The sequence below is a fragment of the Lepeophtheirus salmonis genome, chromosome 9 (genome assembly GCF_016086655.4).
Source record: "Lepeophtheirus salmonis chromosome 9, UVic_Lsal_1.4, whole genome shotgun sequence".
In the NCBI taxonomy this organism is placed as follows: Eukaryota; Metazoa; Arthropoda; class Copepoda; order Siphonostomatoida; family Caligidae; genus Lepeophtheirus; species Lepeophtheirus salmonis.
In genome coordinates, this window is record NC_052139.2 from 9,708,541 (window position 1) to 9,852,719 (window position 144,179).

At 31.0% G+C, this 144,179-nt stretch overlaps 2 protein-coding genes across 2 annotated transcripts; one reads left to right on the forward strand and one right to left on the reverse strand.

The window, feature by feature from the left end:
• Positions 1-5,158: 5,158 nt before the first annotated feature.
• LOC121124284 (proton-coupled amino acid transporter-like protein acs) lies at positions 5,159-7,643 on the forward strand. The gene is made up of 8 exons (XM_040719441.2): positions 5,159-5,478; positions 5,550-5,600; positions 5,655-5,939; positions 5,999-6,083; positions 6,155-6,369; positions 6,656-6,901; positions 6,964-7,133; positions 7,188-7,643. Exons 1-8 carry the CDS (start codon positions 5,414-5,416, stop codon positions 7,424-7,426), a joined length of 1,356 nt encoding a protein of 451 aa, XP_040575375.1. The 5' UTR covers positions 5,159-5,413; the 3' UTR covers positions 7,427-7,643.
• A 1,337-nt stretch (positions 7,644-8,980) lies between these two features.
• Positions 8,981-98,066, reverse strand: LOC121124579 (uncharacterized). Its single transcript, XM_040719736.2, has 4 exons — positions 98,035-98,066; positions 97,713-97,878; positions 73,444-73,655; positions 8,981-9,290 (listed from the first exon to the last, which is right to left on the reverse strand). Exons 1-4 carry the CDS (start codon positions 98,064-98,066, stop codon positions 9,116-9,118), a joined length of 585 nt encoding a protein of 194 aa, XP_040575670.2. The 3' UTR covers positions 8,981-9,115.
• Between the last annotated feature and the right edge of the window lie 46,113 nt (positions 98,067-144,179).

Genomic DNA, 144,179 nt, shown 5'->3' on the forward strand with positions numbered 1-144,179 from the left:
CTACATTAATAATATTTTTTTGTTTAAATTACTATTATACAGAACCGAACCACGTACCGCAGTTTGTACAGAAACTTAGGTTTCGCGTACCGTCCTGCCCAATAACTATATATAGACATGGATTTATATATGCACGGTAGATGTAGTAAAATTCTTTATACTCCGTGTAGGCTTAGAAACATTCCTCTCCATTGTGAGGAGAATTATAAATAATAGTATTGAAACTCTAAAAGTTAAAACAACAGAATATTTTTTTAACAAGTTATGGAACTTTTTATACAAATATTATATGCACTACTTAAATATATTTATAGTGTGAAATTTATTTTATATAAATAAGTCTACATAAATCCATGCTCTTAAAAAGTTTTTCTCATTACAATAATTATTAAAGTCTTTCATAACTAAACGGAGATTTAAAGGAACTTATTATGTAGTTTTGGGACTCAGTCCAAGACCGATTTTTTTTTTTTTTTGGTATTTTGGTTAGGTCTTGCATTTTATACGGAATTAGGCTGTTACTTCGGCCTTGAACGCAATCTTAGACCGTAGACCGAAATTTAATCGTGAACCAATTTTTGTGGTCTGAATCTCTGAACCAATTTTCTCCCCATTCCTGATTTATGAGTTGTACTTATGGGATTATAGAAATTATCTATTTAACTTCTTATGACGTTATTGTGGGCAATCACAATTTTGATATGTAACTGATGTCATTCAAAAGTCATCTATTGAATGGGCCTAAACTGGATTTTAAATGTGATTGATCCAGACTGGTCGAAACCTACTTTTTCTTTGAGATTGGTCTAGGCAAATCTTCATGAAGGAACGAATTAATTTCGTACACTAAAAATAATAGCAGTCTCAGACCGGTCACTGATTTTCAAACTGAAATCCAACACTAATAGAAGTCTCTATAATAAGTAATTTTCTATCATATTTTTAAAAATAAGTATTACATAAGAAATTAGAGAAAAGTTTGTTGTTATTAATTATATAACTTCATGTAATTTTTCAAATAATTTTTACAAAAAAATCGAATTTGTTTTTAATTGGAAGACAGTGATGATAATTTTTATAATTATAAATGTGAAATGTGCCTATTTGTATATGTGCAAGCATACTATTTTAAAATTTACTGAATAGACAGTGGCTGATATAGAAAAAATTGGATCATATATTTTACAAATCTTATCTCTCTAAGTGTAAAAATTCAGGAGCAACAATAAAAAAAGCAACGAGTGTGCAAACTTCACTGTGCCAATTTCAGTGCCAATAAGGCTGCATAGACCCTTGGATTTTCATCCGGACTGACTTCCTATAGCATCAAGAAGTCAATTACAGCCTCATACAGTCAAAAAGAACCAAAACTTATATAGAAACAATCTAACTCACTTCTGGTACTCGTCCATGTGACCCTCCTCCAGCCCTGAATAAAACATTAATGAAATATAGTATTTAAACATATCACAAATTATGTTTAGAGTTGTCTTTTGTTAATTTCATAAAAGTGCTACTGCAGTTTTATGATCATATATTGAAAAATAATGGAAATTCCTATAATAAAATTGTTTCCCAGTAATTATTTTTTTTATTCTGTCACAATTGTTATATTTCGTTTGTTAACTGATCCATATCCTAAGGATAAAATATTTTTTAAGAAATAAAAACCAAATTTTTATTACTAGTTTTTAAATGACAAGATATATCTATCTGAGAAGTATATCCTCAGACATGAAAATACTAATCGATATATTTTTGACCATCTGATAGCATTTACTTGTTCGAAAAGGATGACTCATAAGAAACAAATTTATTGGACTAAAAAACATTTGAGCTATAAAGTACGAATTCATCTATTTCATCTTGGTTTAGTAATATTTAAAAGATTACCGTTTAAAAAAGAGAGCCATTTTTTGGGAGATGTTGAGAAGACTTAGTAATGGATAAACTTATATTGGATTTTTACATAGTATAAACTTTGGAAGAAAACTTTGTGTTGCACTTTTTTGAAGAAGAACATAAGTCTAATTGAAAATAATAGGACCTCCCTTTTATGTACAAAACACGAAAATTAACGGGGTCACCATGACAGTTTGAAAAATGGTGGGAAGAAGAACAGTTTCACAATTATGATGTTTCATACACTACGATAGGTAAGAAAATACCACTTCTGTATCCAGTATTAATACCTGTAGGCAAGAAAAGTACTCGGATGTTAATCCTTAATTCTACTTATAACTCTGCAACACAACTTCAGTGTTCATTTTCGTTTTTTACCCAGCAGCGATTACTTTATACCTATATGTCCCTCTTAAAGAATTAAAAATAATAATAGCTTTCATAAAAAAATAAAAAGACTCTTCAGGTACTAACTGCAAAACGTTATCTGATTTTGATCCGATATATCAGCCCAAGTCTACTGCTGTTGTAAAGTCTTAAAGCAAAGTTGTGTAACACGACTGTTAGGTTCATTAGTTTCCCGACTGTACCGATGCCAGAGATGACATACCTTTATCATTTTCTGCTATTTACCCTCATAACGTATACAACTTGTTTGCACAGAATTCACCTTGTTAATTCAATTGAAAGGGTGAACTCATGGAGACTGAGTAGTTAGTGAAGCCTATATTTTAATTTCACTATTTATAATATACAAGGGTGCGTTAGTGAGTTTATAGGTACGTATTACATCTATATTAATAAAGCAAAGTTTTTATGTTTGAATGTATGAATATATGACAACAAGTAATCAAGTGACTGTATATAGTACTTATAATGTATGTATATCTGTATATTTTACATATAAACTTTATATTAGTTTATATTTACTGCAAGTATATGATATAATGCATGCATGTCAATAAAAAATTGCCTTAAGTATAAGATTATGGAATTATGAATTATTTTTTAATCTAAGTTATTTACTTTTCCAAACCATTGAAATGATAATCACCCTAATGAGCATATGAAACTTTGGCTCCAATAGGATATTTTATTATCTCTTAGTATAAATAGTGGCGCCTTCGAATAGTAAATCCACATAATTTGTTTAAAGAAATGTAAGATAATTAAATCAAACATATATATTTTTGTACAAACTTACTTTTAAAAAATCATCCCAGATTTTTTGTTCATTGACGGGCCACAAAAAATTACATATAGTCACACATTAAAATTTGTAATTATAAAAAAAAAAATTTGGGAAAAAAATAGAAAAATGAAATTTCAAATAGAAAAATTTTTGAAAAAGTTTCAAATATTAATTTTTTTGAAAAAAATATTAATTTTTTTGAAAAAGTTTCAAATATTAATTTTTTTGAAAAAGTTTCAAATATTTTTATTTTTGAAAAAAGTTTCAAATTTACAGAGATATTCATAAAGAATTAAATTTATTGTAAAAAGATAAAAAAATAATTTTCAAATATGACATTTTTACGAAAAAAAATCAAAAATCCATACCTATTCACAAACAATTTCAAATATTAAATTTTTTACTCTGCCGCATAATTTGCCGAATGATGTAAAAAAAAAGGTCAATACTAACCCTTTTTTTATTGCCCGTCCGAAGTATCCGGCAATTTTAAAAAATATATATTGAATACGTATGTTAAAAACATTTAACACAAAAAATAAGAACAAAAATATGTTTTCTCAAATTTATATATATATGTGGGGCATCAGCATAAAAAAAAAATCTTATACATAAAGGAAAAGGGAAACCCCCAATTGATCAATTAACTTCATATACCGGGTTGTGCTCTATGGAATGGAACTCAATTTAACCTCATATTAATCCTGAACAAACACATTGTGACATATCTTCTTCTTTTTTTTTTATGTTCCTTTAATTGACCAGATGGATTAACACTGATTATGTATAAGTAAGCATTCTAGTGCTTTAGTTACTCCATCTAAACTAGGAATTGTCTTTGGAGTCCAATAACATGAAGTGTATATTTAACATATTTAGGAATGACCTACACACACTACCTCAATTCTCCCACGGAGTAATCATTTAACTTCATAAACAAAAATATTAATTTTGCATAAAGTGAAAGGTCCAAGAGATGGTAATATTGATTTTGAAGTCAAATTATGGTTTTAGCAAAAGTAACTCTTTTCAATATGCAAAGTTTGTAATAAAAAAATATTTCCGTTAACCACATTTTTACCCACGTTAACCAATAAGTAAGTAATTATTGAACTCTTGCTAATTCAGTAATTAATTAAGGTTGAGTTATGGAAGTTATTTTGATTTCGATATATTAAAGCCTGAACAATGAGTTACACACAAAAAAAAGCTTGAGCTCTCTATCGAACGTACAAGTAAAAAAATTACACTTGAACGTGATCGACGAAGTTCCATTCGCGTCTACGCCGTCATCAATTCCAAAAAGTTGAAAAGGAAGAAGGGCCCTCAAAATGCCAAACTGGACCTGGAGGTGTTAAAGAAAATAACCTAGCCAATTCCTTCAAGTTCATAAGGGCCCATGTAAGAAATCTCGGGATTTCACAAAAGACTGTCCAGAGAGCAATGAAAAAAGTGGGTTGACAGAGTCTTGTGAGGGGGAAAAGGGTTCTAGTACAATTGGCCGATTTTTTTTTGCCGAAGAGCCGAACGGGCAATTTGCCGAACATACAATTCTCAGAAGAACAATTTGCCGAATGACAATTTAGCAAAGTGACAAATTGCTGGAGTAATATTTGGGATATTTGGTCCAAACATAACATTTGATAAATACTATATTGATATGGGATTGCATATTTAAAATAAATTAAAAAAGATTGTATGATAAATTGCCCGATTGTGTTTGTTCATATGTTATTTAAGTAAATAAATTAGTGTTTTTTTTTTAGAAAAAAACAATTATAGGTCGTACTCTAGTTTAATTAATTTTAGAGTTATTTTTGTTCAAATAATTTTGAAAATTTCAAATTAGCAAAAAACAAAAACACTACTTGATAAGTGACTGTGCTTCTCCATCTCGACAACTCAATAAAAATGAAAACAAAAGGAAGTTACCCAGCCACTTTTATGATGCATTTGGCTGTGATGCACTCAGACGGGATCTGAATGAAGTTAAAGTTTTTTCCAATTATCTTTATTTTATATTGTTGCAAAAACGCTTTTTATAATTTTTTCAAATCAAACAGTATGATGCCATATTCTATCAAGAATCGTATAAGCAGAGTATTTACTCTGATTAGTATATAAATATCATTAAATTATTGTTTAATTATCAATGTAAATATTGGCATACCTGATAATAAAAAGTCTTTGAATCATATATCATCTTCATATTCTGGAAAATAATATTTATAATTCCACCCTGACATTTGAACTATGAAGATACTTGATTAATTTTTATTATCTCTCATTATTTTTTTTTAATATTGGCATATAGACAATATGTCCTCCACGCTGGATTTAGTATCTTCAGAGAAAGATGAACATCATTCTGGGGAGTCTTTTGAGTAAGTAATTTATTTATAATGGATGAATAAACGTTTACCGGATATTTGTACAATTTATACTCATATTACAGAAATGGGTCGGATACTCAAGGAAAAAAGGTCAAAAAGGCTCCACTCATTAAGTAACTCTTGTTTCAAAATGGACTAAATAGAGTTACGATCTTCTTCTTTTTCAGTAATCCAGTGACATTTATGCATTTGTTGAAAGGAAATCTTGGAACTGGGATTTTAGCTATGCCAGAGGCTTTTAAAAATGCAGGCTATGCCTTGGGAGGTGGAGGAACCGCCTTTATCGCTGTCGTATGCATTTACGGCATGCATTTACTTTTAGAATGTTCAGCCAAACTACGAGACAAGGTAGGAAAGTCATATTTATCCTACGCAGAAACCGCTAAGGAGTCCATGGTTTACACTGAAATTGAGTTTATTAGGAAAAGGAAATTTTTTCCGAAGATATTTAAGTAAATAAGAACTTATTATCATTTTGATTGGATTCTACTTTTTTATCTTTTTCTCTCAGAACCATCATCAATATTTTCCTTTGCATCACACAATTGGGATTTAGCAGTGTTTATTTTGTGTTTGTTTCGGTGAATATGAAGCCTGTAAGTACCTTAAGGTATATGTATCTTTACTAACTATGATTATATTCCAAGCCTCCTTAATTGATCTTTAGATTTTAGATAATTGGATCGGAGAGACAGATGTCAGCATTTACACTACATTACTACTACTTCCAATACTGGGCTTAGCATCAATACGTAATCTCAAGATTCTTGGACCTTTTATCACGTTTGCAAATGCAATCAATTTATTTGCAATTGCATCTACCTTCTATTTTTTATTTTTGGATATCAAACCAGTATCTGATATTAAACCTATAGCACCATTGTACGTTGCAAAATCCCAAAAGAATTCTTATATAATTTACAATGAAAGTTATTCAAATAATTTTAAATTTATTTGGCTTAAGTTTTGAGGATAAAGGCTTTTTATCTAATAAGATAATATATCATATATTATGTTTATAAAAATTTGCTTACTTATAAATATTTTACTAAGTAATTATTTTCAGAGAAATATCAAATCAATTGTAATGTTCACATACATATTAACATCTAAAACCTACATTCTGTTTTTAAAAATGATAATTAACTCCCAAATTTGTCACCATAAGGTCAACTCTGCCATTATTTTTTGGAACTGCACTCTACACATTCGAAGGAATAGCTCTGGTACTGCCAATGGAAAAAGAAATGAAGACTCGTAAATCCATGGGTGGATACTTTGGCGTCCTCAACATAGCAATGGTTACGGTATCCTGTTTTTATGTTCTCATGGGTTTTTTTGGTTACTTGAGTTTTGGAGACTCAATAGATGGAAGTGTCTCTGAGTCTGTTGCAAAGGCAAATGATGGAAACATGTTCGTATAGTTCTTCATTTCCAATTTCCATATGTTTAATAGGGAAATACTTTTCTATATAGATTAGCGATCGCAATCAGTGTTTCTCTCTCAACTTCTGTAACGTTATCGTATCCCCTTCAATTTTTTGTTCCTTTTGAAGTAATATACAAAGGACTCGAGAGTAAAATGAGACCAGATAGAAAACTTTTGTGGGAGTATGTAATTCGATTTTCTCTTGTTCTTCTCACATGTAAGATATGCACATTGTTTAAAATAATTTTAATACCATTTTCCTCCTTTGTAGATGGGTTTGCTGTCCTTATTCCTGATTTAGGGATATTTATGGCTCTTGTGGGCGCAATGAGTTCTTCTTTTTTAGCTTTGATAGCACCAGCCATCATCCACACCCTAACAGTTTATCCAGACTTTGGTCCATTCAAAATCAAACTTATAGTTAATATGTGTATTCTATGCTTTGGAGTTGTTGGAAGTATCACTGGAACATTTGTGTCTATTTTGGATGCCATTGAAACATTCAGTTAAACAAATAAGTCCTCTTCCAATTGAGCAGTGCGATGTGATTTCAATCGGCTTAGGGTAGCATCATACATTAGCAAATTAATTTCTTCGGAGCTTGACGATCCTTTCTCACCCAACCTATGAGAACTGACATTCACTTCAATACTATATATTAAAATTGTAGATAAACATATTATTATGCAGATTAAGGATATCAAATAAAAGGACTTTTTTAAACTGACTCTTGGATACATCTCTACATATTTACAACATAAATCTAATGATAATTTTAAGACACACTTTTTTGCATTGTAATAGTTACCTGAAGAGTATTGCAGGTAGAGTCCACCTTTATTTATTTTACAGTACATTTTGTTTTACTTATTTCGACCAACAACGATTAACAAAGCCTATAAAGGTCGACTTATATTTAATGCTTATAACTGCTAACAGTTATCATTCTACATAAGAGTGAATCATTTAAAATACAAATATATATGTTTTTTTTTAAATAACGTTACAGTGATACAAAAAAAACACCTTTATATAAATATCATTTTAAAGATGTAGCTTCAACTTAAAAGGAAATAACTTTTTAATAATATTTTACGTTAATAATGTGTAACGAATGTAACATTGTGTACATTACTGATGCTTTGAAAAAGATATAACTAATTAGAATATAACACTTAAATGAGTTCTATATACATATGCACAAAGGATTGCGCTCTGGAATATTGCCACTACCGAAAAATTGCTCGCAATTAGTCTATATTGAAAGAATTTCGTTTAGAAATCTGTCGCATCTGCAGATGGGTAAAAAAGTAAAAAAATTGTGGATTAAAAATCCCCGCCGCCACTTCCAGAACCATATACCCTTTTGCACTGGGAATTCCATGAAACATCAGTGATTCTCCTCCTGCGAAGAAACCCTTTTTGCTATGAACCGTACTTCATATTTAAAATCGGCTCAATTTTCTTGCCTAAAATAGTGCTCAATAACTTTATATGCTTCATTAAGCACTATTATGGGCCTCCAATGACTGAAGTCCATTATATGATTTTTTTTGGCATACGTATGGCCGTGTTTCTCCATAGATTTACCAATAAACCTTAAATACAGTACAATTTCCTTCCTTGACAAGAGATAAGCTTTTCCAATTATTCCATCAGGGTCACATGCCATTTATGATTTACAGTTGTTATCCATAAAATATCTAATAATGTCTTCTGAGAAGATTGTGACACCGTGTCTCCTTGCACAGTAAAATTTCTTTCAATCCCCTTGTACAATATTTTGAAAGCAATCATGAAAATAGTTCAAGATGTCCTCTTTCTTTACGAGTATTTTTCCATCAACTCTTATTTACTTAATCCCTGTTGCTGGTGTACCAAATTTTTTTCCCAGCTTTTTAAGCCAAAGATTAAAGTTACATTCCCGTTCAATTTTTCTAATCTTCTCTTCATCAACTGTATCATGTGTTCTTTATCTATTAGATTCCGTAGATGAAGATAGTACAATTAAATCGAATTCAAAGTTTCATAAGTAAGCACAAATTTAAATAATATTTCATCAAATAAAAAAAAGAGTTTATTTTGTAAAAATCAAGTCAAATTTTATATACAAAATATTATTCCATAGGAATTGGGTTGTTTGTATCTTGACGATATAATTTGGAAAGAAATGAAAAAATAATTATTTTGAAAACAAAATTAAGAATGTGAATATTTTTTTCGGTAGGCCTCTTGACATTTCCGTTCTTCATCGTCATCCCATGATATGGATCCTCTTCCAGATGCCTCGGATGTTCTACGACGCATCATTTCACGATATTCCTCTTCAGCTTTATACTCATCCCATTCCACCGGAGTCGAAATTTCTTTTTGTCTGTAATAAGAAATAAAAATGAACATTTAGAAATTGGTTGATAAATATTTATGTTCCTAATTCTATGTAGAAAAATTTATATGTGTCTCGCTAAATACGAATATTCTTTATTTGTCTTTAAATAAAATTATTATTGTACAGAAATTATCAGGTTGTCTAAAAATATTTTTCTACATTGTCATAGCATTAGCTGATTTGATACTAAATAATTTATTGAAATTTTTTCCTTTGAAGACACGTTAAAATGAGGCTTGTAGTGGTTCTAGCGATGAACATGGACTAATTAAGTCCTGCAGATCGAATTCATTTTTCCAACTAAAAAAATTAAAAATACTTTCCACTAGAAACTTGGACCATTGGTATTTTTGGAAATATCAGTCACAAATTAAAATTTTAAAAACATAGTTTCTATCATAGAAGCATTCCAAAACGGAATAAAATCCATTTAAATGAGTAAAAACCTTTGAAAAATGTAATTCTTCATAGTAATATAAAATATTTATGATATGTATTAGTCTATGATTATTTTTATTTTCCGTATTTTCTTCATAGAAAATATTTTATAAAGAGTCAGTAGATTTGTTAATTTTTGCTTTTATCCGATAAAATAAAATGAGTATGATTTAAATTTAATTGTCTTAAAATAATATGTGCTCTAACTACAACAATTCAAATGCTTAAATACTCTGGTTATCTAACTTTTAAATCTTGTTTATTGCTATGTTATATTTAAATTAATTACACAAAGTGTCTCTCCTCGATATTTATAAAAACATCAATTCTTGCTTCCTTCAATCTAAAAGGATGTTCCATTTAGGGAATGAGGCATTTTCATTATGATGCGATGGGATACAATTTGAGTATTCAATGAGTTGATACAATTTGACTGAGTTTTTTTTTTGACAAAAACACTATATTTTCGAAAATTCTTGCTAATTGTAGTAAAAAAGTCTATATAAACATTGACTTTTACTAACTAGTAAAAAAATATATGTTTGAATGAAAATATACCATATTGATACATGTACAGACCCGTGTAAATAAATTTGGACCATGTTTATGGTGTGCAGGAGCAACAACAGTTATATCTACAAGTAGTTTTTTTTTTATCTGGAGAGGTTCTGTAGGTTGTATATATAACTTTCCGAGAAAAAACACAACAAAATATCACTTTATGATGATGGAGCAACATAAAAGGTACGCTGTGGTCGAACTCAAGAGCGCATCACACTGTGTCCCTAACATCATCAGACTAATTATGTAATAGTGTTGGGTTTTGGTCTGGAAATCATAGACCGGTCTGAGACCGTTCGACTTTTTGTTGGAACGAATTAGTTCGGTAAAACAAAAAATCTCGGTCTGCAACGGTCTCATTGAAAAGTTCGGTTTAGATCGGTCCAAAGAAAAAATTCGGTCTTGTTTCATCCCCAAAAAAATCGGTCTGTACCGATTTTACAGATAAATTATTGATAATATGACATCAGATGTATTTTCAAGTACAATGACGTCATACATTATTTAAACAGTGATAGCTCTCATAAATAAATTTATAGTATATGTATACAGTATTTGTTCTAGAACATATCATCTAATTTTGAGATTTTCAAGGTTATCCGGATATTTATTCTTTGTTAAATATAATGAATAAATCAATGACGGTCGATCTAGAAAAAAAGAAATTTGATCTCTCATAATATATTTATAAGACCGATAAAAATCTGTCTAAAGGGTAAGACCGAAAAAAATCAGTCCATAAATTGAGACCGAAAAAAAATCGGTCCATAAAGTGAGACCAAAAAATATCGGTCCACGGTCTGAGACCGCGGTCTGGATAAAATATCGGTCCAGATCAGTGTAGAAAAAATTACTTAAGACCAGCCGGAAAAAAAATTCGGTAATGGACCGAGTCTCAACACTGTTATGTAGCCCAAAAGTACAGTCTATACCAGGGATCAGGTAACTTTTTTTAACGTTACCCCAAAACAACTTGTAGTAAAATTAATTTACCTAAAACTTGTCGCATAATGTTTATTTCATTTAACACTAAGAAGTAAAAAGTCATTCTTTATGGCATAGAAATAACACACAAGGAAAATTACCCCCAAAGTTGTCTAAATTACCCCATTTGTGGTAATTCACCAATAGTCTAGACCATCATCAAGAGGTACAAAAACATAGGTATGCCCATCAGGTCCAAGCAGTGTCCCAAAAGTAACAGAAAAAGGACCCCTAGATTTCTGGCTAAGCTAAAGATGTCCATCGAAGCTGAACTAGGAAGATCCATGGCCATCCTTACCAAAAACCGCAGTATCATCTCCATGTCCATCAATGAGAACTTAGGGTATAAGAACTACTTTGTAATTGTGATACATCTGACAATAGATTCAATGAATCTGACCAGCCAGGCTAGGTACAAGAAGATCGTGTCTTCCTTGAAGAACACTGAAGGACATTTGTCAATGAGAAGATATTCACTGTTGATAAAAAGAGAAACAGCAAGAATGACATATGTATATTTAGAAAACCTTCTGAAGTGCCCATGATGCTCAGGATGTAGAATCAAGTCGGTATTATTGTCCTGAGAATCGTTAGCAGGGAAGGTTACGTCATGCAATCCTACTTCTTCAAGCTCAAGCAAAAAGTGAACAAAGAGGTCGACTTTGACGTGTTCAAGGACATGGTCAAGCCCTGGATAGAAAAAATGGCTGGAGTCAGAAGATACACCATCCAGCAGGACTGCAACTACCCCCATCAGGCTGAGATTGTGCATGAATGGATGAAAGACAGTGAGCCTCATTTTTGGGACTGCAAGACCTGGCCTTTCAACTCTCCTGATCTTAATATTTTGGGGAAAGACGGAGAGGGAGGCCTGTGCAACCTACCATAACTCTTTAGGGGCCCAGAATTCGTCCATCAGGTCACTGGCCAGCTTCATAGACGCTACCCAGGTCTCAAATTCCGTTAAAGCTTTCAGGTCCCGTGAGAAAGCTGTCCTTGAAGAAGGAGGAGGACTTATAGAATAAAAATATTCAAAATTGTTTCATCATTTTTGTTAAATAAAACATTTTCCAATATGTGGATCTTGGTGGCCTTAAGCTTGGTCCAAATTTATTACCAAACCTCTGTACATATTTTATATCTAAGAAATATTAATGTAGTCATATTAATGAAATCTCGCAGTCGTTTTGCATTTACCATCGAACATACAGTATTTGTGTATATATGGTGCATTATATTTTGTGTTCACTTATGTATATCAAATTCATATTTTTGATCTAAGAAATGACACTCTTGTCATATTTATAAAATTTTGCAGGTATCTTGCATGTAGTATTGAGGGTGTTTTACTAAGACTTAGCCAGAAAGTGCTCTAGAGACTCCTTGGTTCGTCAGTAAAGCAATTATTATTATTATTCTTTCATTCTTGAGGAGAAAACATGTATCATCTATGCATGAGTACCATCATGAATGACGTAGCGTAACGTTATTGCCTTTGTTAGGCAAGTTGTGTCTATTCAACCACTTCTAAAACTCGGGACAATACCGGATACTACCTCTAGCATACTCCAAATTCATTTATTCACAACTTGATATTTATTTTGTATTTCTATTAAAATGAAAAATGCATAGAATCAGTTAAAAGGGTCATTCCATTTCAAATTTACCAGGGCATGTCACCCAACCCTCTCAATTTGGATGATTTTGCACACAAGTTCAAGTTTACGAATAAATTAAGTCTGCCAAATTTCTGCACATAATTCTGAGTCGTTTCTAAAATACAAATACTCGTCCCAGACCAAAATTTGCAACGTTACTTTTATGTCTTATTAACAAATGCTACTTTTTCTTGTATATTTTTTGATGGAAAAGAGCCTAACCTCTTGAAATATGGTACTTAACTATTTTGAAGTGTGAGAAATCCAAAAATTGAGTCAAAATCGAATATATCAATCTTTTATGATCTCACATTTGATTTGATAAATACAATCTGAAATACACTTGCAAATACTTGATCAACAAAAAAGAATAATTGCCTTACGCTTATGTTTATGAAACATTGCCAACATGTTTTACATAAGTAGGGATATCACTGTGCCAGAAATCGTGTTGGCTTTTTATCATAGCTCCCACGGTGGGATCTCAAAAATAGGTTACTTTTCTCCGGAAATATGGTCAATTTTACTTACGTTTTTATTTCTTAAACTTATTTTATGATTTATATACATAGAGTAACAAAAGAAAACTGAACTAAAATAATTCATAATATCGATTAAAAGTTGATAATTTGGAGCAACAAGAGTGATAGAACAACAGTTCCAAGTCTCAAAAAAGAAAGCTATTTTAAAATTATGTCCAACTTTATAAATAAGTGATATTCCATAAATAATTCATATTAAAAAATATATATATATCAACTTCTAATTAATATTATAAATTGCCAAAATTTCATATTCATATAGTTAGGGCATTTTTGGAATTCACAGACTTGAAAATAGTAAAGTGCCAAATTTCAAGAAGTGGATAAAAAAAATATACAAGAAAAAGTAACGTCCGTTAATAAGACATAAAAGTGACGTTGAAAATATTGGTCTGAGACGAGTATATATCTCTCAGAAACGACACCGAATTATGTGCTGAAATTTGGCGTACTTAATTTAGTTATAAATTTGAGCTTGTGTGCCAAAAATCATACAAATATCAGAAGGTTGGGTGATATTTTTTATTTATATGGTCGATTTGACCCAATAGTGGTTTAAACAAGCTAAGATTTGTTATTGAGTTCGACTTGAATTTGAATAGACTTGATAAAGTAATTATTCTGGAGTAGATAAAGAACTTCCTTTTTTTTTAAATCAACTCGTCAGATTCGTTATTTATTTCACTTGTGTCTTAAGTAGAGTTGTATAAAATATGACCTGCCGATATGTTTAAAAATAAACCACATACAATGAGATAAAATACATACAGTGCTTCGCTAAGCCAAAGCAAAAGTTATTTCATTAAAACAATGGAAAATATAGTTGTTGACATATCAATCAATCACTCCAAATCTTGTATGCAATCATCTTATACTTCAATAAAAACTGAAGAGTTACATAAGTAAAAACATAATCATATGTAATATATACTAAGGAATATAAAAGTAATTAAAGTGTCCTCTATCTTGTTAAAATACCTATTTATTACTGCAACAATTAGAATTGGAGCTACGACGGCGTCAACTTTTTTTGCAAATAATAACTCTATCTTTATATCTCTATGGCTAATTCTGACAATTTGAAGAATGTTTAGGAGAAAAGCAGCTTAGTTGTCATGAACCATGACACTTTGTTAGATTAGCTCCAAAGAGCTATGATAGAAAGAAAATAAATACAGCTCTCACTCAGCATCTTTCACGGACATAGACGGGAATTATAGCAATGTGGCTCCTCAATTCTACTCTGAGTTCAACAAAGACTTACACTTATCCTACAGAGGCATGAAGAAAATAAAGAGATAGCTAGGACCGTAAGACCGACTAATCGTCACTTAAGACCATTGAATTGTGAAAAAAAGATTGGACTGATAAAAAAAGACTAAAAACTGATTAACAACAACAAAAAAAGTTGGTTGTTTGTCACAAAAACGTGAATCAGTGTTTATTATATATTATTTCAATTAAATTAATTAAGCTTGATGCAGAGATTGTCTCCCGGGATCCCTTTGTTCTTACTATCAGGGAAATTCCTCGAAAAATCAGATATATTAAAAAGGAATTATCTGCTAGTATATATAATATAAAACACTCACATATGACAAATCAGCATAAAATCAGTATTGTATTATTAAAAAAATTAAGAAAATATGATTTTTCTTTTTGTAGCTATTATTCTTCCTAAATAGTGTTGACATTTATGTAAGAAAAAAAAAAGCACAAGGAGAAGGTGGGAGCGACACATGTTGTAATATTGAATTAAAACCCTTGTTAATATATGTTGTCGGTTATATGATTTTTTGGGCAGAAAATGAGTTGCTACTATAAAGAGGAGAACCTGCTACATTTAAAATAGCATAAGCGCAGGAAAATATTATGCATATATATCAATTTATTTATGTTTATTTTATTATGCATTTTTAAAACAATTTACACCAATGATAGACAATAATGCATACATCAGAGAGAGAGAGAGAGAGAACTTAACAAAACGACAACCTATTAAATAATAAACAAAAAGGAAAAAAGACCACATGCAACAACCGTTTTTCCTTTTCTCATTTTTAAGGTAATGTTTTTCATTATAAACATATCAACTCTATTCATAAGAAAGGATCCGATGATTTTTAAAGGCCTTATGTCAGGAAAATGGTTATTTTAGATTTTTCATGATGTTCCTTATTTTAAATTTAAGGCCTTAGAAGTAGTCCGTTTTTTCAGCCAAAGCCAATGTATTCCTATGTTTAACATTGTATATTGAATTTTTGTCACAGTTAATACAGCAGTTAAAATCCGTCACTTTCACCTAACGAATAAATGTTGAAAATAATTTGAAGAACAGAATTTCATCGTTTAAGTTAGCTTACAGATCTATTTTCAAAATCCGATTCCAAGATGTTTTTATGTTGACACAACACAAAGCTAGGATTGAATGAAAAATAAAAATGGAAGCTGAGAGCTTTTCAAAAACAATCCACAATAAAAAAATTTTTTTTTAATTAAAACCGAAATATCAGTTCAAATTGGTCTAAGAACGGAGCTCCTGAACCTTTGTTTCTCCCAAATCCAAACTACTTTAATAAGAAAACTCTCCATTTCCCACCAAAGTGTCGATCTTTGACAAATTCGATTTTTACCCATACAGTGTTTAGAAAAAAAAATTTCACCGAAATCCTGTGATAAAAAAAAACTTTACCAAAGACGATAAAACAGTTGGGTGAATGATGTCATTCATTCTTGAATAAACAAATAAAATATACTTTTTGAGACATAAAAATACTCCTTACACAATGGGATATGCACTTGCTAAATCGACCAAATTCAATTTCCGTTAATGGCATCTCTTTTTTTGTATAACAAAAATAAGAAATAAAGAAATGAATAAATCAAGATTTTTGATTACCAATTCACATCTTATGTTATTATTATTTTTTTAAATTGCTCATTCTCCATTTTACAAAAAAAAAATATTTTTTTATATTCTTTTTGTGATCCGATTATACAGCCTGCTCTACTTAGTTTAAATTTAAGAAGGGGAAAAAAGAACTTTTATTTCTTCAAATTTATAAGAATAGAAAAAATTAACTTTGACTTATTCAATTAAGTATATAACTCACATACTACATACTCGGATTTCTCCTTTCCCATGAAACTGTGTTAGATCCGGATCAAGGTAAACCTACCATTAAAGTACAGGATCACGTTTCTTAATAATACATACTGTCAAATTATAGCATTTCTGTTTATATTTTAGGAAGAAATATTAAAATAATTTTTTTTAATAAATACTAGTGTAGGTTTTCCCGCAGTTTCCCAGGGCATTGGAAAACTAAATTGATTACGACCTCTTCTACTTTATATAAAACAAAAATAAAAACCTTAAAATTTTAACAATTATTCTTGTTACATAAAAAATAAAAATAAGAATTTTTCAAAAAGGAAATCATAATAAGTGTTGTACTAGACCTTATTCAGTACTGGAGACTGTTCAGTCTCGGTTTGGTCCAGTTCAATCCTTCATATCCGTCCTAAAACAGATGCAATTATGTCCTCGATGACGTCACTCAGCTATAATTTGTCTTTTTTATCAGTTTTAGTAATGACATTCCGATGGACTGACAATCTAAGGATCAGTCCTAAGACGGGATAGTACCGAATAAATAAGGACTGACAGGACACTAATTATAAGGTTTATTCAAGCACCGAACGTTGTTGAACTATCTTTCGCTCAACTTTCAAATTATTGTCAAAAATCAATTGTTTTATTCTCTCTTTGTCTTTTTTTTTTCTCTCTTCTCGAAGCTATATTATCAAGGTTAGTATAAAAACAAGATTAGATAATCATGTAATTGGGCTCGATAAAATTTTCAATTTGATGTATCGTATCGGCTGCTGGGCAAGACAGAGGGATTTTGACAAACCATGCAAACAATCATTGTCTATGACGTTACTATCTCTAGAATTTTCAATTTAATGTATCGTATCGAATGCTGTGCAAGAAAGACAGATTTTGACAAAACACCCAACCATTATATGATGCCAATATTAAAAACTGTGGCGGAAGTCAAACATCAGTCTTACACGGGTTATGGAATTATCTTGTATTTCAATTAATCTTGCTTATAATCTCCTTTCAAAAAAAGATACAGGACAACATGCAGCAAGTATCATTCTTAGAATATTACTTTCTTACTTTTGTGTCATATATAAGTACTCATTTGTTAGTCAAAAAGTCGTTTTTAGAAAAATGCTCTATTAAGGTCACCATGGAATTGAAAGCCCAGAAAATTTCTACAAGAAGGGTTTCCAGAGCTACAAAAGCTACTAAAAAATTTCAAATAAATCCATACATTGGCTTGACCGTGACTCCCGGACACATTTGCATTTAATATATAGATTTTCAAGTCTCATGTTTTTCATTTATATCATCCCCACTGATAGTTTGGGGTGCATTTTGTTTCGAGCACCCAAATACTGGCACTGGAATGTATTTTAAAGTAAAGGTCCAAATTATATAATGGAGACATCCTAAGTGTCCTCCACAATTTCTTTTGGGGAGGAAAAGCTGGGCTGTGTAGCTTTTTTTGACAATTTTGGCTCAAAAGTTTTTTGTCTTCTTTTTAAATGAAAAGTTTGACAAATAATTTTTCGTAGAAGAGACGGAAAACTTTATTTTTTAACTTTAAAGTAAAAAAAAATCCAAAGAGATTAAATTTGATCTAATATTATTATTATTTTCTTTAGAAACAGGAAAATTGTTTTTTTTTTAACTCTTTCGAAACTTATGACATTTAAAACTTTTTAGACAAGATAATTTTTTTTACTGGCAAAAGTAGAAAAATTCTGCAAAGTGGGAAAGCCAATGACTCCTATCGTTCCGGTGTCACTGTTCCCGGTTCACGCTTTTTTTGAATTCCGTAGTCTGATCGACTTCCAAAAAAAAAAATCAATAGTACGTGATGAAAAAGCTATTTTTTAGTAGATTTAGTACGTCAACAAAAAATAAATATATATTCTGCAATTAATTCCAGTAGTACTTTACGGGCTGATTAAGAATCTGTGATTAGTCTTTTTATGTCCAATCTAATTCTTGAGAATTTTCAATTTGAATTTTAAAGTATTTCTATCCCGTTATTGGAATGAGCCACCAAAAATAAATCTAAATTAAAATTACAACTTACCTTTGAGAACTAAATATTCTTTTGTAAATTTGTCTTACATGCGCTTTAAAAAAACTACTTTTGGCGGAACAATAATTTAACAAATCATATAAAACGAAGGTGTTGTTGGATAAAGAGTGATCAAGCTTATTTACAAATAGAGGGTTGAGGGCCAAATTGTAGTAAATACAAAAGTTAAAAATATTATTTTGTGCCTTCGTGTCATCCTAGAAGCATAATATTTAAAGTGAATATTTAAAAACATAAAAATTCATACTCATAATATAAAAACTTCTCAAATTCATTTAAAAATAAAAATTAGAAGCCACTATTATTCACATCATTTACAAGTTTAATTGTAGAATGTAAGTGATTAAGTTACGACAAGTTGGCTGTCACCCACAAAATGGGAATTCGATTATTAGAATAAGAGATAATTCTTCAGATTTGAAAAGTATCATTTATCCTTCATATTCTGGGAAATTGATTTTAAATTAAAAAATAGAAATAACAAAAATAGGATAACAGTCTATTAAAAATAGGACCTAATCAAACAACATTGTTTGCAACAACAGAGGAAGTTTCAAAAAGTTTTATTTATATAGGTATCCAACAATTAGTAAAATATGCAGTTTCCTTTTCCGTTTGACTGTAATTGGATTTTTTCTCTTTCCTTTTTATCTATGTACAAAATCAAAGTTTATCTATGTGTATGACTGAATGCAAGTAGCTTTAACAAATAGTCACAGGGTACATTGTAAATAGTGTTATCTAATATATAACATAAAAGTATCGTAAAAAAAATAAAATAAAGTATAGTACACAGGGAGCACAGTATAAAATGAATTAAATGACGCAGGTAGTGTTGTCTCGGTCCCTGTTTCTTTGATCCGGTCCAGTCAAGGACTGGTCCTATCAGTCCTTAGAACTCTCGATCATTGGGACCGATCCTTGGAATTTTTCTTACAAATTTGATGGTGTATGGTGAAATATTTATACAGATTCTTGCACATATTTTCCACAAAATTTTATTTTTTTCGTGATAATCTAATATAATACGAACATATAATATTATTACTTAGTAATATAATTTATTTCATTATCTAACAGAATAATTAACAGGAGGAAAAACACCCTCATTGACGTCACGAGGGATCGTTTTACCTTTTTAAAGGACGGACAAGTGAGAAATTGGTTGGACCGTAGTCCTTGATCCTAAAGAAGGACCGACATAACAATTCTTGCAGTCGTTTAGTTCAACTTATAAATAAAAAAAAATCTCAATATAAAAGATAAAAAAAGTAATCACTTTAGAAGAGGTTTAGCAACGAGCTAAAGTACTCTCTTGCTCATGAATTCATATTTTTAGAAAAATCCATGCTCTAATTATTTGTTTATTCTATAAGAGAGAACGTTTAAGTATTGACTGAGTAGCTACGTGTGCTCATAAAAAACTGAGGGTAACGCCAAGGATTTGTTGGGTAGTTAAGTTTTATATTATTGGAACAAAGTTTGTAACTTCGTTGACGCCAAATCGCTCTGGTCAATAACACTAGTCATATATAAAATTATCAATGTAACTTTATATGAGGTTTAGCAAGAGTGTGTGTCGGTAAATCATAGTGAATCAGTGCACAATGACTAAAGTACTCCTTGGCTCATCACATCATTTTTTAAAGCTTTTATTATTATACTTTCATTCTTGAGGAGAGAATCTCTAAGTATGGAGTAGCTATATATGTGTAAGTGTACTCATATAAAACGAAACGATACACTGAAGATTTGTTGATTGTTATTTTTTATATTATTAAAGCAAATTTTGTAATTTGAAGGATCCTTAATTACTCCAGAAAATTCCTTGTTCTACCGCTAGTTACTAATAAGTTGTTTTAATTTTACTTATTAATGACCAATTTTAATTAAGATTTTTTTGGAGCAATTAATTTAAGGAATTGTGAAATTCACACCTTCAAAGTTTGTCTCCAACCACTAAACAATGTTCAATATCTCTACAATTATTGAAAAAACTGCCGGGTTAATTAACCTTTTCTGTTTCAAGGGTACAGAAAACTTGCAACATATTCATATTGGAGTATTTTTAATTCTTCATTTTCTTTAAATTTCAAAAATGCAGTGTCGTACTTCGTTCCTTTTGATAAAATTTACAGAATTTAAAAACTTCAGCACTTAACATCGATCAATTTTGATGAATTGTGCAATTAAATTAACCGTAAATTACAGGACCCCTCCATCTAAAATGCAACACTTTTTAAAATGGCGAGTCTTCGTCCTATTTGTTATATCTACTTATTCTAAACAATTTTCTCAAGAAATAATTAACAAAAAATAAGAAAAGTCAACCCAGAAGTAAGAGCTCTATAACCAAAAACATGGAGCAAAATATAAATGTAATTCTGGAGCTATCCGTGCGTGGAAAATCACCTTGATAGATCTCTAAGTGCTCGACTAGAACTGCTCCACTCTGTACTGGGTGACCGTGAGAGGCACAGCATAAGCTTCCACAAGGTCCAGATCCAGGCCAAAGATTCTAAAGCATTGGTTGATGCAGTTAAACGCAGAAGAGGCTAGGTGAACGTCAATGTCTTTGCTCGTGAATTTAACATCAACCAGACCACCATTGGTGAATGAATACTTAAGTCTTAATGCCTACAAGACAACTCCTCGTCAGGGTATGAAGCTTTGGGATTAATTAAAGTGTGTGAGGCGGTGCAAAATCCTCACCAACAAGCTTGAAAAGAAAGACTCTTTGCCTCCCACAGTACCAAAAGTTCCTTTGAACTTTGGTATTTTTTGCCACCTCATAGTGAAGCTTTCTGTAGTTCGATACACAACAAAAACCCAAATGAAGGTCGCCATCATCACTGCTTGAGCCAACCTAGAGTCGAGGTTTGTAAAGAACATTTGTGCAAAGTTCCACTCCATGGTGGAACCGGTCATAAAGAAAAAAGTGTTTATACTGATTGAAAATTTAAATAAGGTGTCTGTTAATAGTATTTAAGAATTAAATTTACCAAATTTGATGATATTTTTTCAGATGTAACAGTGTTTGTGATTTTCAAAAAGTGTTACATTTTTTAATGTAGGAGTCTGTATTATATAATGAAATGTAAGATTGCCTAGGAATTTATACTAGGTGTAAAACTCTAAGAAATCCCTGTGAAAACGGTATTCCGCTAGGAAGACCTTCTAAATATGTATTTATTTACAGGGAAAGATGAAAGGGGTTCAATGAAAGTAATAAGTGTATACATAAAACTATAAACTTACATTCATAGATATAACATAATATATAATATGTATATTCAGGTCCCTTGATAGTTTTGTTTTATACCTATTTATTATTTATAGTATTCTCTTTTTCTTATATATTTTTTGTACTTAACTCCTTCATATCATTATAAAGATGCAACTCCGTGGAGAATGGAACTTAAAAAATTATACATACTCAGATATTTTATCATTTCTGTAATTTTGTAGGTTCTTTCTTAATATTTTTGAAATGTTAATAAAAAAGATGAAAGAAGAGAGATTTAATATATGTTTACATTTAAAAGTAGAGGGAGATTCTTGCCACAATTTTTACTCAGATTTTTCTAACATAAATGCATTTTCTTTTCGTCAGTTGTTGTCATTATTATCTAACTCCCGAGTAGTGAACTTCTTTTCCTAGTACATTCGAAACCTGATTGAACATTTGTATGTAATCATAGTGGGCACCACTTTACTCCAACCACAAACATTTGTACCATATGAGTATCGGATCTTATAGGCCTGTTCAAGTACCTATACTTTCATATCTGCTTTCTCATGTCCTCTCAAATTGAAGTGTTCTCCAGTGGCTCCCAAACATTTATCCACATATTTCATGTCATCACTCATCCGATCTTTCAATCTTCTTTTGGTTTGGCCTACATATTACATTGAGCATTTGGTACAATTGATCACATAAGCCAAATGTGTGAAATTGCATGATATTGCATGAGAAAGTTCCTGAAAAACATTTCATGCCGATGATTTGATAACCTAACTCGATTGAACATATGATTAGTTTCTACATACATCCATTTTGTAAGCACTTTTTCAAACCCACTTTAATAAAAACTTATTATATGTTATAAACATGTTCTATGATCATTTCTTTAAGTTCTTTAAACGATTATGTCGCTCATGGCCGCAAATTCACAAGATTCACAATCTGTGTGGAATATTCCGACACGTGTGGGATGGATGTGATATCGAGGGGAGAAGATACTGAATTCAGTCAATTTTTTACCGTATAAATCCGTATGGATTTTCCTATCTATAATTTCAACTGTGGTGTCCAAGAATCGGGTAAATTTTATAACAAAGTTATATGATGCCGTAAACTTTATTATGTGAAAAACTGAGTTCAGTTGTGACATTAAATATTCCATTTCTTCTATTGTTCTAGTCCAAATTGACAACAAATTCCTTCAAATTGTGGGGGATACAATGTTGAATTTTCAGTTTCTTTCTTTAATATGCAATATGCATAAAAATTACAACTATCTTCCTAGTCTGGGACACGATACCTAGAGACAAATTATGCCCAATTTGGTGACATAATAAGTATATGCACATATTACAAATATAAGAGAAAGACTTCATAAAGGGTGAGACAGAATAACCTCTTTTTTCCAAAAGTCAATCAAACAAGTTTTATAAATCAATAAAGCTATATTTTTATTTCATAATGATAATACAAACTTAAAGTTTTTGTTTTCAAAGGTTCTTGAAATCATATAAAATGGACTTCGGTATTTTAATACCAAGTAAATTTTTTATTTTTTAGTTTCTCGATCATTAAATTTTGATTGAGGAGTTTGAAAGGCATTGTTAGTTCATACAAAAAATGCAAAATTGAAGAGCTAACATATCTTGTTTTACTGTAGTGGGGATTAATGGATTAACTAATTAATAATTCACGATTCTGCAAAGTTTAATAAAATGGTTGTATTTTCTAGACTAAAGCCAACCTATTTACCTATTTTGTAAAAAATAGACGAATTTTTAATCATTATATAAGACTAAATCGGATTGCACCAATTAAATCTTACTAACATTATTATCCCTCGAGTTATTGGTGTTAAAAAAGTTTCATAAATTTTAAATAATGAATATGAATTGAAAAACTTCTCTTTTTTTCTTCTTTTTTAAATTGAAATAGAAGCAATAAACAGATTTTCATAATTTGGATTAATAAAAACTTAAGAGCTAAATGGCAATTGGTTTAATTCAATAAAATATTCTTCCAAATCATTGTTTGAATTATTTTTTTTCGAGAGAAACTTACGTTCCTCGCTACTCCAACGTATGATGGCTACTACTGTATTTCTAATAAAAACTTTAAAATCTTGCCTCTAGAATGAAACCACGCCGACCTCTCTACTATTTATCCACCTTTTTTATAATAAACTATAAAAAAGGTAATGTTGCACTATATCGCCCACCACTCAAATAATATTAGACAAAGGTGAAATTATTATTTCAAAAAAGGTAGAGGGAAAATATAGATTATTTATTAGAAAGAGATGTTATCACGAAATAAATTTACCAAAGAATGAACAAAATAGAAAAACGAGCATGCGCAACAAAAGTGTTTCCTTGTTTAATCTCAAAACAAATATTTATCTATACTTTTGGCTTAGATTTACTAATTATATATAAATTTGCATAGCTACGCTTTAATATAATACTACTGAGCAATATTATAATACAGTATCGAATAAAATACTATGTAGGATTTTAATATTATTATATACTAGGAGGTACCTGCAGTATAGATTTTATGACGAATTATTTTATTATGCACATACTAAGACAAACTTAATAATCCGCGGAAGGACGGAAAGAAACGTAGTATAATATATTGCAGTAGATATATATATATAATTCATTTTAAAAATTGTGTAAAAATAATATGACAATGATAGTCTGGGAGTACTTAAAAGATAAATAACAGTTTTTATGATTCACTTACCAATTGATTTGGGGCCTTTTTTCCCTCTTCCTTAAAAAAAAGGTTGTGCTTTACAACAAAGGTAACTTACATCTTCCAACCCACTATTCAACATTGCCAACTGTAGGATATGTATTTTGTTAATCTGTTTTATTTATTTTTACACGTTCAAGTAATTTTCAGATAAGTACATGCTTTAATAAACTCTATATACTACTGATAATCAAATGAAGCTTGTTAGTCCATTTTTATTTCTTCCTTAAAAAAAGATGTATGGAGATGCAATTAATAGATGCATGATTTTTCTATTTGTTATTTGAATATGAATGAAAAATAATTATTTTTGAAATCCTGTGCAAACTTGTTTTTATGAACCTCTTTAGAACTTTAGAAAATTCTGTGTTCCTAGTTTGTTATTTTGGCCACTTATAGAAGTTGAGCCTTGATTTGATAATAAGGATAGATATTGTTTAAATAATTATTCTTATAACAGTGTCAAGAGTTATAACCTATGTAAAATAGAATTTAGTCTCTATCTATGACAGAAAAATTTATTTCTGAGAACTTTTCGTTTTGTAGTCTTCAAACATGAACAATTATCCCTATCAAAATAAAGAAGTTATGTTATTACAAAATCATCTTGTTCCTTGCAACGTTAGTAACTTTGTACCTCCAAAATTTAATTTATTATAGCGTTTTCACTCCTATACCTCCTCATTTTGAGAGTTCAAGTTTGAAGATTATAATATTCAAAGTTTTTATAAATTAATTGTCTATACACGTATAAGTGTACATGCATGATAGAATTGGTATTTTACTTTTAGTCAAATTTGTATCAAAGCCTGGAGTTCAAATGTAATGGGGGGGGGATTGTTTTTGTTGTGACTACGGCCTTGCAAATATTTTTACTTTTCCTTGGTCTGTTCATATTTTATTTGACATAAGTTAAATCTCTTATGTACGTTTTTTGGAAAGAAACGAACATAAAATTATATTCTAATTTAAAAACAAGGGGGTTTAAATCCTTTGATGTTGTTTTAAGCCATGTTTTGAAGTTATAAACTAGTTATTCCTATAGTACCATATTTATCAAATATAATACATGAGTATTGGCAGTGATGGGAAAGTTAACTTATCTTTTTAACTAGTTAAGTTAAAGTTATTTATTATTTTATTTTTTAATAACTGGTTGAGATACAATTAATAGTGATATATATGAAAATTAACCAGTTAAGTTAAAGTTAATTTCGATTTTAATTATTGTAACTAGCTAAGTTTAAGTTAATGAACTTTAGAGTACTTGAAATAAAATTAACTCCAAACCTTGGTTAAGTTAAAAATTAACTTTGGCTATTAAAAATAACTATTTAAGTTAGTCCATTAAGAGGCTTATCAAGGCTTTATAATAAAGATTATTCTGTTGGTCCCTATGGCTAGGATTTTCTCTACTTCCAATGGAGCAATCAAGGAAAAAGTACAGATTCAAACTCCAAACAACTTCTGTTTCGAAGCGAAAAAGCAATGCAAAATAAATTAACTATTGAATGCAAGTTAAAATTTTTGATTTAATATGTAATTTTAAACTATACATAAAATTATAAAAATATCGGAGTTAATATAATAACGATTTGGTGTGGAATGACCTAGTTCCAAAGTTTGATAAAAGGGATAGTATCGACACAGTGTTTAACTAAATTATCGGAGAACTAACGATTATTTCAAGAAAGCTTTTTTAGTATTTCAACTGAAAAAAAAAAATTAACTTTATATAATTAACTTAATCAAGTTAAGTTAAAGTTAAGATAATGCAGTTTAAAAAATTAACTAGTTAAGTTAAAAGTTAATTTTTGTTAAAAAAATTAACAAGTTAACTAAAAAGTGAATTTTGATTTTAAAAAATTAACAAGTTAACTAAAAAGTGAATTTTGATTTAAAAAAATTAATGATTAAGTTAAAGTGTAAATAACGATGGTTAAATAATTAACTAGTTAAATAAAAAGTTAATTAACTTAACTTATTTATGTTAAGTTAAGTTGCATTAAATTGCCTAATTCTCACTATTGGAATCCTTAATTTGAGCAGACTGTCATTTTTATGATACAAAAACTTCAATAATACAATTGCAAAGCTTATAAATATTTATAAGTCTGTATTTAATGTCATCACACCAAAACGGACGAACAAATCAGCCTTCTTCTTTTCTTTTTTTTTTTTTTTCTTTGCATCCGAGGTAATTAAGAGGCTGCTTTGACTGGAAAAAAAACTCATTTCCGTTCGCTCTTCCTGTATTTATCTCCTTCTCTCTTTCTATATCTCTCTCCTTTTCTCCCATATTCTCTTTCTTAGTGTTGGATCGGTCTTAAGACGGATTTCCTTTTCAGTCTCCCCCCCCCCTCCTTTCATTTCCTTAGGGCTGATACGTTTACATCGGTCCTACGGTCCTTTAAATAATACCTAGAACCCATAACATTATGTAACAGAATGAAAGCCTTGGAGCGCCTGCAGGCTCAAGCCCACATATATTATTCTTATTCAAGCCGTTTGTGTTCTTTGGCTTAAATAACAATAAAAAATGCAAATTTCAGCTACGGGTCTAAATACTGGTGCATGGTGTAATAATAAGTTTCTTGTTGCAAGCTTCCTACTTACAACTTAAGTTATTTTGTCACTTTGAAAGTAGTTATGTCCAACACCTAAAAAAAACTTGATAACTCCGTCATTTCAGCGGTAGTAGTTACCATAAAATACTGATAAGGGTTGTTCTACTAACTCACTATCTTTATTAGGACCAGACTTATAGGCTACAATCTTTTTAGTTTTTTTGACGGATCCAAAACTCCTCTTTCTACTTTCCTCTATCTCCATGTTTCTTTTTTCTACCAGCATTCTTTGTTTCTACTCCCCTCTCTTCAGCTCTGCAATGCAGGTAGCTTCTGCTAGTATACACTAAATTGATTATTATACAGAAATAAAAGGCTGTGTTAGTTTATATAAATGAATATTAATCGAATAAGAAACTTATTTACATAAATTTAACGGCATTAATGATCAAATTTTTGTATTAATTCATAGCTATTAATTCAATCTTCTTTGGAAACAGATAAATAATAAAGAATCATAAAAATAAGGAAATACTCATTTCAAAGTATAAATTTAGATTGAAAAATCTGCAACAGAAATAAGTTGTTAGATTATTAAGTCGTGGGTGAGCGTTTGAAATATCTCTTGAGAGAATGTCATTTAAAATATCGATACTTGAAGAAACGACATATCCACTGACAGAGATCACTGGGTTTGTAAAATTATAAGCATTTTTGATCTATTAACAAAAAAAGGAAATCGAACATTAATTTAGGTAAACTTGAAAATTTAAAGATGTTTAAGATGAGAGTAGCTTAACTGTAATGACATTTCATTAAATTAGCTATGTGATGAAGGAAAAAAAAACAGTTAAAGTTGAGTGACGTTATCAAAAACGCAATTTTATAAGTTTTTAGGACTGATATACAAGAATGAACTGGAAGGTACTGTAGTCTATAGTCCTAAATAATAATAACATATTGGAGCTCGTTTCTATGTATTTTTATATCAAATGTGGAATTTGTTCCTAATTTATAAAAGATACAACTAAACACATTTTGTGGGAGTGCAAGTGTTTATTGAAAAATTATAGAGACGTTATCCAAATGGTTAATGACATATTCAATCAACAACTAGGCAAAGTCACTTCCTCTCTACTTTGAATAAGGATTTTGAGTTGATACTATAATGTGCAATATATCGTCTTTAAATTATGTGCTAAACAAGTAAACAACCTTGATGGAATTTTTCTTATTTTTTGGTGAATGTTTCAAAAAACTGCCATTAGACAGCTGCATCATAACAAAATCGCCTTTATTTCAATTGACATTTCTGAATATTATATTCATCGAAATAGCTGCGTACTAGTAATTATTGAATGCGACATATATATAAGTAATATAATTAAATTCAAACGTACTTCGTCTTACGTGTAACAAATATATATATATTATTCAAATTCATTTTAATTTATTTTGACTCCTGGGAAAGAAATATATAGGTTCATGTGCATACAAAATTTTAATAATAAAATTCGTCAAATTGAATTATACCTTTATACATAAATGATAGTCGGAACAAAGAACTATATACCTCTACTTCATTGATATTTATCTAACTATGAAATTTAGATATTATATACATTTCTTTAGAAAGTTGAGCATTATAAATATATTTGGTGCGTCAATATAAATACAATCTTTAAAATAAATCAAGAAAAGTAAAACCTATGTATTATGTATGTACAGCGCAATATCTCATAGACATATTTTAATCACTTATAGGATTTATTTTCAAATTTGTGGAATGAGTAAGGATAACTTTGAATTTCACCTATAGATTAAAACCTTTATTTTATTTACAAGGGTTATATTCACCTAGATTTGGCAGTTAGGAAAAAAAAGGCAGGAGGAAAAGGTGGTAGTGTGACATAGGGTACTACTTAATAAAGACAAAAACTTTAAACCAAGTAGCGAAACGAGTACAAAAACAATAAAAAGGGGGAAAATGGCTTATTCGGAATTTACTTTTTTTTATCCGCGAGGGGCATTATATAGCTATTATTTCTATAATAATGACTCTAGCTATAAACTAGAATTTATTCGTGTATTAATAAAAATAGCTAGATTTGAGTCACAAGTGTAGAAAGTGGAATACTAAATATATTCTAATTCTAGTATTAATAAATAACTATTAACTATAGTTTAGTGACTTTAGTCATAAACTATGTGAGGTGATAAGATGAATGTATGAGAGTCTTCCTAGAATGGTCGACTTTGACAGCTCTGCAACTTGTCCTTCAAGGGAGCGGATGAGCTTTAAACCATATCAAGAGTAATTTTAGGGAATAACTCTGCTAGTCAATTGCCCCCAACAAGTACTTACTGTATGGTTTTTCTTCGTACTGCCGGATAATACCTACTGGAACAATAGTTTGAATGGTCTCCATTTTTTGGATTAGTTCAATTCTAAAATTCACCATATTATTCCAAAACATGGAAATGAGAATGTTCGACTAAGTCGCCGACAAATCAGGAATTTAGCCTTATAATGCTTGCAGTTGAAATAATTGGAAGAGATTGAGTTCGACGAGGCTTTTTCGTTCCCTTCAAGATGCTCCTTCGCATGATCTAAAAGATCGTCTGCTCCCTTGAGGGACAGGTTGCAGACCTTACAGATTAAAACATCCCAAGACTCCAAAAGATTATTCTTGTCAACTGACATAATTTATTTATAATTTAAAGGGAATAATTTAGAGTAAATATAATTAACTAAACATATAAATATTTAAAGACTAGAACATGATATAATATAAGATATTGATAAACAAAAAAACACGTGCTACCGTCTTCAGTACAAATAAATGAATGAATTCATGGGAAAAGCGACGTCTAGCAAAAAATATGAAAAAAATACTGACCATACTATTCTTTCATCGAACGGTCACGTTTTGCTACTTGGTTTAAAGCTTTAATAAAGACCAATGTTAATATTAGCTTCCTGTTATATGAGTTTGGGAGGGACGGGGCGAGAAAATGAATTACTGTTATAAAGAAGAGAAGTTAGTCTATTTCAAGGTTAATATAAAACAAGGTGATACGATAACGTGTGTACGACTGATGTTTAACTTCCACCACGCTTTTAATATTGATATCATAGTAGATAAGTGAGAAAATCGGGATCATGCAGGACATGGATACTGCGATCACCAGAATTAACACTCAAGTTGATTAAGTAACATGCACAGCAATTGGACTGTGAGGAAGTATGTGAAGGATTTAGAGTAAGTTTCTTATGTTCGACGACATCAGCAACTGCTTTTAACACCAACCAAGGCCAAATGTGTGAAGAGAGGCCAGAAATTGTTGACTTTGTTAAAGCATAACGGGCCAATAGTTCGTATCTATTCACAGACTGTTCCCCTCCTCGACTATGCCATTTAGAGCGTAGTCTGTAATAAATGATGTACCCTTTTCATTCTCGGAAAAGTCTTTCCTATTTATTCGTTATCAAAAAGCCCACAAAGTTATCTTGTACATTTTAGAATTGCTCTACAACGAATTTTAAATGAGATGGTTTCAAATCAATTTTTTTGTAGGACCAATCAAGGTCAAATTTTCCTTTGAGACCGGTCTAGATCAAACTTCTTTCAAAGACCAAATTAGTTAGGTCCACTAAAAGACATATCGGTTCAGACCTGTTTACAATTACAAATACAAAAACTAGACCAAAACCCAATACTAGTTCTTACATATCATATTAAAGTAATAAGAACTGGAAAAAAATGAAATTTGTATGCAATACTTATAACTATATAATTAAGAAAATAAACATTTCAATAAAAACAAAATATTTCCTTTTTGACTTATGTTCATAATAAACACTGAAAATAAACTACATATATTTCATATTCAGCTCACAAAATATGTATAATGTAGGTATAAGCTTGTTTACTCATACATTCATGCATATACAAGGAGGGTTCATCTACAATAAGCAAAATATGACGATAACCATTTAGGGAGAAATACGCACCTATTTGAGGTTACATTGGTTTAGAAAAGTATCCTATAAGAATAACTTAAAATTCACATTTAACGTAATCATAGCTGATTTTAGGGGATCTAATGAAACGTCAGGATCATTATTCTTTCTCTCTCCCTAAACATTTTTCAAATTGTTAGGTTTACCAGGTTGATTTTTGGTTTCTTATTTACTAAAAAATGATTTTTTATCGATATCTATGGGTAAATGTCACTTGTCGATCTAAAGGTTGTCTTAGAATTAAGCCAAGATTATTGTTGCATTATTGTTTATCGTATCCTTCATACTATTAATATAATTTATGTGGATGTACTTCCCGCTTAGAAAAACAATGATAAAAGCATATTTATTTCAAAAACAGAGACAAATTGAGAAGTTAAACACAAAAGATTTTTTTTTCAGAATGCTGAGTTATTTACGTATGTCTAATTCTGATCAGACCAGATTCCTGGGCTCTGGAGGACAAGTTTGATTTTCTTTCATAAAACAAGATCGATTCCTGAATCTCAAAGTTTTTTATAAGGTGTGGGTTGTCGATTCGAAAAATGCACAAAAAAAACAATAACGAATTATTTTACCAACAGAAAAGAGGAAAGATAATATTAAATATGAATTAAAAAAGAGAAATAGGGAGTGAATGAGCGAGTTAAACTTAGTATGTATCTTCTATCTTCATTATGGTTGAAGAAGGAACATTTACAATTTAGCAATGACCATAAATTATATCACAAGGTCAGGGATTTGAAAAAATTGCTTAATATTTACCAAAATCAGTATTTTCAAATGGTCAATTATATGTTACAGTGTTATATTACGTTGTCAAAAGGAGGTGCAGGGTTCATTATATTAACATCAAATGGACCGAACCTTGTATAACCAATGTTGTAAACAAGGAGGTTTTACAATAGAAATGTATCTATTATATAATTACAGTTAATGGTCAATCGATTTAGTTCAGAATTTTCACATAAATAAGCTAAATATAAATAAAATCTTAATAATTTATCAAAGGCTATCTTAAAGATAGTGTGTTTGTGATAGTTATTATTCATAAAATATTTAGAAATTTGTATCTCTTGTCTCAAAATATTTATTCACTCAAATCTGGTATATGTATGAAATTGTTCAAATATCTTTCTTATTTAATTTATAATGGAGGCAGAGAGAGAATAGATACTACGCTGGAAATGTGGTACGTATACTCTTTATTCAGTCTAAAGATCCTTAAATATTACTTTTTTAAATTTGATTGTAGAGTTAGATCAGTAAAGACTTAAGTCAATTATGCCCATGTCAAATCGTACAAATAATATGGATATAACTTAAATAAATATAAAGCCTTGAGGGAAGATCTTTGAAAGACACTCCAATTTAGAGTAGAAGACCTTTGTTAAGAAGAGTCATGAGCTGAAAAAAGGCTCTTTTAATATATTACACATAATTTATAGATATGTAGAGAATCTGGAAGGATTATCACTTATGAGCTAATTTTAAAAAAAGTATAAAATATCAACTTTGAGCCTCAAAAGAGGTTTCTTCTTCAATTAGGATGCCATTTATGAAGTCAGTAAAAATGATCTGTATTATATGAAAATGTCGCTGAAATTAACCTATCTGAAAAAAAGCAAATGCAAATACATAGTTCCTTGCTAAGAGGACGCCCTCCAAGTCAAATGAATGGACATGACTTCAAGAGATATTTAGAGGACACATAATATCCCAAAATGAAATTATTTGGATATTTTTTGATATCAAAAGACTTCTCAATAAAGGAATTATTTATTTAATAACACTCTATCAGGGAGAATACTGTATTTTATCGCTTACTAAGGAAGAAAATGGTTGCATTGTTCTCCCCCTGCTTCTAAAAAAATATATTTTTTTTTAGTCTCCCGAACTTATTTTGATGAAAAAGCTTTGGTATGATTAATTCAGACAGACATCCTTCACGTCTTCTTTTTTGTTGTTGTTTCATATTTGTTCATACTGATCTCTGAGAGTCCCTTTTTCGTTGTATGTTATTACAAGTTACGTCATGTAAAAATATATAGTAAAAAGTTTTCTTTACATAAGAATAATTAATAGATATCTCCACCCTACCAGAGAACATGTTTTTTTTATCCAGGAGATATCAAACAGTTTTGAGAGTGTTTGATAACTTTATTTGTAAATGAATAAAGAGGATTAAAACCACAGATCTAATTTCATATACGTTATACATACATTGTCGCATTTTTCCATTAGCATTTAAAAAAATATGATAAAGGGGTGGGTATTCATGCATTTCCAACAAACGAGTACATAAGCGATACCGAAATGTAACATACAAAGAGGATTCAATACAAATATTTGAAGCGCCCTCTATGTTGTTGACATGTCTATTTATTACTATCATAATTTGAATGTTTTGGTCAACTACGACGGTGTCAACTTTATCGTCACGTCATCACCCTATGTTTTTTATCCTAATGATTATATAACTCACGGCATTATCATGCCTTGGACTAAATAAATTTTAGACCTTTAAAACACAAAAATACCCTACCCGGGTCGTCGAAAAAAAATTCCCTCTGTTGTGCATCCATGTTTATCCATGTAATTTTGCCAGATACATTTTTGCCTCTGGTAATTTCGATTCATGGATATTTTACTCTATAGCATATTCGTTAAATTTTAATTTTTTTATATTCTAAGTTTGAACCTTAGCTTTACTGTTGTATCTCATCTTTATATCAGAAGAAGAATAAGAAAGTTTTAAGGAAATAAAGAAGACATGGTATTTATCACAGCTTCTTTTCTTTAAATAAACAAAGATGTAGTGTTTTTTTCATTCATTTTCATAAATCGCCTCTTGCATGATTTAACCAGCTGACTATATGGTAATAGAACTCAAAGAAGGTATGACATTAAATAGGATTTTGATTTTAAATTAATTATTATTAATCAAGGGCCTTCGGTTGGAATTTCTTTCATTTCATACTCTGTTATTGATACATATTTTTATAAAATTATTATTCAATGTGTATAATAATAATTAATAACTATTATCTTGAAAATATTTAAAAGCTGGCAACAAGAAATTTAAAAAAGGGAAGCTCCCATTTTTTTTTTTTTTTTTTTGTTTCTCAAATTTTTCCTTTGCCTGATGTCAGTGGAATTGAAAGAGGATATAAAAAAAACTAGTCGTGAATAAGGACGAAATAGTAAGGAATCACGTATGCAGGATCAGGAATTTATTTCTAAAGGGTTCATTTACTAGTGGGACCTTATTCATAGTCATGATTTTAGCTGAGGCTTGAAATAATGTAAAAACTCCATCAATAGATAGACCATTAAGGAAAAAAGATACAAATTATGCATATAATTCACCTAAATGATAATAAGACAGTAAATATGTCATGCAGTAAAATCTCCAAGAAGCAAAAAAAAATAGGAAGAAAAATTACCGGGAACAAAAATGTAGGATTTAAAAATAATGGTTTACCTATAACTATATATTAAGACAAAATCATTGAGACTAGTGTGGAGAATATTATTTAGATGCATTTTTTCAGCACAAACTTCAATCATACAGCCTGTCGTGGTTAAGAAAAATTACTATTAGTAAAAAAAGTAAACAGTGAAGTAAACAGTTTGTAGAAAAATTACCAAGAACCTAACCTTCCCATAGTCAAAAATATCAGATATTAGGTATCACTTTTAATTATTTCATCAACTTTTATCATCTTCTCTTAGCTTAGGTATGTTACAAAAGAGGGTGTGCTCTAATCTTTTTTTTCCCCAGGTATTAAATTGCTCGAAGACCTGATCGAAAAAGAGTTTCGTGAAGTATAAAACGCCATAAACATATTCATCTTTAAAATTATAAATTTGATGACTTTTTGTTCAAGACATAACAAAAAATTTACTCTTATAATGTTTTAAAGGGTTTAAACTATATTGTCATTGCAAAATTCAAGAAAAAGTTGCGATTTACAGCTTCATTTAATAACTTCAAAATGAAATCCGAATTGAATTCGCCCAAAAATGACCCTTCCAATTAATCAATATTTTTTTTAACCACAGGAAGCTTGAACATTTTTCTATTTCTTAATGAAAAAAAATATAAAAAATAATATGCTGAATGAGTTTTTATGAGATGAAGCAGTTTGTAGTTGGTAATAAATAGAGGATGTATTGAACTCCAGATTTGCATTGCAGTTTGGGGCAAAAAATCAACGCTTCCAATTGACAAATAATTTTTTTTAAAACACCTAAGAAAGCTAGAATAGTTTTCTACTTATTAGTGAAAAAATATAAAAATTGATAGACGGAATCCATTTTTGATCAGATAAAGAAATTTGTAGTCGCAAATTTAATTATGAAAGGATTGTCAACATTGAGTTTTGCTCATTCCTTTTGAATCTCGTACAATTCACATATAGGAAAGTTACAGTTCAGTGGTTTAAACTACGACACTCCTAAATGAAAAAAAACATAATTTGAGTGCGATGATAATAAACAAACATATTTTATCCGTGAGTCTTAAGAATCCAGTTCTTAAAACGTACAATTGGATTTTTTTCGAAAAATTTCAAAAAATCAAATTAAACCCTTTCAAAGCCTTTGCAAACGTTCTCGGCAATGTAATCTAGAACATTAGTGAATATAATATTCCAAAAAAACTGAAATTTTTGTTGATATATTGTTTTGTTAGACATCCGGGTAGAATACTACATCAAGAGATGACTACTCTCAAAGTTTTAGCTTCAAGGTATGATCTACATATGTAAAAGCATATTATAAATGATCATATACATTGGATGTTACATCTTTTCTCAACAATGTTTTTTTAAAGACACTGCCAACAGTCATTCTTTGTATAAGGAGCGGGTTCTTTCCTGCATTTAATGTTGTATATGTATTATATACAGTACCCTTTGTATTTATATTATTATTATTTCTTTATGCTAATTGCATTAAGGATTTTTTTCATCTATCTCTTTCTTCCCATTTGAGAAAGAGAGAGAGAGAGAGAGAACGAAAGATATATTTACATTTTTTTTATTTAAGATTAATTATTCAGCCAAAGAAAAAAAATATATACAAATATATTATATTATATATTATTTGGAAGGATATCATTTGATGGATCTGAAAGATTAAGACTGAAGAGAGTCGGAGAAGGAAGAGGGTATTCCTTCTTTTAATATATGTATGGACCTATTAGTGTTGAGACTCGGCCCAAGACCGAATTCATTTTCACGTTCGGTCATTAAGAATTTTTCTCAATAGATTTGGAACGATATTTCGGTCTGAATCCATGGACCCATTTCTTCCCCTATTTTTATTTATGAATTAAACTTATATGATATACAACATATTTATCTTTAAGTGACGTCATTTTGGTTCGATGCTCAAAATTTTGAACCACAACTCTGGATTATTAATTTATGTTAATTTTCTCATTAATACAGAAAGACTTAGTTATTATTTTCTAACGTTATTGTTAAGCCATTCTTTGTGCAAAACAAACTATAATATAAATTTCTTCATTTCTCCATTATAAGTGAGCAAAAAGCGAAAAGACAATGCATTTCTAGACTCCTAAATGCTGAAATTGAGGTGTCGAGGATTTCGGACATTCTAAAGTGCTACAGGAGCCTGATTTTCAAGTTGGCCAAGATGAAGAACGATAAAATTTACCCCTCCAGTAAAGCAGGAAGTGGATGGTACAATTTAAAGAATTGATTCTGGTCCAAAGATATGTGGCCCCCTTTTTTTTCAGAGTTGGACACGCTGGATTTTGCTCTGTGGGCACTTCGGAGAAGGAAACCAATCAAACTTCATACCCACATGTGATCTCATTGAAAGCTGAAATAGTGGCTGCGTGGAACAACTTGTCGGAGAAGTTTGTCATCGACTCCTGCAAGGTCTTCCGTCAAGCCTGTAATTGATGCTGAAAGTGGCCATATTGAGTGACCAAGTTAGCAAAGGACTTTTTAATAAGTTTTATTATTATTTTATTTTTTTGTCATGATGGAAAATAAAAGGCATAAATTTAAATGAGATAGATTTTTTCCCTTTAGAATTGATAGATTAAGTTTCTTTACAGGACTAAATTACTTCGGTCGTCCAAAATTATTACTTTCTCATTCCGATCTAGGATTTGCAGACCGGACTCCAACACTAGTATGTATGTATCTATATATAGAAATGAAGATATTGTATGTATAGTAAATAAATAATATGGAAGTATGAGCATCCCCTCAGCTCATCCATGTTGAATAAAATAATGTCATTTGTAAAAATATGTAAATTCCCGATAAACAAATGGTTCACAATAATGGGACCCCCATCATTTAGCCTTATCTTATTTGATACGTGAATCTTTATTAATATTCTTAGGTTCATCATTAAATAAAGGAATACATGGCCAAATATCTTTTATCTATATATATACAAAGAGGTCTAAAAAATATGCTCTTACTTGTGTGTAAGAAATTTTGTAGTTGGCAATCGGAGCAATGTTTTTTATCTTAAAAATGTGTTGAATTTTTGAAGTAATTGAGAACATCATAGGTTAAATTAGGTTATGTGCTACTTAATCATTCCACAAGGCTATGGATATGCCACTCGGACAAATTTGGATATAAGTGTTTAAAAAAAGTTATCCAAAAAAATCTTAGAGACACCTCCGGATGTGCTTTTTAAAGACGGAGAGTTACTTTGAGGATTTTTGGGGAATTATAAGTAAAAGTCTTATATGGTTTTAAAGAAGATATTTAAATCATTCCGTTCTATTGATGTCCTTGCTCGATAAGGAGTGAGATTTAGGTATATCTATTGTGATGAAAATCAGTAGTGTCTTTTAGCTCGCCGGTTTATTAGAGTTGGCAAACGGAAGAGTGAGTTTTCTTTACCTATAATGTTATCATTATTATTTAAAATCTGAGAAATGAACTTCCCTGTCTACAAAATACCACATATTATTCATGTATACGCAACAGGGTTAAACATTTGCTTATGCTCATAAAAGATGAACAGTAACCCTGATAATTTGTGGGGGAATTATAATTGCAAGTCCTTAATGGACTCAGAATAGAATTGAGGATCGATATTGGAGTAATTCTCGGGTATGTCTTTGTTTATTTATATTTTCCCCTCCTCCTCGTCACAGCTGCTTATAGCTGATATAACAAAAAGTTATAACAGATTTACCATGTTGAATGTTGATTTCCGGTTCTCAGGTTTGACCTTTCCAAATTATCCCCTTCCTCGCCATGTCACATCTACTAAATGTTTAATATACTAAAAAGGGATGTCAGGTTAGTTTCTCTCCTCCAAGTATTCATAAAGTTGCCAGGTTTTCATGTAAATTTTTGGTTTCTTTATTTAAACATACCAAAATTGTTTCGAATTAACAACTCTAAGTATGTATATAGTATTTCTCATGAGAGAGATTTGAAGGATTATTACTTTATTCCACATGATATAAAAAATGTTTTTACGGAACGAAGTTTGGATTTTTGTTTTTGTTTATTATTCTCCAAAATGAAGAAAGAACATCTGGATGGACTCTCACATTCTAAATTGATTTACGGATAAAGGGAGTGATTATATGTATGTATATAGTTATGGACAGTACATGCAATAGTGCAATGATTTATAATGTGCAAGTTTTTATGGCATGTTTCAAATATAAATAAATACAAAGGAACTGAAATAATGCATGTACTTTATCTAAATTTGATTTATTCTCTAGGATGAACAACTCAAACAACACCCACCTATTGAACAAAAATAAATACATGGGGAAAAAAAATACTTCTTAAGCATTTTGTTCTAAATAGGATCCTTTGCCTATGTTATAAGTACACAGTAGCGTTGGGTTTTAGTCTGAAAATCCTATTCTAGTCTTAGACTGTTTAAATTTTAAATATTAAGTGCACTGAACAAATTCAGTTCTTTAAAAAGCCTAGGTCTGTATCGGTGGGAAACCAAAATTGAGTTTGTCTTGGTTTAAAATTTGGACTAGCCATATGATATAGATTAATTCTTGATTACATAGTTGTGGTTGAAAATTGTGAACATTGACCTAAAATGTCGTCATTTAAAGATAAATATGTTGCACTCATCATATTTGTACAAATCATAACTAGGGAAAGCGTAGAAAATCGGTTAATAGAGTAAAACCGAAGAAATTACTTAATAATTTTATAACAATTAAATTTCGGGTTAATGTGTGAGATCGCAGTCTTGACCTATATATTAGTCTAAATCGATCTAATAAAACTGATACCCAAAAATTTAAACTAAACTAATTCTATGGGAAATGAGGGTTGTTAATTTTTTAATTATTTATATTAAGAAAGTAAATATTGTCTGTTTATATATCTGTGGAAAGCTCATTTTTTAGTGTCCCCTTAATAATTCTTGGAACTACATGATTTAAGAAATACGTGCATGTGTAGTTAAAACACATTTTAAAAAATTAATATAGGAGAGCGGTTATCCATATTATTAAAGAAAAACTCATCGACGCATAATAACTCCGAGCAATGTTGAGTACTCCCAGTAGCTTCTTCTAACCAATTAGTAGTTTGTTTGCGGGTCTGTTGATAGTTGTACCACCTTGCGTATATTATTATTTATTAGTAGTTTTTATACTTATTTAATTACTAACGGTTATGCCCAGAATGGACGGAGTTATTAGACCTCGACAAACATGCAAATTTTGCTTTAATATAGAAGATAACTCCCCGACAAATCCTAGATATTACCCTTAGTTTTCATACGCACACTCACACGTAGCTACTAACTCAATAATTAGACATTCTTTCCTCAAGAATAAAAAAAATAACAGATTGAGAAAAAAATTAATATGATGTGATGAGCTAGAGAGTACTTTACCTTGTTGCAAGGCCTCTTCTAAATTATCCTTCAATTTTATATAAAGTACTTTCCTTTATTATTATGAGTTGAACTAAACGCCTGCGTTATATAAATTATTTTATACAGTGCTTCCTGTATATTATAACCCCTTTTTTTCTTTATATTGTATTGATAACCATCAGGAATTACCCTATGACTGTTTTTCATTCATTCATATTTATATAAAGACAGACCTTGCGTGCAACCGTTGTTTAACAAGAACTTTGAGCTCCTGCGACCGCTGTCTATGCGCAGGTAAGAGATTGATTGTTCTTTTGGTAACTAGCCAGAAGTGTTTGGCGTCAGTTAAACAAAAAGTATAGATCAAAGACGTATTTTTCCACAAATGTGGAAAAGGCAGAGTGTCTTTTTGCGATCCGCGTCGGACAAGACAATGTTCAGATTGCAAATGTTTTAACCCTGTAGACTGGAGAGCCAGGAAGGAACTGGAAGAGTCTGGAGGGGATAATGAATCAACAACTAAGCGTGATGTTCATAAGATAAAGTGAGACTGTCAGAGGGAATTTAGTGGACCCAGTGTTTGCCTCACAGCTCACTCAACCTTAACCACATGGACTTCTTGCTTGTGGTGCAGTTTAGCGACACGCCAATTGACCCTCATGCCAAAATCTGAGCTGATGTCCAGGATCGCAGAAGAATTCCGGAATCTGCAAAAGGAGACTGTGATCAAGGCCTGCTCTTGTCTTCGAGGCGGTTATTGTCGTCAAAGGCGATGATTATGTTGAAAACACAAAATAAATGATTGAGTTTTCATTTGTCGATAGATTTCGACAACTTAGTATGTTTGCACTATCTAGCGGATTGTAATGTTTCTTGTAGTTTTTTCATGCCTATTCAACAAACTGAGGAACTTAATTTTAAATATTAGTTAAAATAATGTCTCATAGAGAGCATTGAATAATTTGGGAATTTTTTCATGGATCTTTACGGCGATATTAATGACTGATATAATCTCAGCTTCGTATAACATATGAGTACTTCTTTACCATTTTTATCTAAATATGATCCTCTGCAAAAGTTATAAGTCCCATAAAGCATTACCACTCTCATTTCCTTAAATGATAATTTAGCAAATGCACCACACATGGAAAGTATTATGTAAATAACCCATTAAATGTCTTTGGAATTTAATTGCTTCAAATAATAAATAACAATAAAGACGAAATATGGAAACAAAGATAAGAGACAACGTGTCCTAAAAAAAGCTTTCATTTCATTTATTAATATTTAATAGCCCCCACAATAAAACTTAAATCCCCCCCCCCTTATTCAAAATGTTAAAGTCATTAATAATTGTGCGTTGGAGATAAGGGCCGTATCAGGTCCAAAGCTGAAGCACTCCACACAGAAAAAAGAGTACATTAATAATAGAGGATTTTATTTTAAATTGATAACTGCAAATAGCACTTAATATTTTGAAATGACATATATAGAATATATAACCTTTGGGGACATAGTATAAGTTTGTCCTCACTTTTTCTTTCTTTCTCGAAATTGGAGACAGCCACAGTGGATAGTTAAAATATAGTGTCTGCTACCTTTTAAGAACAAGGAAATAACTTTGCAATACGAAGAATATATAATTAAATGAGGAAAAATGGGATCTCGACTCAATAGATCACGATTCTCGAATAAGTTTTCACGTAGGATTAGACAATCAAGGAGTGTGAACGGTATATGTATGTGATGAGATAGAAGGTGTCCTCTCAAAGATACCTATTAAGTTCATCCTGTAGTTGTACTATAAAGGCTAAAGGTAGATAAAAGAAAAAGGTATTTACTTAATGAGATGTGATCTCTACTACCGGGCTCATCCCTCAGTCCGCGGATAGACCCCCCTGCAATATTCCATAAGAAACAAATCAAAACCTTTTCCATATAATGAGACCTTCAAATCTTCAAATGTCGAGATAGAAAGGGGAAAGTATGACTAGTGGGAAACATATATTTACAATGTATTCGAATCTTTTTATTTCATTTAAATGTTATAAAAATGAAGGATGTAATTAGAAAAAAAATAACTAAACCTACTCTGTACATATATTATACATACCTAATATTATGTACCCTACTTAATGAACTGCTTTCTTTTTTTCCCTCCTCCCATCTATTTCATTTTTCTGCAAGTTTATTTGGCAAGGGAGAGAAGTCGTTTGATTGTTTTTAAATTAAATAAAATTATTCTCAAAGTGACCGTAAAAGAAGGGGGAGAAAATATGAAATTACTTCTATTTGCATGAATTATTCTTGTATAGATACGATATTTGTGTTTTTCTTGAATATTACATTCCTATGTAATAATACCTTCATCCACATACAGGGTGTTCCAGTATTAAAATTCCATTAGAGTAATTAAATTGCCCATCTTATTATGGTTTCTATTGGAATATGTATTGAAATATTTTTCTTATTCTGAACAATTTAGTGGAGACACCTTCTCACTGATTTGCATCGTGTTGTTCCTTATTTATGTCCGAGAACGGGGGTTCATCCCAGTCCGGTCCAGTCTTTTCATTGTTGGTACTCAAAGAAATTAAAATGTATCATTCCTGACGTCATTGAGAGTTTTTTTTCATTTTCTTAATTAAAATAATACTAATGAATTTTATAACCAAGTAAAAATGATATACAGGATAATCCAAAAGTCTTCAAAAAATAAATTTAGAACGTATTATTTTGACAACAAAGTGTCCTATCTGCAATTTCATTGGTTGTAACACAATGTAAGTTCAATATACTTCTTCTATAAAAGGAATGTCATTTAAGTAATTTTATGAGCCGAGATACATCATCTAAGAAGATCCGTAGAAAATTTATATTGTGTCGGTAAATCACAACACTAAATATTTAGGATTTTGAGACCTTAAATTAGTATCTTCTTTGTAAAATATAACATCAAGAATATTAAAGAAAATAGCAAACATTTAGTGTTCCTTAATTAATAATTTATTACTTTTAGAATGTTCAGTTGTTATTTCTTTTCAAAATAAATTTAGTGTTTTTCCTCAGAAGAAGGACGGATACAAATTGAAGAATGACAAATTCCCTCCCTTAACAGATCTATGTAGGGTCCTCAACCAGCATATCCATCACTCACTCACTCACTATAAAGGATTATAGATAATGAATGAAATAAGGTGTAACTATAACCATACAGACATACCTCACAACACCCCTTCTGAGCTGTCATCCACGATTAATATGTAACACATTTGCAAACACATACAACACATACAAAGTGGCTGTAAGTTCCATTTATTACTCAAACACGTTCCATAGGTAGTTGAAAGGGGGAGGAGAAAAGAAACCCTAGCTATTTGAATAAAGTGGGGATGGTTTCAATCTATAGGGGATGAATGAAGAACCATTTTGATTAGAGTTGTACAATTGAGAGTACGAGTCTAACGACGTCATACAAGTCCTTCTTAATTATTATATTTAAGATTATAAATCTCAATGACTTTTTTAGAGTGCAAGTTTTATTGTTATTGGCAATCTGAGTGATGTCTTTTATTTCCTAAAGAAGTTATCATAGTTGTTTAATTATTTAGGAGAGAACATCTATAGGTATAAAGTGTAACTGCATTTATGTATCGGGAGTATTTTTTAGCTTGCCCATGTTTTTTTGGAATTGGTAATCTGAAGGGTACATTTTTTTATCCTGAGTTTTTGTTATTATTATTTAACTCCTGAGAAATCAAGTTCCTTTTCTACTACATTCAATTATATTCAGAACCTCACTGACCATTCGTGGGTACTCATAAAAGACAGAGTAATCTCGAAGATTTGTGGCGGAGTTATAATTTATAAGCCCTTGTTGGAGTCAGAGTAGAATTGAAGATCGACATCAGAGTCATTCTTGCAAATGTCATTGCTTATTTCCTTCTCCTCTCTTATATCAGCTGATTGTAGCTGATTTAATGAAATTTCATGACAGATAAGTTGCTCTCCTCCAAAACATTCCTCAAATTGTTAGGATTACAATGTTGATTTTTTTGTTTTTTTAACATGCCCCTAATACACACGATTTTCATCACTAGTTATAAGTGTATGTCCCTGTTGAACTCAAAGTATAATTGAGATCGACAAAGGAATCGTTACTACCTATATTTTTGCTCTATACTGGTGGACTTGTAACAATATCCTTTATCTGACAACTTTTCAAAGCTAATTTAAACATCATGACATTTGAGCTCCTCTCCTCTCAAACATTCTTTAAGTTATAAAGGTTACCATATAAAATTCTGTATTGTTTTTTTGGTTACATATCCAAAACGCTTACGATTTACTTTGCTAATTATATTTTGTACAAGTCGTAAACCAAAAATGACATGAATTATTTTAAATAAGGTTTTTAGAATACTTAGGATGAGGATAATGTAACATATGAATATTCTTAAGATTGTCAGTCGATATCTTAATGATTTAACTTAGTACTCGTTTTTTCTTAAATTACTATTTGAGCAGTATTATCCAGGGCGTTAAAATCAAATAGGTGCTTGAATGCTCCCGCGATTTTGTTATGATGCAGCTATCTTTTTTTTTACCAGGATATGCGTTGTTGTTTCAACAAGCTTTATTCAAGTTTTTGGCATCATGGCGACCGTTGCTCCAAATAAAAAGAAGATTACATTTACAGAGGAAGAACGGGGTTCACCGTGACAATGATTTTTACCATGAAGATTTCAAATCGGGAGATCTCAAATGTGACTGGTGACCCAATTCAGAGAGTACTAAAGATTTGTAAGGCTATTTTTGTGACTGATAATCTCAGAGAAGTCGTTGAAGTGGCTGAGAGAGCACTGCTATGACTTAATTGGGAAGGAAGTGTGGCCCCCAAAAGTCCTGATCGTAATCTGACATATTAATTTCCTAGGGCTACGTTGAATGTAAAATAAATCGAACATCTCATGCAATCAATGACACTCAGTTTCCTCCATCAAGGAGACATTGACCCACATCACAAGGAAATACCTTGTTTACGCCTGCTTCTCTTTTTGGGCCCAATTCTAATTTCGAGGTGCCATTACGCAATCAAACTTCAGATTAAACAATATCAAAAAGTTTAGTTTTCATACCATGCCTCTAGGTGTAAAAATGTTAGACAATAACAAAAAAAGGTAACACGTGTGTAACCTCTTCCTCAAAGGTGTCAGTGGAGAAAAGGCTGCAGACCCCATTAACGTTTCCATCTAGACTGCGTACAACATCAAGAAGTACATTACAACCCCATACAACCAACAAGAACATAATCTTATGTAGCAAAAATAGGGCTGACTTCTGGCCTACTTCCATGTGCCCTCATCCAGCCCTGACCTCAACCCCTAAACTTAGAAGTTTGGAACGCAATGAAGATGTATTTTTCCCCACCTCTCATCCAAATTTGGATTCGCTCCGAGCAGGCATCATGACAGTGTGGTACACCATGGGCACAGTCTTCATCAATAAAAACTGACAATCTGTTCGCTGGCGTGTCGAGACAGTTATTCCTTGTGAAGGAGGACATATTCAATAAAAATTATAGCTATATATAGTATTTAAACTGAGTACTAATTGGTTCTGGCTTGTTTTTTCGTGAGTCCATAAAAATCCCCGAACTGCAAGTTTTATGTTATTTAGTTAATTTTACAGCTCAAAGTGATGTTTATGATTAATTCATTACAACTAGAATTATTTCCAAATTGTCCTCACAAGTACGGGAGTATATAATACACGGTTTTTAAGAAGAATAATTTACAATGTGATCAAAATTCTGCAGTTTCTGTAAATTTAATTATACTCTACATACTATATAATTAATCCTAAAACAAATTATAAGTTGACTTGTACATTATTTATAGGTCCACTTAACCTAAAAAAATAATAATGTTTATATCATTTCAGCACATATATTGATTATGTAATACGTATGGCTTATTTATTCATTGCTCTCAGAAGTACACATAATTATTTATGGGGGATCTAGTTTCAAGACAAATATTTACATGAGTACAAAGTCCTATTGAAAACTGATTGTTTCCATTAAGAAAGTATTTAAAGGGATATGCACATATACAAAAAATAAATGTTTACAATTTATGTTTGTACATAAGGGTCATGTATTTTTTACAATCTATTAACTTTGAGTAATTTTTGGACGTGTTTTATTTGATGTTGCAAAAAATTTCAAAATTTAAGTAATTTGAGCAAGAAAACGTCACACATGAATTAATTTTAAATTTATAATCTATATTGTTGCATATATATGATATTATAATTATTTTAAAAATAAACTGATGGGTCACATAAATACAATACAAATTAGTTGTAATATACTTATTGAAAAGAATGAATCTCTGTGATAAGTTATATTTTTGAACAAGGGGATCAGTTCATATTTTTATTAAGTTAACAATATGTTAACGACCCTTTCTAAAAAATAAATGTTATATTTACAATAGTAATAAGACGTCCATGACTAACCTATGAACTATTAATGGTAGTAAAGCAGCATTTCACAGATTAATTAGACCCTGCCTAAAAAACAAATTTTCTTAGGAAATCTTCATCATTACTCTCTGTTTTTGATGGGCACACTCACACATAACTACTCAATGGAATAATACTTATATCAATTCATATATATTCTGTTTTAAAGTATGAAGGAATAATAATGAGATTTAGAGGGATGACTGATGAGTACTTTAGTAGTCTTTAGAGCGTTCCAAAATAAAAAACATACATAATTTAATTTACCATGCAAGTCTTTATATTTAATTCAAATCTGATCATATACGGGAAATGCACAATAATTATGATAATATGCATAAGAGACCAATAGCGAAAATATAAAGAAAAAGTGCTCCTATTATTTGCACACTCCTGCAATATTTCATTAAACGACAGCATTATTATTTGTTATATAAAAAAAAATACTTACATAATTTACATTAGGAAACATTATATAGAGTGATCCGTGAAAATACGTTCTATGCTATAAGCAACACCCCTGCAATAGTTCCTTAATACGACTATATTGCTATTGTATAGATTTAAATATGTTTGTGATATATATCAGGGAGAAATAAAAACAGTGCATCTAGTGACTCACTTTCAGTTATTCAAACATTCAGAAAGACAAAATTTGAATTATTTATATAGATAAGAGATCCACGTGAAACTTTTGAGTCAGGACTCACCTATTGGGTAATGTTTTTCTAACACATATATATATTAATATTTGTGCAAGCTATTATTTTTATCAAAACCTACCAAATTCAACAGTAAATCTCTTTATTGGGTCCAAAAATAAAGAAAACTACGTCCTAGAATAGTACGAAGTTAATACATTAATATTAACTTCGTTAAAATAGTTTATACATTAACTTTTTTTACAAAAATGAATATTATTGGCCAATTCTGTTATTATTTTTTTTTGTAAATGTACGTATATTGCTACTTCAGGGAACTAATTTTGAAAAAAAAAACAAATCGTATTACCCTAGTATGTACACATATGTATAGGAATAAGAGGGAATGAAGAAGTGACAGATACACACGAAATAATAATAAAAAGTTATCCTTTGAACAACAAGTAAAAGCTTTATTTAAACAATAAGTAATAGTAATACCATTTTCTTCCACACACTTCGACACATGTGTGTGTTCAAAAAAACAATTCATATATTATATTATATTTTTGTCATTTACATGCTCGAATTGCCTTTGTTTTTGTTTTAAAAGTTCTATTACAACCACAACAGAGTATTTTGTTGTATTTGTTTCAATTAATCCCCTAGCTACAAATTGTCTGGAGCACGGATTTATGTTGTAGAATTTTAATGATAAGAACACTGTTTGTCCTTGTTTCTGATAGGTTATTTGCTAATAATAAAATCTGTGTATGTATTAGTGTTGAGACTCAGTCCAAGACCGATTGTTTTTTCGGTTCGATATTAAGTAATTTTTTCTTTTGACCGACATGGGCGGATATTTTGCCAAAGGGATGATATTTTTATAAAGAAAATTACAATTTGAAGATGAGAAAAGAAAAAAACGCATGCTCCTCTTTGTTCATTCTTTAACACGCAGTAATCTTTATTGTTTCACGCAACTTTTCCTACTAAAAGAAGCAAGGGTAGAAAACCCCGAAATCAGTTAGTAATTAGCCAAATTACCAACTGCTATTTATTTTTTAAGTTCTCATATACTAGATGGATGTCCCGAACCACAGTTGCGCTTCCCCCTGGCCAAGATTCTTCGACACAAGATATATTAGTCATAATTTGGTCTACTGCGCCAGGCAGACTTGACGTAAGGAAGATAGTTTTAATTTATCTTCATCCTTGCGTTGAGTATCCGTGGGAAGGCGCTATATGATGTCCTTTTATATCACATCGTTACCTATTGTGTATCACCCAACCTTTCTTACCAAAAAAAAGAAGTGAAAAAACTCCTAAATCAATTAGTAGTTATTCAAATAAGTCAAATAAGCTATGTATTTATTCAGTAACCAAGACGTGATGATACGTACTAAACCGCAGATGCAGCTATCTCTGTCCAAGATACTTAGAGACAAGGTATATCAGTCATCATTTTGACTACTACGCCAGGCAGACTTGACGTGAGTAAGATTAATATTATTTAATTCATCTTCATCTATGCGTTGAGTGTCTGCCATACGAACTACTCTGTATCTCTTAAGCACTCCCGGACTATCATTGTCATATTATTTTATTTTTAAAATAAATTACACATAAATACGAGGGTCGTTTAAAAAGTCCGTGCAAAATCCGAAAGACTTTATTTCCAAAAACTTTATTACCGAATGCCACTCCGCCGAAGGGATACGATGTCAAATATTCGTTTAGCCAAAGTGACACTTGCCGAATGGGCCTTTATTGAATAAACACATTGCCAAAAGGACCCTTTCCGAGAAAAATATTAAATATATCTGATGAATGATTCATTTCAAACATTATCAACTTAATTATTGAAATAATTACATACTATTACAGCATGAATCATCATTAAAAAATATTTCTTTCCGTAAAATGGTCATTCGCCTATCTGGCTTTTGGCAAAGTGTCCACACACGAGTATTATTATTAGATATATTATTTATGTAAGAGTGCAAAGAGAAGGCGGGAGCAAGATATATGGTACACCTGAATTAAGACTATTGTTAATATCAGCTGCCGTTTATATGATTTCGGGAAGAGAAAATGAATAATTGCTATAAAGGGGAGAATATTCAACATTTAAAGTAGCATTCGTGCAAGAAAAGTAATAATATTTTATTTTAATTCTGACATTTATTCTATTATGTATTACTAAATTAATTTACACCAGAGATAGGCGAGAATTCTTCTTTTAGAGGGAGATGCTTACAACCCCACGACGTATTAAATATTGAATAAAAAAAGAGAACCCACATAAAATGTATTTTCCTGTTTTAAAGATAAACTTATTCTTTTTCTTTAGACAGATCCCTTCTTTAAGTATCATAAGTATCGATCCCCCCCCCCTCCCAACTCATCGTCTTCTACAAAAATCCCATCCATAACTTTTTGATATAATTTTTCTTCATATTTTCTCCTCCTTTTACTAAGGGAATTCCTGAATTAATTTCTGAGTCCTCTAAGAAGAGGGGGTTTGTTAGTTTTGATGGGAGGTCTTTCATGATGCTGAACATGTTGTATGCTTGTATGTATGGAGATCATTTATCATTTAAATTAGGTACATGGAATCTTCCTCCCATCTACGTACGCATATAACAAAAAATATAGAGTCATATTATGTATTTATTTGATAGAGCGTAATTTTGTATGTATGTAATACATAAAAAACTCGGAAAGAAACAGATGTGCTTTTTCTTTCTTTCTTCCTTTTCAAAATGGACACCGTCTAATGACATCATAACCATTCTTTTCTTCTTCTTTTTACCCACATATTATTTTATTTTTTTACAATGTCTACATACATATTTGAACATGGCTGAAATTACCAACAAGAATATTTTTTTAATAATACATAGAAGTATTATTATATTTCTTTATCCTCTTCTTTTACTGGTAATGTAATCATCTCACTCTACATACGTGTGTGTCTATTAGTTCGTGTTGAGACTCGGTCCAAGATCGTTTTTTTTTATTTGCTCTCAGATGATTTTTTAGATAGATTTGGACCGATACTTCGTCCCAGACCGTAAGCTCAGACCATAAGCCTACAATTTAATTGTTTTGAAATTATGAAATGATTTTTTTGTTCTTCATATATAGGCCGATATTTTTTATCGATCTTAAGGGATTTCTCAAGACCGATAAGGACCAGTATTTCTGTCAAGATCAAGATCCCATATCATAGACCGAAATTTAGTTGTCATTAAATCGTGGATGGATTTTTTCGATCTCAATATATAGAACAAAATTTAATTGTTTTCAAATCATTAACAAATTCTTTTTTTAATGTTCCTTTAATTGGTTAGATGGAGTTGCATAGACTAAGTATAATTAAACATTATAATATTACATTTATTCAATCTAAACTATGAATCTTTTGCTTTGGTTTCTTTCTCTACGAAGCACCTGGGCACGAACGTACATAGGGAATTCAAGAGACTAACATCTCCCGTATGTATTTTCCATGAGCTACTGCGATTCCATTATTGTCCATCTCTTTGTTTTGGTTTTAATATATAGACGGATTTGTTGATTTGTTTTTTGGTAGTTTTTTTATACAGATTTGGACAGATATTTTGGTTTGGACTGTCCAAATAAATTTTATATTTTTTCAAATCGTGGACTGAATTTTAAGTCTCAATATATAGACTAGTTTTGTTTATTTGATCCTAGTGGATTTTTTAGACTGGTTTGGAATAATATTTCGGACCAGACCCACATTTAATAATTGTCTAATCGTTGACTATTTTTTTAATCTCAATATATTGTAGACCGAAATTTAATTGTTTCAAATTTTGAACTTACTTTTTGAGTCTCAATAGATATTTATATTGATAGATATTTTGGTCTACATGGTAGACCAAATTTAATCGTTTCAAATCTTGAACGGATTTTTCATTCTGAATATATAAACCTATTTTGTTGATTTGGTTTTAAGTAATTTTTTAGATCGATTTGGACCGATATTTCAGTCCAGACCACAATTTTAGATCTTAAACCAAAATTTAATTGTATTCAAATCATAGACAGATTTTTTTTATCCCATTATAAATACCAAAATTTAATTGTTTTCAAATGGTGAACTTATTCTTTTTTTGGTGTTAATATATAGACCAATTTTGTTAATTCAGTTTATGTGTTTTTTCTAGACAGATATTTCGGTCCAGACCACAATATAAGACCATAGACCGAAATTTAAATGCTTACAAGTTTTTGACGGTTTTTTTCGGTATCAATATACTTACCTATTTTCTCCCCTAACCTTTTTATTAGTTTTGCAAACACGGTTTTTGCACCACATTCAACTTCATATGACTTTATTAAAGGTTGACATTCACAATTTTGATACACATTGTACGACATCAACAATTCATCCATAGAATCGCTCCAGACCTATAATGATACGGATCCAAATCTATTTTTATTTTTTTTGTAAGACAAAGCCAGACCAATGTTTTCTTTGGGATCGGTTGAACTCCTACTTCTTTAAAGGACAATAAAACCATACACCATTAACTCCACTAACAGTTTTAGCGGTCTCAAACCGGTCTAGGATTTTCAGACTCAAAACCAACAATACTATTAATTTATGTATGTACTTTCTATCTCATTCCAAACCATAGACTTGAAAAGAAAATAAAGATTTTTTTTATGGCGCGAAAATGTTCTTTTGAGTATTCTTTCTTGGCTCTAATGTCCTTTATAACATTTGGTCATGTCTCTTTTATTGTTATTCTTATGTATGGATTTGACGGTTGAAGAGATTCTACATTAATATTGTTTATTTATATATATTATAAACTTATAAAAAGTTAGTGTTTCGATTGTTTGAACATTATGATGCCATCTTCTTTTTACCTCGAACTTTCCTCTTCCCAAAAGAGTGGAAAACCCCCCTGAATCAATTGTGGTAATTTGTATAATTGATTTTTATGCACTTTTGGTATGTAGTTAAGGAAATCCTGACAATTTTAGAAATGTATAACATCAACACAAAAACACAAATATGAATATTTGTTTTACTTAACTTATACATATGAGCCAAAATTTCATAGACATATTTGAATCAATTACTGGCTTTGTATTCAAATTTATCGGACAAGTTTTTTTGGTATATTTCAATTTTTTGATTTTGATTTAAGAGACTTATATTGGCCCCACATATATAAATATATCAAATTATAATTATGTTATTGTGTCAACCAATTTTTGATAGATTAAGTTCAATTTATGGCTATAGAAATTGACGACAATTTGTTGAAGAATGATCCACACTCAATTTTCAAGAAGAATGAGGAGGTGATTATGAATCAATACTAAACTTTTATGATATCAAGGTGAGGTCAGAATGTAGTGGGATCAGGGTTTTATTGCAAATTTCCAAGATATAAAGACGATGAGCCATCCAAATCGATTAGAGTAATTGTTCGGGATCTCAACTGTTCTGAAAGGCTGATCAGAAAGCTTAGAATTAATGTTTTGGTTGCAGCCAAAACAAAAGAATCCAGGCAAAGGTCTTGTCCAGGTTTAAGATGCTTGTAATCTCAATAATGTCTTGCACGGCAGGGTTAGTAACAAGGATACTCTGCCTTTTCCACAGTTGTGGAATTAATACTTTGCTGATCCATACCATTAGCTGACACCAAACACTTCTGGCTTGCCGCCATAAAAAATTGCAACGTACTACCTTCGTATGTGCAGCTGTCGAAGGCTATCAAAGGCTGTTATTAAACAACAGCCTAAAACTAATAACTAGGAGAGTACTCTCCATGATGGCATTTTCTCTTCCAAAAGCTAATAAAAGTAGCATTTTGTCATCATATGTGTTGGAATAAAAGGGTCTAGAAAGCATGAAAAGTGGTCATTATAAAATCCATCAAAATTCCAAGACCTCTCTTTTTTTAATGTATATCATGATGGTTGAACTCTCCATAAAGGATAATAATACCTGTATTTCGGTACTAGGAAAATTGCCGGAGGGGGGAAATTGTGTCAGGCGGAACATATAAAGTTTTATCCAAAGAGGCTTTGGAACGAAATAACAATTGAGTATATTCACCTTAGTTTTTTTCATTCCAAGCATTTTTTCAAGAATCTAAAATATAATGCTGAAGTTAGTCTCCTTTATGAATTAAAATAAAGACGATAGTATTTTTTTGAAAGGTTAAAGATAAATACTAATATTTTAAATAAAGCTCTTGAATGAAATAAGAAAATATATTTCCAAGAAAAACGAAATTTTCTTTAAGACAAAACATCGTTGAAGTCAGGGAGTTTCAATGGTTTAGTTATAAGTAACTTTGTATAATTAAAGCTCACAAGAAATTAGGATTTTTCGCGACAATAACTCTCCTTGCTCAATTTTCCTTGTACCCATAAATTTATAGGAATCATATATATGTATATACCTATTACCATTACGGTGTTCATAACTTTTGGGATTAAACAAGCAAAAAAACTTTCAAAGCCCCTACATACAAATATAAATTAAAATGCATAACGTCGTCTCACAAGCGCAGGACATGAACACATTACGCGTATGTACACTTTACATATTCTCAACCCTACTCCATTTCATCCTCCTTTCCACATTCATATTTAATGTTCTATTTTTACACGAATTAAATTAATATCAAATTATTTCTGTATTTTATCTTGATAAATTATCTTTTTTTTTTACTTTCATGAGACAATGCAAGGTATACTATGTATTTAAATCCAGAATGTTTTTTAGGTGATGTATGTATGTATGAATTTATCATAATTAACTTTAAGTAAATGTACACAGACATATTTAAACCTTTCAATAACATAATTATAAGTACCACATATCTTCACTAAGGAGGCGGTCACAATATCCAGGGGGCGTCCATGGATTATATATATATATTTTTTTTTTTTTTTGGGGGAGCTAAAAAGCCTCCAGCTTACTCCTGCAAGCATCCCTGATATCTGTATTGTATTAGATATCGAACGATTTTTAGTATTCAGGGATGAAACTAATATTATCCACCGGTATGTAAAACTATTAGAAAACGAAAATCAACGTCGTCACCCTGACAATTGGAAGAATGTTTCGGAGGAAGACCAGTTTAGCTGTTGTAACGTTCATTCAATAAGGTGCAAGCCACTATGAAAGGAAGGAAATAAACACAAACTCCAATCCCTATTTAGCAATGAAATAGGCAATCCTAAATTCTACTTCAAGTGCAACAAGGACTTACAATTATAACTCCACAACAAATATTTAGCGTTACTGTTTGTCTATCACTCACAACTAATTACATAACACTCATTGTTTTCTCTTTAAAAATTAAAAAATAGTTATGAAAAATTATCTCCAGGTTGCAATTACCAAAAAAGGAGTATTTTCAAATTTCATATTTTTTTACCTCTGGTCTTGACCACCTTACTTTTTGAGAATTTACGATTATCATATAGCTAGGATGTCAATATTATGAAAAGGATATGTGTGTCAATTAGTGCCAATTTTAGAAGGAAGATGTTAAACAATTTGAAATTAGTAGTAGAAATTAACTGCATGCAGCTGTTAGATAAAAAATAATCTACAAAAATCCAACTCCATATTTCGGAATGATATAGGCAAAGAATAACTCCGATATTGATGCTCAATTCTACTCCAAGTCCAACAAGGACTTACACTTATAACTTCGCAAAAAATCCTCTGTGTTACTTTTCATTTTTCATGCGCTAGTGATTACTTTTTACATCGATGCTCTCTTCAATAATAAAATAATAATCATACAGCTATTGAAAATAAAAAATACTGATCAGATAGCAACTAAAAAAGTCTTGCGATCGTCTAAGGTCATATTTTTTATAACCATAGCAATGGATTTAAAACGGATTTTCTTTAATGATTTGAAAGATACAAAATAATCCTCTTGCTATGCTTTAATGCTCCTTGCCAGATTTACTGCCATTCATACCTACATATAAGAAATTTCATATTTTTGATAAATATAAAAAGCCTTTGACTTTAAAAAGAGCAATTTTTAAGAACTGGGACGCCTCATGAAAAAGATTACATCGTAAAAAGCCCGATTAAAGATACTTATAATATATAAGGTTATATAATTAATCCCATAATTGTTTCTAATTAGGAACAAATAGAAACAAAAAAGGTGAATTATTTTTTCTCAATTATTTTCTTATGTACCAGCCCACTTATACCTTGAAATGTCAGATATATAGTTGTAAATAATATTAATTACTGGTATATAAAGATTAAATAAACCCAAAAATTACGTGGTAGACATAACAATTTGAATTTTTGTTAGATTAGTTGGGAGTAGCTATGAGATGAAGGAAATAAATACCAAACCCCGTCGTATTTATCAAGAACTTTGATCTAGAGAGATTACAACGATTTCGATTATCAATTCTACTCCAAGTGTAACAAAGACTATTTTTTACTTAGATGTTCTCTCTTCAAGAATAATGATAACAGTTTTAGAAATTAAAAACACTGTTAAGGTTGCAAATAGTAAAATTTTCACACTAATCCAATGTAATATTATTTGCAATTTTACAAATATAGGTATGTTAGTTTTAGTATTTCTCAACTTTTCAAAGTATCGGGGACCTGGAATACACTTTAGCCAAGTCTATGGAAATTTGGGACGAGTGCATTAAATTAGTATCACAAAAATGAAAGACTTTGATTTTTATTTATTATTTTTTTTTCAAATAAGTAATCAGATTACGTAGTGCATAAAATAAAATTTTTAGGAATGTTATTTATTTAGATAATAACTTTGCTGGTTTAATGGAAAATACTTAAAATCATCTATTTTGAAGTGAAGTGTTCGGTATATGGAACCTACATTGTTATCTTTTGTTATGTTTTTTCTAGAGAGAAAGAGAGATTCTAGAGAGATGTTTTTACAGAGGGCGTCAGTATAGTGGTACCAGAATACACACCCTTTTAAAACGTAAGTCATTGTATTGGGGAAGGGGCATTAAGAGAACTTGTTTTAAACACCACATTTTTACCTAAAAAAATAAGGAACTGGGGATAGTTGCATCATATGACCAGATGCATTTATTTGAAATTTGTCATAAAGCTATCAAAGAAATAGTTTTACAATATATTTAAACAATAGCAGACATATGAGGCTAGTGTTGTGTAGTTCCTTATTTAGGGCTGTGGTATATTCCAGTCCAGATTCAAGCAGATCAGTCCTAATAGTCGTTCCTTAAACTTGAAAGAGGTAAACTCTCTTGACGTCATTATGGATATTTTTCCTTTTTTTACTTATTCTGTTATTGTATTATATTTTAGATTAGATTATATAACTAAGTAAAAATAATATTTGTTCATATTATAATAAAAATACGAATATTTTTTCAAGATAAGTGCAATATCTCATACAATGTATTGGGCTTAATAAACCATCGACATTTTTATTATATTTTCCAAGGGTCGACATTCCTAAAGACCGATAGGACTTGTCCTAAGATTGGATTGGACATAATAATTAACGACCAACACCACTCTACATGTCAATAAAAAAAAACATAATAATTTTTTTCCAACTTGAGTATCAATTACTTTATAATTCTTCTACGAATTACTGTCCACTCAATTCACTATTTTTGATTTTGCATTTGAGGTTGTCACAAATTGCACTTAAAGTAGCAAAAAATGATCGTCACATTAAATGAATGAAAAATCGATAGGCCTTATTTGAAAGACCATATCCGGATCAATATAAGTTTTTAAAATAACATAAAGGTTTTATACTGTAGCTAAACTACTTGTTTATTTTAAATTATCCAAGAAATTTGAATAAAAAGCTTGAAAAATACTCAAATATGTTTATGAGTTATTGGTCCATATGTAGATATGAAGTAAGAAATTTAATTGGGATGTTCTTCTTTTCTTGATTTTTGTTCAAGATTGTTTTTATGTTGACGTGCCATATTTTGAGGAATGGTGAACTGAAACTTGACGAATCCAAGTCAAAACAAGTCGGAGTAATATTGCTAAAAAAGTATTGTAATACTACTTGGTCTTTTCTATTATAAAGAAGCTTACAAATTTTAAAAATTAATACATATTGTTTTAAATCTATTTCCCAGGATCAAATTGAAATGTTAACTTATTAACAAAGGACTTTTATTAAATGAACATAAATTAATGGATTATAAATGGTTGTGCATTGTACAACCATCAATCAAATGGAATATCAATTTAAGTATTAGGGTGTGAGGTCAGGGATTCTACCATAACTCATCTGATATATAAGTGATGAAAGGAGAAGACCATTTACTAAATTGAATACCAATGAATGTAAACATTCGACGAAGCAGGGTTAGTCATCACTAAGTAAATATATTTATTATTATATATTTAGTCCTTGTAGTAAATCTCATTGTTAATCAGTTTACATTTTATCATTTAGCAAATCACCGACGAAGAAAATAGAATTAGATCAATGAGGTGAATTTATTTATTACTTTTCCATTATTTCGACTCATTGAAACAATTTTTCAGGATGAGGAAATTCAGACAATCACTTAAAAATATACTCTTACAATGTTAGCGTGAGTACCCAACTTTGTTCGGAGTTATAGGTAGGAAGGAGTAAAATAAAAGATAATTAACATTTTAGAGATTAGAAAAGGAAAAGCAGTTGGTCCTATCATCTTTTTTCATTTTTGTTTTAATGTTTCTTTAATTAGTCTGATGGAGTTGCACTGATACTTAGAGATGGGATTTCAAAAAGAGCGTAAGTAGAGTGTGGGAGCGAGACATATGGCATTATTGATTTAATGTCAGTGCTAATATTACCTCTCTGTTGTATGATTTTGAGGAGATAAAATAAATAACTGCTTTAAAGAGGGGAACTTTTGACATTTAAAATAGCATTAACTCAGGGAAAGTATCAACTGTTTTCCTTTTCTAATCAGTAATCTTAGTTTTTTCTTTACACAGATCCCTTCTTTGTTAAGTGATTAGTAATCCTTATAGTATTACAATTTATTTATCTAAGCAAGAAATTGTCTTTGAAGTCACCATAAATAATGGTTATTTCCTTTCTAACATCGAACATGAATCGATCTTGCCCACATTGAGTTCAAAGGAACTGATTTTCCAGGCGTGTTTCCCATTGAGCTACGTCGCTCTATTCTTTTTTTGTTTTGCTTTGTTCATTCGGTGATGCTTGTAACGTAAACATTTAACTTTCATTTATAGATTCCCGGCTACTTCTTGTATAATTATTTTTAAATGCATAATAAAATAATAAGATGTAGATATATATGTTTAATTATAACTTTAAAGTTCACTAAGGTTATAATATATCTAAAGAATTAACACATTTTCTCCCCCCTGAAATAATATGACACGCAGTTGAAATTCATTAGGGTTTTAATTAAGTAATGATATAAGTATTGCTCCTCCTTCTCCCCGCGCTCTTCAAAGTGGATTCTCTATTTATTCAATGTCGATGAGCTTTGCTTGAATAATATACCTAAGAAAATGTACTTTTATTTTCTTTTTTTAATATGATGTGCTGAGCTTGAGCTACACACGCTCGTAACTTCATTGCTATTCCTTGGATCACGCAGTTCTAAGATATGACGCGTTCACTCAAAAGTGATGTATTTCCACTGAAAGATATGCAAACTTTTTTCCCTTAATATAGATGTATGGTTATAAAGTAAAGTACCTCAGTTTTCTAAGTGAATTTGTGTAATAGAACTTATATCACTTCATACACAAGAATATAAATAAAATAAATTTTTCTTAATTAAGACTTAATTTAAGTATATTTATTCTTATAAAAATTGGGAAAGGATGATTGTCGATGACTTCACTAGCTGATATATATGATGAAGTAATTCAATCAATACTTTTATATGGGACGACTTATGCGTCTTGATTGGATGCGTCCTCTAGTATGGAACATCACAATTTTGGGGCAATACGTCCTTAATAGTTTATATAGTCAGTCTATCATCTTTACCAAGAGCTATAAACAAAGTGCCGAAACGATAACTACGTGAATAACTTTGGTTTTTTATTAAAGTATCTACATGAATACTTTTGGTGCACTAGGGGATGCTAAGGGTGGCATGAATTTAATTTTAAAAAAACTAGATAACCTCCAAGAATTCACCCTCTAAATTGAATATAAACGATAAATTGCATATTTCACGTGGAATAAAGGATAAAAATAACGTTATCTGGGGTATCTCAAAGGCAACATCTTCCAGGTTCTTGTTGAAAAGATAATTGTTTCTTGCTAACAGGGGAGTTTTATCACTTTATTTTATAGCTTTGTACATTTCTATGTTAAATACAATTTAATATCATCTACATAATACAAATCACCCCATAAGTCCCCATTCTGACGCTTATACAGTAACACTATTGACAGACCCAAATAACTTTCAAAAAGTACGTGTCAACAATTCATTCCTTCATGACCGTTAGTTTAAAGGTTACAGTCATTTTCGTGACCCCTGTTTTGTAATTTTTAGGACAATGGATAAAAAATAATTTCTCTATTGATTAAAAACTTTTTTATGGGGGAAAATACTGTAGAAGCCAGACAGTGGTTTGATAAACATTAAGAAAACTCTGTTCTAGAGAAATCAACTTTGATTGACTAAAATGCTAAATTTAACCGCAGTCGAAGAAGGAACGATGTTGCTGAACGCTCTAGACACACAAAATCGATAGTTGTTTCGGAAAACATAAAAAAGTTATGGAAAAATGGTTTGAAAAGATAGTAAACTGAAGTTGCATGAGATAGTTACCCTTTAAAAATATCAGAAAGTAGTGCCTTTACAATTTTACATGAAAATTTGGGCGTGTACAAGTCGATTTTGAAGTGGATCAACTATTCAGAGAGCTATTTAAGTGAAATAAGAATGATTTTTTAAATCGTTATGTGACAATAAATTAAACATGGATCAACCACTACATCCTGGAATCAAGAAGATTTTCAGCTGAGTGTATAGCAGTCGGTCAAAATTTTTTACAAACTGCGGTCAAAAACTATCATAATGCCATTCTATTTTAACACGTACTGTTTGAAGGTTAGTACTCACATCTGGGTCTTTCAACAATGTTACCATGTAGGGATGAGTCATTTGTGAAGTATTATTGTGAAATCAACCAATCCTGAGATTATTGAAAGTCAAAGTCAAAAATTATTCTTTTCCCATTTAAAGGTTAATCTTTCACGATGTCTAATTTTTCAATTATTTAAAAAAAGATGGGTATCATTTAAACATGAGAATTACATTTTTTATTTAAATACAATCTTTTGAGACTACCATAATAATTAAAAACGATAGCCAACAACAACAAAGATTTTATAGAAAGTTGTTTTTCAAAATTAAATTTAGTTTTCTAGAATTTTAAGTTATATATTTTTTGAAGAATTTTTTATACTTTTTATAGGTTCAAGCCAATTTTTCAACAAGATAAAAAAATTATTTTAATATGTTTATTGATTCAAAATATTTATGTGTATTAAATACAAGAATTCATATCCCTTCGAAGATAAACCAAATAATGATAAAAAATCAACTTTTATAAGAGTTTTTTTTTTCATTGGTGAATCACGTCTCATGTTTTGAAACTATTTAAAAGTAAAATAAGTTATTTTATTTTCAAAAAAATATTTTTTTCTCTACAGTGTGTAGTTTAGCAGCAATATTTATATGATTTCAGTTTTTTTTAAATGCAAAAATGCACTCTTCGTTAGAAGTATGAATGAATAAAACAAATTAATATATCTGGCCCCTCAAATAAAAGCTAGCATGAATGATTTTTCAAAAAATTCTTTGTGGACAACATTTGTATTTTATACAAATTATTTTCAATTTCTGTAAACAAATAATTATTATTAACCATATGGGTGTTTCGCAAATTGCAGTTGAAGTAACAAAAATTATTTCTCATAATAAAAGTATGAGAAGTTGACAAATTAAATTTGAATGGGGTAATTTTGGGCCAATATAGGTATCTTAAATCAAATAAGAGTTATAATCTATGGCTAAAATTATTCTATATCTTAAATCATCCCACAAATTTTAATACAGAACCTATAATTAACTCAAATATATTTATGAAATATTGGCCAGTCAATTTAGTAAACAAAATAATGAAGGTGACCGTTGTTTACTTATATTAGTTTGTAAAAAAAGGGACAATGAAACCGACAAAAATCGAGCAAACTTCGATTTAAAATATCAAATCAATGTTTGGACCACAATATCCGTTTAGACAAATCACTTAAGACCGGACCGAGCTAAATTCGATCTTGTACCGAGTCTCAACACTAAAATGTATGGAAGTATTTTTGGTTTTGAATGCCTTTAAAGAGAAAAAGAGTAAAAGGAGAAGAAAAAGTAGATATTCCTTACCATACCCGCCCATCTCATAAATCACCTTTTCAGGACAGGTTGGAAAGGAGGGAGTAGGTATTAAAAATACATACATTGTATATACATAACAAATATATATACTTATATATTTTGTCTTTTAGACAAAAAAAAGTTTATCCTCCTTTTTCTACTTATTTTTATTGTTTTTGTGACCATTATTCAAATTTTAATTTTAACACCTTTAACATCCATACAAATTATGTAGATTGTAACATGTATTAAATCCCCCTCTTTACAATGCTCTTCGTTTGTTCAAAAAATAAGAAAGAATTATGGTGACATATATATATACGATGGGGTATAGGTACATATGAAATGGGTTGTAAATATAGTTATATAAAATATGACCTTTGCGCGTATTCATTTTCCAAATCGGTGATCAATTATTAAGTAGAGAACATCTAACTATAAAATTGTGCCGTCTGTGTTTCCATAAAAGACGATTAGTGTTTATTTCCTTCATCTCTTTGCTGCTTGGAGCTGATCTAATAAAACGTCATGGTAGCTAAGCTGCTCTACTCCCAAACACTTTCCAAAATGGCAGGATGACTACGCTCATTTTCGGCTTCTTTTACTTTTGTATTTGTACTGCCAAGATATTCATTATGCATTTAAGATATAAATCATATGTATTTTTTAGCTGAGCCGTTTGTTTGGAATTGGTAATCTAATGAATGAATTTTCATTTCCTTAGCAGTTGTCATTATAATCTAATTCTGGAGTAGTAAGCCTCCCTTTCCTACTAGATTTAAGTTTATTCCTAACCTAATTGAGCATTCGTGTGTGCACATAAAAAAACGGAGAGTAACGAGGAAAGATTTGTTGCAAAGTCTTAGTTTTAAGTCCTTGTTAGACTCAGAGTAGAATTGAGGATCGAAACATCTGAGTAATTGTTGCCAATCACTCTATTTATTCTCTTCTCAATTTCCTTCCTTGTCAAAGCTGCTTGTAGCTAATCTAATGAAATATAAAAACAATAAAGCATTTTATGCATGCAAACATTGTAAATCGTCTTTCTCGAGGCTCTAGTCTTCTCCCGATGGCCTTCTGGAACAATTCCGAGTCAAAGGTCCTGCTATCTTAATCATAAGCAAGCAAGAAGTAATCAAATCAAACAGTCGTCAAATTTTAGAAGTTAGTGTGGATCAATGCATATAAGGCTTCCAACGCTCCTTACAACAACTTGAATTTAATGAAGTCGTTAATGAAATACTCAACTATTATCAGTCATATTTCCAAATCAACATCATCCAAACTTTCCAGACATTTATGATATTTGTCGGAAGAAATTGTAGGACTCGCATTTTTTGATGGTCGAGTAAGTTTGTCATCCAAAAGGATGATGAGCTCTTTAAAAGTAAATATTAGAGAGCAACAGCTGTTCTCTTAAAAAGATATATACAAAAATTTAGAAGACTTTGTCACAGATAAAATAATGAATTTGATGAAAATTATGAAGCTTGAATATGGATTTTTAGAAGTTGATCCTGCATTATGGAATGATAGGGATGATTTCAAGCAGGCATAAGAAATAATTGGGTCTCTTAATGTTATTATTGATCTTACCGAAAGGGGAGTTGCACCCATAAAAGAATATAGTGGCTTGTTAACGAGTGACAAATAACAGCTACAATTTTTTCTACAAGTAGTTGAAGACCATAGAAGATTGCATCCTTACTCAAATAAGAAAACTTTAAAAAATATACATTAGCTTTTTTCAAGTATTATGTTATAAAAAAATTTCAAATATGAAATCTTTATGTAAATATTAATATTCTATTACTTGAAAAAAAACAACGTATGAATACTTTTGATTTGTTATTAAATCATTACATATAAGACAATGTGCTACTTTGCAATATTAATTATTAACTTAAAAATATAAATTTCCATTGTTAACCCCGTTCTTGTTCTTAGCCTCAAATGACTTCAGACATCATTTTTTTGTAAAATTAAAATTAGCTTCTAATAAATTTTATTATAATATTATTCTATTTGACACAATTTTTGAATTATTTCATAAAACTTGAGTATATAGGTGTTTTTCCTGAAAAAGGTCATCAAGGTTAAGGTCATCACAAAAACTACTTTTTTTTTTGTTAATCTCACTAAAAAAAAGTATTTGCAATTTTTTGTAAATATAAGTAGCCGCTCATTGGCTGCAATACGCAAAGAAACAAACAGATAGCCAAAAAGGCTACATTTCATTTAAATAATTTTATCGTTCTTTTAGACACATAAAAAAAGATTTATCATAAACATTTATAAAAAAACATTTGATAGAAGTTTAACTTAACTAAATATGTTAATTTTAATAAAAGCTGTAATGTGCAGTGTACGGAGGATATTAAAACAAAATCACGTTTTTTCCAAAAATATGTAAAATTTCAAAACTTTAGGGCCGTTGAGCTACTGCTAAATATTCACAAAAATTGTTCAAACTTTGTTAATCATATTTTTTTTTAACAAAAAGAACACATTTGAACCCTTATTTTTTTACTTTTTTACAAAAAGTGATTCTATTGGCACCCTATAATCCCTAGGTGTAATTTTCTCTCTCATACAAAGACATTTCCGTGGGACTCACCTGGATTGGAGTCATAAACACTCTGAGGAAGATTTTGTGGATATAATGTTTTGATGTACTAACAAAGGGGTCGGTTGAAAGCTTTCATCCATCTCCCCTATAACTAAGTAATTACTAATTCGATATATTGCAAAAATAAGTATACATCCTTGCAAAAAAAAAAATTTATACAAAAATCAAAATGTGACTCAAATTTCATAAAACTGTGTTAAAAAGAAATAGCATGTAGTTTTGTAACTTAAAACGGCAAAATATAAAATTAAAAAAAATGTAAAAATTGATAAAGAAAATGACATCTATGTTTTTGTACATTCAGACATAATAAAAATAGTTGAACTTACGACTCATAGGAACATTAAATTTTAAAATAAAATACATTTACATATGTATGACACTTAAGAACAATATACAAAAAAATACAGTAGTCCAGATCAAAAAGGAAAATGACTCATTTTTAACAACGAGTGTGAGTACCTAAAGCCCATATTAAAAAGAAAAGAAATACATTATTTATAATAATAAATAAGCGTGTGTTGTTCAGCCATGCAGCCTTCTAGAGACTAAAGTACTCATCACTAGAGATGCTACAATTGTCGGAAACCTTGTGAGTGTAAATAAAAAAGAAAAGTATATTTTGGCAACTTTGATAGACTACTGAAAAATATCATTAAATAAACTACACTGCTCCTTCCTACTAATACGTTTAAATTTTCAAAAGCAGAAGTAATTAATATGAGTACTAATATCTTGCAGTTTACCAACTTAAACTTTTTAAAATGAAAAAAAAATGCACTAGGATTTGGCACTTTTCACATATCTATTCATCACGTCATATTTTTTTTTTTTTTTGCCATGCTGTTATAACCATTCTTTCAATAATTGAGGAGAGAACATCCAATTATTGAGTAGTTAAGTGTGAACACTGACGATTTCTTGAGAAGATATCAGATACATATATGAATAAAGCCAATCTATATTATTAAAGCAAAGATTGTCTGTTCGTTGACGCCTAATAACTCTGGGTAATGCCGAGTACTTGATATTGGCCTGTAAAAAGCATATCATCCTTTCCTATCAAGTAAAATCGCTAGAAAAAGAAAAATCATTTTTCCTAAATGCTTTCTTTTCTATTACAGCCTCCTTTTATATTGATACATCACACATATATGTAATCACATTTTTAATTTATGTTTGACTCTTCAAAAAGGCTTAGAAATAGCGATGAATGAATATAAGTTGGGCTTAAGAAAATTATAAATCATTTTTTATAGAATTTTCAATATATTTCTTCATAGGGGCCTTGCTATATATGCATGTACGTAAGAGTAAATACATCATGCATGTATGTAATGATTGATATAATATCACACAAGCATATAACAAAAGGAGAAAATTGATGAATTTATCCCTTTCAAATAATATATGTATGTAATATAAAAATAGATTTTTAAAACCTCATAATATATAAACATTAAAAATGACAATTTATTTTTTATGGAAATAAAAAACGATAAATCGTTTACTACAGTTTTATATACATAGAGAAAAAACCCAACTCTAATAAAATCGTTGGAAGAGAAGACAAAAAAGTTTATTGATACATTGGTTGATCGTAAATATTGGAATATTATTTTCTATCTTTATGGTTTAAATGTTAGTAGATTTGTATTTTCCTTTCAAAAATATCTAACTATGAATTTATATATGGAGTCCGGCATAATAAAAACAATCTTGGACACAAACTATTGACAGAAAAACAATCCATTTTTTTTTATTTACTTCATAATACATAAAGTCCAATATCTCATAGACATATTTCAGTTAATTTTAATCATATTATTCAAATTTCTGCGATAATTAAAATAACTCAAGGACTTTGCCTATATTTTCAAACCTTTGTTTGATGTAGGAGACTTATATTGACTCCAATATGGACTTTGCAATAAAAGCTATCAATTTCTCATCATTTTATTGTGACTATCAATTTTTTCTACTTTAAGTATAATTTGCAAAACACCCAAAGGTTTAATAAGAATAATTTGTTTATAGAAATTGGTCATAATTGGTCAAAGAATATAATTATAATCCACACTCAATATTGAGAGAAATCATTATAGCTTTTTTGTGATGACAAAATACATATCAGTAAATATTTGTTGAGGTAGAAAGTAAACAATGGGTGTATAGCTTTAAATCTGAAGATGCATAGCCAATGAAATAAAGTGGCAACAGAAAATCAATCTTCCAATATTTTGTTTTAATTCGTAAATATGGAGCTAGATACTTTTTCCTTAATCTATTTTGCCTCAAAGTAATTCATCCTGAAGGGTATTCATCTTAATATTTGAATGATGTAGTTATGCCCCAAATTACAATGCGTACATACTCTCCAAATTTCAGTGTGTAATGAATATAGACCAGAGACAAAAAAGTTAATAAAATGATTATTATAAAATAAACAAACACGACCACAATTCGATTGGAAGCAGTACTAATCACATCTCCATTATCAATGTTCATTATAAAAGAGGGCTTATTCGAATTGGAAAAGACTCATGGATCGACGAACATGCATAATATGAGGCGAGAGCATAATTATTTCAAAAGAAAACAACCATTTAATGTTTTTTATAGTAACAAATTTCACATTTTTTGTACAAAAAAAAATCAAATGGAACATCAATTTTACCAAAAATAAATAATAAGAGCGTATAATTTTCATGTACTTATATATTAAGGCAAGGTAAACTTGAGGCAAAATGGCTTTAAGGCGAAATGGTTGATCGCAATATATCCTGCGGCAAAATATGTAGTTATAGGTGAGAGTACCGGAGCGCCGTAAATATTTAGAGCCCATGATTTTATTAACTTACTTTGGTCAATTATAGACTTCCTGCTCTCATTTTGGGATATATTGAGATTCGAGGTCGATTTGGTCTAGACCCAAGCCAAAAAGCCCATCGTCCGACCCTAATTTGGCCAAGTCAGAAAAGTCTGTGGCCCAAACCTTCCAAACCAACATTTATTTTTTATGTAAAATAATTCCTTATAACTAATCAATTACATCATCCTCTATTTTGATACCTTATGAAAAATAAGCTGACGCTAACGGTATTGATATGTAAGTTTTACAGTTACAAATATAAATGCTAAATGATAACATACATTCATTACTGTCTGCCAGAAATGACAAAAAATTATGAAGGACTACAATTCTCTCTTGGACGACACAAACTATCAAAAAAATTTCCTGTAATAGTAAAAATTCGGGAAATTCTACGAAAATAGTTGGAGATAAAAATATGAGTGAATCCTCATCATCATCAAAACTTCTTTTTTTTTTCTATATAATTTTTTTGATAAAGCTGGATTTGCCGGCAAAATGAAACAGTGAAACGTATAATATACTTCAGGGAATATCACATCAAAAAGGGAAATGCGTCCACATTATGGAGACATGCCAAGAAAGAACATACGAAAGAACGGGAGATATCTAAGGAAAAATCAAGTAAACTTGTTCTGAAAGACAGTTTAAATTGTAAACAGTATAGATTATCCAATTTAGTTTTTTTTGGAGCCTTCATTTAATTTATGTGTAATACTTTGTTTAGTTGCAATAATATAGCCTTTACAAATAGTATTAATACTTCCTTTTTTTAATTATAAAGGATTGATGGTTTTGTCGATCTTTAAGTGACATTTTCGGCACATCTGAGTAATTTATCAAAAAATATTTGTCAATAGAAATGTAAGATAAATATATCAAGAATATCCTATAACATAAACCACAGACTCACTTTTGAGAAAATAAACCCAGTGTTCTTTTTTGCTGACGGGCCACATGTTTAATATTAATATATAATGTAAAGATGAATTTCGGTGATTGTCATTCGTAGATCTTTTTTTCAAAACATGACAATGATGAATTAGGTATTCTTTCCCTTACTCCTCCCAAAGGAGTGATCCAAAGCGTTGAGTCACACAGGAAATTATCCTCAATGATGGATATGTTAAGTTAGGAAGCTTTTAAATTAATTGAAAATGATTTTCTTTTTTTTAAATTGTCTAAGAATACTTTTTTATCTTTTAAAGAGGGCTATAAAATCCTTCTTCTTCTTTTTTTTGCTCTTTTGTTTATAGTTCTTAAAAGATATATATTATAAAGAGAGTGACAAAAACACAAGAGCTAAAAGAGGTTGAGGTTAGTTGTCATTGCCAAATAATCTCCTTAGGAAACTGTAATTATCTTCTTCTTTCTTTTATGTATATATCAAGTACCATTATTGTGTAGCCAAATTACCGTTTAATATCATTACTTTTTTTTATAATATTATACATATATATTATATAAAAGTATATGCATTTATTTAGTGTGCAGGTTTGTTTCTTGTTGGCTACCTGAACCTTATTTTATTTTCAAAAACTGTTATAAGTATTATTTCATTCTTGAAGAAAGAACATCTAAGTATGTGCTTATTAATGACGGAGAATGAAGCAGAGGAGTTTTTCTAAAAAGTTTTAAATATTCTACAAATAATTGAGGCTGTAAATTTGTAGATATATTGATAGATAGAGTTTGATAAAATATGACCTGCCTATAAGCTCAAAAGAGAACCTGAAAAGTAACATGGTAACTACTCTGACAACCACAAATCCCACTTTTTATGTTGGAAAAACATCAAGGGAATTACCCTGATTTTATTGTCAATTCTATTCCAAGTTTAACAAAGACTTACACTTATAACTCGCCAACAAATCAAAAACTATTACTCTCAGTCATTCATGGTTAGTGATGAAAATCCTATGTATTTTTAAGGATGCCCGTTTTGTTTGTTTTTTAAATTGGTGATCTGACACATCGTCACCTTTACTATATCTCACAACCTCTTCTCTAAAAGGAAACTGAAATAAAGGACCCAAATTAGTTGGTAGTTGGCCAATTCTTTCCAATTATTGAATTAGTATTCTATAACTGTTGAGAATTGATTCGAGCTTAACAAAAGGTGATTCGGCCGATCAACGAAAAGAACACTGATATGGAGAAAAGAAACAGAAACATCGACAGTTCACAGCATATTTTTGTGTAGCGCCGTGCTGAGTAATGCATTTTCTTTTCCTTAGCAGTTGACGTTATTATTTAACTCTTGAGTAGTAATTTCCTTATCTGCTACATTCAATTATATTAAAACATGATTTAAAATTTGTGTGTACTCATAAGAGACAGAGAGTAACCTTGAGTATTTGTGACGGAGTTATAACTGTAATTATTCTCAATATCCTTGTTTGCTTCCTTCTTCTCCTTCCCCTAGTCACAGCTCATTGTAGCTGATGTAGTTAAATGGCAATACAGCTAAACTGCTCATTCTTCAAATTTTCAGGGTTACAATGTTTATTTTTGGGTTCTTTCTTATCATGCCCGAAATACACGGGAGTTTCATCACTAGTCATGAGCACACGCACGCTATACTAACAATGAGATATTTCCTCTTCAAAATTTAAAGAATAACAGCTTTGGAAAATAAAAAATTCAATTCAGGTTGCAACCAAGATACTTATAGACAGGGTATACTAGATACATTGTTTTCATGAAAAATAAATTGAGAAGAACATCCAATTTTGCAACGTAATAAGTCTTACACATATAAGAGAATGATAACAAATACCACCCACCGTCAGATACTTGGCACAGGGATGACAATAGATTATAAATTTAAATACGTCAAATCCGTTTAGTCTGGTAGTAAAAATTATTACAGATATAATGAAATATCGCACTTGTTTAGGTCATATTTTCAACAACTCTACATGTGCAAACTTCTACTTAGAAGGGTTTCAAAACAAACGCAAAATACATGTGTATATTTTATAAAAAAACATGTATATATGTGTGGGTATTTTTTTATTTTTCAATAGAAAAAAAAAGAAGAAGTAAAATGTTTGTATTCCTAAAAGCAAATTTATATTATAGACAAATATTTTTTGCTAATTTCTATGGCTTTCAATGTATTCAATTTGTACAAATATGTTCTATATGTATAGTTTAATTTCTTTTAAAATACAAATGTCATGTTTCTATTTGATTTCTTTTCGCAAAATCAATGTGAATGTAATGATACGATTTAATAAATGTTCCATAAATTTTCCAAGGCTTGGGTGAGGGGAGGCATGTATAAGAGTTGTTTTAATTATGACCTTAAACAGTTAATTATGTCTCATTGTTTTTATCTGTTATTTTTTTTTATTTTCTGAAAGGTGTTATCATTATATTTGAATTCTTGAGAAGGGAACATCTAAGTATAAAGTAATGCCTAGTACGGCTGCTCATGAAAGACGGAGAGTAAGTAACAATGATGATTTGTTAGGTAATTATAAGCTTAAATCCATGATGGACTCAGAGCAAGGTCTATAGAAATACAAGTTTATACCATAACGCGGGTACGACTTTCACCACGCTTTTTAATAGTGACGTTAAAGAATATGATTGATGGTGCGTTTCGTGAAAATCTATCTGTCTTACCCAGAAATGGGTACGATACATCAAAATGAAAATTCTAGCCAAAGTGAAAGCCATACTATATGATTGATTGCGTCGGTACTGTACATCAAATTGACAATTCTGGCATGCCCGATTAGTATGATGGTCTAACCTTTTTATTAACAATGGAGCCAGGGTAAAATACAGGATCGACAACGGAGTCATTCCTGTCTATGTCCTAGCCATATATGGAGTGAGCTTGCACTTTTAGCTGCTAACAGCTAATCTAATAAACGTCAAAACAGTAAAGCTGCTCTTTTCTAAAACATTCTTCCAATGGTCAGGGTTACAATTTTATATTTTATTTCATTTTTTAAGCATACCAGCAGGACATATTTTTACAACACTACGGAAAAAATAAATTAAGGTAATTCAACTCTACCTTTAAAATAAATGCAAAGAATTTTCTTTTATTAAAATAAAAAGTCATCAAATTGATGAGTGCATTCTCTATATGTTAATGTTAAATACTCTTAACGACATTTTTGTTTTGTATTTTTATTCAAAAAAGTATCACAATGCCGAATCTAACTTTTTGGACACAGGAATCGATACAAAAAAACACGTGACACAACACTACTTATTTTACCAGCCTTTAATATTATGATTATTTCTTAAGCTGATTTTTTGGGTTCTAGGCAATTTTACCTCCAGCATTTTTGCTGCAGGTGAAGAAGGTTGTCTTTTCTTGGTTCAATAAAAATCGTGTTTTTCGTAATTTAGGCATGTTACTGCAAGTTTCGGGCCCTCTCTGTACAGTTTACAATGTCACTTATTGGAAATTTTGCTGCTTGACATATTCGCCGCCTTTTTACTTTGTTGTATTGTAGGTTCAAATTTTTCTTTTTGTCTTTACTGATAAAACATTAATTTCTTTCTGTAGATAGAGCTTCTTATTTTTATTCAAGCATCAACTAAGAAATACGCGAATGAATAAGGTGCCAATAGTCAATAATTCCTTAAGGAAATAGACTCATGATTCTAGATTCGTGACTCCTTACTCTTTCGTCTTTATAATCACAATTTTTATTTATTTCCTTACTATTTGCCTTCTTTTTGTAAATGTTCTTTTCATTAGTGAAATGGAGTTTATCTTATTCAGTACAAGTAAACATTAAAGTATTACCCTTTTTATCCATCTGCCATATTTTCTTTTTTTTCGTTTTCTTCAAAATTGACAAAAAAAGTGACAAAATTACATGCAGCAAAAATGTTCGTGGTGAAATTCAATCATTTTTCAAAGAAAAGTTTTAGTTATTTATAGATATTTAATCTTTTTTTTAAATATGATTATTTGCCTGGCTTACTCTTTTGAGTACATAGATTTCTAAATTTGCCACTCCTTATTAGAAGGTGGTGGGGGAGGGCTTTGTTGTTTCTTTATCTAATTTATTCTCATTGTTCATAAGCTCCAAACAACTTCCAACAAGAAGATTGTTAGCAAATTAAATGTCAAAATGATGAATCCTCTAATATATTTATATTGTATTCTTAAATATTGTGTGTGTTCGTCCTTGTTTAGGACTGAAGACTGTAGTCTTTTCTAGTTCAGTCTCGGCCCAATCTAATTCAGTCCAGTATTCCAATTCTAAAAACTTATAAAGTGCGGTCCTTGATGACATCACTCAATTTTTTATATTATTTGTTCAATCAGTTCTAGCACAGTGCTTAGGACCGACAGTCTTAAGGACAAGTCCCTAAACTGGACTAAACTGGACCGAATAAAGAAGGAGCGACACAACACTAATTTAATATAAATCCTCCCTTACTTGTGATGGATCGGTCCTAGAACTGATTGCCTTTTTCCACCCTTCAGTGATTTTTCAGAACAGGCCGATCTTTTTTACCATTCAATGGTCCTATGGTGCAATACGTTGTTTTTTCATTCCTATGGTACTAGCTATCTTTTTAGCTATTCTTCATTCATAGCTAGGACTGATTAATATAAAAATGAAGGAAATAATAAATTATATCTGGACCGGATAACAATAAGATCTAGCTACACACCTCCTCTTTTAAACTTTAGTTATCTTGTCTCTAGGTTATGTTTAACAGCTGAAATGACATTGTTAGTAGGTACTTTATTTCAGCTGTTGTAGTAAATATAAAAGACTGGTCCTATCACTGGCAAATTTTATTAGGGCTGGCCTGATAGGAGTGCAGTCTTGAGTTATTTTTTAGACCGATCCAACACATCTCTTACTTATTTGAAATTCTTTCAATGTATATTTTAGAATATCCTTCTCTTCTTGTCGAGCAGTTTTTGAAGAGACATAAAGTTTGAAGGAGGTTTGTGTTCTCCTTGAGGATCTCTAGTCGTTCTCCCCCCCTCTCTCTCTCTCATGTATACATACAGATGGTGTACATATTATAAATCAAATTTAAATATCTACATACGAATTTTATGTATGTATGTGTAGATATAACCAAAGGGGGGAAGTTGACGTATGATTTATGGCCTTTCCACACATTCAAAACTCAAGACAATAATAATAATTATACATAATATTTAGTAACATCTTTCATCTCACCTCATCTCAATATATTTCCTCCTATACATCCTCTCCTGTAAATCACTCCAATCAATTGGCTCCGACTCATCCTCTTCCAATTCCCTTTTGAGCTGCTCACGATACACCTCTTCCTTTTCATATTCCTTCCAGTCCATGTTTCCTTCGTTTTTGGACTGCTCCTCTTTGAGAAATTCACGGTAGCGTCTCTCTTCTTCATCATCCCATGGGATCTATGATGAATAGAGATAATTATTTATAGTAATAATATTTTAGGAAGGTAAATAGATTGATCAGGAGAATTTAAACAAATGCAAAAACATAGTACATCAAATCAGGAGAAAATTAGGATATTGTATACAACATAATATATATTATAAAGAAAAGAAAATGCTTTTATTTCTGAATGTATGTAATTTTGATATAATGTAATCTTTCATCTTGGGATGGAGTCGTTCAAAGAGTTGGGGTGGAAGGAGAAAGAATTTTTATATACCGAGTGTCCCCCGTTATGTAGTACACTTTTTAAAATTGATGTAGCTCATAATTGATTAAACTAAATAATATGCTAAAACTAAATACTCTAAATATTTTCCTTAGAAATAAGAAAATTAACGATCAATCTTTTAATGGATTTTACTTGGACACAAGTAAATGGGTGTCTCCTGAAATTTGGGGTCTTCTCCTGTAACAACATCATGGATCAGGGCCATAGAAATATATAACGAAAACAAACGTGCTGCAAGAGTAGGACGGTCCAAGTATGTTCGTTCTGAAACCTTGGTCCAAAATGTCAAAACCAAAGTGTAGAAGGACAAAAGAATTTCGGTTCGACAACTGGGTAATGGAGCTGGACCAAGATAGGGCCCCAATCACACATGCAACACCGTCCAAAGCCACCTGAAGAGCAAGTTTGGTCCAAGGGATTTTGGTCCAAGGGATTATTTTCAAAGGACTTCTTACCTCAGTCAAGTCCGAACTTGAACCCTTTGGACATTTTTGTGTGGACGCATGTGGAGACAATGGGTGAAACATGGATCGAATACTTCACTCTGGAATCAAAAGGATCATCATCTGAATAGGTATCTGAGTGTCACAAGACAATCAAAACAATGTCAGAATTCACCTTAATATACAGATTTGGCTCCCAACGACTTCTGGCTGTTGGCAGACCTACAAAAATGCTGGTCGGGGAAGAAATGTTCCAAGGGATGCTGGTCAAAGGACTTCATGCTACAATCAATCCCGAGCTTGAACCCCATCGACTATTTCGTCTAGATGTATGTGGAGTAGAAGGTCTGTACTATCCCACACCCAAATAGGAGACTCTAAAAACAGTTGTTGATCTTTTCTGGAACAACATATCTGCAGCAGCCCGAAGTACCCCTACAAGTCCTTCCATCCCCCCTCGTTTTGAGGCCTGCATCAGTGAGAACGGGGAAATCTTTAAAAAATAAAAAAATGAGACACATATCTGACTTTATTTTAAATTTGTTGTAATACCTCATATTACCACGATAGATATTGATAAAGTTGTATTAAAAAAGTGAACCGCATATTAGTGGACACCCGGTATATCTTTTTAAGAAGACACAGACGTCTGAAATAAGTTTTTTTCTTTTTCCTTCCTTTTTTTCAAATAGATCACAGCAAAGAAAGCCATGAAAAAAAGTACTACTCGTCCAGCTCTTATTAAATTAAGAAAGGTTTTGTTGATACTTTTCTTCATTACATATTTTCCTACATTAATTAAGATCCACTTCATCATCAACCTCTTAACTATAAATTAGATACATTCTATAACATCTTCTTCTTTTTATTTCTTGACTATTTATATAGACGTCTACAATGAGTGTCTATAAGGAGGAGAATGGCATCAAGAGCCACGACCACCAAACTCTTGAATTATCCTTCAATTGTTTATACAGATAAATTCATTATGTGGCCTTCATTTTTCTTTTCTCCCTCTTTCTCTAAAATAAACATTTCATAGCCCTTCAACTTCGACTAGCACATCGATAAAGCTCCCCTTCTACCATTGAATAATAAGTCAGACCATATATTATTGTACGATGTTAAATGTCAATATCCAAATTATTCCATAAAAAGGAAATTCATTTTATCACACATAGCCTTAGTCTGTTGTTAGTCCTTATGGTTTTTGGTCTAGCCCAGTCTAGTCTTAGGACCGGTCTGTAAGACCTTCGGTCCTGCAGACTGTCATTACTAGAAAAATATAGATTTTTAGTTTAAAATTTTCACACTCTTTAGTTAATATAACTAAATTCACCTACACTGAATTATACCGTAAAATAACTTATTTACATCTCAATCTACATAATATATTTAATATTTGGTTTATTATAATTAATAACTTAATATAATATTTTAAAAGATAAGTAACCCATGGTTAAATTGAAATTATCCTATTCACAAACAAAATGATGTTGGAAAATGAATCGTTCAAATATACTTTTAGTTGAAATGCTACGTTTTTTTCTTTTTTTTACTACGTAAAGGATTTTCCAATAATAAGTGTTATTTTGATATTCAAAGAAAAGTTGCATTTTTTGAGATAAATGATCTGATGTTTATTTCTATGTAAATAGAAAGGTATGCTATTAATAAAGGAACACAATATCAACCAAATGACCGCCATAGCTACGCCTACAGGAACGTATCCCTTTTATAAAATGTTCTATCACCAAATCGCCAAGTGGATGTTGTATACCCTCAATAGCTTCACGAATTCCATATTTGTGGTCTTGAATCGACGCTGGGATGTTACCGCATACCTTATCTTTCAGGTGACCTCAAAGAAAGAAGTTATGAGGTGTTAAATCACATCGGTACCTATGTAGCACGTAGCGCCATCTCATTGAAATTAAACGTTATTCAGATCAATACCATCCAATTCCCCCAACAAAAAATCATTAATCATCCCTGGATAGCGCAATCTATTAACTGTAACTTTTGCTACAGCCTCATTTGCAAAAAAAGTAAGATTCAATGACCCCACCAGACCATAAACTGCACCAAACAGTTACACGGTTAGGATGGAGAGGCTTTACAATAATGAATTTTGGGTTTTCCAAGCCCCAAATGTTTTGCTTGTTGACGTAGCCATTGAGGTGAAAATGGGCTTCATCAGTCAAGATGATTTTTCGATGAAATGCTGTGTTATTTTCATATATTTCAAGGAACCAAACAGCAAAGACAAGACGTTGTTGATGATCGGCCGGCTTGTGCTCTTGTTTTAACTCAACTTTATAAACCTTTTTATATTTCTTAAATCATTAGCAATGGTCTATTGTTTACTTGAAGTAGACAGGAAAGGTTAAATTACTATATATTTGAACTTTTTCTGACGTTTTTTGGATAATAAAGCATTTATAATCTAAATGGATCTTATATATCCATAACCTTCGTAGTAGTCATAATGAAGAACTACTATGGCTAGGTTATCGAGTAAGCATTAGAAATATTACAACGTAAAGATTTTTTTTTAATGACTTTCATATATTTTCCTAATTTATTACTACTCTAAATTTTGAATACAACGTAATAAAGTTCTAGTAATTTCTATCGCAAATATGTTTTTGAATTTAAATTTTGAAAGAGTATTTTTCCTTTAATCAAGGACATATAAGCTTCGATGATATTCAACCACTTGGAGGAGGAATCGGAGTTGCGATTCATCAGAGTAGACCCTAATATAATTTAATGAGCCCAACTCTACGCTCAACAAGATCATTAGCAACTTTTAAATGAATGATGGTGTCATGAGCTTGACGACAGACGGACATACAGAAAAACATCCAAGTTATAGTAGACTTTGTTCTTTTTGACCAATTAGCTCAACATTCCCCAAATTTAAAAAATAAGCTCCACTATGATGGTTAACCAATAAAAGGAAGTGCATATCATAATACAGAATAACTTGGGATTAAGACTAATGGCTCCTTCCTGTAGGCACCCTGGATACAATTATTTATTATTTACTTTTTATATCAGCATATTATACGTACAATAACAACTGTATAATAAAATTCTGGGCATGACATGTCCTGGGTCTGAAATCATGTCTGTTATAAGTCGTAAATGACGAAAATGTCCTTAAACCCCTTTAACAGATCCAGAATAGGCCTTAAATTCTTTTTAAAAAATCACGTTTTTAGGATATTTTTATTGATTCAGAGCCCTATTATACCGTGAAAAACCATATAGACGGGCACAAAAGTTTGTAACAATTGATCAATAATATTCCAGCAATTTAAAATTGATGTCTTCTCTTGTCGAGCCCTAATTAATAAAAGTAAATTGTTTTTTTGTTTGTTTATGTAATTCTTTTTTATAGAATAAAAAATAGGAATCCGTATCGTACATAAGGATAGTATGGGTACATCTCAAGTATTTACGATTAAAATAACTGTAGGCATTTGAACTTAAAAAGTAACAAATAATATCCAATATTAAGAAGTTATTTTCATCAAGAAAGTTTACAATTACATCATTAAATTGTTGAATATTCAATTATTTGATCAATAGAGCGGTTTGACTTTTAACATTTTTCCAATTTTGAAAACGGTTATAGAAGAAAAAGTTGTCTTATGGTATGAAATTGACTTATACAAGATTTCATTTTTCTACGATGTTATTTGTAGGTAGGGCATCTTGTTCAAATTTTGAAAGGAGACAAAAGTTCTGTCTTTCGCCAATAAGGATTAAAATACATCATTATTTTGTATAAATTAATAATGATAGACATTATTCTAACCTATAAAAAAATATTAATAACGTTTTTTTTTTTCTAACACTACACTAAAAAAAGAAAAAATAACATTAAAAATTGGGATCTTTCCTTTCTAAAAATGTAAAAATAAAAGGATGCACAAAATTGCGGATCATCAAATTGTCTAGTTTTTTTTATAATTGTCCATAGGACAATTATAGAGTCAAAAATCAAAATTATTTGACATAGAATCTAAAAATGTATTTTTAGTATCTATATTTAAAAAGTAAAGAGTATTTGTCTTTTTTCATAATTTGATCGAGATGTGCCACTTCAAGATGACTTTGTAGGGCAATGAAATTTTACATAGTTTAATATATATATAGTAATATGTATGCAGTGAAATTATACCTACATAAAAAGTCACCCTAGAAAATTAGCTCATGTCACAACATTTTACATGAAAAATTTGATTTGTGGATAAGTTCCTTGTTGACTTTAAGTAGATTACATCCTTCCTTGGATAAAAGGATCATTTATAAAGGGGATCCTTCTCTATCATTTATTTATGGAAAGACAATAAATAATAGGCCATGACAAGGTTTGTACATAATATACTTAAGTATACAAGTTGATTAAATGAGAGTAACAGGCTTTAAGTGAGAAATAGTTACTTCATATACCTATAGATAGATAAATAAATAGCTTTGTTAGACTATAAATTGGGTTCTTGTTTTTCCCTTGGTCTTCATCATCTCCCTTTCCTCATTGTTTCTTATCCAATTTACTCAGAGTACGTAGATAATATTGTTTCCGTACTAATAACGACATAACAAGAGATGGGGGATATTATACATACGTATGTACATCTATTTAATGTCCCTCTAGCACAAAACTACCTAATGCCATCGACAAAGAAACAATTTCATTCAGGCCTAACGTAAAAAAGAGCTAGCTTCTAGTGTTGAGACAATACTCCAAGACCGATTTTTTTGGTTCGTACTTGGAATTAAATTTAAACCAATGTCTTGGTCATGATTACAATTTCAGACCGAAATTGTATAGTATATACGAAAAGTTCCCGAACTTTGTTCAATCATATAATACTAGAAACTATAGACGAAGGCTCAAGCGCGCCCACTACAAATGGGGTAGAAGATCTGATAAATTACTACACATAACATAAGCTTTGAAGGACATTTATTAGATTCGAATAGTCAAATGTATACCATACCTAAAAAGAGGCCTGTCATAGGCTTGAAATTGAAATTAAATAAGTTTAAAAAACTGGGATTTATGAATTTCACAAGGATTAATTTTTTATATAATTATATGTATGAATATTAAAAAAAAATATTTTCTCATAAAAATATGACAAATGGCATTTTGAACTTATGCTATGTGATTGTGGTAATTTCTCAGTTCTTCGACACCATCTGTAGGGGGCGGGCTTGAGCCTTTGCTTAGAGGTGTTTAGTATTATATGGTTCACCCCCGTTAAGTTCACTTCTCTGTTTTCACCCTAATACAATTTCATCACGAGGAAAGTAGGGATGTAGCCGTTCCCTTAATCACAGAATTTTTGTTTCTACATAGAAATTTTTTTCTTCAGAAGAAAAAAAAATAAAGAGAAAATAGGGATTTTTTTTAAGGTTTTCTTTTCTAAAAAGGTCATTCCGGCAAATTATACAACAGTGGAAAAATTGTAACTTGGAAGTATTTTTTAAAAAATTCAAAAACCATGCCCCCCCCAAACAAAAAATAAAAATATATATATATATATCTATTCCTCCAGACGCCTGTGGAAAGTGCATCCTGAAGTAAGTTCAGTACGAGGAAAGTTCATCCCAAAACAATTTCATCTCCAATTACATTTACTCTTATGTGTAAGTAGAAGCAGTATAAAGAGATCATCGAAAAACATTTTCTGATAACTTATTCTATACAAATTAACTTTTTTTACAAGATACTTTTCTTTAAATTCTATCTTTGATATTTTTCGATTGATTAATTGGGAGCCCCACGATTACGGACTATATTTAAATACTAATAATAAATTATTTAGTCATTTTCCTTTAGTCACTCGCACAATAAAAATAAATCAAATTCATTGTGAAAGCAGTCCTTGTTATTTAAGTTGTTAATTGATAAATATTGAAACTAGATAGGGATCTTAGATAAGAAATTAAACGGTAGTACGGGATTCCCTTCAAATTATTTCTACCACAATCGGTGTTTCTTTAGAGCAGATTTAGTTAGGGGTTGCGTAGAGACTTGTTCCCTTATACCGTACTATCCCAGCATAACCATAGAACGATTCCTTGACTTAAGCAATACTTATATGTAAGAGCAAATTTAGAAGTTCAGCAGAAGATTCAGAAAAAAAAGGTGCCCGTGTTGCTAGGCAGAATATAGGGGAATAGAAACAAAGAGTGAAGGTAGAAAAAAGAGACAGAGAGAGAGGGATTGGAAAGAGACAGAGAAAGGGAGGGAGACATAGAAAGAGAGAAAGGAAAAGAGGTTTTATTTCGGTCAAAAATTAGCTCTTAGTGACCTTGGTGCCCACAAAAAATATCAAAGGAACATGTTTGGGTATTTTATAAGTCTACTTGCTAAATTTCCAACTCATTTTTTCGACCATTTTGAATTCCATATGTGATAAAAATTGGGGGGCATCATAAATTTTTAAGAGCCCCTCCCAAAAGCGGGGCTAACGACGCCACTGGATTCAAATATACTTTTAGTTGAGAAAATACGTTGTTTCTTGTAACACTACGTATATATTATATTCTTAGTTCAATGAATTTTGATGTTTGCACGAAAAAGGTGGTCATTTTTATTCTATGATCAATTAGTTAGTAAAGTATTTTGTTATATTAGGATCAATTTTAAATGGAAATAATTAATACATTTGGTTACGATAAACAAAATTAAACCTTATGAAAAATACATACAAGACATAACTATTTTTTCTAATCATAAGTAAATTGGTCTAGACTAAAATATACCGTAAAATTATTATTTATGCTTCAATATAAATAATATATTCTTTTATTTAACCAAAATAGTATCATTTGGTTTATTAGTAGTAATAACTTAACTCAATATATTAAAAGATAAGTAGCCTAAATACAAATTTTCCTAACCAGAATGCTTGAAAAATAAATCGTAGAGTAAATTAAACTATAATTTAATTTTCAGTAATGTAACGAAGTAAGACGATTTCTTTAAAATATTATGAATATAATATTTTAGTGGATTTAAATAAATTTAATTATCAATAATTATATGTATTTTCTTTGATATTCATTATTAATGTTGTCATGCTCATGTTTGCTAATAATAACAAACATCCATTATATCACTAATGAGGAGAATAGTACCTTGATAGTCAAATGCAAAGTAAGTTTTCCACTATTAAAAATGTTAATAGAACTAACTGACACATCATTTAACTAATTATAGTTTTCACAAAAAAAAAATATAGTCCATACATAACAACTCCAATATTTAGTTTACTTTATTTTTAAGTAAGAATCATTTTAAAAAATATAAAAACAGTTATTTGTAGTTTTAATGTCATCAAGATTTCATTGAGGTATAAAAATCAGGTAAAACATCGTTATTCAGTTTTCTAAATTATGTACATTTATCAGTCGTAATATAACTTTATAAATATTTTATTTTAATATTTAAAAGAGTTTTTGTCAGAAGACAAAGTATAATTTTGGCATCTGATATTTTGATTTTCATTACACCGTAACCAAAAGTCAAATGTAAATGCAAATATAAAAATACAAAAGTAGTCGTTTTTCATTTTGGTGATGTAACATGAAAAACAAAAATGGCTAAAAATTGTCCAGTAAAAGTCAATTATAAAAATATTTGCTTTTTTCAGAAAAACAAAGGGGAGTTACTGATTAGATTCTTCATAACCCATGTAATAAAAAATTCGGGATTTCACACATATATATGGCTATATATTTTTTTAATTCTCCTCATTTTCAGTTATTTCTAAACTTCAAAAGATAGCTTTCAAAATTTTCATGATAATCTGTTTCTTAGTTATTTTGTTAAGTATAATTCTATTTTTGTTATTTCCAAAGCAATTATTGACGGGAAAAATGGCTGCAAAAGTGATATGGAGACTCCATTCCATAAAACAAGTAAATAAAAAAAATATTATTATTATTTAAGAAAAGGACTTATCTGGCCATGTGCTATGTATATTTCAGAGATAAATAGTTATAATATAAGGATATAAGTCCAAGTATTTCTTCCAATGTTAGATAGAGGATTTAAATACATTTATACATATCTTTTGGGATTTTTGTGCATTTTAAATCAATTAAGAAGTATTCATTTAAAATGTTGAAAACGGGTAATGTGAACGGGTACGTTATAATCTATAATAATAAAACAATTTTCTTATGTTCCTTTAGTTGGTCAGAGTGAGTTGCATAAATAAATTTGTATAAGTATTAGATTTACTACATCTGGTCTAGGAATCTTCTTTGAAGTCCATATTAATCAAGTATATTTCCTTTTTTATAAACGACCCGGCGCGAACCTATGCACATTCAGTTAATTAGATTAATTTATTTCTGAACGCGTTGTCTATTGAGCTACGTTGTTCCATGGATAATTTGTCGGTTTGGATGTTTGAAAAAAACATTATTTTTGTGCTTGCGTTTAATATTTTAAAAACTGTGTGACTACCTGATCTACAAAATAAGAATGTAACAACTAGCGTTCTAGCTAAAGCTCAGTGTGTCATATATATATATTTTTTTTTTAAATAAATAAAAATCTCGGTTAGTTATATGTTGTATAAAAATTATCCGATAAGTACAATAAAATAAAATAAAATTAAGAAAATTCAATAAAAATCATTTAATGTCCGGAGTAAACATTGAAACAGAGATGAAAATATGGTGCATTTTTGAGCTTTCCGTTTTTTTGTAGTTGGTAAAGTTCGCTGGTCTCGTCTTTTGTCCGAAAAAAACCAAATTTGCGTTTATCTCCTTAAAAAAACTTTGCCTTTGCTTCCAGAATACCCCAATGTACTCTATACTTGGGATATTCCTCTGATGAAAATAGTGAGGAATTTTTCAGAACATTCAGACTCTTCCTTACGGGTTAATTTATTGCCCTTCTCTCCAATTATTTAAGAAAAAGGGTCCCATGTAGGAGTTTGATTGGTTTTTCTAAGATCTGATGTACTCTGTAAAAATTATCAAAGACGTATTGACAATGCAAGTCTTGGAACTGGTACATAATTGCCAAAGGTTACCTTGTATCATTTGAAGGATAATTTTTTAATGAGATCATTTGCATTTGATGTACGTGTTTGATGCAATGTTTGATGCACTAATATACTTTAAATAGGGTCTCTTAAGATATTTGGCGCAGCCTTAATGAAGGTATAAGGAAGCAAACTCGTAAATTATTTATTGGAAATACCAATATTAAAAAAAATACTAATAATTTCCCAACCCTTCAGCTCTAAAAAAATGTAAATTAGATCGCAGTTTATGTTTCAAGATCATTATTCTCCATTAATGAAAGAGTTTATTTTACTACACGATATTATTATAATTTACCACGGGTTTATTTTTATATCTGTTTGCATAATCTGATCAAATGACTTTCTTTTAGTAAAGAAATTCTAAAACAAAAATTTTAACCCCGGTTTTTCATTAAATAATTTTTTTATAAATTAACTTTTATTAAAAAAAAATATTTAAGAAACAAAAAATTGCCAAAATCAAACTTGAAGCTTGGCTGGGCGACATTTTTAAATCTCGAAACAATGTTTCATGGTATTTTTTGCACAAATATTATTTTTTAATCAATGCCCTTGTGAGTTTTTTAAAGCAAACATTTTTGAAATGGGTAGAGTCTGAGCAGGGTTATGTCACATTGAAGTTAGAGGATCCTTCCAAAAGGGCAACACTTAGAGGGATTTTCAACCGGGCCCTAGAACTCCCATAGGTCTAAAATTTCAGACATAATGTTTTTTTGTTTTTGTTTTTTTTAAATATTATTATTATCTTTCCACATGTACAAAATTCTAACTAAAGATTAATAATTTAAATCATAAACCCAATTCTATAAAAACAGAGTTTTCTCAAGTTATTTAAAAAGCATCAAAGATTCCAAAGTTGTTAAAAGGATGGGGTAAGAATCCCCTATGTAAACTAAAATATAAAATAGTGTTCATATGTCTGTATTAAACACTGACCAAAAATTATTCAAATGGGTAATGATGATGTCGTGAAAGTGTATAATCACATGGAATGCCCTAGCGTGTGAGATTGAAAAGAATAACATTGATTGCTTAAGTACACAATATGAACCATATATATGTAAAAAAATAAATGATTGTTTCATGTCCAGAAAGTAAGTAGTAGGAGAATGTATTAGTCATTTATAGTCAGAGTGTTTTTCTAAAACTCTTTTTTAGATTTTTCCTTTTTTAGAGAGTCAATATCTACAAGATTTATGATCTGAAAAGCGATGTCACATATAAATCTTAGTATGTATGTAATTGAATCCAGTGTATTTTCTTATATATATTTTTCTTCTTCCTTCACTTTTTATAAAGAAAGAAAGGAAACAGGGAATGAGAACATCTAGGAAGTTCGTCGTTGATCAACTTTGACGATCAAAGGATTTATTTAAAGAATGATTTGATTTCATCTCAAACTCACTATAAAAAAGGAATAAAATTTGTCTAAAACACTTAGTGTAAAAGTTGTAACTTTTTTTTACAAAAGGTTAAAAAAGAAAGCTTTTTTATAGGTGAATATTGCATAAGTTTGAAAAAATAATTGTATAGGGAACTTACTGAAGTTATTATTCTTATAAAAAACAGCATTATTCCAAATTCTAAGAATTTTCCACTCTACCATTTATTTGTTATAAAATTATGCTATAAAAGTATAAAGGAAAGACCTTGAAAAAATTTAAGGTCAAAAACTAAAGTCATTCTTTTTTTTTTTTAACAAATTTAACTTGATATGACGTTATTGTAAGTCACTTTTCCAAATTTTGAAACATAGATGACGTCATCAATAATTCTTTTATGTTATTGGTCAAGACCCAAATTTAAATGAAATCAATTTTTCTATAAGATAGATTCAGACCAAAGTTCTTTAAAGGACCGAATAAGCTCAGTTCACAAATTTTATAACGGTCTGAAACCGGTCTTGAATTTTCATACCATAACCAACACTAACATATACGAGGTTTGTGCTTTTTATATGATTTTCGGAGGAGTCCCTTTAAATTTAAAATTGCTTCAGTGTAGGCAAAATATTGTAATTATATTTGAATTCATAAATGTTTATTTTATTATGCATTTTAAAAAAACCATTAAAGATAGGAAAAAATTCAAAGAGATATGCTAAAACCACGACGATCTATTAAATAACGAACAAAAAGAAGAAAGAGGATACAGAACAGCCTTTTTTTTTTTTCTTCTTTTTTAATTTTCATTACGAACTGATAAACTCTAAAGTATACAGCCTTCGTGAATTCATCCTGAATTAACAAGCTAAACTCTGCAAAGATAACAAAAGTTACAAAAGGAACAAGAGAAAATGACGTTCCCAGTAGTATCATCAAAAAGGGATATCTAGCGTGGAAGGGAGATATCTAAGACTATGTACACTGTACAGTAATGCTTAAAAATATGTCTTGCCTGTATGTAAAATAAAAAAAACAGAAAATGAACGTGGTAATCCTGACAATTAGGATAACTTTTGAGAGGAGAGCAACTTGGCTGCCATTATTTTTCATTGAATTAGCTACAAGCAGCCGTAAGAGGAAGAAATTTAACAAAAAATCTACTCCACATGGATGGGCAGAAGTATCCTGATAATATTTTCACGTAAGTTTAAATATTAGTTGAAAGCATTTTTAGAAAAATATGATAACATATGAAATTTAAATTGAACAATTAGCTGTTGTATCAATCAATATAATCACCATCAGTATGGATCACCACCAACTTTAAACGGGACATAAAGGCTGAGCAGTCATTTATTACATATTTTTTGTTGAAATAAGACATGTTCCTCTTCACAAAGAGCTTTCGGGATCTCAAATAGCTATGGGAATATTCGTTTATCTTCTGTCTCAGCTCTGACCACAACTATAAATCACACGGGTTCAGGTCAGGGATGTTAGAACGCCACTCATCAGCTTTGATAAAGACGTAGAACAGGCTGTCGAGCTAATGCATGACAGTTTTGGCAACATGACAAGGTGCTGAGTTTTGAATCTACATGAACCTTGTATATGGAGGGTATGTGGCTTCCAGCTATAGTATCACAACATTCTAAAGAAGGTTCTTGTATACTGAGAGAGTGAAATTGAGACCGTTGACAAAAATATGACCCGGCATGATATCCCCGTCACTGTTGATCGATCCAAACAACATTATCCTCGATGGGAACTTAGTTTTTTCTTCACAGGATGAATATTACATCTGTCATCTACCAGCCAGTGATCATTCTTTGGGTTTTAGGCAATGTCCAAGTTAAAGTTTGACTTTAGAAACTCAATTGATTTATTATGACTGGATTTAAATACAAATTTAGCTGAGTTTTTTTTCCTCTTTGCAACATGATGTCCTTCATCTTCGTAGTAAGAAGGTAACGTTTTCCCTGATGAAGAACTTCAAGGTAAGGTTGTCCTTGATGACCCTAGCCACATTCCTCCTACTGATAGACCTCATCCAAGCAAGACCATATATTGAGATGCCATCATTGGCTTTGATCGACATCTTGAGCCAAGTTATGAAGTATTCAGTCCCGTTTGTGGCTTTGTGTAAACCACACGAGGAATGGGAAAGCCCCTTAACTGCCTTCAATCGCTTGCAGACGTCATAGACGGTGATCCTGGCATATGTTTTAACTTTTATGATTGCCTTAGCATCGTTGCCGGTCTCAAACAATTATGCAAAGACTTAACGTTTGTTCTCTTGCTACTTCATGGTGAAACTGAAAAGATTAAGTATAAAAACAAAAGTTTTGTCCATGAAATGTATTTTCAGCTGAGGTTAGAGCTGAGTAGGATAAATTTACTAAACTTAAATAAAAAACCATTAGAAATATGACCGGATGCTTCTTCTAACCCCTGTAGAGGCACGAGTTACTCTGATGCCGATCTTCCATTCTACATTGAGTCCAACAAGGACATATACTTATAATATCGGAGACAATCACATTGTTACTATCCGACTTTCATGAGCACACTAACTAGTTATTACTTCATACTTATACTTTCTATCTTCAAGAAGGGCATAATAATGATAACAGTTTTAGAAAATAAAATAAACTGTTCATATTGCCAACTAGAAAATCTGATCCCTTCTTCTAGGGCATACCTTATACACCTATGACTATACATCTCCTCAAATTAACAGGTACATTTTTCTTCTTTGTTATATAGATTTAAAGGTTGAATATGAATGAATATGTTCATTTAAATTATATATTATCTTTCATTTCCTTCTTAGTAAGATATATTTTGAATCATTTGAAAAACGATTAAGCAGCTAACTAACTTTCGTCTTAGTTAATATTTAATATGTTTCTAAAATCTAAGTAAAAATATGGAGGGTAAAACAATTTTACATATGATAGATTGAAGGATCATAATTTAATCAATTGTAGACAACGTCATCATTGGCTTTACAATATTATAAATGAATTTAGGCCTAGTAAAAATTATACTTTACGCACGCTATACATTATGCATAATATGTTAGTGACGTTGATACAAAATATTTAAAGGATTTTTTGCATGATCCATAAAATTTTACCTTGCATATGATTTGCATGAGATTACTTACTTACTGATAGGGTTTTTTTCTTCTTTTTTTGCACAATTCCAAAGTATTTTACATATGAAACATGTATACATATTTCAATCTAATTTAATATTGCTATATGTTTACCTCTGCCTCTTAAAACTTTAATGAGTTAGCTTGCATCAGTTTTGCTGAATCATAGTTAATAAATGTCAAAAAGTAAGAAGCTTTATTTCATTATTTTATCTATAAAATTTCAAGTAGTTAAGAGCAACAAAAGTGAATATAAGGGATAAGACATTAATAATTCAATAAAAAGAAATAAATAGGTCATTACTTATATCAGAAAAGAGTCATTTTGCTTCAAATTTCAAGATGATTAGAATAGCTTCGGGAACAGGGATACCAAATCCAATTGATAAATGATAAAAAGGCTATGGGATAATGTTGTGCCAATTTTTTCGGTCTTATAGATCCTTGGGACCGGCCCTTACAACTGTCGGTCCTTGAAATTTTGATAATTATGTCTAGAGTGTATTATGCAAAAAAAGAGATATCAGATATGTGGTATGTATTTTTTCTTTGTTTTTTTAGTACAGTTAGGACAAAATAAAAATTTTAATCATCATAAATTATTTAAAATAATGTAGGTAGGTTACCAAAATTTTCTTTTTTTTTCTTTAATCTGTTTTATCTAATAATGGTAAAAAATACATTTTAATGTCAAAATCATGTCTTTATCATCAATATTAAGGAAGTTATGATTAATTTCTCAGCGAACTTTCACGCCTTTTTTTCGTACTGCTTATGTTATAACCTACACCAAAATCTGTGATCTAATAAAATATATTTCAATAAAACAACACAACTTTTTTAAACATAAAGAGAATGAAATGAAATTTTCTGAAATTGCAGAATACAATATCTTGCAACAGATGATACTTTTAATTGTTTTTTAACTGCAATTGAATTCTATTTTATGATGTTGGAGTATATGATTATCTTCCTGCCCTCTCCGGATAATAAATGATAATTATCGAAAGAAAAAAGAGGTTAAAAATTACGACTAATTACTTTTATCTTGAGAAGTACTAAAGATTGAAGTTGCTAATGTCCGTAGTAAATTTATGTACCCCGCATAAACTAATTGATTGGAAACTTAGCAAGATACTAGATAAATAACTATGCTCATGTCCATTATACCTTTTACTAGATCCATTTTACTTTATCTGTGATTTTTAAGGTTATCTGGAGATGACATATGCCAGCAATGCAACCGATTTAAAAAATTGAAAAACTGGGAGAAAGATTAAGGATTTATCTACATTAAATATAAATATTGTGAAATCAATTTTTGCATTTAAGTTATGAAAATCCAGCATTTTGATAGAGATCCCTAAAAAACTGAGCCCGCCTTCTCCAAGTGTTTTTCTCTCCGTAAAACGGCATTTTGTAATATACCTAAACAATTTATACTAGACAAGATACATGTAAAATAATTGTAAAATTTAATCTTAATCTGGTGTTTACTTGATTTTTTATTCAGTCATTTCAGTTCTGTCAAATTTCAATAATTAGAACTTGACCAATGTTTATTCAGCAAATGAACCCATCTACAACAACCAAAATACTTTTTACCTAAATCTATAGTTTTTTATAATTTATTATCATTATTTTAAAAAAAGCTTGATATTAGGGGATTATACCACACTATACCAGGAGTCGAAATAATTCCAAACACCGTGTTATCTGAAATATACGGTGTTTGAATCTACACTATGCAGGAAACTCATGTATGTTTTAAATAAAAACATTATTGAACAAAAATCAAGAAAAGAAGAAGGTCTCAAAATATATTTTTTACTTCTTATACATACGAGGAAAGGTCAATAATTCATGTTTACATTTAAGTCAACTAGGGTAGAGTAGAGTTCAATTCCTGTAATTTTTAAGTTTAAAGACTTTTCTAAAGAAATTGCATGACATTTTCAAAAGTTTTGTGTTTCCATGTAGTACATGTTTTATGTTAGCAATCAAGTTCACTTAAGCAGCGTTAACCCATACACCGATCATACTATATATAATACCTATTTTATTTGTTCAAATTATTTATAGTATATTTAAGGAGTATAGTTCAAACCTTGAACTAAATCCTTGTTTAGTGTGTTCCGAACAAGTTTGATATTTGATTGTTGTTGGAAACGTAGGACCTCGAATTACAGAAATGTAGACTATGGACAAAAAGAAGTCTGTATAAAATGCAAAGTTTTTGTTCTATTACTAAAATATTCAGCTCATTATTCACTTAGAATTATGTTAAATTGAAAAATAATAATTATTATTAGTGTGGGAGTGTCTTTTATTCCCAACGTACTATACAAAATGAATGCTAATAGTTTTGTTGTGTAACTAAAAACAATTATGATATAATATAGTCATTTTAATGTATAACAGTATTATACCATTTATATAATACCTATAATATATTATTTATATCAAAACAAGATTTATCTCGTTTGCTGGACCTTTTATAACTGTAGCATCTAATATTCATGGCTCCAATTCAACAGTGAATGTAAACAGTTGGTCATCGAAAGAAAAGAAGAAATTTCTTGTACAGTAATCATTGCGTCCGTTTTGATAATATTGGATATTTATAGAATCTATATTCGAGCAAGGATGCAAATATACACTGAAAACATACAAGTCTAGGACATCACAACGGTGTACCAAATGTGAAGTTCCTCTATGAGTAAATTGCTTCATTCCAAATCACTAGCAATAAGAGTAAAAGTTTCATTACCAATGTATATCTTATATGATTCAACTTTTTAATTCAAAAATATATGTGCAAAGGAAATATTTTTGTACATCAATGTCATATATGTATATCAAATATCCCTTTTTGACCTCATGTTTGGGATCAAATTGGAGGTCAATAGTGATGAAAATCCAGTGTATTCTTTAACTTGTCCGTTTTTTTTTTTTTTTTTTATTAGTAGTTATTATTATCTAACTCCTGAGTAGAAAACCTCCTTTCCTATATAGATTAAATTATTTTTAAAATTTGTTAAAACATTCGTGTGTGATCATAAAAGAAGGAGCGTACCCCTGAGGATATGTTGCAAAGTTATAATTTTATGACCATTTTGGAGTCAGAGTGTAACTTTAGGACTAATACTAACAAATGTCCTTGTTTATACAATTTTCTCATTCCTTCCTCGTCATAGCTGATTGTAGCTGATTTAATGAAACGTCACGAGCATTGCTCTTTCTCTCCAAAAAATTCTTCAAATTGTCAGGGTTACCATGTTAATTTTTATTAAACACAGGATTTTCAACGTTTTGTATCAGACTTTTTCGTGCATAACAAAAAATTGATAGCTTCTAATTTATTTTTTTAATATCTTATTTTCATCTAAAGACTCTTGCCTACATTTTGATACTTAAGTTTATCATGTGTATGCTTATTACTGTTTTCTTCATAAGCCTATTTAAAAAAAAAAAAAAAAAAAAAAAAACAATTTCCATGATATAATATGAAGATTTTATTTTATATTTTAAAAAATCCGAAGAATCTTAATCAGTAGAAACAAGTAAATCAAGGATGTGTATGTATTTAGCGGAGAAAGGAGATTGAATATTTTTTAAGCTTACTATATATATTGTTGAAATAACTGTGTATTAATTTTACTTATTTTAGCCCTATTTGACCTCACGCTTGAAAAAGTGATTTTTTTATTTAGATAGGACAAAAAGCTTCTCATACTTTATGATATAATGTATTGAGTTAGTCTAAGCTTACTTAATTTTTTTGTTTGAGTTAAAGGAACTTTAAGTTGTGCGATTTTTCACGTTAAATGTTTTTGAGCATAAATTGCCCAAACACATATATCCAATGATATTATTTTGATTAAACTTTTACTGTTCAATAGCACATAGTATAGGCTACATATATTTAATTATTTAAAACAAAATTTTGTAGTACGTGAAACTAAAGAGTTATAAGCCAAAAACTAACATACAAACAAGAGCAAATTGCGACGCACCCAAAGGCTCAATAAGAATGATTTGTTAATAAATTGGTTATAATTTATTTGATTCATGAAATCTACATATATTGGCTACAATATAGTCCTTTCAAATAAAATCCATCAATTTCTCATTCATTAAATTGTGACGATCAATTTTGACTATTTTAATAGTACAATTTGCTGCAACTCCAAAACTTGTGTATATAAATGGACGATAATTCAACTAAGAATACAAATTTGGTGCTTCAACATTAAAAAAATTTCAAAAAAAAATCAAGATTAGGCAAAAGTCGCAATTTATTTTTGTACCTCATAAATACATATACACATATACTTACAGGCCAACATTTCATAGACATATTTGAGTCAAATATATGCTTATTATTCATATTTTTGTGATTATTTGACATGATCACGAATTGTAGCAATAGCTTAGAACCTTTATTTGATTTAAAATACTCATATTGGTCCCGATATGGCCTTTCAACCATAAAATCTTAGTACTTTCTAATTCTTATATTGTGACTACTTTAAGTAGTACAGTTTCTCATGCTAAGAATAGTTTGTTGATAGAAATTGACGATAATTCGTCAAAGATTACAAATGTATCTCAAGTTTTAGAAAAAATAATTCTAGCTTATTTTGTGTTGATGGACCACATATGTATAAGGGAACATTGCACAAATCTTGCAAAAAAATGTCCATGCTTTCATAATAATACAATAAAATATGGACAATGTTTATATTTACTCAAATAAAATATTTATTTTATTATACCTAGATAATACATATATAGGGCCGGTTGTACGAATTTATGACGTCACTACATTGGAGTAGTCTAAATTCAAACTTGACTTATTCAGTAACAGTAACTTGATAATAAAAAAAAAAAAACCCCAATAACATTACAAGAAATCAATTTTACCTTGTTTAAGGAGTGACAACGCACGGCATTACCTCGGTTATACAAAAATATCCTATGTATTTAGCTGTCAGCTGTCGATTCCCTCGTCTCACCTATTACCTCATGGTTTTTTATAATTTATTATTATTGGTATATACACGAATTAATAAGTACCGGTCTTTGCGATGTTTAGATTTGAAAAATACTCTGTTTGATTCACACATTAATTTAAAATGACCGAATTTTTGAAATTGATTATATTGCTTCCCATATGAAGGACATTTTTTTCTACTTCTATTATAACTTCTTCCACAAAAAGAACATCTTTGAGTTTATCTTATCTAATCTTTTTGTTATTTGTTTTTATACTGGATATCGAACTTTATTTTCTTCCCAAAGTATCTTCCTAAATTTAGCCCTCTTCTTTGCTACGGCAAATAGATATAACTTTTAAAAGTGATAGCTCAAAAAATTTAGACAACAGGTATTTTTTGTTCCATCATTATTAAGTCCTATTATAATAAGTAAAAATACCCAGTCTTCAAATCACATCTCCTTTAATCCAGCATTTTTTGCTTGACAACATAAAGCCCTTAAAAATTAATCAAAAAAACTCATATTTACTCTACTTCTATCCCACTAACTTGAGCCGTTCCAATGCTACATTAATTTGTCTCTTAAGGTAATTTTCCACAAGTTCCATGATTATTTTTTTTTATAATTTTCTCCATCACTTTTCTTCGTTTCATTCTGATCCCCAAATCCCAGAGCCAACAGATAATTATCCCATGAGGTCTTCCAATTTACAAATTCTTTATAATCTATGTGTTCCTCAATCTGAAGTGGAGATTTTATTAGAATTTTCATATCTTGATCCATTTTTGTGACGCTTTCTTTCTCCAAATTTGTACCTATATTTCGTCAGTCTTTGTACAATAGAATTATTTTTAAAAAATCCGACACTTTCGCGGTGTTGTTCATCTCTTCTGATGGATTCTACACGAGATCACTATAGCTCTTTGATCAACATCATCATCATTCCCATTCTTCTTATTTTCATTGAACAATGTTAGATTTCCTTCTAAAATATTGACCTTCCCTATCAAATCTCGATTTTCTTCTTCCAATTCAACCTTTTTGGGCACTTTTGAATATATACGTTAACTTGATCTTCAAAATCCTACCAACTGCACCATATAATGTTTAAAACAATCCAATAATGATGAAAACTGATTATTATCTTATGTACACAACTATATTTTATTATATAATTAACTAATAATTAATATATTATATATACAACGTTATGTTTAATTCCATTTTAATGAATTCAAGCCAATAATCGAATTTATTTTTGAGTGCAAAATTCAAAAATGATTTCAGTTTTTTTCTCAGTCATCTGAATTCTGAAATATCTGGGATTATAGTAATTCGGAACTATTATTGCTCAGAGTCATGGTTTACCCTTTAACAGCCTCCAAATTAAAACAACACTCTTATTTCGACCCTTGTAACTTATTCAAAGTACAAAGAGAGGATAAATATTATACCTTATACTCTAGAAAATGCAATGTATAATTTCAATATAGATACATTTAAGATATATGCATCTCCAAGGATTTTGTTGCATTTTGTATTCTTTAAATTATCCCATTTCGGAATATTGAAATACTCATCGTGAATGGATCGTTTTATTGTTTCTATCCTGGTATTTTATTCCCATAGAAGGAGTCCACTCTATTTCCTTTATGAGTTTTGGTAGTTTTCCTTAGATGAATTATCCTGTGGTTGTCCCTCGTGGAATTCGGAATCCGAATTCGAACATATCTTGAGATAGATGATTAAATAAGAAGTATCTTCTTTCGATTGCCTAGATCTTCTTCTTCTTCTTTCGGGGCATGACGTCATGAAATTGGCATTGAAATTAAAAAAATATTATGATAATGTTGACTATTTGCTAATACATGGAACAAAAATCCTTGGGAATGCATATTTTTGATATTAGGATTTTTGTAAATTATATATCGAATATTTTTGTATAATATAAGCTATAATATTCCTCATCACTATGTATTATGAATAAGTTATAAGGATCTAAAGAAGAATGTTGTTTTTTTCCAGCCTGAAAATTGATATATATCTAGTTTAGAATATGATAGAGAATCAATAAAACCCCAATATACTTATGCTTCATTTCCAAAAGAACAAGAATACAATTTCCTGTTGATGCCTCGTAGTCGTTATATATGTTACTCGCAAAGTATTAAAATCCGACATTATATATAATACCTATGTTACGTATATAATGCCTGATAGTCTCAGGCAAACTATATAATCATTGACATTTTATACATAACAAGATATCATATATAATGCTGGGGTCAAGTGTCGGAAAAGTATATAATACATATTATTTACTGTAAATAACAATACAAAGTCAAGCATAGTGCATAGGTATCTGTGTAGCTTTGTGTGCGTTAAATTATTTCTTGTAATCAAAAAAATATGTTGATTACATACTCATGGTATGCTTGAGTTACAAAATTTGAATTGTACAATTGTATAATAGTAATTGCCCCAAACCTTAGGATCTAAATATATTCGAGGATGCAAGTAGGGGATTGTACTGCACCAATTGAAGTTTGTATATGATTATTTGGGCTTGAATCTACTTTGTACCCTTATAAGTTATAACTTTTGATGACGTCATAAAAAATGGAGTAATATTTGATTAGTTTTAAAATGCTGAGTGTCAGTGTGATACTAGCGTTTTATTTTGCAACACTAGACATTACGCATCAAGTATAAATAAACGTGTTGTTAAAAATAGTGTTTCACTTTCTGAAACTAAATACCAAATGTTAATTGATGAAGTGAAAAACGAAGGCAGTCATAAGGAAGACACCAAGAATATATTGGCTCCTTAAACATTATGACCTAATGATAGTAGGAAATAAGACAAAATTAATATATCCCTTGCAAGAAAATTCAAGTAATATTCGGCTATCGATGATGGTGGAAGAGACAGAATGTTGAAAAATTTGCTCAAAAATACAAAAGCAATACATGTTTTTGATGTTGAACTATTTTTTCAAGTATTTGAGCCCTGCCAGAAAAAACAAAAAGATTCCTCATGAGGTATTTTGGTTAAGCCAATTATGTCTTCTGAGTTCAATCCTCTCTGTAAGTCTAAGTACTCTAACTAAGTTTGTGGTTTTGAATGCATTAAAATCAAAGAGGGTGGAAGAAGTAGCCTGTCAGCTCATTGGCATATTTACGTTGTTTGGTGCTTCAAGTAGTCTTCAGCCAATTGCCCAGAATTAGTAAAGAGTGTAATTAACAGTTTAAAGGAGTACTGGCCGACCTTAAAAATCCTTCATGGGAAGCCACATGACTCAAAAAGTCAGGGGAACATCCAACGAGCTAATCAAGATATTGAAAATATGTTTGTTACTTGGGTGCAAGATAAAAAAAAGCAACTATTGGATGGAGGGATTAAGATTCGTTCAGTTTATTTAGAATAGAGCCTTTCATTCTGGGATTAAGAGGTATGGAAACAACGCTCTATTCAGCTGCATGGCAAGAGTGGGCTTTTCGACGTCCTTTTTACCGGATGACATTTTTCAAGATGTAGAGACTGAGGAAGAGCTCAAAAATATAATAACCAGCATTCAAATAACATGCGTGCAACAAGAAAAAGCAGATAAGGCAATGCAAGAGCAACAGTCCCTAATATAATACATGGATGAAAATCCAACCTATGATAGTGGAAACCAGATCAGTTTTGATTCTTTTAGTATCAAAAGTCCTTCTACTTCTGTGGATACTAAAAAAATAATTTATCCTGACCTTTGCCGCGTATGTTATAAAAAAATCAAGGATGCCAGCACATGTAAAAAGTGCGACCGAAACGTGCTCACCACGTTGAAGAAGTCAAAGTTGTTGGGGTTAACATTTTACGCAATGTTTGCTTCAATATTGAGAAGGACGCCAATATTAAAATGGAATCAAAAAATACCCTCGAGATGCAGGCAAAAAAAAGAAAAGAGAGTCTGACAAAAAAAAAAGTCCCCATGCACATTTGAATGCAACAGTACGAGTTTCAATACCCGACGTAGACAAAGGGCGGGGTGAATAGCGTAACCTCTTAGCTGTTGTTATGAACGCGACGAAAGATCGATTTTACAAGCTGGAAATACAGAAGGAATCTCAAAACAACTATACGCTCGATCACAATTCACTGCATGCAAAAATAATTAGGTGAGAATTGAAAATGTCCCTGACAGTGAAAAAATATATTTTTGTGTATTCAATAATGATCATTATAAAAACACATGTGGTTCAAATGTAGATCGATTAATTACTGCTTTACGGCTTTCAATTAATTATATCATAAATAAACACCAAAATGGGTTCTAATAGAAGAAGTGCTAATCATATCTCTGTTACCAATTAATATTCATTATTTCATATTGAAAATTACTGTTGAAAAAGCATAATATCTTGCAAAAACAGTTTTTTTTTTTTTTACATAGAGTTGGTCCCAACCATACATAACGCAATTAACCAAATAAGATGATTACATGAAGTGTCAAATACATTTTTTGGAGTTGTTTCTTTACCCATAAAAAATTAGAACCATGATTGACACCGTAATCCCTCAACTTTTCAGAGTGATTGTTTTTCGAAAAGGGTTGGTCAATGGCTCTATAACTTTATTTCATACCCTATGCTTGCCAATTGAGTAGTTTGATAATTTAGCTAATAATATTAAAACATTGTCTAAATTAGAATTCTTACCTCTTCATTTCCTTGAGTATCATGATGATCAGGTCTTTCCAAAACAATCCCTGCGGCTCCAGAAGAAGAAATAGCAGAAATTTCTGCGATTGACTGCACAGCATTACTTATGGACTTTCCTGACATTGTATCTTTTTTTTTTCTCAACAAAGCAACACTCTCAGTTCTGTAAATCAAATAGTAACTAGACTCAAAGGCAGAAAGTTATTCCGCATCTTGTTTAATCCCCCTTCCCCCCGTTTTTTTTAATTTTTTGAAAGAGTGCGTATTTTATAACTAGGTCTATTTCTTGTGCTTTGAAAAAATAAAAAGATTATCTTACCCACAAAAATCATGCATCATCAAAATAGACATAGGTATTATTTCAAAAGTACATTTTCTTTTGAGCGCACGTCCAGTCTAAAAGGATTGAACAAAAGCACAATACTAATGTTTACGTGTAGCAATATTATCAACTAATTAAATAGAAGTATCCTATATAATTAAAATAAGTTATATATGTGTGACGTATACGGTATATCTCACTTACATAACAGAAAAAGAAAGAACATTTATTAAATACAAATTAAAAAAATGGAGTTAGGAAGAGGATGAGCGAGTTAATCTTAGTCTGTATCTTTAATTTTCATTAATTTATGGTTAAAGAAGGATGACCAAATTATGCAAATAAGATTTATTTGGATTTTGGGCTATTATTTGGATTTTCGACCTTTATTTTCTTTTAAAAATATCCAGTTATTAATAGAATAAAGGGAGGATTGAAGGTGAGTATGAAAGGAAGAAGAGAAGAAGAACAGGAGAGGGTGAATCCATGACGTCATGAGTTGTAAAATGATGAAGAACTGGGATATTCAAAAATATATTATATCCATCTTGCTACCAATCTGTTTTTTTTCTCTATAAATATAAATGGGTATCCAGTACAATTTCTTGTCAATATATTTACATTTATTCGAAGTGAAATACCATCTTTTTAAATTGACCATCCCTAAGATAGTGGACGACGTAGGTGAGGTAGAGGTCGATCTGAGAGTTTCTTGACTAATCCATGGCCCCGTTTTTCTGGTGTTGTTGCTGGGCATGAATCAAATTGGCTATACTTTGCCTGTTAGATTCCATCTCTGCAATGAATGAACTGATTTTAGTCAGTTTCAGCTCATTTCAATACTAATATTCATTGAATTATTATGTTAAAAAATCTCGAAACCTAATTATCAAATGAGACTTTATGATAGCATGAATATTTGTTGTATTAAATGTGCAAATCTCTGAATAATAATATATCACGTTGTTACTTCCATTGAATCACACAATCTTTCGTCCCAAAAGAAACAGAAATAACGCCCAAAATCTTCTGGCAGTTAGCCAAATAAATCAATCGCACCAATTGTTATTTATTTCTTAATCTCTTAATTACTCCCAGACTATGATTAGTCCTATTAATATTAAAATCCTACATAGTATTTTATTCGATACAGTTTAAAATATTATTTCATAGTATTTTATATACAGTTTAAAATATTATTTCATAGTATTTTATAAAAAGCTTATCTATTCATTAGTATTTCTATAGGATAGGCAAAAAAAAAATCCATTATTTTTCAGACAGATAGCTGTAGTATTCTGGATCTCGCTTTGCATAAATCTCATCGGATTCAGCTAGATTGCATTAGAAAGAAAAGATTTCGTATTAAAAGTACTTCTAACATAATTTTATAGTTGCTAGACTCAGTATTGTTTAATTGAGCATTAAAGATGGACACAAGCTAAGAGATAATCCTCTATATTTTACAGCTTTTTTTATATATAAGCGAAAACACAAACAGCACGGCAAAAAATGTATTTGTTGTTTATGGTCTGTATACTGTAACAGCCAATCATGCACTAAATTGATTTCGGCGATTCCATTCCGGAAGACCAATTATAAAAACATCGATGAAATGATGGAAATAGTCGAAATCGACCGATGTTACATTATGAGCACGTGCACGGGGGGGGCATAACGTTACAACAACACCCAGAAGATACAAGAAAGAAACCCTGAATATTACTTTCACCCGACTACTGAGTAATTACATGACAACCCCTTAACTTTTTTCGGCAGTTATATTAATAATAAGTGATTTATTTTACTTAGGTGTCCATGCTACGGACCGTCATTCTATGTCTGCTCCCCAACCAATTAAACAAGTATATTTTCAAAAACCGACAGCACAAATAACAGAAGATAAAAATAATAATAAAGAAAAAGTAAAGAAGGGTAACAGAAAAACTTTTCCTTTATAATATTAATTACAATAAAAAAATATTCAATGTAGAGAAAACCATAAAACCATTGGTAACCATAAATACAAAAACCAAGGTGGAATGCAGGCTAGAACCATATTGAAAGTTATTATCAATCCATTTTTAAAGAGATGATGTAGTATATGAAGAAAATAACATGTATGTAATATAATCAAGGGTAGCTATAGACTGGAATAGCCACCGATTTTTTACCTGTTCAAGTGTAGTACCAAAAACAAAAAGGATTAATAAAGTCAATAGTGGTTAAATATAATCAAAAATTTATGAATAACCAAACATGATATATTTGAGTAGTATTTTTTTTATATATTCCCTTAAGTTGAGACCTTTTAATACAACGTAAGGTATAATTCTGCATTATCAATGATAAAAAAATGAATAACAATTAATCAAAATGTGGAATGTATTTTTAGGATTTAACGGGGCTATCAAGAATATTCAAATGAAGTTTTTTTTCGGAAGACACAAAGGATAATTTAGCAGCTTTTTTTCGTTGATATGATTCATTTCCACTTCAGACTTGAACAAATTTTATTGTTTCTTGACTTTACAAAGTTCCTGATATTGACATTGATTACTTTGCATGAAATCCTTGCTCAATAAATTCTGGTACTTCTGACCAGATTCACATTTTTTATCTAGATTTGAAAATGCACTTTCATCGCCATTAATTCTTTAGATCACTGCACAATTGGAAATATTAGTAGCAGATGAAGCGTTCAATAACTTTTTGATAAAATCTGGTTTCTTCCAAATGCTACTTAGGAAGTTGTTTATGAAGCAAATTGACAAAAAGAGCAAATTCAAAGGGGTAATAAGTCCTTCTTTATTAATCAATTCAATTAAACTGCTTTTATCAGCTTCTTCTTCAGTGGTAGCTTGAATATTATTGATATTGAAGATGTGTTTTAGTATTTCATTTCCTACTGCACAGGAAAAACAGTTACTATTCCAGTTAAATCGCATTCATTGAATATGATATAACATGTAACAACTTGTTAAAATAACGGAACATTATAAATAGAGGGAATTCACTAAACCTTTTAGATAAAATAATTCAAAAAATGAATTGAGCTCGTTTTAGTATGTACAGTGATTTTTTTCGGCAAATATAAAGTTGATGCGAGGTATAAACATACAACCAGAAAATAAATATTAATATAATCTATGAAATAAATATATATTATAAATTGATATCATGATTTTACTAGCAAACAATTTACACCAATATTTTTGTATGCAAATATAAGTCTTAATATAAAAAAAAATTATTAATATATTACCAGATATATATTCCTTCGGAACAGCAGTCTTCCATAACTCTTGAAGGTCCGGATCTTTTTTTGAAAACTCATGTGGGGAATATGTTTTTTTTCTATGCCATCTTTTGTACCCGTTTGCAAAAACGGACTACGCACTTTGCACATACATATATGAAACAAAAGAGTAGAAATATGATTAATGGTAAGCTACTATTTAAATTTAAGAAAATGTGGCATTTATAGTTAAGTGATATGGATAAGAAGGACTTTATAACCTTGATGGAAATTAAAATATTATTTCAGAAATGGTGATTTGAGAACTTTTCTTATATTAATGGACTCTGTGGACAATTGATTTTATGTTCATTAAATGTTTCAACTAATTCCAATAAATTTCAAAAATAATTTATTGCTCTTTATTTTGAGTTTAATTTTTTAATTTCACAAATATAATGTAAAATAATAAGGAGCAGAAGCCTTCCTCTTCCCAAGCAACTGATGCAGACTAGAGTAATTTTTGAATTTTTTATTCGAAATTATGTATCTGAATAATTGAATGATCCTATAACAAATAACTTCATAGTAGATATCACCTGAAATGACACATAATTATTAATTTCGTGAGTTGAACTATCTCCTTTGTACAAATGAAAGGCTCGTGAAGGTAAATATTTGAGGGTTTCATTTGTTAATAGTGTTTCATCAACATTTCAGAGTAGTTAAAAGTAACCCTTTGTCATAGAAGGCATTATTAATCCCAGGAATTTAATCCTCTTGATGCTCTAGCTTATTCATAACCATGATGCTTACCACGAGTTTATTTAAGGAACTGAATGAAAACAAAGTTTGTTTATGGATCTCAAAGAGATGGTGCACAGTATGTGAGCAACCAGGTGTTTTAAAATTACTGAAAAATAAAATCACTCAGTTTTTGAAGGGTATTCTACAAATTGGTCACCCATAATCTTGAAAAATCCTTTGCCTTAACTTCCCAGGGAAACTCTGTTCCTAAAAATGTTTCCTTATCTAAATGTAAACCCTCACAGGTGGGTGTCTTAAATAGGATTCTCAAGTTGGGAACCCCTAGTTTCAATCCTTTATCTTTGAAGGTCTCTAAAAAGGGAAATCCTCCGCTGGTACTTACTCTTAGTAGACTACCCAGTAGGGTTAATACTAAGAAAGGTTATTGTATGGCCTTATAAATTTATAAAAATTGTATAGTCTACTAAAAGGCGTACATAGATCTTCTTAGGCTACTAATAAAAATCAACAAATATCTTAACTACTAGTGTCCCTAGTGGTAGTAAAAGGTTACATATTGCAGACAAGGGTCCTTTATCCCCTGCCCCAATAAATTTTTTTTTTTTTTTTTAAACAACCTAAGAGACTGTTCACCTCGGGAAAATCATGACCTTCTTCTTCTAATGTAAGTCTTCCTAAGTTAGGAGCTTATAATCTGAGAAATTTCAACAGAACCATAAGGCCTCCTGCTTCTTCGAATTTATCTACCACATAGATCCTGAACAGAAAGTGGTAATGTTTCTCCTTCCTATGAGAATAGTTATCTTTCTTCCTGTGATCCTTTTATTATGACTCCTCCGGGTCTACCGTGCACTTCTCCAAGAGTTTCTCCTCTTGGAAAATTTAGCCTTCATGGCTTTAAATCTGCCTTTCAGATTGGCCTTCGACCCACATGCTCTCCCCCAGAACTAGGGATGAGTATGTTCCTACTCCTAACTCCTTTCCATCACCTCCTCCCTCCTTTCCTATTATAAATCCATCAAGCAGGGAGAATACCCCATAGGCAATAGTGGGTCGCCTGCTGGATTTACATATCACCCAAACAATTATCTCAACCAACCAGCTGTTGTTAATTGTGTAACAACCCCTTCATATTTTCCTTTTTCTTAGGTACCATAATTCCTTCTCATACTGTGGTATCTTCCTTTCTTTTCTATTCTCATATGCACATTAATAATATGGTCTGAAATGGCCTGCTGATTTTTGTGGGTACTTTTGTTTCTTTATTTTAATATAAAGAATAAAAGTTTAGATTTCCTTGTGTCCGTCTCTAACTAGTTCTCTCACTAGTTTCTATAAAACGGAGAAAAACTGTTCGTGATGTAATATCTTTAACAGTATCTCTGGTTTTAGATATAAAACTAGGGCAATTTTTTCTACGATTCTTGTGCTTGAATCGAGTAAAGTAAATTAAATAAAAACAAATTTCAGTTAAAAGGCACACAGAGGTCAGAGGTTAAGCTAATACCTTACTACAAACATACCCCCTCCTTTCTTAAAACCTTTTCCCCCTTCAAGTAGAATGCACAACCAACTATGGGTAATTTATTTGGGCGTTTACGGTGTAATTTATCCCTTAAGCTGACCTGTTTTGTCACTCAAATACATTTTTCAATTTTACCAATTGCCTTTTCTCTATTTTTCAAGCCCAATATTTGTGGTAGTAACTGGTTTTTTGGGTTAAATCACTTTTTTTTATCAATGATTGTTTTTTCATGCCTCGATTTGGCCAACTATTAAAGGTGTCATCTCTACATTTAAAGGACAATACTTTATTTTTTGGTGCGTGAGAATGATACCAAGGTTGATCACCCCTGTCATTAGTCACCTGGATCGTGTCCACAAATTTTCATGGCTACTACATTGCTTAATTGTTATAGATTTTTTGGGCAATCATTGCTTTTCGATATGGTTGCACCAATACAGACTTTTGAACATTTGTCATAACTATTTCTATATCACTGATACTATTTTCAGAAGCTCAACAATATCTGTCACAGGATTGGTTCGGGCTATGAAATCTGTTTAATGAACAGACTATTATAAACATTGTTCATTTCTAATGTATAATTAGAATGAAAAATATGTTATTTTATTCAACATCACTCCTGGATAAATATTTATTATTATATATTTCTTTTGTTTACTTTACTGTTAGTACTCACTAATATTATTATTTTTATATGTCAGGGTTATTCTCTTTATTTACTTCTGTTTAATTTTCTATGGACAGTGAGAATACTCGTTAATCAAATTCATGCCGTGTTGAGGCCATTACGGGTTAACATAGGGTGCGAATACCCACAAAATCTATTAACATGTATGTTTATTGTTTGTTTATTTAATTATTGTTTGATTTCCTTCAACAACTCTAATAAACTGTACAGTTAGGTTGAGGAGTATACTGGATAAGACGATCCGTGGCGGGGCCTCTAAATAAACTATGTACCCTTTTTGGAGTACATAAAAGCTAAGGTAAGCTTAAAGGGTTCTTCCCCTTTAACCTTTTCTATTCGGTGGAGGCTAACTTCATGGGTTATTGGGATCTATGGGTTTTAATCAGTAAGTATAAAATTTACCCCCTTTTTTGCATCACGAATGTTCTTTTTAAGTATGTTCATTGATTTAATTCTGAGCTTTATAGCCAAATGCCTCGTCATCTAATAAGTGACGGGCATGAATAGATGAACAAGATTCCCATGTCCCTATCTACTATCTAGTGAAACTGCAACCAAAGGAACAGACTTGAAAAGATCAGCCCCATTTATAGCTTTTATAAATACATTATCCCGAGTGACTTTCTGACACGCCGCCTTACATTTGTCATTGTAAGGGGTTGTTCTTCCAAAGGGGAATACAAAAAGGTTTACATATAAGTGTGAACAACCCTCAGACTTTGATGGGGGTTTGACCACGACACAATAACCGACTTATTTCATACTAAAGAGGCTGAATGTGGTCCTGACGGCCTTTAATTTTTCCTGAGATCCATTCTGGTCACAAACAAACAAGGACGAGCCCTCTCCGGTTAACCGGCCTCGTTGTCAAAGCCATCCTTAGATTAAATATCTCCCAATACACATCACATCCGGTCAATTTGAGGGGAGTATATTTTTGTTGCACGTTATCCTTAACAAACTCAATGCCAAGAATATTGAATCAGCAGTTTACACGAGTGGATTGGCTTCTGCAAGTCAAGGAATCTTTTGGGTACCATATTTTAATATTCTTCCTGTTTTTGTTTTCCTTTCTCCTGCTGTGTTTTAGGTTTAATAAGCTGATCAGTGGATTCCCCTCACCTTTTTACTAATTAAAACATTATTTCTTGACTTTCAGTTTTCTCATTTTATCATTGGAAGGGTCGCAAGTTTTATACTCCACGTATTGTGTAGGTGTGTGACTACATACCTCCACCCTCTTTTCTTGAGTCGGACTGATTTTCTGTTTTATACTAAACTTCTTCTTTTCTTCTGTCCCCATGTCAACTTCGGTATTGCCTTTGCAGTTCAGATGTTTTGGAACTCTCTTTTCCTCCCTTATCACCCAACTTCCCCTTCCTTACAGACTGATATGTTTCTTTAATGTATGGTCCTTGGAACAGATTGGTTTGGTACTCCTCCTACCTCTTAATGATCTCTGATTGGCTCGAGGGTGCCTCGTTTTCCTAGATCTCATAATTGGTGAACCTTAATTATCTCAACCCCAAGGAACTTTTTTAATTTTGGATACAGAGAATAATCAGCAGTTCTGTTGTTTGGATTTGTTCCTTCAACGTTTTGTGTTCCCCTGGATCAACCAATGTAATGAAAACTCTTCCTTTATCTCGACCTAATACCTGAAGTATGTTTGAATATATTACTCCTATAAGGGTTTATCAAGATTGCTGTTTGACTTAAGGGATAAGTCTAAGGTACCTCACCCTCTGGATGTACCTGGTCGATTCATGCATTAAAGTTGTCCTCAATGCAAAATCTTCTACTTTACACCTTACTTTAAATTATATTTATATATTTAGTATATTAAATACCAAATTACTTTATTTCTATATTACACTTTGTATCATTTACTGGGGTGCCTCTTCCCATCCCATGGTGCATGGCTACTGCCATGTCTCCCTCTTTTATTATCAATTTTGTTGTGTATAGTATTTTTTTCTGTGTAAAGTATTATTTTGGTTTCTCTCTCTATGCACTATTATGTTATGTTTGATGCTTATTTATTTTTGTATACATGTAAATTTATTAGATAATATATTTTTTTTAAATGGTAATTTGTATTGTAAACTCTTTTAAGCGAGGACTGTACGTCCAGGTCTTTATCTCTCTTTGAGGCCAGGACTCCTAACAAGAGCCTGTTAACTTTAGAGTTAGCTCTGTTCCCCTTGTCTGCAAAAAAATAAATTACATGTCCTTTGCTTTGACGGAATTCCCTTTCGGTCCTTATTTTTCCCTTTGGGGGCATTGGGGGAAGGGTAAAAATGGTGTGTAGTTAATAAAACATTAAAAATATGAGAAATTCATCGAACTCAAGTCCCTGGTTTTAAAACTATAAAAGTTAAATTATTTTAGTAATTTAATAACTTATTAGGGTTCTAGGAAAACTGCCACTAGAAAATGCCATTGAGAAAATTACCTGTGTGGAAAATTGGCATTGTAAAAATTTCCTGTCATTTTGTAACAAATCAGAATACACTGCTTCAAAACTTGTTTTGTACAATAGCAGAGCTACCAACATGATTAAAAACTACTACTGCCGCTTTACAAATACCCCTTACTTTTAGGCACCTTCCAAATACTCCAAAATATGGTTGTAGATATTGCCTGTGTTCTCAAGTTATAATTGTGCGTGACAGTCTAAATAGACCCAAGTTACAGACAATATCAACAAAACGAAAGTCATTTGTCTACAATCAAAATGAAAACATTTCCTATTATAAGTATTAAAAAAATATTTCTGACCTGGAGCAACCGGAACCGGTACCAGAATCCGGACTAGAACTAGAAGAAAACCAAACAAATAAACTTAATTTCGGAATCAGTAATCAGAAAAAATGTAACCGTAATCCGATACCTATGTTATTAAGGTCCAAACTTTTGGTAAGATGTTAACAAAATTTGAGAAAAGTAGTGGTGTAATTTTGTTTCCGAAAGTTCAGGTTCCCGAAATTTACGTGTAAAGATCTGAACCGACACGAATCCGAAAAATAACTATCCGATTTATCCTAAATCATGGTAAAAAATGAATCTGTGTATGGAAAAAATAAGTTAACCAGTAAGAAAAGTAAAAACGGTTGTTGCGTGTGCTCCATCTTCCTTTTTGTTCATTATTTAATAAGTCCTCGTAGTGTTAGTATCTTCATCTGAAACAAGATTTTTTACCTATCTTTGGTTTAAATTGATTTAAAGATGCTACATATAAAATATTATATATGAATTTTTATACAATTACAATACTTTCGTTCCACTAATTCTATTTTAAAAATAGGTAGCAGGTGTTCTTCTATGTAGCAGTAATTTATTTTCTCCTCTCAAAATCATATAACAGGCAGTTGATATTAACAAGAGTATTCATTCAGGTGCACCATAAATCTTTCTCTCGCCTTCTCCTCGCGCTCTTACAAAAATCCCATCTCTACGAGTTCCCAAGGATAAGATCTGTATATTTATAAAAAGAGATTATATGTGTGTGTAGACGTCCTTAATACGTTCCCACACCATTGAACCTAGGAGGCTGAAATTTTGCATGGGTACCTCTTTTGAGCCGAGACAGACTACAACGGGGGTGTCGATTTATGGGGAGGTTATATACGGGGGCTTATGCTATACCTAAAATCCAAAAACCGTTTTTTGCAGCTCAAGGAGACTAGTTAGGGGTTGAGTTATTTATCAATAAGTGATTGGCAGTTCGAAATAGCTATATGAATTACTACGTTTTTTTAATTTATTCAAAATCAAAAAAGTTATGGGCTAAAAAAGAAATTCGTTAAAATTGCAATTTCGTTTATTTCAGGTGAAAAAAGAAGGAGCTTCCAATGAAAATGGGATTAGTAAAGGGATTAAACTTAGTAGAAATTTTTCTGGAATTTCATTTGCATATAAATTTCCCAAATAAGAATGGATGTTTTTCAGAAATATCTGTCATTTTCTGAATAATTTTTCAATTTTTTCTCTCTTTCTTTTCAATTTTTTATCAAACGTCAATTATCAGTTTTTTAAGTAAAAATGACACAAAACGATGCTTTTTTCACATAAAAATACCGACTATACGTTTTGCACGGAGTATTTTTAATTTCCAGAACATTTTATTACATAATTTTTGCAATATTTGCACAAATGAAACAGTTATCGACTGATATTTTTTCGACAGCATTATTTTTCATAAATTTTTGTTTTTTGAAAATACAAAAAAATATTGGTAGGCTTGTGTTTATTTTACAATTCCAATAAATGCTATTAATTATTTTTTTTCAAAATTAGTGCAATAAAAGTTTTTAGCAAGTTTTTTCGTGAAATTTGATTTGAGAGTTATTTAAAGTAAATAAAAAATGTATTTATTATCATGACAATTTTTTCGATACATATATCTTGGTATGTTATTTCAAGTTTATAACGCATTATTTTTTTAATATTAATAATAATATTACTAAAGTTACAAGAAGGTTCTGCAATAATGAGAATTTGTCGATTACCTAACTTAACCGGATTGATATAGTGTGAAGAATCCAAGAGAATTAGAATTAATCAGGATCTTTTTAGACAACAACAAAACATTCATATTATAATTATTAGTATATGGAAGTATTTTCTGAATTAATTTGGCCATTTTCAATAATTCAATATAATACGAAGATATTATATTGTTAATTGATTAAATCATTCATTATTATATAAGGGAATAATTAAAAGGAGGAAAAACACACTCATTGGCGTCACGAAGGATGGACTTTACCTTCTTTAAGAACTTGCAAGTGGTACTGCACTAGATGGGACCGGACTGGACTGGACCATGGTCCTAAATAATGACCAACACAACACTACTCCTAGCTAGTATTGAGAAATATTAGATATGTGGTGTATTGCCATTAACTTAATTAGAATAATATTACTATTATGTCTCGTTTTCCTAGATGAGGTGGCAGTGAGGAGTAAAGGAGACACTAGGCCAGGGATAAAGATAAAATATGATATATTCTCTTGAGCTCTACAAGACACTGGTTTAAACACAAACGTGTACATACACAAGAAGGTAAAACAATAAAAGGTCGATTACTAAAAGTATTGCATTAATACATCAGGTAAACACGGATTTAGATTTACCAGTCATTTAATTAAAATACACGACATTAGATACTTACGAAGAAAATAATAATTGATATCTAGAACGTATAATAATAAATTCTTGCCACATACCCACGTAATTTCAACTGTTATAATTACTGCTTAAAGACCGATAATGACCGATTTAAGTCTAATAGAATTACTTTGATTTCTCAAAAAGCTTCCTAAATATACTTTGGTACTTCAAATTTCCTGGATAGCCTCAAAATCATTATCATAGGGTCTTTATATTTTTTTAAATCCCACATTCTTTTGTTACAATATAGGTTGTACCCCTATATATATAGTTTGAGGAAAAATAAAAACTTACTTATTCCATTTTTTTAAAACATAGGAAATTTTAAACTAAGTAGGCCTTGGAACAAAAGAACAATTGAGTCCTATAACTTTATAAAGAATCTATAATACGATGATCTTAGGCCTTAGCAATTGTCAAATTAAAAGCACATCTTAATTTAAAATTGTTATACATTTTAGATGTATGGTTATAATTTCATATTGTTGTAATACATAATTAGAATATCTTTATTTTATATTTCACATCCAGAGACTTTTATCTGAAAGTGAATGTATCCCTGAATAGTTCCAACCCATGAATATTCTTATCATTCATACGACTTATTAAATATTACTCAACTGATTTGCTTGTATAATCGAACAAATACATTTATATTATATGTATATAGTATTTGTTCTAGAACACATCGTTTACTTTTGAAATTTTTTGAAAATATCAAGGACGGTTAATTTAAAACTTAATAGTAATTGGTCTATAATAATCTATGAGACCAAAAAAAAAATCGATTAATAAATTAAACCCGAAAAAAAATTGATCTACAAAGTGAGACCCAAAAAAATCACATATGCTCTGTGATTCAGCGGAGGGAGTATTTAACCTGCTTGGGTCTTTGCTAAAGCTTTTATAATAAAAATTAAATATGAATGAGTAAGATAAATTAACTCTCAACGTTTCAATTTATTGCATTTAATTTATTATTGTTATATGAGAAACTTTTTTTCGGCACTTGAGCCAATGTAAGTGCACACCAAAAGAAAAAAAATATGGATCCATATTCATTTCAGTGTTCCCTGCTTAATAGTAGTAACTCCAAGAAATCCAGGGTACTCCCACCAGTAATTAATTTAGTGCATAAAATACATCCTCCCGTTATATAAAATTAAACATGTTAATTCTGACAATTTGGAGAACATTTTGGAGAAGATCAGCTTAGCTGACATGATGTGTTATTAGTTTAACAACAAGCAGCTATAAAAAAAGAAAATAAACAAAAATCCCACTTCGTATCTACCAAGGAATGACTCCAATGTCGATCCACTAGTTCAACAAGGACTTGCACTTAAAGCTCTCCAACATCTCCTCCGTGTTACTCTCCTTCATTCATGAGCGCACACATCTTCTTTGATTTAATTACATAGATTTGATTATCTTGGAAATTCAAATTAAATTAAAGGATTGAGCTTTCACGTGGATAAATGTTTTCCCATTGGCTTTAAGGTAATCATTTTTTTATCTGTAATGCATTCCCAAAAAAACTTATATTTTTTTTCCATTGTGCTAAAAAGATAAGTATTTGAAGGAGGCTGTAACATAACTCTTGATTTTAAATTTTTTTTTATCAACCTGTATTTTGCGACTGATGTAATTAAATATTGTGCTTTAAAAAAATATATGATTCGTAGTAAGAACTCTTAAGTGTCTTATTTATTCTCTTCTCTAAGACTCTAAACTAAGTATTTTACGTCAGTCGAGGATTGAGCTTTCACTGTTCGCTTAGTGGATTTGAAGTATTATACGCCTTACAACCTTGGTATTGACTGAGAGATTCCCATACCAGCTATGCAAGTCTCTTTTATTTTCCAAGGTGTCTTGAGTCACATACAAACTCCAATTATCTCGTAAAAAGGATTGGGTAAAAGTCATGATAACTTGAGCATCAGTAAGATGATGGTAGGAAGAAAGTTAAAAGTCGATCAGAGGGTAGGGTTGATCTTTCTGAGCTGTGTTTAGATCATTCCTATGACACATGGCTATGAGTAGACGGCGCATGCCTTCTTTGCTCGTAATATGTCAAGTTAACTGATGACGGTTCAGGGGTAAAACATTTGTGTTCTAAGGTGGAAGTCATCCCTTATTCAAGTACGTCTTTCTGTAACAATAATGGTCTACGTGTAGGATGATTTGTATTTAGAATATCTTTAGTTGAGGAATTACATCTTGCGGCTTTAGTTAGCCAAAACTTGTCTCAGCGACAAGTCCAAGTCTATAAATAGAAAGTGAAGATGATCTAGTATACGGGCAAGATGCGTACCGTAAAGTTGAGGGTTTTGATAACATGATCCTCCCCCCTTTTCTAGTGTGGAAAAGTATGTGTATAAATCACTCATATTCATGATTCTATGCATGTTCGGATATTTGAGAGAGCCAGATTCCAATAATAGTATAGTCTTTCATGATAATGCCTCAACATCCCCCAGCTCAGTATTGGGATCACAGGAAACCCTTCGACAGTCTACTGCTTAGTGTGATACTGAGATAAGTTCCACTAGGGTAGTAGTGGGGGACCCACTTTACGTCGTGTTGGACATTCCAAATTACCACCTTAACTACCTATCCACCTGTAATGTGTTTGATAACTGTAAGCAAGAATAAGTGTCGAAATTGAACCACAATCGCAACAGTCAGATTTACATTTCCAGAAATTATCCCACATAAGTCAAAGTCTCCGGGTAAATCTCAATAGAATTGATGATATAAGGGGTAATACATTTATTACTCCCAGTTGACAGGGAGGGGGAGGGTATATTGGATATTTCGAAGTACACTACATTGAGAACTGATAACTGTTTTACTGATCAACAAAACCTTTTCAATATTAATTATATCAATGGTCTTCAAGATACATACATACTACTTACATCAATATAACACACTTTTCTAAGTGGGAATCCCTTTTGCATGAAATATATGAAAAACGAGCTATGAAAAGATTCACAAATTATTTTTGACGTCATGTTGGAAGTGATCCCATTAAGATCCGCTTCTGAATTTTGAATATGTTTTGAAAACATACTCTGATACATGTTATACCAAAATGAAAACAAAATCGGTTTTGCTGCTTGGCAGGGGCGCCATTTTGTAGATCACACCAAAGCCCCAAACGTTTATTTTTGATTAAAATAAGATAATAATTCAATATAAGTTAAAGGTTATGTTCTTGGGCATCTTTTGACATACTTTTTTTTTATCGAGTAACTACGAGCGGAATTATGGGCTTCTGAACAACACTGGTCCCACGCATTAGGCCAAACTTTGATCGGGCCTATAGCAGCCCACTTGAATCACAGAACCCTAATATTTCACACAATTTCTTATTTTACATATAAAATCCAGCTTACAAAAAATAAACAAAATCAGTGCTGATCATTCAGTATATTGCAAAAAAGTGTGTACACTTGATGTGGAATGCCCCATATATAAAATAAACCTAAATATATAACTAATTATAAAACGGTGTTGGTAATTTTTGCCCCAATGAAAAACCAATTTCCCCTATTTTCTCGTAAAATTTTTTCATCCTCACCAAAATAAAATTATAGTAAGAAGTAAAAATTCCTAAATTTAGGGGGGGGGATCTAGCCTCTCCAACCCACCTCCTGTGGACGGCGAAGAAATTAGTTTTAGTCAAGAAAGACTATAATTGTACAAAACGTCTGGAATAACCCCTTCAAAAATTTGATAGTTCACTGGGATTAATTATTATTAGCATTACTAATTTTGTGTAACTTCATTTTAGTCAAAAAAAAAAAAAAAAGATTTATTTGATAATAAAATTGTTTTAGGAACATCACTTTTTACTGTTCAAACCAATATAGGATCAGTAATAATTTTATTACTGATTTGTAAATATTATGAACTAAAATGAAGGTATGTTAAAAAATGCTGATTTACGGTGTGAAAAAAACTTGCGGAAGTCTAGAAGTGTTTGGGGGATTCCTATAGAAATGTTGTATTTTCATTATTTAAATAAGATAAATTAATTTGACGGCATTTATACTTATTGTAGATAAATTCTTAATCTCTCACCCAATAAAAAAAAATTCAATACGTTACTTTGTTTAATAGCCCCATTTGCTGAAAATAAGTCACATCTGAGTCATCAAAATTACAAATAAAGTGTAATGGATTAGATAAAAGTTAATAAATTTACCTATTCAATGTCTTGTAAAGTTTTCTATTAATTTGTTAATGCGAAGTATATAAATTTTAACCCCATCTTATCACCATCAATCTGTATTACTGTGCAATATGAAAGAACTTTGTCTTATTATTATTTATTTTTTAATTGACGGTATTTAAAAGTATCAACTTTTCCACTAAAGTATGTTCCTTAATTCCTGAAAATTTCATTAAAATCTCTTGATGTTTAAGAAACTTGTATTTTTTTTTTATTGAAATATCATATTAGATCACAGATTTTGGTGTAACATAAACAGTAGAAAAAAAAGGGATGAAATTTCGATGATAAGTTGGTTTTGATACCAAAAATACCTTTTTTACCTATTCGATAAAAAAGGTTTAAATAGAAAATATTGATTTAGAAATTTTTTGTAACATACCTATAAAATTAATATACTTTTACACAATGATAAAATACATTTAAAGCAATTAATCATTGATTTGTTATGTTTTTGGAATAATTAGTTTTAACTATGTTATAATTATTTTCTATCACTGAAATATAAAAACGAATCTTCAATTTTTTTAAATCAAAAATATTCAATACCATTTTAATTGCTTTATAATATTAAAAGAGCAAAAATTTAATGTCATTTAATATCCTGCTTTTCCTCTCATAAAACGGAAGAGTTGATAATATAAATTCAACAAACCTCGACAATTGCCAAATACAGGGACTACTATCAAGTTAAAATTTAGCTTGACACGAGGGGATCGTAAGGCCTCCCTTAAAGACTAATTCAATGCAAGGGCTAGACGTTTAACCATAAAATCCGAAGTCACATGTCTTTTCCCCTAGATTTGGATAAAGGTCTTAATTTTTTTTCCCCAAAAATCCTGCAATATAAGGCAGACCCTGATCTGAACAATCATTGGAAACTGAAAATGATTCTTCTGTAATTACTTTTTTGGTTTCATGAGATTCAAGAAGTCTAGAATCTTTAAAGTTTCCTATCATTCAATTGCATCTTCATCATGTTCATTTTTCTTGTATATTTGACGAAAATAAGTGACTCGTTATTGATTTAGAAACTATTTCGCCATCATCTAACTACTCTTCACCAGCTGAATTTCTTAAGACAGGAATATTTCTGGAGAATTCTGGTTCATTTGAACTGGGAGAAGCAAAGGGAATATGGAGTGAGGGGACTGCATCACTTTTTAATTTCTTCCGGCCTTAAAGTCAAGAAGAGAGATTCCGCTCAAAATCAATGGATTTAAAATGCCTATCACAAATTTTAGCATTCTTAATACTAATTGAATCTTTTCTCCTGCAGAATGAGATGAAAAGACACTGGAGCATCAAATTTATCTAAGGAAATGCAAAATACTGGGCATCCCGCGGATTGGGACAGCAAGGTATGGCAAGACACGCTTTGAACCTTGAGATGGTGCCATTTTTGCTTAACATATTCATATTGTAGCAGATCACTTCCATGGCATTATCTGAACTGCTGCAACAGTGACTTCGCTACGTGAGCTGAGGCAGCTAACGCCAACCTTACTGTCTTAGGTGATCCTTGTTGCCTCACCTTTATATATAGTCACCTTGGTCAAAGACTCCTGTAAGCAGGACAGGACACTGTGCTCACGCGTTTCCAATATGGGTATTTGTTTATTCTGTATGGAATGTCTTCCTTGAAGTGTTTGCTACAAAATAAAGAGTTTTTAAAAGTAGTTTGCTAAGGGAAATATATCAAAATAATAAAAATGAAGCTACATATTTATAATAGAAGTGGTATTTTACTAGTACTTTAATCAAAATAAACATTAAAAACATATAAAGGAAGAAGACACTATCAAAAAGTACAAAGTTGGTCCAAGTTTACAGGTCAGAATTTTTGATTGAATTTTAGCTTTTTTTTTCTATTAGCTTCTGAATTCTTAGCTCTCATTCTCTTTTTTTGTTAAAAATAGGATGTCATCCTTCATTTTAGCACTTTAATTTTTACCCATGACATTAAACAAAGCGAATGAAATTCTTTGAAGAAAAGCTGACCAGGAGTATCCTTCCTCGGACTTAACTCCCTCAACGGCGATAATGTCAGAGTTTAAACTGTCCTGCATCCTCTCAATGAATGTGTCAACAAATGAAGCTCTAGGATTTGGGGTGCCAAGTAAACTGTCTTTATCTTCAGGAGTAGCTGTGATGCAAGAGAACATAGAGTGAGCATAAAGACAGGAGAGTTAGAGAAGGTCAGATGTAGTCGACAACACCACTATGCTCATTATGTCGATGAATTCTTCCAGGTCTACATACTGATTGGTTGGGCTATCAAAGGTTATTGAGTCCGGAGTTGTGTCTCTGATGACCATTAACTCTTGGCATGATGTACAACTGATCTTCTTCAAAGAAAAACCAATATACCCTGCAACAAAGTAGAAAACATTACTCTCTCCCTTAGAAGCTAGTTCCTGAAAGTCATCTGGTTGCCAGTTAGTCAAAATGAGCTCATCTTTTACCAAGTCTTCATCCAGCATACCTTTAATTTCTGAAGAAGTCATACCTGAAAATTTAAAAAAATTACACATTATAATGATATTATTATATTGTAAAAATAAGTAATACCTAAATAAAGTAGCTTACTATAGACTTATTTACCTGAGAATTTGACAACACTCAGAATACGAATCTTTATCTCTGCTTCAAGGATCTGTCTCACGCTGATGTTGCAGATACCTCTACTTAGTTGTCTGTACCAGCCGAACCTTCTTTCGATTGGATCAGACAAGAACATGCCGAGGAGTACATAGGAGAAGATACTCTGCCAGATCTGCCTGTGCAAGGCACGTCTGCTTTGCTGTGAGGCCAGGTGCTTTACTGTTTTGCCACTCGATGAGAAAGTCGACAAAATTTCTCAAGAAAGAGAGGCCAAGTTTGTTCTTCTCAGACATTGGTTCCCGAAGCTCATCTCTCTTTACGTAGCCAACTCCAAGTGTCTCTGAGGAGTTGAGAAACTTCACTAACTCGTTGAAAATGTCTTCCTAGGTTACTGTTTGATCAGGTTTGAATACTCAGAATAATAAATGAAAAAAAATACGATGTGATTATCTAATGATTTTTGAAGGTATAACTAATGTATTTATTAGCAAATATGAAGATTTGATAATTGACCAATTCTTTTTTCTCCCAAAAGGAAGCCAAATTGATGGCTTAAATAACAGTGTTGATCAATTTCTCATCATGGGAGAGCTTCAAAAGGGTAACACTTGGTTTTGTGATGAAGTATGATGGGAGTGTCTCCTTGCCCAATTTGTCACCAAGTTTTTCCACTGAGAGGACTGAATCCTCAATCAAGAGTTCAAATTCCAGATGATGTAGTAGGTCATTGACCTGTTGAGTCCTACGTGACGTGGTCACAGCTTGAGTTGGTCTTGATGAAGCTTTAGGAGTTGAGAGGTACTTGGGACAGTTTGGCCATAGGGATGGTACAACATCAGGTTTGAGATACCTGTAAAAGAAGGACAGTTATAATCGCATACAAATCAAAAGTGAGCAGCTGTCTTACCTCTTCTTTAGAGCCTTGTCAAGGGGCTGACTTCTTCAAGACTCACAGATGAAATCAGATTCATTGAAATGCAGGGAACACAGCTTTGTACTTTTGGATGGTGCCTAATCTCTCTCCTTCAGATCTGTTTCTCTTAGAATGGCTCTCAGCAAGGCGGTATCAAGTCCGGGGTTGTCTTTGTTTGGCCACATACGGATTGTGACACCTGACATTTGGGGCTCGTTGTCATAGACCGTTCCACACCCTAGAGCCCAACACTTATTGGGCATGATTGGAATTACAAAACACAATAAATATGGCGTCCAAAAAGTAACTAATAGTTATTAGTTATTACTTATCAATAATATTATCTTACCTAAAACATTGCATTGTTCTTTTCAATAGACCCATTTTGCACGCGTATTTGAATTCATGTTTGCGCGTGCCCGGTGCTGCATACAGGATTCCTTACCTTGGTGAAAGTATTCACGTTGCGAGAATAATGAATAGAAGAAAATGATTAGCTTGTTAAGAACATACCAGTAGATGTCCTTTAATTATATTTTATAAGTTCCCTCACCATTGAAATTAGGAGGCTGAAATTGTGCATGGGTCCCTCTTTGAAGCTGGGACAGGCTAAGACGGGGGTGTCGATTTCTAGGGAGGACATACAAGGGCGTGTCTTGCTATACCTAAAAGCTAAAAACCGTTTTTTGCAGCTCAAGGAGACTAGTTAGGGGTTGAGTTATTTATCAATAAGTGATTGGCGTTTCAAAACGAACTATACGAATTACTAGGTTGTCTTAAATTATTCAAAATCAAAAAAGGTATAGGCTAAAAAATAAATTGGTGAAAATTGCAATTTCGTTTATTTCAGGTGCAAAAAAAAAGAGCTTCCAATGGAAAATGCGATTAGTGAATGGAATAAAGTTTGGTAGAAATTTGTTTGGACATTCGTTCGCAAATAAATTTGAAAAATAAAAATTGATGTTTAACTGAAATATCTTTCATTTTCTGAATCATTCTTCAACTTTTTTTTTTTTTTTTTTTTTTTATGAAACGTCAATTTTCAGTTTTTTAAACAAGAAAAGACACAAAACGATGCTTTTTACGCATATAATTGCTAACGCATAAGTTATTCATATGTGATGCAAGTCGCTCTTGGCCACTTTATTTTTTTATATAATTGCTAACGCATAAGTTATGTAACATAAAACTGAGGTATTTTCAATTTTTCAGAACATTTTATTAAATTAATTTTGCAATATTTGCAAAAAAGAACCATTTATCTAAAGCTATTTTTTCGACAACATTATTCTTCATAGCTTTTTTGCAAGTACGAAAAAAATATTGGTAGGTTTGTGTTTCTTTTACAATTCCATTAAATGCTATTAATTATTTTTTTTTGCAAAATTAGCGCAAAAAGAGTTCTTTGCAATTTTCTTCGCAAATTTATATTTTGGAATTTTTTAAAGTAAATTAAATATGTACTTCTCATCTATACAATTTTTTAGATGCATATATGTTTGTAGGTTATTTCAAGTTTATAACCAATTTTTTTTTTTTTTGATATTCATAATAATACTATTGTTACAAGAGGCAATAATAAGAGTATTTTTTTGAGGGGTCAGAGTTGCGATGATAAGACTTTGTAGATTACCTTAAAAGAGAATTAGAATCTTTTTAGACATCAACAAAATATTCATATTATAATTATTAGTATATAGAAGTATTTTCTGAATATTTTTTTAATTTTCTCAATTAATTTGGCCATTTTCTATGTGATTTCCCTCTTCCTCCGTAGCTCGAGCAACGCCAGGTAATCCTTAGCTAGTATTTTATACATAAAGGATCAGTAGCTTAATATATACTGAAAAAATTGTATTATATTTTTCGTAATTTGATTTTTTCCTTCTGATCAAATGAAATTCAAACTGGGGGTGACCCTCCATGAATTATATTAATCTATCAAAATTAGATGTAAGCCGCATAAATTTTGATTAATAATGGAATGACATGGAAAAATTACTTTGTCTATCCCAAGGTTAATAGAAATTGGGTCATCCTAGAAAAAGATTATTTCATATTTGAGTCGGAGGAAATTGAATAGTCGTCTTGCTCAAGACAGATGGGAGGTGGAGCATTGGGGGTACCATAATTATTTTTTTTTAAATACCTTTTTAAAAAAATGAAAGAAGTATTGATACAATTTATGAAAAAGTCCATAAGGAGGCTTGGGCTTTTCTTAAAAGATTTTTTTCATTTCTGGTGTCAAAATTGGCATCTCTACCCTCACAAGGCTTTTTGCACTGTTGCGTCTTGACGAGGGAGAGACGCAAGCTTATTTATAATAGGAGAGATCCAGGATGACCAAGAGACATGAGGAGAAGAATTCACGTGGAGGAATAATGTAACACTAGATCATGTGTGTTCTAAATATACTCTAATATACTTATAAAAGACGACACTATTTATTACACGTAAAACACAGTACTTATATAAGAAGATAAAAACCAGAAAGGACATATTAAATACATAACATCACCCCCCAAGCACCAAATCCATGGCGGTGCTTAAACAGGTTCCTCTCCATGAACAGCACCCTATAGATCCGCTCCATCCATGTCCAGGCGAGGACAAAACATTCTTCCATGTACAGCAAAAGTTTATCTCCATAGACGTGCCGTGCTCTCAGCACGCGCACCGGAGAAAGGAGGACAATACTCCTCATAAAGGTTTTAAGGACCCGAGCACCTTGCTCGTCCCTGGGAGAAATAACATTCACCCTTGTTGAAGTTTTAAGGACCCGAGCACCCTGCTCGTCCCTGGGAGAAACAACACTCACCCTTGTTGAGGTTTTAAGGACCCGAGCACCCTGCTCGTCCCTGGGAGACATCTTGCTCGATGTACCCTCATCCAACTCGGGATGATCCACAAGAGATACCGTTCCACATCCATTAGCCAATGATGTGAACGGGAGAGTAGGAACAGTAGAGAACCAAAATTGTGTAGGACTAAACCCATTTTTAATTATGTGGTCCCTGACCCGAACAAACACTTTACTTCTTGAAAGTGACCAAGGTTCTCTTCCTTCCTCCACGAGGCCCAAACATAGGCACAGTCCATATTGCTCCGCCTTCCGCAAACGAACGAGCGTTCTCCCTATCGACGAAAAAGGGCTACCCATCTCCAACAGGGCTAGCTTCGCCGATGATCCCACAGCAGAGAGGTCACGTGATCCTGATCCCATCCTCGTCGCCAATGTTGCGTCTTGACGAGGGAGAGACACAAGCTTATTTATAATAGGAGAGATCCAGGATGACCAAGAGACATGAGGAGAAGAATTCACGTGGAGGAATAATGTAACACTAGATCATGTGTGTTCTAAATATACTCTATTATATTTATAAAAGACGACACTATTTATAACACGTAAAACACAGTACTTATATAAGAAGATAAAAACCAGAAAGGACATATTAAATACATAACATGCACCAACTTTTTCATAGCTTTCTGGACTGTCTGGGCCCTCATGGACTTTTAGGGATTGGCATGTGCTGTTTTCTTTAATCAGTTTTAATCCAGTTTGGGCCTTCTTGACAAAACCCATCTTCCTCTCCGACGTTTCAGACTTGCTGACGGCGTAGAAGATGGTCCTGGAGACGCCCAACTGCTTGGAGTATGCAAATAGAAATTAGTCAATCACGTTCAAGTGTCATTTTCTCGACTATTATGTAAGCTACATAGCTTGTGTCTGTTTTGTTTTGTAACTATTTGTTTATGATTTAACTTATGGATATATGAATTAATTTCACTCTTCATTAATTATTGAATTAATAAGTGTTCAGATTACAAGGGGCCACCCCGTACATATGACTAAAATACAAGTATTATGTGGTGCATTTTAAAGTTCAAATCCTTACACTTATGTTACTCATAATAACCATGTAATTTGAATGGATGTAATATGGACCGAATTGATTAAAAAAAAGGCTTGGTTTTTTTTTTTTTTTCAGAATATATCCATCCATATATTTCAATATGAAATTATTAGCATAAAATTAAAATATATTACAATTTGAAATTTAGATATGCTTATAATTGGACAATTAATAAGGACAATGATAATTTTTTTTTCTGGTTAAAAAAAATATATAAGAACAAAGAGGAAACGACACTTGCCAATAATATCTAAGCAAGTATAGATAAGTATTCATTGCACTTGCATGTTTAATTAAATTAAGTCCAAAACACAAGGATAAAAACAAAAAACAAAAACCGTCATATCGAGAAGTCTTAAGAGTAAATCATATCATGAAGACGAAGAAGACCATGAACTAGTTCTGACTTGATTCAAGCCTAGCTGTTTGACTTTACAACCCGAGAGCAGGGGTTTATTTGAGCATAATGGAAGGGGTTCTTGGTGCTTAGAAATGTGGTTGGGGTGCACCTTAAACTGCCTTGAAGTCGGGTACTTTACTTGTACAACCTGAGGACCAGAGTGTATGTTGGGATATTAGGAGGGTTTCTAGATGCTCAGGAAAGCAGTGGCGGAGCTATTTAATTTGACTCGAGTACAGCAGTTCACCTGCAAACCCCGTGGGCTGGGGTGTATTACAACATATAATAGAAGGGTTCCTTTGTGCCAATAAATGTGGAAGCGGAAAAGTTTAATCTGTATTTTGTCCCAGTACTTCACCATTACAACCTGAGATCTGGAGTGTATTTTGGGATATTAGGAGGTTTCCTTGATGCTCATGGAAGCGCCTGTGAGACTGCAAGTTCGGGGGCTGACCCATAAATAAAAACTACTTCCCCATCGTGTGAAAGAAAAGTGCCTTAACTATGCCTAGATTTATTATACTCATACTCAAAATACCTTGTGATAATAATTATTAAAGTTTTACGGTCTTTAGTTTTTGTTTTATATTTAGCAGTAGAGCTCTTTATTGATTTTAATTTATAAATGTCCCAGGAAACGCCGGGCAACTCTACTTTAGTATATATATCAATTTTTAACCTCTTTAATTTAAGGAAAGATTGCGTAGGAATATAAGTTGTAAAATAAACGTAAATAGATCTAGATGGGGCAGGTAATAGGATGTGGCATCTACCTATATAAACATAAAGTTCAAAAGAACAAGTCACGTCAATTTTTGGGTTAGAAAAAGTGCAATAACTCAGTGCATATCCAACAAATAGAAGTCAATTTGGTGTCAACAAAATTCTAAACTCAATATGCAGGGAATGGGGATCAGATTGTCGCCTACTTTAAACCTTGATAACTGAAGACGACATTATCAAATAAAAAACCGGTTACCAACTAGGAAAGCTATTCTCGTCAGCTGACGATACGTAGTTGAGTTAGCATCATGCCGTCATCATAGGAGGAGATAAAGAGCTATAAGTGGAACGAGGAGCTTTCGAGGTCCGCCGTAGTCATGGCATTGGTTAATAATGGAGGTGAAATCTCCAATTCAACGATTGCTTCAACCTTAGGAGTGAATTTACGGACTGTTCAGCGTATCCGTAAGAAGCTAGAGGACACCTGGGATGTTGATGCCACCATAAAGAGAGCACCCAAGGAGGAGGGCACCAACAGGAAGGTCAGGGACACCGACTTTGTCGACAAGGTGAAGAAGATGGTTGAGGATGACCCTACCAGGTCCATGAAGGCCATGGAGAAGCCCTGGGTTTGGCAACAGGACTCAGCACCCTGCCATGCGTCCAAAATCTTCATGCAGTGGTTAACGGAGAACTGTTATGACGTCGTAACCAAGGATTTGTGGCCTCCTAACTCTCCCGACCTTAATCCTTTGGGCTATTTTGTCTGGGGCTATGTCGAGAGACATACCAACATACATCCCCATAGCACTAAGGCCAGCCTGATGGACTCCATCAAGGAGGTATTCGACAACATGGACAATGAGATGGTCGGATGAATGGCTACTCTATACCTAAAAGCTCGTCATAGTTTTGATTTTCAATAAAAAAGTTTAAAAATGTATATTTTGTGTTGTTTTTTTGTAGAATAATATTTTGGCGACAATTTAATCCCCGCTCCCTTTACATTGTAGTAAAATTAAGTTAATTTGGATTTTTTGTAACCTACCTAAATAATATTAATAAATTAAATTATAACAACGTGAGTTGAGAATTTATAAAGGTAGTGGATGTTATATACTGTATTCAGATATATACTCTCTTCAATGTCATTGTCTGTTCAAGGGATCTCGACTCTTAAGGCGAGATCCCACTAACAAGTACTTCACTCGGTGCATCTCATCTCCTTTAATGCTAGGATCTTTCATTGTGCAGGTGCCTCTTCATATCAATATCTGTGATAGGGACCTCTGATCTCATTAATAATTGTCTTTATGCATAAATTCATTCAGATTTTCCACGGAGTCATCGTATACTTCTATATATAAGAACTAAGGAGTTCCATTAAACGACAGAATAATCGACTAAGATACCCAGAGAGTTCTCATCCTCCATCCACAGCTCCTTCTCTGAAATGTTTGAAAGTCAACTCTGCTTTGTCTTCTACTCTAATAAAACTATTCCATTAATAAGAGTCCTTCAGTGCCCTGGATGTGTATAATGCAGAAATTACTCATCTCCATCACATTTATAACAATTCCATATATAAGTTGGAATTTGTAATGCACGGTGTATACGGATAATTATATAGCATAGACACTTCAAGCTCGCACCTAATCTCTTTATTACTACTGAGTCACTTTTGTTACAAGTGGAAGATGATTCTATAGTCGTATTGTGCTTCTCTTTTTTTAATATTTTGGTCTACAATGCATATTCTAGTCTGCTATTACATATAAATAGTTTTTGTAACTGATAATGAATTTTACAAAATATATAACAAACCTCTTAACTTCTGAACACTTATGTTGAAATATCTTCATTTCAATGAAATTCCAAAGGTTACTGAGTGGGGAATCCTTTTCTAAACAGCCAAATTGTTTGACACCATATTGAAATATTACTCGGAGGTCTTAAGTCGATTTTGTTTGGTACAACTTTATCAGACAATCATATTCGTGGTATATCAGAATCATTGTCTATACCAAAGATAATTCTATGAACAGGTTCTTCAGTGTATGACTCGAGTTCCACAGTGGACATCATCCACCAAAGTTAGAACAAGAAGTTCTTTTTAAGTAACAGGAAGATGTAGCAGTTTTGGAGTGGGAAGTGGTGGAGAAAAATATTATTTTTGTTTATGACGCTGTATCAGACAATAGTTTCTCACTTTATCTAATAATAGGTGCAGAACTATTTTTATCTATAAATATGATGGGTCAAGTTATCTATCAGCCATTTCTCCTTTTGGATTATCTGTGAGAAGGAATTCGTCTCCAAAAACCAGGGCACTTTTAGAGATGTTTCACTTTTCACAGCAGTAGTCTCCTGAAAGCTGCTCCCTGAACTTGCTGTACTCCCATTTCCAGTGAGGACATAGATAAATGATTCAACTTAGACAGATTGCTCTGGTACACCCTTCCAGACTCATCCTGAGAGAGAATTCGGGTCAAATTGCTTAAAACCCACCTATTGGTGAAAAAATTATATTATATTTTCTTTTTTGACGGGAGTGCAAAATATTTTGTACTTAAATCATAGCAGGTACTACTATTTTAATTGCAAAATTAATCTTTTTACTATTAGTATATTAATCTTTCAACGTATACTAAGTAATTCGTGCTAATGTACATGACAATGACTTATCAGCCTTATTACCTGTGCTCTTTATTGACATTATGGCTTTTTTATGCATACTTTCGTCCTCAGATTTGACGGGAGTTCAAAATATTTTGTACTTATATCATAATATACTTACTACTTTATTTTTCGAAATTAATCTCTTTTGCTATTATTTATTTAATATATCGACGTATACCAGCTAATACAAATTAATTTACATAATATTAACGACTTATTAACCATATTACTTAAGTGCTTTATTGACATTCAGGCTTTTTCTAAGAATACTTTCGCTTACCTATTTGTACCAAGTAGACCTCTGTCATCAACTCCCTAATTCTACATGACATAAGGCATTCGCTTTTAAAAATCTTTCTACAAATAATAGGAAGAATACAGTATACCCACGTTCTCATACATCTTGTTGGGTTATAATACATTATATAATTGGGTTGTAATCCTTCGTCGGTTTGATTGAACATATTCCACAATTTGATGGAAAATCTACCACTATACACCTATGTCTACAAGAAGGATTTTACTACTGGTTTGAATTTATATTGCAACCAAAAGGCTACCAATTTAAGGCAATAATCAAGATCAACGAAAACGATGACTTTATTGAACAAATCAATGATCATACACATGCACCATCGCAAACTGGGTCACAAGTGACTATTATGACAGACAATATTTAGAAAAAGGCTCAAGTAACAATGGATACTTCGCAGCAACTATATTCACAGAATTAAAAAACGTAAATGATGATGTTGCTGCTAATCTTCCTACAATTGAAACGATGAGAAGAAAATTCCAAAAGTTATGGAAAGAAATGGCATACCCCGAAATCATTGAAAAGGCAAGATGTAATAATTAAAATTGAAATTGGTTTATTAATATATTTTTGGAATTCACCGGAGGGGAATTTACCAGGGGGGAATTTTTCGGGAATCCTTTCGGCCATTATTCTTTTTGGATTATTTGTGAGAAGGAATTCGCCTCCAAAAACTAAGGCTCTGTACTATGGACTTTTAAGTTCCGAGGCATATATTGCCAAAAAACTCATTTTGAGAGAGTTGATCAGAGTAGAATATTTTAGAGATATTTCAATAGATGCCACAGCAAGATACGTTGCTTTAGTATCAAAATACCGAGAGTCTATGGAAAGTTATAGGAATTTGCCTTTGACATAGTGAGGTTCATACCCTCTGAATCAGAACGTTACCTGAAAAATTTACAATATATTGTGAATATTTCTAGAAAGCATTATCGTCCCTCGGATAAGTTATAGCTGTGGAATTTTTTATTATAACTTTTAACGTTTTCTTAGTATTTTTTTCATTTTCGCTTTCAATATTGTTAAATTTACACTTTATAGTTTTATAAATTTTTTGAAATTGAGACATAACAAGGAAAGAATGGAAGAATTGTTCTATCTCTGGAGGTCTAATTTTAAACTAAAATGTTTATTTATATAGTTATAATGCAATTCCTCCAGGTATTTGATTTAATTATTAATTTTAGTAAAATGTAATAGTTAATAAAATAAAGACGACATAAAAAAAATTTCTCTCACAAAGATCTAGGATTTCCACACAAATAAATAAATTATTAAATGTTTTCCATACTAGCTAATTATAAGTTGTTTTAATGAAAACAATAGTTAAAATGTCACAAAATAATAATACTGTTGGTTTAGTATTGATTGAAAAATGATGAGAAAGCATCAATGATATTTTTCGAAATTTACATTCCCCGTTTATGAGTTCTCTGTTATTATTTTTTTTATATTATTGACAAATGCAGTTTTATTTTGGAGATGCAAATGCCATTCTATGATTGTTGTCAGCCGAGTAAAAATTTCAAAATCCTTCATATTAGTTGTAGAACTATTATTGTTCCGTATTACAAACTATTGCAGGTAATATGATAGTCGGGATGCTTAAGAATATTTGATTTTCCGAGTATTGTTCAAGTATTTACTAAAATAAATATCTCTTTCTGTAAAGAATAATAAAAAATCACAAGGCAACAAAGGCTTATTCAATGCATTATCTTCAGTTCTGTTAGCAAGATAATTACATTGAACTCTATATCAACATAAGATCTTACTGTTAGTTAATTTTTTTCAAATGAGTATTTCAGGTTTAGTATATAATATCCACTTATTCTTAATAAACAGGGTCCGCGGAAAGTCCTGTTTAATTAACTTAAAATGATGTAATTATATTTAAGGCTGCGAGATATCATGTTTAGTTGCGTCGAACTTAGATCGAAACAAACAGTTTTGTATTAAATAACAGTTTTGTTAACCACAATGGAAGCCAAGAGAGATACTAGCCTATAATTATAGTTGATAATATTGTAGAGAAAAACGAGAAATTAGACAATAAATATAGTAATAAAAAAATGTTAGATATAAACCCATCTTAAAGATTTAGAGCAAAAGCTAATTATGTAGTAATGTCCGGCGATATTACTCCTTATTAAGAGCATCAAAAAAGATTGTTCCCCCCGTTACTTATGCTTATATAACAACATACTATTATCATGAATGATATACACAATTGCTAATTATAATGCTACACCTACATGAATTTTTTGTTCCCTGGCCCCAACAGCACTTCAAAAATGATCCATAGAACTTCCAACAGGATGGTTCCCCCTCTCACACATCCAGAGAGACGCAGTGGTGGTGTGAGGCCAATTTGAGTATCTTCTAGAACAAGACAGTCTGGCTCCCCTCCACCTCTGACCTAAATGTCATGGATTACTGCATGTGGTCTATTCTTGAGAACAGAGCCTGTGGGACTCCCAACCAGAATTTGAACGGCCTGAAGGCCAAGCTGATGGCTGTTTGGGACTCCATCCCCGTGGATATGGTGCGTGCAACATACAAGTCCTTTCAGAGAGACTTTGGGCTGTGGTCAATGCTGAGGCTGACTATTTTGAATGAAAGTTGGGTCACAACTTGTGTTGACCTATGTCTATAATTATATGAAAATTATGTAATTAGTTATATCATTAGTACATTAATAAACATTCAATAATGCTTTCTGTGCACCTTGTATTTTTTACTTCTTCCGATACTCATGTTTTTTTTATTATAAAAATATACCTAATATTAAAATAATAGTGTATATCTCGTATTTATAGAAAATTTAGAAATATTCATAAATGGTAAGATACAGTTGTTCAAAGTTACAAGGCAACTAAAAGTAATAGCAGTCTATCGTATTATATTCATAAACGTAGATATATGTTTACTTTATTTTTATACCTACAACGGTATAATATGAAAATAAGATGTAATTACTCCTTTATATAGTCCCAGGCTCAGTTTACAAGTAGCAAATCTTACATTTCGAGTTAGATTCCTTGTAATATTAGAGTAAAATACAGTTACTGCCGGTGTTTTCCATTCATTTGTTAATTCATTAAAATGGGGCGGCTTATTTCTATCAAATTATAAAAGTTGTGAGCGGCTCATCTTTATCATCCACCACCTTGCCCCCATGCAAAGTTTCAGCCTCCTAGGTTTAATTAGGTGTGGGGACTTATAGAGAAAATTCAAACTGTATTTTGTAAACGATTATGAAAATCCAGTGTAGAATAGGCATTTTAGAAAAATAAACCGAAAATCATCATGGTAACCCTGACAATTTGTAGAATTTTTTGGAAGAAAGAAATTATAATTTTCCTGACGTTTCATTTGATCAGCTACAATCAGCTGTGACATAGAAGGAAGTAGAAAAGGATATAAACAAGGACATTTGCTAGAATTAACTTCACTCGGAGTCTAACAAGGACTTACAATTATAACTCTGCAATAAATCTGTAGGGCAGCGTCTTTTACGAGCACACACGAATGTTCAGTCAGGTTTTGAATATAATTGGATCTAATTAGGAAAGGATGTTCACTACTCAGGAATTAAATAATAATTACAACTGCTAAGGAAAAGAAAATTCATTTTTTATATTAAAGGTATGTTACGAAGTCTAAAAAAGTCATATATGAACTTGAAAATGGGATCTTACGTTGTGTATGGAGTGTCTCTTCCCATAAATACCTAAATTATTAAAATCCATTGGCTATTCATTGATAAATCTGGAGATTCGTTATCGAAAAATAAATCCGCCCTCTCCTTGAATTGCACGCACTAAGAACTGTTTTTTCAAGACTGGCGTATTAAATATGAGGCACGGAGTTTGATTCATTGCACTCAAATTATGTCTCTCTAGGACTGGCGTAGTTTCAATTATAGAATCTACACTCTCCTAGATGTGAATTGTATTAGGTTCAGTGACCGGAAATAATGAGCGTAACACAAAAATGGCACTCATCTCATAATTTATTAGCGTCTACAAACTTTTTCAGCTCATTAAAACTGAATATTCAATCAATTTTAGATATTTTTTCATTAATGAATAGAAAAATTAAAATTAAAAAAAAAATCTCTATTAATTAAAAGGGTTTTTTTCTACCAAAAACGTCAATCCAATTTGGAGGTCATGTTAAGTTGTAAAATGAAGCTGTATATTGCAACTTTTTCTTGAATTTTTGCAATGACAATATATTATAAACCCTTTAGAATAAAATTAGGATACATTTTTTGATAATGGAATTAAATAATTTAATAAAAACTGTGATTTATGAATTTCACAGTCCTGATTTTTTTTATATAGATATATGTTTAACTATTTAAATATAATGAATACTTTTTATCATAAAAATATGACAAATGGTTAACAAATGGGCTTTCAAACTTATTTTATGTCATTTTCGTAATTTCTCAGTTCTTCTACTCCATTGGCTTAAGAGCGCTTAAGCCTAGCTTAGAAGTTTATAGTATTATATGAATTGATAGATCTTATTTGAAAGACCATATCGGAGGCAATTAAATCTTCTTTTAAATCAAAAAAATGTTCTAAATTATAGTTGGGTATTTTAACTCATCCCACAAATTTGAATACAATGTCGATAAGTGACTTAAATATGTCTATGAAATATTAAGTTGTGTGTATATATAAGGTAAAATTTTTTTTGGGATTTTTTCTTTTTCTTTATTTTTGTTCAAGTTTATTTTATTTTGATGTAGCAAATATTTACTTCTATTTTCTTTTTAAATATGGTACTCTGGTTTTTGCTACGCACATCCCACAGTAAGAGATACATACAAACTTTACTTAATTTTAATATTGGTAGTATTCAAATTAAAGATATAATACCTCGTCATAAATTTTCCCTCAAAAATATATATATTTGTATTATGGGGCATGTAAGATTGATAGTTGAAATTTATATAACATATTTGCTCATAATTGTATTAACACCCTAATAATAAGGCACTACTGTAAATACTAATATTCATTATGTAAATTCAGTTTTTTATCTACTTTTACTATTAGGAAAAACTTGAATTAAATCCACTGACCCTGTTAAAAAGGTTATCCTAAGACTAAGATGTTTTCCTTTTAGGAATTAAGGTTCTTTGTTGACTTGCCTTAGGATCCCAATACTCTCAAGAAACCACTCAGTCTATTTTTTTTAAATCATTTGTAATATAAATAGGAAATTATAGCAAAAAATTATTTTTTTGGGGTCTTTTTTTCTAACTGGTTAATAATGTCCACAACTATAACAGTAAATAGCGTATAAACTTTAGCTCAGACTTTAGAGCCACATAAATAGTATTAAAAGTAAATGAATCAAAAATAATCTATGACACTATTTAAAAATTGCGATACCTTATTTATTACGAGCGACTTGGACCTAACATTATTGCCTCGGTGATACATAATCTGAAACCAATCCCTTCAAGCTACCCAAAATTGCTACCTTATATATTTACAAGCATCACCGTGTTTGATTTTACATTACATTCACTATCTTATTTAGCAATAAAAATAAGAAATTAAATGGGTATGTAGAAAGTTGCACTCTAACCTAACCTATAAAACCTATTTCATACACTTACATTCCATAGTCCAGTGATTTGCAAATTATGTGCGGTAAACTATCTTAGAAAGTAATTGATAGTTGTACACACAAAATTAGAAACATAATTTTTCAATTTATATATATTTTATTTTAGTTACCCTCAAAGGCAATTATAGTTATACCCACAATCAAAGAAAAAAAATTGTAGCAGTCTGCGGAAAACGTAGTCATATAACGACTCTTTAGAAACAATAAAAATGAACGACAAAGGGGACACCGTTCATTTTTATTTCTGTTCGTTGTTCAAAAATGAATAGAAAGTGCAACTTATCCTCTGATTGTAGGTATGCGAGGACAAAGAAGTATAAAACTTATACTAAAAACTCCCGTGGCGAGCATCACAGATAACATATTTTTTTCAGAAAGGAAACACTTTTCTTGTTTTCTAAGCTAAAAAACTTCAAGTTGAAAATTAAAGAGACTGCTGCTATGTTCTATGATTTGTACAAATACTAAATTATGAAGTGTCTGTGAACCAGATAATAAATAGTTTTGGAAGAATTAATGAAGAATAACTCAATTCCACTATTCAAAGCTGGGATATCTTAGTGAAAAGATAGAAACTGCTGCTTCATATTTACCTAGTTCATTATGGGGAATGTTTGAGGTATAAGAAATGCCACAAGGGTACCATTTATCGAATCAATTAGAAATTAGTCTCAAATTGTAAAGATTTTTTGTGATCAACGTTTTAATATAATTGGGTTTTATCAATACCCTTGTACTCCTCAAAGTAAACGGTAGCATTTTGGGCATGTTAAAACAAAAACCAAAAATCAACCTTGTAACCCTAACAATTAAATTGACGTGATGGATGAGAGCAGTTTAGCAGCCATGACGTTTCATTAGATTAGCTAGAAGCACCTGTAAAGAGGGCGGAAAGGGGAAAGAAATAAACAAGGACAATTATTACTCCAATGGCAATCTTCAATTCAACGTTGTGTCTAGAAAGGACATAGCATTATAACTCCGCAACAAATCCTCAGAGTTACTCTCCGTTTTTTATGACCCCACGTAAATGTTCAATCCTACTCCCTGGATGACTACCATCTGTCATTTTACCTCATAGAATTTCACTCCCCGAGACATCAACCTTCTAAACTATCTACCCATCCCCCCCCCCTCATCACTTTACTCCCTAATACAATAAATATTAAGTTTGCGGGTTTTTGCATTTTGGTGTCATGTATAATTAACCATGAATTTCTAAAGTAACGCATGGCTTAACCATAAATTACAATATCCAAATATGTACTTATAGAGTTGTTTTTTTTAACATTTGCTTCAATGACATTTAGTTACAATTAATCAATAAAAAAAATATTCAAGTAGTACCATATATTTGCTAGTATTTCGACCATTTAAAAAAATATATTTTTACCATAATTAATTACAAATTCTAATCGTCTATTCATTGAAAAAAATCCAATTACTATTTCATGAAAATTTATATCGATACGATATTTTATTTTTGACAGATAAATACTACTACTCTTATTTTATGTCTCAAATTCAGGTTATATTCATTCGTCGATTGATAAGTCCTTGGAAGCAACCAATTTTCTTTGACTATGATTGTCCGGTAACAAAAACGCTACTTTTCAATGTTATTTTAGAAAAATTTCCATGTAATTTTCAAAATGACGATCACTCTCACTCCCTCATTCGACAAGTCACAAGTCGACAAGTATATTGAATGAAAAAGATTTTTGAGAAAACATGAATTTATAACAAAGGCAACCTTCGAAGACATTGAAGATTTTGATTTTTTCGTGTTTTTTTTTTGAAGAACAAGAAAGACCCAGAATCTGGTAGTGATGATGAAAATAGAAGCTACAATGTAGGAAATATTGCAAGTATACCCAACAGAACCAAGTGTCAGGAAGAGGGATTTATATACATTGTGGGCAAAATTTCCCCCCCCCCTCAAATTCTTAATATGAGGAATCCATATCTCATATATGAATGTTCGGGCTAGTCCACGGCTACACACTCTTATCTAGAGTGGGATTAATTCAACCATCGACAGAATTTATAAGCTTTTCTTTTAAGTAATTGGACGACAAATTTAATCAATCAATTCCATGGCAACTACGTAGATACTAAACCATTTGTTATGGATAGACTGATAAAAATTATTCATAGTAAATAACAGAGTTGCGCAAGTTAATGCAACTTAACTTAGATAAGTTAATAAGTTAAGTTAATTAACTTTTAATTTAACTAGTTAATTATTTAAACAGCGTTATTTTAACTTTAACCTTATTATTCAATTTTTTTATATCAAAATTAACTCTTAACTTAATTAGTTAACTTTTTAAACTGTATTTTCTTAACTTTGCCTTAATTTGATTAACCTAAATAGTCAATGTGAAATAAATTTTTTTATTCTCAGTTGAAAAACTAAAAAACTTTCTTGAAATAATGATTAGTTCTCCAATAATTTAGTTAAACACTATATTAAAGAATTGGGTCATTCCAGACCAAATCATTTTTACATTATCTCCGATATTTTTATAATTTGACATACAGTTAAAATTACATAAAAACTCAAAAATCTTAATTTTTAGCTTTCTTTCATATCCATTTAATTAGTTAATTTCTCTGGTATTGCTTTTTGCTTCAAAAAAGAAGTTTTTGGGAGTTTGAATCTGTATTTTTTTCTTGATTGTTCAATTGGAAGTAGAGAAAATCCAGGCCATAGAGACAGACCGAATAATCTTTATTATAAAGCCTTAATAAATATCTCAATGGATTAACTTAAAAGTTATTTTTTGTATCAAGGAGGATGAATCGAAACAGAAAGTTCCTGATTTCATCGAACTTGTAGATAAATGGTTTTGTAATCATGATCAGTTCTCAACCTATATCTAATACAACTTTTGGATGCGGTAATGGGGTTAATTTGGAAGAGGAAAAGGAAATACTCTTTGAATGATAAATGTGGTAGGAAAAATGAAACAAATTAAAAGGAAAAATTATCCCTATGCATTGACATCTGGATTGTATCAGGATTACCTTCAAAACTTTTTTTTTCAGAATAGATATATTGGACGAACTAACTCTTATCCCAATGTTGTAAAATCAATAGATCGATTTCGTATTATTTTAATCAGTGGCTCTAAAAAAAATATTGCTGGAACCACTAATGTCTTCCAAGCTTAAGCATCTATCTTGATTGATGTAAACACATTTCAACAATCTCGATTTAGTGTTCCTTTTTCATGGTGCCATCAATTTTGTGAAGAACTCCAGTTCCATTAGCAGCAAAACAAGCCAAAATCATGATACGTCCATCACCTTTTTTCATTGTTGGATATTGTTTTTGGGGTTGAAGGTTTGGCCCTTCTGTCGTCAAATTTGCCGATGCTGGTTATGGTCAAACAACTGACCCCAGTTTCCATAAGTTGAGTTCATCATCTTTGTGGTCATTGGTATACTTCAGCCTGCTCTTTATGTACCTATTCTTGAGGAATTTAGTCTTTTTAGCATACAACCGATGAATCCATTCTAACTCCTAATACAACATGGATTTGAACTTTATGGAACTACTTTAGTTAATTTTGAATTTATTTTGAGTACTATAAAATGTTATGTCACTAATTTCTTGACGTTGATATGATTTTTTTATGTCTTATGAATAGCATCAACATTTTTAATATGCTTACAACCTATGTTTAAAATTTATGCATAAAATGTTTTACTCCTCAGGGAAAACTATTGTATGTATATTCTAACAGAAATCAAAATTTAGATTATAGGAGACGTCTCTTAGTGTTTTGGGATTTTGAGATGTTGGTTTACGAAATTCCTTTTTTTCTTTTATTAAATTTAATGATTTCCTTTTTTATTTTCTACAGCTTGTTCTTCTTTATGTATTTCGTAAGAAATTACTTGCCTCCCCCCCCCACCCCACTCTACACCACCAAAAAAAGGGTGAATATAATATGAACTTCAACTTATCCAAAAAAAAAAAAAAAAAAAAAAAAGGAGTAGATACTAATTATCATCTCGGCTAATTAACCGATTAAAATAATTCAATAGTTAAACTTCATCTTTTAAAGGATACAGATTTCAAACCAATATACTGATCCCTAATCTTATAATGGGTAACATTAAATAAACCCTTAAATTCACAAAAATAAATCTTCCTACAAAAACTTAGGATGATTACTTAATTGTGAGCTTTCCTTTCTAATACATTAAATTATATTCAAAACCTGATTGAACATTTTTTGTGTGCTCATAAAAGACGAAGAGTTACCTTAAAGATTTGTTTTGGAGTTATAATAGTAAGTCATTGTTGGACTCAGAGTAGAATTAAGGATCGATATCAGCCTTGTATATTTATTTATCTCCCTCCTCCCTAGTCCCAGCTGGGTTTAGCTGATCTAATGAAACTTCATGACAGCAAAGTTGCTTTCTTACAATTGTCAGGGTTACCATGTTGATTTTCGTATTTTAATTTTTTTTAACAGGTCCAAAATCCATAGAATTTTAATCATTGTAATAAAACAACCTCTTTAATCGTAGCCATTAAGCTACGGTGCTCCATTATCCAATTGAAAGTTTAAAAAACCCCTAAGCTTATGGTTTTTGTTTGAAATAGAAATAACGTTTCAGGTTTTGCATTGTTTTTACGCCAAATAAAACATATATTTAATTTACAAAAGAGTATTTGGTTCTAGAAGGTCTAGTTAATATCAATTTTCCATTTTTTTAAAACCTGCAATATTGATTTGAACTTTATTTTTCAAGTAGAAGTTTATCCATATAAAGTACTGAAATAAAATACAAAAGTGTATACAAATGTCGTTAAATATATAATGGAATTTTATAGGTATATTTTAACTTTTATGTGAATTGATGATTCTTTTCATACTCAAAAGTTGGCTGAGACATATATATAACATGGCTAAATGTACTTAAGTCCTTATTATTTCGGCCTCAATTGAACTCCTTTGGCGTAAAAACAATTGAAAATCCGAGGTATTATTTTTTTTTCAACCAAAAGTATTTAAAATAATGTAAATTTATAATTTATAGAATACGAGGTGGTCTGGAAAGTTTGCGACCTAACAATCATACAAGACATTTTTTCTAAATTTCATTTTTATTTTTCAACATAGCCTCCTTTACATTCTCCTAACGAAACTCCCATTTCCTTAACCTATACAAATAGTATTTCGCGTTTTTCTCTGAAAAATAGTTGTTCACAAAGGTTCGAAGAAAATCTTTACTGTATTATGACTGTATTTTAATTTTAAGCGTATAATGGTGTATCCAAGTTTCGCCGACAGTTATTATTCGGCGCCAAAACTGCACCAACAGAGCGATACTCGATTTTTTCCATTTTCACAAAAACATTCACATTAATTCACTCAAAAGACTATTATGTAACAACTGCACGTCAAAAATGACTGAAACTTTGGTGAGTAACTATAAACAGATGGTAGATAGATGTAACTGCCATCTTCACGTTGAGGTGAGAAACTTTTCTGACAACCCTCGTATATGGATTCAAATATAAGCAAAGACGCTGAAAATACTATCCACCGGTATGCTAAAAAAATGGAAACCGAAAACTAACGTGGTAACCCTGACAATTTGATTTTTTTTTTTTTTTTTTTGAGAAAAGCAGCTCACCTGTCATGAAGTTTTATTAAATTATCTGTGAGAGGGTTGGAAAGGAAGTAAAAACAAATCCTACTCCGTGGAAAGTAAAAATATTGGCTGGAGCTACTTGGAAGTCGATTATAAATTCCTGTTTTAGTCTAACAACGACTTTTTATCATAATTTCCCAACCAATTTTGTATAGTGCAGATTGTTTACGATATTAATTCAATATTCAATTCAGTGTCAATGGATTGGATGAAGCAGATATGTAATCAATAAATCAACAGTGATAACGTTATCCATTCACGGTATATATAACCTCTGTTATAGGGAAATTTGTACGTACAACTTAGATGTGTACTGATGAATGCTCATTCTACATATTTTCGTCGAAGTTATCATCAATGAAACCTACATAGTACAATCAATATAACAAATTAAGATATAATACTACCTATATTCATACTTTGCTATACTATTTGGCATCTTCATCATAGATCCTCTTCACAATCGATAAATAATTATGAATTTCTCATTCTAAACAGTAAATGCTAAATATATTTATAGAAAAGAGTATATATCTATTACATCCGATATTCAGAGCTGTGTTTGAGTTCAGTGTTTAGTTAATGTCCAATCCTAATGATCTGGGTCTTTCTGGTTCTTCTATAATGCTCCGAGTACACGGGAAAATAAGTAATGCCCAGATCTACCTATAGTCTTGTCTAAGTGAAGAAAAATATTAAACTTAAATGTGTACTGATGAATGAGACTACCACAATTTTCGTCGAGCTTATCATCAAACTTACATTGTACAACCAATATAAGATCTAGATATTAAGATATATTTTTCATATTTTAATGATATCTACCCATATTAATAATTTTGCATCTTAACCTAGATACTCTTAATATTCCATAAATAATTAGTAATTACTCATTCTAAATAGTAAATACTAGTTATAATTAAGGAAAGGATTAAATATCCAATACTCAGAGCTGTATTAAGTCCAACTTTTCAGTATTCAGGTCCAGTCCGTGTCCTCATACTCCAGGTTTTTCTGATTCCGAGTCCATGGAAAAATAAGTAATTTCTGCATCCACCTGTAGTCTCGTCTAAGGCAAGATATCCTTCCCTGCAGGTTTTATTCCTTAATCTTTGACAACACTAATTTACTTTTGTATGGCGTAGTTATGATTAAAAAAGGAATAAAGGATTCTTTACTCCCAGGGATAGTGATGACAGCTTTGGTAAATTAAAACATATATTAATGCAAGGAGTACTCCAGGAATCAGTTAAAAACTGAAAAAATCCAGACTCTCTTTTATACTAGCTTTTTGAACATCTCTGAACATTTAAAGAAAACTTCCTGTGTGGGAAATTTGCTCGATGTAAAACACAGGTATAGTCAGCTTATTGTCTTTCATTCTAATTATTTTTTGAGAATCCAAAATACAATGTAGAAACTTGTTTTCTTTATGTATTTATGAATTAAAATAAAAATGACATTGTTTTTTTCAAAGAATAAAATAAATTTGAATTTTAGCCATCCTTCTTTATTTACAATCAAAAGTTATTCAAAAAGGGGAAAAAAATAATTCAATTAGAAGTTTCATATTGTAAATTAAGCCTTAAATGATAAAAGTAAACGAACCAAATACATTATCAAAAAACTAAATTGTGTTTATGACAAAACTTAGTTTATTTCAGAGCATTTCAAGAGTTTCATTGGTTTAGTTGTAAATATGTTTAAAGCTGACTAAAAATTAGGATTTTGGGTGACAATATTACGTCTTGGTCAATTTTTCTTCGAGCAATTTTCCTATTACCATTCGAAATCAACGTAAAATTAAAAAAAAAAAAAAATTAACAAGTTTATCAATTATTATTATTAACTTTAATATCTGTTTACTTAATTAAATTGATAGAAATGTACAATTGTTTAAAATTACTTTAAGTAACTAAAAACAGATTTGAGCTTTCAGAAGTTTTTAAAAATCCAAGAAATATTAATAGGGAATTTATGAGCTATCTTTTAATAGCTCATAAATTCCCTATTAATATTTTTCCTCTTTATGTTGTAGTAAAAATATAGATTAAAAATCCATTGAGCCCACAGATTCCACGATTTTTTTGTTCAGACCAAGAGGATTAGGAGCTTGAACAAAACAAAGCCAAGGCAAATAGAAAAATGTATCTCCCCTCAAGAGGAGCCGTAGTCTTATGTAAGAACACACTTGAACACAGTGTTGTATTTTCAGACCCAGAGGGTAATTATATCGTGCTAGATATCACATTTCTGGAAGCAAGAATGCAACTCTACGTAATATATGGACACAATTACGATTCAACTGTTTTTTTCCAAAGTAGAAGAAAAGTATCCCATACAAAGGTTGGGACCAAAACATTACTTAAAATCATGCAGAGACGTGCTCAGATATAAAGGATCCCATATTATTAAAAATCTTGAAAAATAGTCAACGATCTTAATCTTAACGATGCCGGGCTAGTGTTCAACTGTGCCTCCCCAAAAGGGACCTATGATGGAAAAACAAAATCTGGAATAAAATACATGGCAGACTAAACTAGAATTTAACAGGCCTGCTGGAACAATTAAGGATTTTGCTATCTTACATTTTGGATCATCATCCCATTTTAACATCTTTTAAAAATCCAACAAGCCCCAAAAATTATTCCCTTGTGGAATCAAAGGAAATCTCTAATGTAATTTTAAAATTAATACAAAATAGAAGATCAAAGCTGGATTTAGGGGAAATAACGTCTTAGGGTCCCTTAAAGAACATTGAATACCAATCAAAAATAATTTTTGCCCAGAAGGAAAGAGATACGAAAAACATCTTTGACCAAATAGAATCATTGAACAACAGAACTGCAGATTAATACTCCAAGTTAGAAAGTTTGCTAACAAATGAAAGAAAGGGTTTAAAGATAAGGTGTAAAACCAACCTGGTGTACTTCAACATTCGAGGGAAGTCTTCTTTCAAATATTTGGATCACCTTCGACACGTGAAAAAAGTGACATCTCTAAGGATGCGAAAAGGGATATTAACTGAAGATCCCAATGAAAGCCTAAAGAAGCCTGTAATTTTTATTTCAAGTTATATGGCTGCCTTGAGTGTCATACGGACTCCCTGTACCATTTTTGTAACAATTGGCAACTCATAAAATATGATTTAGAATGGACACAATCTTTACAACGCTCCTTGGGATCAAAATATGGAGAGACAGATAATCAAATTAGTTTTAAATTTAAGGGCAAAGACGACCCAATTACACAAATTGAGATTACTAACTTTATCAGGAACTACAATAAACAATACAAATCTCCAGGGCCTTCAGGTATGTCCTTTGACTCTATAAATCTTTTAATACCCAGCTAACCCCTTTCTGCACGCGGTCTATCAAGATAGAAGTGCAATTATGACTTCTATTGAAACAATACAAGGGGTCGAAAAAATCTCAGGACTATCAATAAATATTGGAAAGACACAAATACAAAATATTCGCCTAGTCAACATCACTTCTTGGAATTATAGCATCTACTTAGGCGAGAATCGCTGCAATTGGAAATGAAGACTATATAAAAGAACAATTGGAGGGAATTGTGCTAAAGAGCCCCCTCACGCGCTTTGAAAAAATTAAGGCTAGGTACATAAATATCTTGATATTTATAGTTGATAGTGTTGATAGTTTGAAATTTTTTGGACAAAGGTCCAAATTGGCAGTTTTGCCTGTATGTCTGATGATCCTACAGGCAAATTATTTGTTGAAGTGCAATCTGTTTTACATTCTTTTTATTTACTTTAAAATTGTATTTATTGTAAATAGGTTGTGTTTGGTTTTTATTCCAGAGCATTTTTTGTTAAAATAATGTTATTTATTATTTTTGGATGTTCATATTTATTGATCTTCGAAAGGTTGTACTTGCATTATTATACCATAATCATTATATAAGTTCAAAGTTGTGCCAAAACGGCAATATTAACACAGAAAAATATTTTATCGTAACAAGCATAAGTACTCTACATGGCAAAGTTTACGAATGGAATTGTTCCCATCAGAATCCTCAATTAATATCTTGGACTCCTTCTCAGGAGGAGGCACACCACTAGCGACGTACTATTTCTTTTTCATGATACTGTTGACAAATAGCGTAATGTTGCTGGTTTCGTCTTCTTCTCTATCTCTAATAATGTTTAATTAGAGATCGACTTGTTTTTTATCCTCTTTGAAGGGGGGAGAGAAAAAACAACTTATATCATTACTTTTTATTATGCATTTTGCATGCATTTCTATTGGGAAGCACATATTAAATGCGTGCTGTTTTTTATTATTTTTATCTGGTTTATTTATCTGGTTTAAAATATTGAATTAGGTTGCTGTTATTCAAATAAAAGATTTTTTTTGTCCTAAGTATTTGGACAAAGGACACTGGAGGCCTTCCCCTCGACATGCACTAAAAAGGTGCATGTCGAGGGGGGCTGGTAGCTGGGATGTAAGGGGCTAAAAGTGTCACCAAGAGTTCAAATAATTATAAATATTGTTTCAAATGAGTTTTTCAACGGAGAAGATGTGATTCTGGTGTCTAAAGTGGCCTTTCCACCCTCACAAGGCTCTTTCCTCGTACTTTTTTTATACCTCTCTAGACAGTCTGGTGTGAAACACGGAAATCTCTTTGAGTGGACTGTTTCTTTTTACTTCTCAAGGGTCCAGTTTGGCCCAACTGCTTGGAGTGCGGGAATGGAAATTTGTTGATCACATTCAAGTGTCATTTCCTCGACTTATACGTAAGCTACAGAGCTCAGGTTTGTTTTGTAAATAATTGTTTATGCTGGGAATATATCGAAATAATAATGAATTTCAAACCCTTAACGTTCGTTAATGACTGAATTAGTATGTGCTCAGATTTCAATGGACCACCGGGTATATGGAACATGTTGCCAACATGTACTGAAACCATTTCCGACACTATAAAGTAAAGGGGTTTGCATAAATTATTTTCGGGCAGATTTCTTCGCCTTGCATATGAAGATTCTTCCAACATCTTGCCACCACCAAGCTTGTTTTTTTTTTTCAACTATGTTTTTTTCCTACTGGACCAAATCGTATAAAAAAAAGACCTAGTTGTGATAATTACGCAGTATGAGTAACTTCTTATCAATTATTGATTTTTTTCATTCTGAAAAGTTGGTTTCAACTTTTGAAAAGGTTAAAAATAAATCTAATAAAAACAAACAAAAATCATTTCAACATACCAGCGTTAATATTTAATTAAAATCTTAACATATACTGAAAATTCATATGAATTATGATTTATGATATACATAAGAGATAAAAAAACAAACATAAATTGTCATCTTTGTATATATACTCACGTCTGGAATATATGATTATTAAAACTACATTATAATTTGTTTATATGATTTACATCATATATAAACAGTGCACCTTGTATACAGGTTCGATGCTATATACACACGCCTACCATATTTCATTAATACGAGTACAATGTTCTTTCTTTGATCCAAATATGTTTATGATATATATCAGAAAGAACTATATACAGTGCACCCCGTGACTTGTATTGATATATTCCTGTACACAAGCCTTCCTAATATTGATGTAGTAGATAATAAAAAAAATATCGGTTGGAACCCATGACTGTTCTCAAAGTCGTGTAGGAATAACTGTCTCGCCTTATGTTTCCTTTATGAAACAACACTTCTCCAAGATTAAAACATTGTTAATGTAACCTGCTGTTTTTTTGTATCTTTTTCTTCGTTGTCGTCAAAGCTTAAAATGAATCTTACAGCTATCTTAAATCATATATTTTATCACTACATGACAAGGAAGGGAATAACATTTTTTTTCTTCTTTCTGATAAGGATTAAATAAAATACTACCTTAATGCCTTATCATTCCTTACTCCAATAGATAATAATGGTATAACTTGGAAAAAACCTTGTTGAACCTTTCTGTTATACATTAGAAAGCATGCATGAGCATGTTGATAGTTCTACAAAAACCAATGCCATAAAATTTTACATTATCATAAGTTATTACATGCTATTAAAACTAATGGGAAACCATTCAGAAATTACCACTTTTCGAAAAAAAATCTTCTCATTATTCAAGAAAGTAACTTAGAATTATGGAAAAAAATACATCATGATTTAAAAAAAAGACCATTTATTTAAAGAGTAATAATAAGTTACAAGATATGTATAATTAATATCATTTTTTGGTAGATATTTATCTGTAGGGATGTGAAAATGGTCTGAATCCTTGTCAGTGTACGTAGATTAAAAAGAAAAGTATATGTTGACAACTTTGATAGACGACATATTTGCTGATATAGATCACTATACATACAAACTATTAAGCTCCTTGCTCGTTAATATGTTTGAATTTTCAAAATATGGAGAATTGTTTAATAGGAACATTAATATCATATAGATTACTAAAATATACTTTAACAAAAAGTATATGCTCATAGGGATTTCGACCATTTTAAGATAACATATAGGTAAGTATAAAATGCTTGTGTTCATGCAATACAAAGAGTAACATTAGTTATTTGTTGGGTAGTTATATGTATGGTTGTAAATCTTAAGCATTTTAGCGTGCAAGTTTTTTATGTTGGCAAACAAAAAATATTTTTTTTATTTTCTAAGCTTTTATTATTATTATTTCATTCTTGATGAGAGTACTGTTTGATGAACTCTAACTGTCAAAAAAAGAATCTTGGTGATGCTTGACTTCATGAATAATGTATTTAAAAAGGAAATAATTTGAAACTTGATATACCAATTTACAAATGGTTTTTACATCTTATTTCTCCTAATGGCCACCATTGTCCTCCACATACAACTCCAACGTACTCTTGAAGTTCTAGCAGACCCTCTGGCCGAAGTCTTCGCACATAGTCTTCCACTTCCTTTCAACGGCACTCTAGATGCCATAGTCAATAGATAGGGGGAGGATGGGGACCACATTTTGCTCTATCAGAAGTTGGCCAGATTGTCAGAGAGTCACTTTTGTGTCTTCTTGACTGTGTAGCTTGGTGCTCAATCCTAATACCATATATAGTGCCTCATTAGGTAGTTGGTCACGAGGCAGGGTGACACCTTTGTCCTCATGATATAGAGGTACCTCATTAACAAAAAAGACCAAGAAGCGGGGACCCACAATCTTAATAATAGTTGAGGAATGCACTTGGGTACGGGTGAGATCGATGATCATCTGTTGATTGGCCTCTTTCCTCTTTCCGTTGACAAAAGAACAAAAGTTAACGAATTAATGTTTTTTCCTCTCCCTTTGACTAATTGGTTATAAAATGTCAATTGATAATGTCAAAGGGTTGCCATTTTATAGTTGTGAAAGTTAAAGCATCAGTTAGGCGTCACTACAGGGTATTCACAAGTGTATGTGCTCTTGAATGATGGAGAGTAAGACTAAAGATTTGTTAGAAAGTTGTAAGAATAATTCCTTGTCAGACTCTGAGTAGAATTGAAGATCGAAAACTGCGTAATTCCTTCCCATGTCCTTGCTTGATACGGAGTGGGAATTATGTTTATTTCCTTCATCTAGTAGCTGCTTGCAGGTAATTCAATGAAATGCCATTACCTTTAAGCTGCTCTTCTTTC

Coding starts and splice junctions, on each gene's coding strand:
- LOC121124284 (XM_040719441.2), top strand. CDS start 5,414: ATGTCCTCCACGCTGGATTTAGTATCTTCAGAGAAAGATGAACATCAT. Junction 5,940..5,998: donor TTTTTTCCGAAGATATTTAA/GTAAATAAGAAC, acceptor TTTTTCTCTCAG/AACCATCATCAATATTTTCC. Junction 6,370..6,655: donor ATTAAACCTATAGCACCATT/GTACGTTGCAAA, acceptor TGTCACCATAAG/GTCAACTCTGCCATTATTTT.
- LOC121124579 (XM_040719736.2), bottom strand. CDS start 98,066: ATGTCTATTTTGATGATGCATGATTTTTGTGG. Junction 73,656..97,712: donor ATACTCAAGGAAATGAAGAG/GTAAGAATTCTA, acceptor TATTCATCATAG/ATCCCATGGGATGATGAAGA. Junction 9,291..73,443: donor AGGAAATATATTGAGATGAG/GTGAGATGAAAG, acceptor TTCTTATTACAG/ACAAAAAGAAATTTCGACTC.